The sequence below is a fragment of the Pseudochaenichthys georgianus genome, chromosome 17, assembly GCF_902827115.2.
Source record: "Pseudochaenichthys georgianus chromosome 17, fPseGeo1.2, whole genome shotgun sequence".
In the NCBI taxonomy this organism is placed as follows: domain Eukaryota; kingdom Metazoa; phylum Chordata; class Actinopteri; order Perciformes; family Channichthyidae; genus Pseudochaenichthys; species Pseudochaenichthys georgianus.
In genome coordinates, this window is record NC_047519.1 from 36,236,053 (window position 1) to 36,380,231 (window position 144,179).

General features: G+C 43.6%; 6 protein-coding genes, 1 long non-coding RNA gene and 3 pseudogenes across 7 annotated transcripts; 8 read left to right on the forward strand and 2 right to left on the reverse strand.

The window, feature by feature from the left end:
- The first annotated feature begins 7,159 nt into the window (after window positions 1-7,159).
- On the forward strand, window positions 7,160-80,171 carry LOC117461785 (supervillin-like). Its single transcript, XM_034103717.2, is given in 41 exon segments — window positions 7,160-7,458; window positions 9,796-9,859; window positions 10,764-10,855; window positions 10,959-11,016; window positions 11,134-11,282; window positions 12,547-13,363; window positions 17,898-19,808; window positions 20,250-20,420; window positions 20,613-20,650; window positions 20,747-20,808; window positions 21,038-21,168; window positions 21,364-21,459; window positions 26,922-27,213; window positions 28,521-28,586; window positions 29,629-30,255; window positions 30,257-30,287; window positions 32,082-32,553; window positions 34,573-34,705; window positions 36,032-36,088; window positions 56,111-56,188; window positions 56,669-56,816; window positions 57,350-57,445; window positions 57,737-57,817; window positions 58,569-58,746; window positions 59,985-60,181; window positions 60,468-60,623; window positions 61,803-61,939; window positions 62,433-62,580; window positions 64,370-64,515; window positions 65,895-66,070; window positions 66,780-66,930; window positions 68,485-68,764; window positions 69,794-69,945; window positions 70,614-70,719; window positions 71,254-71,461; window positions 72,329-72,462; window positions 73,019-73,177; window positions 74,155-74,298; window positions 74,498-74,619; window positions 75,928-76,083; window positions 79,067-80,171. Coding segments are annotated over 41 exon segments (8,568 nt in total). The 5' UTR covers window positions 7,160-7,397; the 3' UTR covers window positions 79,154-80,171.
- LOC139435565 (nuclear factor 7, brain-like) lies at window positions 22,476-23,824 on the forward strand (annotated as a pseudogene).
- LOC139435566 (supervillin-like) lies at window positions 38,389-45,724 on the forward strand. Its single transcript, XM_071206298.1, has 8 exons — window positions 38,389-38,407; window positions 38,848-39,018; window positions 39,211-39,248; window positions 39,345-39,406; window positions 39,636-39,766; window positions 39,962-40,057; window positions 45,510-45,599; window positions 45,712-45,724. Exons 2-8 carry the CDS (start codon window positions 38,960-38,962, stop codon window positions 45,722-45,724), a joined length of 489 nt encoding a protein of 162 aa, XP_071062399.1. The 5' UTR covers window positions 38,389-38,407; window positions 38,848-38,959.
- LOC139435567 (nuclear factor 7, brain-like) lies at window positions 41,068-42,417 on the forward strand (annotated as a pseudogene).
- On the forward strand, window positions 45,785-48,277 carry LOC117461786 (uncharacterized). The gene is made up of 3 exons (XR_004553751.2): window positions 45,785-45,804; window positions 47,113-47,178; window positions 48,221-48,277. It is a non-coding gene; the product is annotated as an uncharacterized lncRNA (long non-coding RNA).
- On the forward strand, window positions 48,448-56,105 carry LOC139435568 (uncharacterized; the record flags this gene model as incomplete). Its single annotated transcript, XM_071206299.1, has 7 exons — window positions 48,448-48,457; window positions 48,515-48,883; window positions 50,680-50,882; window positions 50,971-51,152; window positions 53,167-53,299; window positions 54,627-54,683; window positions 55,965-56,105. Coding segments are annotated over exons 1-7 (1,095 nt in total), but the record flags the coding sequence as incomplete, so codon positions are not given.
- A 4,642-nt stretch (window positions 80,172-84,813) lies between the features above and the next one.
- On the forward strand, window positions 84,814-87,388 carry LOC139435550 (uncharacterized). Its single transcript, XM_071206259.1, has 3 exons — window positions 84,814-85,838; window positions 85,920-86,560; window positions 86,647-87,388. The coding sequence occupies exons 1-3, from the start codon at window positions 84,932-84,934 to the stop codon at window positions 87,337-87,339; spliced, it is 2,241 nt and encodes a 746-aa protein (XP_071062360.1). The 5' UTR covers window positions 84,814-84,931; the 3' UTR covers window positions 87,340-87,388.
- Window positions 87,389-91,651: 4,263 nt separating this feature from the next.
- LOC117462336 (tripartite motif-containing protein 16-like) lies at window positions 91,652-94,307 on the reverse strand. Its single transcript, XM_034104522.2, has one exon. It carries the CDS (start codon window positions 94,209-94,211, stop codon window positions 92,565-92,567), a length of 1,647 nt encoding a protein of 548 aa, XP_033960413.1. The 5' UTR covers window positions 94,212-94,307; the 3' UTR covers window positions 91,652-92,564.
- A 10,255-nt stretch (window positions 94,308-104,562) lies between these two features.
- On the reverse strand, window positions 104,563-111,539 carry LOC117462624 (acyl-coenzyme A thioesterase 6-like; annotated as a pseudogene).
- A 10,509-nt stretch (window positions 111,540-122,048) lies between these two features.
- LOC117462961 (tripartite motif-containing protein 16-like) lies at window positions 122,049-125,313 on the forward strand. Its single transcript, XM_034105336.2, has one exon. The coding sequence runs from the start codon at window positions 122,079-122,081 to the stop codon at window positions 123,645-123,647; it is 1,569 nt and encodes a 522-aa protein (XP_033961227.1). The 5' UTR covers window positions 122,049-122,078; the 3' UTR covers window positions 123,648-125,313.
- The last annotated feature ends 18,866 nt before the right edge of the window (window positions 125,314-144,179 follow it).

The following is a 144,179-nucleotide window of genomic DNA, read 5'->3' on the forward strand; positions in this document are numbered from 1 at the left end:
AACACCGGCCGGGCGTCATTTCTCCACACTTTTGTTTTTACAGAGTGTGTGTGTATGTGTGTGTGTGCGTGACACTCGGTTTGGCAGTTGCTTGGTGGGCCGCACCTGCTCGGCCCGTCAGAATGAGCAGACAGGTTTACAGGCCGGCCCCATGCTAGACCCTCTCCACTGGATATTACACACAGATTGGCAAACATCTCCAAATGTTGAAGACACATATATCTGTCACACAGCGACATGCATTTACTTTGCTAAAGTTGTTTAACACACGTTCTTAGGTCACAGGCTCCTCCAACAGTGCAACACAATATAACAGATAATAGTGCAAGTAAATAAAATAGAATCTAATAGGAATAGTGCAGAATAGTCTATATACAAGTCATTGGAGTATTGATATAAGTTGCAAACAGATGATTGTTATGGATGTTCTTTCAAAAGTTCAGGTGTTTAAAGTCTTATGGCCTGTGGGACGAACGGTCCCTGAGTCTGGTGGTTCTCGACCTGCGTATGAATAAATGCATGCATGCTTTGCTTTGTCTTTTGTATTTGGACTTCATAGCTTCTTTGCTGGCCCTCAGGATTATACGCTCTCACCCAGTTCGAGTTATGCCTTACCCTTAGAAAACAAGTCCAGATTATTGCGTTTCTAGTCGAGGTTATAGTGACATTACCTATCACCCCTTTTTCCTTGTTGTGGGTTGTTTGCCGGATGCAGAGGCACGGTTTATTTGTTGTGAACAGCAAAGTCTAATTCATGGGTGATCGTACTGGTGAACGGTAATAAATTGACTCGAGCACACACACCTTCTCTCTGATTCATATTCAGGAGGTGTGTGACCTGTTGAATGTCGTCTCATGCACTCGTTACCTTGTAGCGTGTACTTAGCCGCTTGCTGTCTGCTGGTATGTCGGTACATGTCGGATGTCAGAGAGTTGTCATGAGGCCTTGTGATTATGGCCACGATGCCCATTCTCCTATGAGTCGTGTGATCCAGGCTGTTCATATGTGCTGCGTTGTGTTTATGGACACAATCACGCTGAGCAGTCATTTTTGATAAAAGCCACTTTATTTTGAAAAACAACCAACGCGCTCAAAGTAATGTGGTTTCAGCAGGATGCACATGAGCACACGTGTAATACTGAAAGAGTACAAGTCAGAAAGGTGCGTGGGTATATACCGTATGGTTACAGACAGCGAAAGGGTACTGCTATATGACTTCAATGTGACGTTACCTTGATGAAGTTACGGTCTAAAGTGCCCTTACACTCAAACCAGATTGTATACTAGTAACTTTACAAAAGCATATATTTCACACAGCTTTCACCGACCTAGTTTTGTAATTATGATGTGGAGAAATATCCTTTTAAATCAATTGTTCTTATATGATCTACTTTAGGTTTACTTCGAATGACACATGGGTGGATCTATCATAGTATTCATATTCATATTTACATCTTAATTTCTCAATGTGTTCAGGTACCTTCTGTAACACGGGAAGAAATCACATCCATGACCAAAAACATGCTTGTGAGTTACCTTAAGTTACCTCATCATGTGACATGGTGTGGAGATGTTCATGGAAGATGGAAGAAGCCAAAGTAACCATTTGTGGCATGAAATACCTCTCTCTCTCTCTCTCTCTCTCTCTATCTCTCTCTCTCTCTCTCTCTCCTTCCCCTCCCTCCCTCCCTCCTGATCTGTCTAATAGTTACAGAACGTCCTAAGTGTCTCTCCTCAGCACTGGGCTCTGTGCTCATCGATATCCATATAAGAGCAGAGCGGGCAGGTTTCTGCGCCGAGTGTCAGGCACCGTTGACGCTCGGCAGCAGCACGATATCTAAAGTATCGAAATGTTTTAGAAAGGACAACGGTTCCTGCTCTGCTGCCTCAGAATATATTCCATCTAAGAGAGGGAAGGTCTTTCTGCATCTATGTGCATGTGTTTACAATAACGCATGCATGTCAATGTCTCCGTTTACATTAGCGCACTCTGTCCCAGCTAACCTAAACAAGGAGCGTTTCTCCCAATAGAGGCAGGCTAGTTTTCAGCAGAGTGTCTGCTGCTGCCCAGAATGCACAGAAGTTGGTAAATAATAATAATCACTTTTTCTAATAAAGCAATACAATATTTTGTGCGCTCTGGTAGCTCACTTGGTATACACGCTAAGCGATAGCAGCCCGGGTTGTTCTAGTAAAATATCCACTTTGCTATTCTTAACACAAACTGTCCGGTAACATTTGTCTGCGACGAAAGTCCTGCGTGATGTGCAGGAAGTCATGCATTTGAATTATTAAAAACAAAAACAAGAAGTGAGTAGTTACTATGTTGTATTACCACCAGTATGATTGGACAGATAAAGAAATTATATCAAACCTGCTTGGTTGTGCAGAGATGAGGTAGACCTGTCTTTCCAATAGGCTTATAAATCAATACCTACTTTATGTAAGCTCTTTTTACAAACAAAAGTCTCTTCAGTAGGGTCAGACAATGAGATCTGAAAAGAAACTTCTAGATTTGACAAAATAACGTCCATATAAGTTCATTTTAATATATAGATGTATAGATACGATATGCTTTAATGGTGGGGTAGGTAAGTTTGAGAAACCGGCTCGAGATCGCTAGAATTTGAAAATACACAACCGGAGAAAATCTGCCACTTCCTTACAGAGCCCCTCCCCCAACACACACGAACGCGCACATGACCAATGAGGGCACGAGATAAGTTTGTGCCCCGATGGAAGGCTGACAGGCAGGTAGGCCTTTTACAGTATCACTTCTACAGATGAATTTTTTTTATGGATTTTTTGTCAAAGCACTTCAGATATTCATTGCTATCGGGATGTTAAGAGCATTCCATGGAATATAACAAAAAGTGTATCTCGAGCCGGTTTCTGAAACTTACCTACCCCACCTTTAAGAGTGAAAAATGCCCAGAATGCCAACACAGTTGCTTAAGATTCTCAAAACAAACTACTCCTACTCGAGATAGAAATTATTACACAATTGTTTTTCTTTCACCAAGTGTCTGATGAGGATATAGTCATTGTATGAAAGTACATTTGAGTTTTTGTGAGTTGAAACGCTTATGTAAGTTTTGTGCCCGTACAACAGAAGTCTGTTCTCGACAGGCAGTCACAATGTAAATCACATAAACCGCTGAGCGTGGTAAAGCTGAGACGGCGTGAAGACAAAGGATCACGTGGTTCCATAGGAAGAAGCATAACCAAGCAGTGCGCTGCTGAGCTCCTCAGATTAACGTGTTATTAGCAGAGAGATGCTTTGGTGTTGAGTCGGGTCGCAACCTTACGGGATTTTCATTGTCATATTTCAGACAATATGACAAAGTATCACGGTATACGGTTTTACATTATTATTACTTTTACTATTATTATGATTTTCAGTTAGGATGACCCTAAAAGGAATAAGTACGGGTTAGGGTTTGAACAAATGATAAACCCTATCAAAAGTAGCATGTGTTTATCAGTTAAAGGAATGACAATACAATTATAATAATTTAAAAAAACAATAGCATTCAACGAATTTGTTGAATGAAAATATATCAGAAAATATCCTGGTTTCGCTGTTTCACGGTTTAACATTATTATTATTATTATTATTATTATTATTATTATTATTATTATTATTATTATTTATTTTCTTTTTAAATATTTATTTATTTGTATATTTTTTTTTTAATATATTATTTGTTTAGTATTGCATGAAGTTACAATGACCCTTAGAGGAAAGAAAACAGAATTATGATAACGAAAACGAATTATTAACCTTTCTAAAAACATAGCTGCTATCTGTCGTGATTAAATAAAAAAGAAACACTTTAGCAGTTTGACATTGTAGAAATGTGAAAGTACACTCTCTGATAACCGTCGTCTTTAATATCACACTTGTCCTGATATTGGTACACCCTGATGTTGAGTCACGCGCCTCGTGGTGTTTGCATCATGTCCGCGGTGTTGAGTTTTATTGACTGGTACGTCCCGTTTTGCAAGATAAAATTGTTGGTCTGAGATCACATACGTTTGATCTAAAGTTAGAGCTGGGGGTGGTGCATGTTTTCTTTGTAGCTGGTATCATTTCCAAATCAGAAAGCAATCGTCATTTGACGGAGAGATAGACCCGATAACTGGTGGTGATTATTCAATTCTGTTTATGCTCAAATCTGAAATATAGTGAGGCCAACCAATACTGTTACATTCAAGCATTAGTTAAGCAACAAGAACCTATTTGTTACATAAAAATGAAAAACAGGAGAAGTTCTAGATTATGCAATTTAGATACAAGACAAGGCTTTTTAAAGCAGAGTGAATCTGGTAACAAAGTGCTGTTATCTTGCAAGTAAAAGGATTCCAGGTTTAAAACGGCGTACTGGTTATGAGTTCTGACAGAAGTTCCCATGTTGTCATCGCCTCATAATGCACCTCAGTGTTTTTACTTGGACGGTGCTATGTCTTATGACAGTGTGGTTTACTCCTAAGAAAAGCTTTTTGATTGACACGTGGCCTGTTGTGAAATGGCAACATTTAGAAAGACGGAGAATGTCTTCGTAGTTGTGGCTCCATCATGCACGGATTGAGCGCGTAAAGACAGATATATAATGTGATGCAGAGAAACGGGTGAAGAAAGCGAATTAGAAGTATAGAGAATGTGGAGTATACATACATCTGGGAGTATGTGCAGCGGGGAAGGATTGTGAGATGGATGGTAATGATGACACATCTCGGGGAATGAGAGGGAGAAGGAGCGGTGAAGAAAACAAGGCAGAGCAGGAGCCGGCGTGCCGACGCTCCGCTGGTAAACACCGACAGGGTGACCTCGCCCCGAGGCAGCCACTCACAACACATGTTGCCTTATTAGGGGCGTCTACAGGGAGCAAGGCAGACGTGTGTGTGTGTGTGTGTGTGTGTGTGTGTGTGTGTGTGTGTGTGTGTGTGTGTGTGTGTGTGTGTGTGTGTGTGTGTGTGTGTGTGTGTGTGTGTGTGTGTGTGTGTGTGTGTGTGTGTGTGTGTGTGTGTGTGTGTGTGTGTGTGTGTGTGTGTGTGTGTGTGTGTGTGTGTGTGTGTGTGTGTGTGTGTGTGTGTGAGAAAGGGTGAGCCCACGTATTAAGTGGAGTTCCGTTAAGTCCTCTCCCTTGCCTTGCATACTCCTGTGGGCAGGGCACGCCGTTTCTTCTGAGCCAGTAACTGGTGATGATATGATAATGATGATTAGTTGTGTTATGCAGCCTCTGCAGAGCATCAGATTATAGTGTGTGTAGCTGCTGCAGAACTCACATAGTTCCATCACTCACACAGGTTCTGTTGGGATTAGCAGTCAAGGCAGCTGCGATCCTGACTTGATAGGAAGTCAACTTTATTTTATATTTGTGACATTGCTTGACTCCACCCGTAGCCGCTTTCCTTTGTTTCCTCGCCTCAGTTCTCTTGTCATGTTGTTATCCGATGTGGTGAATCTAATCTGTGTCTTCTCAACAATACATGCTGCGTTATGTTCATGCCCTTACCCCGTGTGCTTTGTAAGCGCAACGTAAAGAACAATGTATGACTTAAAACCACATGACACACATATTGGTTGTAGTTGTATGTAACTTTTCATTCTTGACACTTGTTTGGCTTTAAAGGAGCCCTATTATGCTTATTGGGATTTTCCCGTCTGTGCATGTAAATGATCTGCAAAGGCTGAACAGGCTAAAGTCTCCCCCCCCCCCCCCCCCCCCCTGCATGACTTCTTTGTTTACTTTATAATCCAGCAATCCAACACATTGTACATGATAGACTAAGGGGCGGGACTTCTCTAAGTGGTTGCCCAATCACAGCAGACCCGGCCAGCTAAAGAGCTTTCTGAGCTGTGAAGCATGTCAAAATGTCACAGTAAGGCACAACATACAAATATGTACAGGCCACTCTTCTTAAAACTTCAGAGGATGCACGTGCATGGATTTGGAGAACTGATTTACGATATCATTTTACTTTTGATGCAGAGTTTGGTTGGAATATTGGTTAAAATATCAACATTCAATGTAAGGAAGACTCCCCCCCCCCCCCCCCCCCCCCCCTCCTCTCCACTGCCTCCTCATCTAACTCCAACATGACCTCAGGTTGACTTAGACAAGGAGCTTTTGTCTGTGTCCTTACTTTGAGTTCAGACCAACATGTGACATGCTCCAAATAGACCATAAATATGACATGCATGAGGAGTGAGGGTAGAACCTGAAAAAGACACCCCTATCGTTAGGTGTAGTCATTTAAATACGGTTTTTAACATTATTATTATTAGAAATTCTGGCTCGGTGTCTTGCATTTAATCAGAAAAGATTAGTATATGGCTGGAAATAACAAATACTGTTCTACTGCATTGCATGCGATCGCTTAATAAAGCCTTTCTCTGCGGCCGAACTGGCATCAAGACAAGGCTGTCAGTAGAAACCATAACGAGTCATCTTCCCGGTAATACTCTAAATGTATATATAAATAAATGATCTGGTGGATTTCAAAACAGACAACTTAATGACATTAATATTAATGCAAGTCCTGGCTTTGTATTTTACAACAGACTCTCCTTACACTATTTCTACCCTATTGTATTTACTTGCACTATTTTAACTATTTTATCTGTTTTATCTTGTCGCGCTGTTTCGGAGCCTGTGACCCAATATCTTCATTGATACATCTACACTGTAGCTACTGTATGCACACATGGCAAGAAAAGCCTTGAATCTAGAAGTTTCCAAGCAAGTGGTCAGGATACCGTCTGACTGCCGGTGGCCCCACACCACCACCTGTGGCCTGCTGGCACCCTCCTCCAATCGCGTTCCAGAGTTTTTATCATCAAGGCTAATTTCTGCCTGTAATCTGATTAGGGCTCTGAGCTGCTTTAGCAACCCGCTGCGCTGTCTCTCTCTCTCTCAGCTCCCTGGCATGCATGCATGCACACACACACACACACACACACACACACACACACACACACACACACACACACACACACACACACACACACACACACACACACACACACACACACACACACACACACACACACACACACACACACACACACACACACACACACACACACACACACACACACACACACACACACACACACACACACACACACACACTGGCACACACAATCTGCATGACAGCCAGTCTGTGCAGGCTGTAGGTTTGCAGTGTATCCGGGGCAGTTTGCTCTGTCTGTCGGTGTGTGCTCTTCTGTGTGTGTGTGTGTGTGTGTGTGTGTGTGGTCGTGTCACTATCTCCATCCCTGCTTGCCGGTAGCAGCCGTCGTCGCCTCCACCGCTGTCAAACGCCGTCACCTCCGCTCTGATCGGAGGGGAAGTCTAGCAGCGGAGCATCTTTCTTTTTCTCCCTAACCATGTTTCGAAACCCTTGGATCTCTAGTTACCATGTGAACCATGAGCAGCCATGTGGCCAAGGTAAGGCCTTTGATAGGGTCTGGCTCTCGGGTGACCTGCTTGACCCTCTCGAATACCCGTAGTACACCTATAGACTGCTTGGGCGACTTTGCTAATGCAATTTAGCTCCTTCCTGAGGTAAAGGACAGAGTTTGGTGGCTGTCACTGGGATTCGGGCTTAGAGGCTGTGAAGTGTTGACTCCTCGTTTCGCTTCTTTTTGCTTGGTTGGATCAGAGGAAACGAGGATTCATGGCGTGTGTAAGAGCTACTCATCCTGCCTAATGCGATTCACGAACTTGGAATAAAATACATGCTTGAATCGACTACGATCGGTGTGAATGTTAGCATCCGGCTGCTACGAATGAATGAAGTGTGTGGTTTGGCAATGAAAGGTCAAATGTAGTTCCATTATACATGTAGTATGTGCTATGTGCTTTTTCCCGTTTTCACCCCTCCGATGTCCCACCTTGTCGATGCTCTCCATCATTCGCTTGCTGAGATGGAGGAAGGGTGTTCATGTTCTACCAGCAACCTTTCGAAACAGATTGTGTGCAAGCGAAGGCCCGGTTCACTTCGGAAGTCTATTTCGCACCTCTGAATATATATAGAAAATCCCTCTCCTCACCACCCTCATTTGTGGACCGTCAGCAGCACTAAGCTTCTCTCTGGCACCGTCAACCTTGCATCTTGTGCTGCTTGTTTTGTTGACAACCTGCAGGCGTTTCTAAGGAAGGCTGCACAGGCGAGGGGCTTTCCAGCCAGATGAACAGACGGATAGATGTAAACACGCTTCCCACAGGCAATGAATCATTGTGCTGTAAGATAAAATAATGTTTGAGCACATCCAACCCAGATTTCTGACCCCGCTCGTGTCTAATTCTGACTTGTGTCATCCTTTACTTCCAGACATGGCCCTTTTGAGTCCTCGAACTTCACTGGTAGCTACACAAAACACTTGGAAGCTCTGAAACTTGATGTCCAAGCAAGCATTAGGACATCTAGCACCATACTTGCATACCTTGTGTCCTGCCAAACATCCCATGCTGTATAGACACACAGCCTTTTGGGGCCAAAATAGTCCGGAGGTGTTCAGGAGGCGCCTGGAGCAGAAACATGATCCGTCTCCTATACTGGGATACAGCTTTACAACAGGCTGCTGTTGCTGTGAGAGCAAACGGGTCAGTGGGAACTGGATGTGCACTTTCTGAGGAACCTTCTTAGACGAGGGAAATGTCCTGTCAAATCAGCACGTTGTTGGTGTTTAATCTTGAAGAAGTCTGACTTCTCTTAAATACATAGTTACAGGCATTATGAGCAGGACCTAGGGTTAGGGTTTGTAAACACAACCTTCACGTTTGGCCCCTCTTTCCATGGTCAAGATGGGGAAGTCCAACCCCAGGTGCAATCTCATGCAGGGGCTTTGTCTGCTTGGCGTGTTGCCCTGCTTTTGTTACATTTTACGGCTTTGTATAGCATTTTTGTTTTAGCTTCTCTCGGATGAGTGATTACGATCTGGCACCTGGTCTCTGATTTGTTACAGCGGTTGTAAAAAGGGGTTAAAAAGTTGAATTTATCTTATTAAAGCAAATATAGCCCCTGAATACAGTAGCTGTTGTGCATTATCAATATTCCTTACGTATAGTCACAAATATATTGCTATTAAAACTTGACTATGATTGACATTTTGATTATTGATTACTAGATTTTTAAGGACTATACTTTTGAAGGGTTGTAAAATATTTTTCTGAAGAATGTTCCATATGTGACGACACTCATAAAGTGAAGATTTGTAAATGGGCTGATGTTTGTTTTAGTTTCACAAACACATACAGTATTGTTTGGTCAGACCACTCGTAGGCGTCTGACCAGTTCTGCAGATTAAAGAAACCTCGCATTAGGCAAACACAACCAGTGAGGACAAGTGTTTTAGAGGCCAAGAATACAAAGAAATAATGGCGCCGACTTATGTAATACATCCATACGTTTAAAGGTTTGTCCGTAGCCAAAACGAGGCGCTGGAGTTTATAATAGTATTAGAGGACATGTATCTCCTAATGACATCCACCATCTTGAACGAGATGCCATTGCAATATTTGAGGCAACAATTGACCCCTGTTGGATTTTTTCTGGATCATTTTGAGGTTTACAACCATCTGTATCATCAGCTGTAATATGACCCATGATGACATTAATGTATTTAATATCTATGAAGAATATAAGATACGCTTTGTTTATATGTATCTACCGTATTTCTAAATATACCGCTTTTTTGACCACGTTAACATGTTTCAATAGTCCCATTGTCAGCACAGATAGGTTGAACATGAGTCTTGACTGAGTCTTATTTGTCTTTTTAGAATTAGGATCCACAGCTCGTCCCAAGCTTTGCAGCTCAGCCTCTTTGCCAACAGAGGCCTTAAGGTGAGTCTTCTGTTTGCAATCACCACACAGACTCGAGGAAGTCTAAGAGCATTTAATACATTCATTTAGTTGTTGCTTTGTCATCAAGTGAGGGATATGTACGGATATAGATTTACCACTGGTGAGTGCTGCAGCCAATCACGTGCAGTGAGCATTCAAAGCTGCATATGCCAGTAACAGCTTATCTTAAGGGACTTTTATGTTCACATGCCATTAAAGCCTTAATACCTCCTTCCGGAGTACTTTGCCCCGAGCCCCCTTTGCATTGAGTTCCTCTCGTTCTTAAGCTGTCTGGCAGAAAGTTACACAATAACTGTTTTACATTTGAGTAGTAGTTTCAACTGATCTGGTCCGTTTTTATAAAATATTTAAGACGCCAATCTCTCCAAATGAGTCTAGAAATATCAATTATATTTTTCCGTTTCCGTTTCAACAACAGATTGAATAGTTCGTGAGGGTAAAGAAAGGCATGGCAAGTTACCTTATCCTGGCTTATGTGTCCTCTTGATAATGGCATTAGGGGAAGACATTAGGGGAAGACCTCAATTGTTAATTTCCACTTGGAGAATTTAATGACCCAGTTCTTAAGCTGGATCCTGTTGGAAGAAACTCCAGCTGAGATTTGCCTTTACCTGCCATCACCTTTTTAAGATGAGGCGTTTGAGGCGTTTGAGTTGCTTGGACAGCTGCCATAGGAAACTAGGCACACATGTACTGATGTGTTTTAATCTGAACAATATGTAGAGATATGTAGTTTGGCTCCATTCAGCATCTGCACTTTACCCCTCTTTCAACCCATAGTAAACTAGAATATAGCAGCTACCCACCCTCCAATAATGAACCATGTTTTTTATTAAATATACATTTTCTTGATAGCATGTTATGACTCTTTCCTCTCATTCAGTTTTCAGAGTGACTTCTCTTTGGAGGAAAAGACCGCCCTGGTCAAGAGTGTTTCAGATACAGATGCCAAACTTCTGTTTGTCCTCCCCAAGGGTGTGCATTGGCTCTAAACAAACAATTACTGAGAATAATCACATAATTTAATACTTTTCATTGTTTTACGACACTAACTATATATTTCTGTTCTAATATTCAGTTTCAGAGTTGAAGAAATACTTTGAGGGACCTGTCCCAGAAGATTTGGGAATGAACAGGTAATGTCAGGGTTCACTTCTCTGTGTTTTCACATGAACACGACTAAATAATTTCATAAAAACAAACCCAGTGCAACAACTTTTGACCTTTGCTCTCTGCCTCGCATCTGGTCACAGGAAGGAGAGGATAGCTCGGCGCCTGGAGGGGATGGAGAGCGATGCTCCGCCTGCGCTGGTGCCCGGTGGTTTGGTAGCCAACAGGATGCTGGGGGAGGACTCCCCGCGGTACACCCGTGCCTCAGACCCCTGTGAGCCTTGTGTGATGGGTAAGCATGGCACGATGCACTGCAACCATATATGATGCTGCCTTACATGGGTTGACAACATTGACATTTTCTTGTGTTTGTCAAACGGCCATTAAAGGTGGGGTAGGTACGTTTCAGAAACCGGCTTGAGATACATTTTTTGTTATATTCCATGGAATGCTCTTAACATCCCGATAGCAATGAATATCTTTAGTGCTTTGACAAAAAATCCATAAAAAAATGTCATCTGTAGAAACCGTAGTACTGTAAAAAGTACAACCAATCCGTTTAGCCGGCTTGGCTAAAGTAACTGGATGGCCTACCTGCCTGTCAGCCTTCCATCGGGGCACAAACTTATCTCGTGCCCTCATTGGTCATGTGCGCGTTCGTGTGTGTTGGAGGAGGGGCTCTATAAGGAAGTGGCAGATTTTCTCCGGTTGTGTATTTTCAAATTCTAGCGATCTCGAGCCGGTTTCTCAAACTTACCTACCCCACCTTTAAGTCATGTTTGTCATTAAGTATTTGTAAACCATAGAATTTATTTTATTTTCTCGTCTGCCAGTTTACTCTCTCTAGGTGGGTTTCCATCCACCAGATTTATGGCACATTTTAAATTTGTGAAGTATAAAACCTGACCAGAAATGCAAACATATTTAAAGAAAAGAACAATTCAGAAAAACCTCACACATATTTTTTCTTATAAAAGTTCGATATTCATCAATATTAAAAATAAATTAATAATCTTGGTGCACAATCTGCAATCAGATGTTTTTGCTTCTGGAGAAACATGTTTTAAAATCATCCTGGCTACTTTAATGTCAACATAATGTAACTGTGTCAGTGAAAATAAAACACACAGAAGCTGTTGCATGTTGTTGCATTTTGAAGGCATTGAATTCACTAATTGACTTGTGATCTGTGATGTGTTTTGTAAAAATAATGTCATATTTATGTCACGTTGGATGAAGGTTGCAAGTGTTATACCATATACCATATGAAGATAAAATAACGATACATATCATTTGATAACAGCAATTTCCTTGAATTGTTAACCGTGGCTAATAGGACGCATCCAAATTGGTTTTCTTTGCATTTTTGATCAATTAGCTATTTGAGCTTTTAGAAAAAGATGTGGTCCAACAATAATTGTGACTTGGTGGTTAAACTCTATCTAGAAGACAGAAAGTTAACTACAGTAACTGCTGCGGGGCATGAATGTGGCAAATGATTGGTTGTCAAGCAATGTTGTTAATAAGTAATGGAGTATTTCCACTATTTACCACAGTGAGACGCTACAGTCGAGAGGAGCTGGAGGCGCCCCAGAAGCAGCTTTCATCTCAGGACAGATCCCCTCAGATCAAAGGCGGTGTTGGCAGCAGCCGCCCCGACCCCATATTGGTGTACGTTGACCCAGTGTCGCTATCCACCTCTTCTACACCCACATCTGGACCCGCTGACCCCTCCAGTCTCAGCTCCAAGGCTGAACGCATCGCCCGCTACAAAGCCGAGCGCCGCCGGCAGCTTTCAGAGCGGTATGGCATTCTCCTGGATCAGGAGGCGGACGTCGACTTCACACCTCGCCACCGGTCCCGCCGTGAAATGGACACCCCCGACCGACAAACAGCTGCAAGGCGAGAAAGAGACAGACAGGAAGCTGAGGAACAAGGACGAGATCCCAGGGTGCCATACCGCTCCGGAGTGGGTAGGGTTTACATGAGGAATCAGCCGGACCCCGCCCCTGTTTCCACCCCCACCCCCAGCCCCGCCCACTCAAACCAAGCCCCTCCCAAGACACAGGAAAGGCAGCGGAGGTTTTCTGATCGGGAAAGGGCGATGAACATGGAGAACTACCGACGTGGTGGGGCTCAAGAGCGCTCAATCGCTCCGTTAACGAGAACCCAGGAGCAGCCTCATCCCCAGCACCAGCAGGACCCCGCCCACCAGGAGCCAAGCCCAGCCTCCAGCCGGGATTACAGCATCGTGGCGGTGCCCAGCTCCCCTCGCACCGCCCGCCGGGCCTCGCTGCCCTCCAACCGCTACGGCATCTCACCTGGGGATTTATTCATAGAGCAGCAGGCCCAGAGCATCCTCAACAGGCAGGGGTGAGTTCATAGAAAACGGTCATAACATTCAGAAAATACAACACTGACGACTGGACAGATTCTGAGACATGCGTCTGATACAGAGACTAACTCTTACTCTAAACATGAAAAGTCATTCAAAAAGCTTCATACTGGATTTTGATGAGTCATTCAGTAGGTCTTTTTAAATGGCCTTGATCATTATCACAAGCCATTAAATGACTCTCTGGGTTATTCTATCTGCTTCCCGTGGAGTGATCGGACCATTTAAAAGTATAATGTTGTGTCTGCAGTGTATTTAGACTACACTAGGGGGTTACACAACTCAAACCCCTGTTTCCATGACGATATTTACACTGATCCACTGGCTGCTGATGAGTCCTACACTGAGATATTCATGAATCGGTGCAGTTTGGGCTGTCTTCTGGCTGCTAAGCTAACCAGCCTGCCGCTTCAACACTGCGCCAGCATTAGGATCTTTTGTAGACCGTGAGTCCGGCTCTGTCACGCTCGCCCTGCTCCAGTTTCACATGGAAAGGCGCTCTGGGGAGCTCCTCAGGGAGAGGTTGCAGGGTAGATGTCAGGGAGTGGGTATGATTTCCTTCCTTGCCCCCGAGAGGTTATCCTGATTTAACAGCAGCTTGGTTTATTAGCAAAGCGCTTATGTCACTTGCTATAAGAAACGTATATGCTACCACAAAAGGGATGAGAACTGGGGCTTGGCAACAAATATTGCTATTATATTTCCATATTATATGAAACTGGGGATCTCCTCAGATATTGGATATTTTAATCTGGCATAATTTCTTTCCCTGGTTTAAAAGGGGGTATTACATCTAAGCAATGTATCTTATTAACATAGCAGACTGCTGTAGATGTTCTTTTATTGTCGTTGACCTACATAATTTATCAAAAATCTCATATTGTAAATATTTATAAAAGCAATGGTCAACCTTTCAATATTCTCCCTTAGAAGGATCTCTTAGCCCTGAGAGCAGGATTAGCTGAAAAGAGTCCAAGGAAGCTTTCTCAAAAGTTAACAGCATTTAATTAAACAAATGATACGATGATACAAAATGAGAATGTGCAAGATGGCAGGCTCCCCCCTCCCAGCTGTTGCCGGCGGGTCAGCTGAGTGGAAAGAAAGAGATTTCTCCCCATCTCCATGTGTTATCAACTGTTGTCTCCTCCTATTGGCCGGCGTCGACGGGGGCGTGTCCAATGCATATCCTGTCTTTTCCTGTTGTTAATTTACAATATCCTAATGTCTGTGGTTATTTAAACATTCCCTAATAACAGTATTGCAGCGTCAATACGTGAGGGTTACAGACAGTGTGTTTAGTGTGCAACACCACGTGTCATTTCACCTTAAATTCACTGTTTCAAAATGTAGTCTTTAGCCACATGCTAATGCTTAAATTGAAGCTAACAAAATGTACTCGCAAAACAAGAAGACGTTGTGTGAAATTGTGTGTTTTTCAGAATAAAACAGCTTTAAATTATAACAGTGTATTTAAATTACGCCACATACACATTGATTTTATTTCTTACACCCTACATCGACTCTGCAGGACATCGGTCAAAAACATCATGTCATTTTACTGTCCAATATTTGAAGCAAGTTATAAAGAATTGGACTTCATGGCATTGAAACCTAAACAAGCATAATACTGTGTGTGAAAGGAAAACTACGAATAAGAGCATTCAGATTCATGAAGGTGAAAAAAGTATTCTATATATATCAATTGAAAATAGTCAAACTTTATTGACAAACCTTTTATCAAAATGTGCACAGTACACAACCATTTGACCAATTAAACAATAATCTGCTCAATTATGCAAATATCTGCAAATATCCCTGATTGACACTTCAGCTGTACAGTGCAGCTGACATTTCTCTGACCTACAGTCTGAAAGAATGATCATAAGTTCCCCTCTGGGTTTGACACTGTCACCACATCATGTTGTAGCCTGGCCGCCCTGTCAAAGAGCGACTGGTCTCTCAACACAGACTCAGAGAGCGACACTCAGGCAGACTTCAGCTGGCCTTCAAATACTGTGCTCAGGATCAGTGGAAAGACCTCACAAAGCCTCTGTCGTCCAACAGGTTCATGTGCTTAAGCTGGCTGTAGTCACTTATTCTATAATTATACTGTTATCTCTTTTGCACAATATTCATAGGTCTTCAAAAACAATAACTTGTCTTCAAAACACGGTTTAAACATATTCTGAAATCTAGGAAAATGTCAAAAATACTTCAAGAAATGGTAACAGGATAATATGCCAGCATTTTAAAAACATGGTCTGGGTGGACATACAGCTAACTCATCCCATTAGAACATTAACATTAAACTAACTAACTGTGCAATATTATATTTAATCAGTAATATTTCCCCCTATTAACTTGTGTAATTATCCCCCATTTAAGTCTGTGGATTTGAGTGGGTTTGAAAAATGGACTAGCCCTAGCTAAGTCTTACACATTAACATGTATTCCTTAAAAGATTCACTCAATACATACATTTTCATCTGTTTTTCTAGATCACTCACTTTTTTGCCATCATAAATCTTATTTAAGTTATAATCTTGTGCATTTTCTATGTCACTTTAATTAATTACATTTAATTTGTGTCAGAATTGTGAGTTCACCTCTTGCTACATCCCAACTAAGAATCAACCTAGAAATCCTCTGGTTAAATTCTTGTTTCACTAAATATTAAGCCTTATAAACAGTTATTTTTGTTCTCTTAAAACATGGAAACAAAAAGTAGTCTCTAAAAATACCTTGCAGGAAACTGGGGCGATCTACTTACACCTCTTCTGTCACATATGTCGGATAATGTTCTTTAAACATACCCAGAACCCTTTTAAAAACAACCATTTGTCCATCAGCACAATGCCATCGCTCTTGTTAAATGGGTTGTGACTGTGTGGCCTGGTGAGCAGTTGAGTGTTAGTGAAACGGATTTGATGAGGTGACAACATTAGTCAGCTTGATGCCCTGGCCCAGTCAGTCGTAGACCCACTGACTCAGCACTTGTCAGCTGAGGCGGCGCTCAAATCCCCCCTCCTCACAATCTGACCTATTAACCCCTATGAAATTACACCTGAATCTCCTATCCCTGTCAGTGACCTTGTCAATGATGTTGCATAAGATAAGACGTGAATGTTGCCTTGACAGCTTGCATGTAGACTTTTTTGAATCACCTAGTATCATTTAGCGCTGAAAGGATTCTAGAGAAAAACTGATTACCAGAAAACTCAGATTTTATTTGAGTTTTCCTAGATTGTAGAAGTCCTTGGTTCTACATGTATTTCTGGACTGGATGGTGGCCCAGTTACGTGACATATCTCGTTTTCTGATAGCCTTAGGAACGATGAAGTTCCATGGGCAGCCTTTGAGCTGTAAGGACTGGTGAAATTCAAAGAAGCAAGGCTAGCAAACCACACCAACCTTGAAATAGAGTGTTAGTAAATCTTCATTGATTTTATTGCGGAACACTACAGACGTCTTAATGTTTGCCAAAGTGACTTGAAAAGGAAAACATCTGATGTGTCTCAAAAGAGGATATTGCTGCCATCAGCACTTTGTAGCCTTATCAGCCGCTTATGCTAGCTAGCATTGGTGTGAACGCATGTATACCAGCACAGTGTAAGTCCTTCGTGCCATGTCAGATAAAGAAGAGGCCCATCAATTATGTCTGGCTTAGTGCTCTTCAATGAGATTAGAGCAACCTTTGGCTCCCCGGGGTCAGAAGGTTGTAGATGAAAATAGTTTGGCTTTGACTTTTTGGCAAGGAGACGTCAGAGAGTTGTTCGAAGCAAGACTCAAGTTTAAACCCAGGGCATGCTGCTACTTGACCTTGTTTCAATACTACTCTATGATTTGGAAGCTCAAGTTTGTCCCATGATAGTCTAATGTAATTAACGTGTGTGCAATATGTTTCACAATTTGTTAGGGTTAGGGTTAGATTGTAAGACAAATGATACTACTACTTTGGCTAATTTATTTTATGAACCATCCTTTGTATCCAATACAACAGGGGTGTCAAACTCAAGGCCCGGGGGCCACATCCGGCCCGCGACTTCATTTTATGTGGCCCCGCAAGAGCTTGCAAAGAATGTAATACGTTTATTATACGATTAAATGCCGCTTTACAGAATCAGGTTGCCCATAAACTACATGTCCCACAATGCATCTCGTTTTGTGACATGCGCACTGAAGAGACTTGCAATTATTTGCTTTCAGACGTAGTTAATTTCTAAGTCATTATCCTATCCGATAATAATCCAATTCAGAGGCAATAATGTAATATAACACATTATTTTATATATATTATATATATATATATATATGTATATTTTATATAGTTACAACCGGCCCTTTGAGTGCAACCATAATGCTGATGTGGCCCGCGATGAAATAGAGTTTGACACCCCTGCAATACAACAATAAGCTTGGTATGTGCTTTTTAGTCCCCTTTTGTTTGAGTTCAGAAGTGTGTCTTTAATTGAACTGGAATCTCAGTGTACCCTATCCATTCCTTCCCTAAAGAATCCGGGTAAGGGAACGCTTGTCCAGGGATGAAACAGTCCAGAAGCCCCCTGACTGGAGTCCAGACACACACCAAGGTAACAGACACCATACTCAGGAGAACACTGCTCAGTATACGCCACAACGATCAGAACTCCCCCAGCAAAGGACTGCTCCCCATCCTCAGCCCAGCCCAGGCCAAACAGCCCATCCTGAGTACCAGCACTCTGGTCCTGCTGTTGACTCTCAGCCTTATTTGGCAATCCCTGCCCCAGTGGACACTGCCAAACTTCCTGGACCCCCCGAGGTACTACCACGAAGAAAAGTGAGTGCTGACCAAATCCATGCCACCCATAGGGGGGCAAGAATGGAGGCCAGGCAGGCACTGAAGGAAGAGGCCCACACAGAGGGTCTGCTGAAGAGCAGGAAAGCCGTTTTGCCATCTCAGATCCGCCGAAGGGAAAAGAGTGTGGATGATACTCAAAGTGGCCCGCATGAAGAGATGGACTGGCAAACATACAGCCCAGAACAGAGGAGGATGAGTCGAGGCGAGGAAGACTGGGACCATGAGACACCAAGGGAGAGGGGGAGGGAGAGAAATGTCGAGAGGATCAGAGAGAGAGGGAGTGATGATGGCCAACAGGAGAGATTGTTTCGATCCCAGCCTCCCCACATTTCTGCAAGCCAGCAGCCCAGGCAGCATCAGTCCACAGAGCCTGTGTACCATCAAGAGCCCCAAATTCAGCAGCAAGAACCCCCAACACAACCACTGTATGAACCTAGAAAGAGAAGACCTGTGGCTCAAGTTCAACAGCAAGAGCCCCAACTTCAGCAGCAAGAACCCCCAACACAACCACTGTATGAACCTAGAAAGAGACAGCCTTTGGCTCAAGTTCAACAGCAAGAGCCCCAACTTCAGCAGCAAGAACCCCCAACACAACCCCAGTATGAACCTAGAAAGAGAAGACCTGTGGCTCAAGTTCAACAGCAAGAGCCCCAACTTCAGCAGCAAGAACCCCCAACACAACCTCAGTATGAACCTAGAAAGAGACAGCCTTTGGCTCAAGTTCAACAGCAAGAGCCCCAACTTCAGCAGCAAGAACCCCCAACACAACCTCAGTTTGAAACCAGAAAGAGAAAACCTGATCCTCAAATGCAGCATCAGTACGACCACTTGAGACAGCCACAAGATCCTCAAGTTCAGCATCAGTACGAACGTTTGAGACAACCACAAGACCCTCAAATGCAGCATCAGGACGATCGTTTGAGACAACCACAAGATCCTCAAATGCAGCTTCAGGATGATCGTTTGAAACAGCAACAAGATCCTCAAGTTCAGAATCAGTACGAACGTTTGAGACAACCACAAGATCCTCAAGTTCAGCATCAGTACGAACGTTTGAGACAACCACAAGACCCTCAAATGCAGCATCGGGATGACCACCCGAGGCGGTCACAAGATCCTCAAAGACAACAGCCGCTTCAAAGAAAACCGGATTCTAAGCTTCAGAGAAAAGATCATCCAAATCCGCAGCAAGACTCTCGCAGAAATGAACAAGAGCCCAAACTAGACAAAGACGTTGAGCCTCAGAGGCAGCAGCAGCAGCAGCAGCTAGATCTTCCAGGGAACCAGAGGTTTGACTCAGCCATCTACGTCCAGCAGGGCTCCTCGTTGCCTCAGGCCGAACACAGAAGCGTGGAGATGAGCGGAGGGCCCAAACCAAAGACACGAACCCGCTCCATGTCAGATATAGGTATAAGTCAGCATTCTAACACGTACCGCATGGAGAGGGCAGCGGCCAGTCGGGAAGCTTTGAGGGCCGTCCCTCCACCGGTGATGGCTAACGGGGAGATGGGCAGCCTGGACACCAGGGTGTCGGTAGCACAGCTGCGACACTCCTACCTGGAGAACGCCAACCGGAAACCTGAGTTGTAGGTTCAATGGCATGGGCTCTGTGTTGCATCGCTAAATAACTGTCTAACGTATGCAGATCAATAATCCCAATGATTCAAGAAGAATACTACTGATACAATGTCATTCTGTGGCATGCAATGTGTCGAGGTGTATTGCGATGATATCTACAATTTTCACGTTCATTATCGCGTCAGCAGTTTGTTTTTCGAGCTAACTTACTCGTGCAAGTTACCCGTTTGAAGTTGTCTGCAGCTGCATGTTAACGTCGGTGGATGGCTCTTCACATTTAGGTTGTGCTCAGCGTGTGTATCAATGTATGACACCCTGCTCTTCTAACCTGATTGAGGTCCCTGGTGAACTGCTCGTCTACTAAAACAACATCAAAACCAACAATAGTTTTCTTACTTGTACTTCTCCTTTTTGTTGTCCTCGTCAATCTTTCTAAATCACAAAAAAAGCGAGACTACTAAAGTCGATCTGTCAGCAGTGGAGGTAGAGGCGGTTATCAGCGCTGATCGGGAAAGGGGTGCTCGGAAACCTCGTCGCTACATCACTCCAGGAGACAGTCGCATGTCGGAGAGGTTTAGGACGCAGCCCATTACCTCTGCAGAGTGGCTGGACTCAGATAGGTACAGGAGGGGCTCTCTGCACTGATCCTCAGGAGCTCCGAGTCATTTTCTTTGCATGATTCACTTGTTTAATACTGTGAATTGGATTGGCATTGTTCTAGGTTGGCATTATATCGTATTAATCAGTTCCTTAAATAGAATAAAATGAAGACTAAATGCTGATGCTTGATACATATTCATGTTGTTCTGCAGGTCCCGTCTCAGCCCTTCACAGCTACAAGATGCAGAAGGTAAATTCAGTCTACTGCATTAACAGAAGGCACAATATATTTTTAGTTTTTCCAGAGATTTGATGTTGATGCAATGTAACATCTCCTTTTCATTAGCTGGAGAAACTCTGGATGACAGAGCCAAGATGAGTGTGGCTGCCAAGAGATCCCTCTTCAGGGTATGCTTTCGACGTTATTTCAATCATAAGGACAGATAATCAAAACACTCGAGTGAGCAGTGTTTTTAAAATTACAATCTGAAAAGCAAAACCTGGAGCTTTGTTCAGATATACAGCGGACGTTTGTGTAATATAAGTTCCTATAATACGTTTCTAAAATGAACACTGTTATGGACTAAACTTTACTAAACGAATGACTGAAGTTTTCCTGTCATGTTTTATTCCCCAGGAGCTGGAAAGGACATCAGATGTTCCCAAACCGCGCTCCAGAAACGCTGCCGTAGAGCGCCGCCTGAGGAGGGTTCAGGATCGGTCGCACACACAACCCGTCACCAACAAGGAGGTGGTCAATGCTTCAAGGTATGTCTTGGATTTTGCTTCAGAAAATATACGTTTGCTCTGTTTTGTGCTTTTCTTGCCCTCCTGTTTATTTGATCCTTTTACCTCTTTTAATGCTTTCATATCTTATCTTTTCAGTGACAGTATTTTCCTTTGCCTTGCACTATCTGTATTTACCAGACTTTCACCTACACCTCCCTTTTCTCCACTTTAAAGTGATCCTGCCACATCGTCACAACCTCTGAGCCCCCACACTGACGCCGCTCGCGTCCCCAGCCCCACTGCAGTCAGCTCCAATGTGACCAGCATCAGGTACATGTGATTTGTATCTGTGTAGCTCACTTAAGAAAACACACACATCTCCACGTTTGTTGGAGAACATGTTTGGTTGTGTCATACCAAACCTAAAATTGTACATTCTCTATGGGTTTAGAAATGACCATGGACGGCATGCAATATGCAATAGAATTTGAATGAATTTGTTAAATTCCTTAAAGGTGGGGTAGGTAAGTTTGAGAAACCAGCTCGAGTGCGCTAGAATTTGAAAATACACGACCGGAGAAAATCTGCCACTTCCTCACAGAGCCCCTCCTCCAACACACACGAACGTGCACATGACCAATGAGGGCACGAGGTAAGTTTGTGCACAGATGGAAGGCTGACAGGCAGGTAGGCCATCCAGTTACTTTAGCCGGGCCGAGGCAGATGATTGGTCGTGCTTTTTACAGAGCTACGGCTTCCACAGATGAAATTTTTTTATGGATTTTTTGTCAAAGCACTTCAGATATTAATTGCTATCGGGATGTTAAGAGCATTCCATGGAATATAACAAAAAGTGTATCTCGAGCTGGTTTCTCAAACTTTAAGGTAGAAACATTCTTAAAAATAAGTCAAAATTCCACGTAACACAACAGGAGGTTACGTGATACTTAAGCCAGGGTATATCAAAACCCACACACACTGCACCACGATATATTTATGAATCATTTTTGAAGTCATTTTTGACTTTCTATTAAAAAAGGTAGAAAAATCCTTAAAAATAAGTCCAACTTCCAAGTGCGCGAACAAACCTCCGCCCTCATGTGACGCACCTGACGCTCAAGAGGACAAAGGTCGCCTGTTGTACAGCAGACGCACCGAGAGACAGGCGGTCAGATTCACCGCAGAACAAAGCCTCCGTCCACTCACAGAAGGAGTGGATACTTCAACAAGCTGCAACAGAAGAGAGACTCAACGTTGTGAAGAAGATATATCATCATCAAGTTGAACTGATTTCCTGCTGAAGGCAAACAGACGCCGACCGAGTTTTCAGCTTCAACCGGAGAATAATGGCGTCCAAATTAGAGGAAGATCTCAGCTGTCCGGTCTGCCATGAAATCTTCAGAGATCCTGTCATCCTGTCCTGCTGCCACAGCTTCTGTAGAGACTGTCTGCAGAGCTGGGGGACGGGGAAAGAAGAAAAGGAGTTTGTAAGAGACGATTTTCCAAGGACTTACTTCCTGCTAACTTTACGTTAAAGAACTTGTGTGAGAGTTTCTTACAGGAGAGAGACCAGAGGTCCCCAGAGGCTCTCTGCAGTCTGCACTCTGAGAAACTCCGACTCTTCTGTCTGGACCATCAGCAGCCAGTGTGTCTCGTCTGCAGAGATTCAGATAAACACACCGACCACGCGATCAGACCCATCGATGAAGCTGCACAGGGTCTCCAAGAGGAGCTCCGGAAAGCTCTGCAGCCCTTACAGGAGAAACTGAAGCTCTTTGAACGCGTCAAAGTGAAGTTTGATCAAACAGCAGGACACATGAAGGTCCAGGCTCAACACACAGAGACGCAGATTCAGGAGCAGTTCAAGAAGCTTCACCAGCTTCTAGAAGAGGAAGAGGAGGCCAGGATGGCTGCACTGAGGGAGGAAGAGGAGCAGAAGATGAGGACGATGGAGGAGAAGATGGAGGCTGTGAGCAGAGAGATAGCAGCTCTTTCACACACAGTCAGAGCCACAGAGGAGGAGCTGAGAGCTGAAGACGTCTCCTTCCTGCACAGCTACAAGGCTGCAGTGGAGAGGCTGCAGCGCCCCCTGCTGGAGGATCCACAGCTGCCCTCAGGAGCTCTGATAGACCAGGCCAAACACCTGGGCAACCTCAGCTTCAACATCTGGAGCAAGATGAAGGTGTCCTACTCTCCTCTCATCCTGGACCCAAACACTGCTGATCTACAACTCTTCCTGTCTGAAGATCTGACCTCTGTGAGACGAGGAGGGACACAGAGACGTCCTGATAATCCAGAGAGGGTGAAACACTACGACTGTGTCCTGGGATCTGAAGGCTTTGACTCAGGGACTCACAGCTGGGACGTCCAGGTTGGAGACAGCACATGGTGGTCGCTGGGTGTGTGAGCAGAGTCTGCCTACAGGAAGAGAGACATACCATCTGGATTATGGAGAACATGTATTGACCGGTTAGGTGGATACACAGCATCCTCTCCATCACATCCAGACACTGATCTCTCAGTTCAGACGAGGCCCCGGAGGGTCAGAGGGAATCTGGACCATGATGGAGGAAAGCTGTCGTTCTCTGATCTTGACTCTAACACACGCATACACACCTTCACACACACTTTCACTGAGAGGATGTTTCCATACTTTCAAACTTTGAGTGAACTGAAGGTTTCTGTGACTTTATAATGTTTGAAGAGTTGGTTCCAGATTTCTCCGTTTTAGGGGCAACAATGAAAAATGTCCATGTTAACTATTTTTCAAAAAAGTGAAGAGACATAAAAGATTCAGAAAGAGTGTGTTAGGATCATGAATCCAAGCGGACACAGTGCTATTAGAAAGTCCATGCGTTTAAAGACATATAATGCTCAAAACAAAAAGAAACTATTTGAAAAAGTAGTAGTTTACAGTTTTAAATATGCACTATGCTCATTTTCTGGTTCATGTGTTTCTGTGCATATGGCTGTTTTCAAATAAGGTTTTTATTTTTCTCGTACTGACTGTGCTGCAGCACTTCTTTTCACCCTCTGTCTGAAACCAGAGCCCTACTACAGTATAGACTTCATTAAAAAGGAAGGTCTTTAGTCTACTCTTAAAAGTGGGAACGCTGTCTGCCTCCCGAATAGAAACTTGAAGCTGGTTCCAAAGAATATCAGTTATTCATCTTGACATTCGTTTTACATCGACAGCAAGGAAATTGTTGAATTGTAACCAACTGAAATGTCGTGTCAGAGCCTGTGCACCTGTTTCCTCATATTTCATTTGTCATGTCTTCCTATTCTGAACAGTGTGGGTGTGCCACAGAGATGTCTTACTCTCCATCTCCCTCTCCTGGCTGCACAGCTGATGTGTTCATGCGGCTCAACTTACTTTGTTATGTCTGCCCCCTTCATGTGCTGCTGCTTCGTCGCACTGTGCACCTTGTAGGGAAAAGAAGTCAGTGTTCACACGATTACTCCTTTACTACTTTCCATGCCCAGTTTCCAAGCATTCTCTTCCTGCAGTGTTCATGACACACAGGTCACACATGTGGGTGAAGCCAGAGGTTACATATCTTAAGGAAAGGTCAGAAGTCGAGCCGGTTAAAGCACTCTGAATGTCTGGGTTCACATGTCCCGTGATTTGTGTACCAGCGTGGATTTAAATGTGCACACTGCTGAGAGATCGCCTGTAAACACGAGAGCGCATTAAATGATTATCTTGCATACGTGCGCTGATCTTCTTATGTCTCCTTGCTGTGCCAGTGATCTGCCACTGTTGTCCCACAGCAAGCTGGTGTTTGCATGCAGGTTCATTCGTGCTGTACAGCATGAGGAAACTATGTGATAGAGACGTTGAATATCCATAGTACTTAATTATGCGTTAGATAAACATACACATATGTACTCAGTGTTGTCTTACTGCTAAGAATGTGTATATAATGTGCAACCCTGGTGTTTAAATGTTTGATGTATTTCATTTCATTTCAAACCTTTATTTAACCAGATCGGTCCCATTGAGATCATAGATCTCTTTTTCAAGGGAGACCTGCAGCATATAGGTTCCACATGAAACATAAAACAATAAAGGACATTATACATTATATTTACAGGATACATAGTTATAGACATTTACAAGTGCCCATTGTATAGCTGAGAAATATATTTGTATTTGAGACCCAAAGACATCACAAGGACTCAGATGGTGTGATTACTCAGATTACATTTATTCCATTCAAAATTCAAAAGTAATCTTCCTTTTGGTCATCCGTGTACCGTACTTTTCGGACTATAAAGCGCACCTGCATACAAGCCGCAGCAGCTAAATTGTCCGTCTGTCTTGCTCTCGTTCTGTCTCTCGGTTCCACTTTTACTTTGGCGCGCTACCTGTCTCACTCTTTTCCGGCCTCCAGCTTTTCCTGCTGGAGCCCGCCCTTAGAGGTGGCGGGCGCGGACCGGTCATAGAGCCCATAGCGTTAAAGGTGGTTAATTCTACCTGTAAAATCCATAGATTTAGGAGGTTCCCTAGTGGCCGTTAGCTGTACAAACAAAATGGGGAAAAAAGTCGCGGTTTATAGTCCGAAAAGTACGGAAATATGATATCTGAAAGTACAAAGTCAAAGATAGTTAGATGTGATGTTTTATTCTGGACATAAATACTGTATATTAACTCATAATTAATCTATTTGTTCAATTTAGAAACTTTATCCTCAATTTAGAAATCACGTATTTAAATCTCAAAAGCATCAACCTTCCTAAATGTTCCCACACCACGCCGCTCCTCCGCTCCCCTCCACTGGCTTCCGGTAACTGCTAGAATTCACTTCAAGACACTGGTACTTGCGTACCATGCTGCGAATGGATCTGGCCCTTCCTACATCCAGGACATGGTTAAACCGTACACCCCAGCACGTGCACTCCGCTCTGCATCAGCCAAACGACTCGCTGCCCCCTCGCTGCGAGGGGGACCCAAGTTCCCATCAGCAAAAACAGGTGGATTTGCTATCCTGGCTCCAAAATGGTGGAATGAGCTCCCCATTGAAATCAGGACAGCAGAAAGCTTACACACCTTCCGGCGCAGACTGAAAACTCATCTCTTTCGACTCCACTTCGAGCGATAGAATTACTAACAAAGAACTGCTAACAGAGCACTTATATACTAATAAAAGACTGGCTTATCTATAGCCAGTTGAGTAGCACTTGAAATGCTTGGCTCTATGAAACCTGATGTACTTATATGATTCTGTTTTCTTCAAGGTTGTGTCTTCCTGGTCGAATGCACTTATTGTAAGTCGCTTTGGATAAAAGCGTCAGCTAAATGCAATGCAATGTAATGTAATGAAATCTTACATTTCTGCCTTCCAAAGCTGGGCTGGTGATAATAATGCGTTTGTTTTTTCATGGTCGGGAAGGATTTTTTTTTTTTGTTTCTTTCCGTTAACTGTCAAGTGGGAGTGGAAGTATTTTTTTGTACGTTTTTGTGTTTCTCTTATTTTCCTACGATACTGCTATGATGGCTGTGAATAAGAACATACCATCTATTTCTATTGTTTTTGTTTTGTTGAGAAAGGGGCAGGTAATATAAGATTATTTCCTTCTCCCTGCTCCTTTCCGGGAATGGTGTGTTTATAGAGACATGTTTTGCAAATAATTGTTATACATTAAGTTGTGTATACCATGAATGGAACAAATAAAAATGAAATGAAATTGTATTATCAGAAATTCATTTATTATTGTGATTTGTATATAACATAACAACTTCCCAGTCCCTAAAATAACCCATTGACATCCCCCCTGTCTCCCCCCAGCATCAAGGCCTCCTCCCAGCCCGGCTCAGCGGTCCAGGGTCCGGAGCCCAAAGAGCCCCAGGAGAACCAGAAACCAACTCCAGCTCCCGGTGCCGGGGGGGAGGGCGATGGCCACGAGTTTTTCTCTGCCGAGCCGGACCTGTCCACCCTCACCTTGGCAGAGAAGATGGCCCTCTTCAATCGCCTCGCTCATCAAACAGCAAAGAGCCCTGAGGCCCGAGGGGACACCCGCCAGCGCAGGGCCAACGCCCGCTTTCAGACTCAACCCATCACCCAGGGAGAGGTGGAGCAGGTACACAAAACTTTTAAATAAGCAATGTTGTTTTTTAGTTGTTGTACATTTTAGTTGCATTTTTATAATTACAGTTTTGAAATTTTAAGCACATTAATAAAATTATCAAAATCAAGGAAGGTCTTATTTCTCCTAATATCTTTTTTTTACATTTTTGTGAATTGGAATTATTAACATTGAAGGACATTAAGAACATTATCAAAATGTTTTAACTTCTCCTATAAAATATATTTCTTGAACACTTCTTAACCAAAAGTTATTTATAATTATGTTTTTGTAAAGGACTCTCAACGATTAGCTTTTTTTTATTATTATTATTATTTGTACTATATCCTATCCTATCCCACCATTATACCCCATCCATCTTAATCGCACCCACAAACTCAATTGTGAATGAATAATGAATATGATAAAGTTCTAAAGAGACGTAACAGTCAATAGGCCAAATGTTAGAGGCAGACACTAACATAAAAAAATAACCCACTGACAAAATATTGAAATTATCAACGCTGCTTCTTAAGATTATTTGGATGTGATGTCTTCTTACAGTAAAAAGGCCTGGAGCAATGGGAGATTAATCTCCGGGTCGCTGCCAGTACACTGCAGTGTGTGAATTACAGAGTGCGGAGAGTCCTTCAGGGCGGGATGGATGAATGATACTGTTCTCTGTGCAGACTCAGATATTACCGAATGAACAGAGGTCACAGGGTTTGTTCTGCTTTAACTTTTAATACAGTGGCATCTAGATGTCAAAAAAAGTCATGTAAAAGCTCATACTATACTATAATGTATACGAGGGTTGTACATTTCTGGATCAGAATCAGAATAAAAGTCTATTCTTATTTTAAGAGACAAAATTGTTCGTAATTGTTCCTCAAATGAGTTCAAAAGAATTCAGCACACGTCTTTGTGTGTAGAACTACTGTCTCAATATCTAGATGCTTCTGTAGGAAACAACATATACAAAAATCATCTTTTGGACATTTTGAATCGATTCAGGATCTTAAAAAATGTCAATCTCAATTCTCATATTCATGAATTTGCCCTAACCCATGATATATACAGCATATTGTTGTTGTTGTTGTTGTTGTTGTTGATGGCACACTTTGTCATTTACATTGCCAAAACATCCTCCAATGTGACATCGACTCAGCAACACAGATACATTGTCCACAAATGGACACAAATATAAGATGAGAATTGACGATCCTTCCTACTCTATATGCACTGCAACCCAAACACGCTTTGTATTAGGTTGCCTTCACCTGAACCACACTCTCAGTATTCAATCACCCGTGTCCACACAGGAAGCTGATCCTCCAGTCACCTCTGAGGTGTGTCACGGTGACTTAAAGACCATTCAGGGACAACATGTAAGACCTCCGATGCCTGTACGATGCTTCTGATTGGTTGCATCGAATGTATCTGCTTTTGATTGACCTCTGGTCCCGCTAGTGACCTTTACCTTTTAAATGCCATTTTAAAGTGTGTATTTTAAAGTTTGTAAACGGTTGATCAGGCTGCCTTGTTTGTTTTCCATGGCTCCTCATGTTTGGATAAGGAAGCTTCTCTGACAAAACTCACCTCTACAATCTGGCTTTTAATGTGTGATTGTTTTTGTATTATTTTACTTTAACTATATATTTATTTGTTGTTCCTTTATTTTATTTTCTCTTCACTATATCTGTAAAGCGTCTTTGAGCACCTGTAAAAGCGCTAACAAATTAAATCTATTATTATTATTGCTCATTGCAGAGCAAGCATGGGATTATTTGAATGCAATCTGAATGCAATTTCCACTAAAAACATCAATGCGTATCCAGATGAAAAGCATGTAAGGGGTCGATGCATAGACATTGTATTGCAACTAAAATAATTGACAGTAATCTGGGGCAGAGTTGGAGCATCTTAAGTCGACTTGACGTGAGCTACTTCATGCTGTAATGTACTGTTTCCGTGCCCTCCATTATGTAAATCAAAAGAAAAGTTGGTTAACAATCAAATATTAACACGAAAAAAGCAAATGTTACCATTGAATGACACAGCGTTCAAGCTAGTGAATGTCAGATGTAAACTGGAGGGTAAATGCTTTGTATGTTTTGAATTTTACGATTCAGTGAGTGTTCAAATCTGTGCTTCCTGCTGCCATTTTGTGAAGGACAGAGTTGCTGTACAACTACTCAAAATGTTTGCCTAATTGTTTTTGATTGCTGCTGTCCTCCCTCTCGTCCATCCATCAGTTTATTTTCTACCTTTTTCATTCCACTTCATCCCCACCTTATGTAACATCCCCACATCCCTGAATACATCTAAAAATTCCTTGATTTACCGCCATATCTCTTCTCCATATCAATCCCTTTCCTTAGTCATTCTATCCATCTCATATATCTGACTTGTTTCCCGTTCTTTCTGCAGCTGAAAACCGGAAGTGAGATCAAACTGGAGCCTCTGTCTGCGTCTCTACTTCGCTCCGTGGCAGCCGTCGCCTCCCAAGCCTCCGTCGCCACAGTAACCGGCAGCGGAGACAACGACGACAACCTCCGTCCAGGGAAGTCCACGGCAGTCCCTTACATCCCTGCCCAACAACAGGCGACCTGCAACACCAGCAGCCACCAGGAGAGGGCGTTGAGGTATTTCTCCATGACCCAGAGCGGGGACCCCGGCCACCCCGAGCCCGATTTCAACGCCTCCCCTCTCCCCCCTGAGAGCCGGCAGAGAGTGGGGGCTCCTCTGGCTCCCTCATCCTCTGTCAGTCACAGGGAGGCGCTGGAGGAGGAGGAGGAGGTCAGGGGGAGACAGCAGGGAGGAGGAGCCAGAGAAGACGGCAGCGTAAAGGGAAAGCAGGACACCGGGCAGCATCCCCAGCCTCGCTCTTCAGACTCCTCTTTGTGGAGGGCAGAGTCAGAGCCCCTGCCCAGCCGGAGAGCCGCAGACAGAGGACACTCCCAGGAGAGCAGGGAGAGAGCGGAGGGGGGAGGACGAGGAAGAGGAGGGTACCTGAGAGAGGCAGCTCACAGCTCCTCCACACAGGAGCAGGAGAGGAGGCGGCGGCCGGAGCCAGCCAGGCATCTCAGGTAGGAGGACAGAAGGAAAAAGAGATGGAGACGGGGGGGGGGGGGGAGATTATTAAAGAGATGTGAAAAGCAAGGATGTGTGAAAAAGAGTGGACATAAAGGAACAAGAGAAAGGGAGTGACACAGTGTCTAGGGACGGGGGTGTTCTCATTATCCTCATTGTCTCACGCAGCATGCTCCCACGCATCACCGCTTTCTGCCGGCTGCACACACACACTTGTCCCAGCTGGGGGTGTTTGATTTGGCCGATAGAGAGACATTTGAGGCTGCATCTAATTAGCATATTTGTCCATGCATTTGCCTCGTGGCTGTCTTTGTCTAGAAAGAAGAAGCCCCCTTTTTTTTTCTCCTGACGCCAGAGATGGTTTAAATCAAACGGTGTGTGCTCACTGTCACGGCCTAGACGAGGGGCTGTGGTCCCCGATGTGCAGCATATTACAGTGTGATGGGCCCGACCTGGTTTTATGAGCTGATGCAGAATGGGTCCAGGGGGTGGTCTTTCTTTCCCATGCGTGCACACAAACAGTGCACACAAATTGAAAGCACTCAGTGAGAGAGTGCAGAACAATTGGCCGGCACTTACTTGAAGCAGGTAGAGGACAGGGAGGACACAATGGACGCCTTGTCTGCGTGTTGTTTAGTGCTGCATGGGTAGATCTTCACTACAGTTGATTCATTAGGATCATGAGGCTGAAGGAGTTGCATGGACTTATACTAATTCCCTGCAGACATACCACTCCACGCCCAACGCTGACCCTCACCCTGACCTTAACACAAGTCTTTATCAGTATTTATGTTATGTGTAAAGCAACATCAGACTTGACTTAAACTGCTTTAAGAACTTTTGAAAGACTAAATGTAACAAAAAGATTAATAGATTTACTGAATATTCATTCGTTATAAAAAAATCTAGTATTTTCAACTTTGTAAATGTTGCAAGAGGATAATTCCACCATAGAATAAAGCAGTTTAACTTCATAAACTGAGCCTAAAATCACAACTAATTTATCACAAGTAGCCATAAATATTCTTGGCGAAGCAGTCAATATCTGCTATCAGTATGGGAACATGTGCATCCCTCATTGGGAACATCGCTTTTGCTCCTAATGTGTTAAAAGCGCCACACATGTGACTATGCACACATTTGTGTCAGGGACGAGTCCTGATAAAACACGTCGTGGTTACCAACAAAAAATGCAACAAACATTCCCATTTTAATGGCAATACTGTTATTTAGAGATTACGAGAATAGCCATAAACCACCAAGGACGTTTGTTGCATCTCTCACGACTTGAATTCCGCTTATAATAGTAAATAATAAATAATAGATGTTTGAGCATCCTCGCTTGTGCTAACTGACTAACTAAAGGTGACACATAGTTGTGTGAAACATTATCGAAGTGAGTTTCATCTGGCTGAAAATAGTATACTGTTATGTTCAGTTGCACACCCACACAGGGCTCTTCACTTTGAATGGTATTCGTATCAGTACTTTGGTTTATGAGTATAAGCATGGGATCACTTGCATGTCAGAGATTGGCCTTCAGTCGATCAATTTTAATACTAAAACCCACCGAATTGTTCCCAGTGGCTTGCTAATAAGAGTTTGAATTTAAATAACTTGTGAGGCATCAGAGCCATTAAAAACCCTGGTTTCCTCATGAGACATCCATTGAAGCACTTATCGTCAAATTAAGAAAGTAAAGAATGAGCGAAAGGAATATTAATAGGTGTCATTATTAGCACATTAATCATTTGTTACCTTAGAAGTTCACTCGTTGCTTTTTCTTTCAGATTTGTCCGATCATCCCGCTCCCCTGAAGCCACTGATCGCTAAAGTCTCATCCAGGGCAGTGTCTCACGTCTCAAGCAGCCAGCAGCAAACCCAGCCTCCAGCTCTTCTTAAAACCTTCACGCAGCAGCCTCCTCCAACACCCCCCAAACCTGTGGTCCCCATCCAGTCGCAGCCCCCACCAACGCTCCCCAAAGCCATCACTCAGTCCCCCCAGCCCAAACCTCCAGGATTCGTCCAGCCTCTCCCCAAGCCTTACGCTCAGACAGCCACCAAGCCCCAGGTGCCTCCTCAGACGCCCCCCAAACCCCAGTCCTTCCCCCAGGCGCTGGTCAAGTCCCAGTCCCCCCCCCTGGACCACCGCGAGGACTTTGACGGGCTCAGCGACTACTCTGGAGATCTGCTGTCCCCCACAGAGTCTGGAGAGCTGCTTTCTGAAAGCATGTCCGCCAAACAGATGTCCATCAGGGAGAGGTGAGTGGAAATGATGGATGATGGATGTTAAAAAATACAGTGCTGGTCAGTTGAGTTGCCAGATCGGTCGAAAACACTGATCCAACAGCATTTCGGAATTATAGCATTCTTTTCTAACACTGTTTTCAAAGAGTCAACGGTTTTATTGTCATGTGCACGAAGCTACCGTGTGGAAATGGCAATGAAATTCTTCTGACCTGAGCTCCTCCAACAAAGCAACATCTGTAATAAAATACAAACTAACAAGTTGTGCAAAAAGTCTCTATACATGTCAATAGAATACGGGATGTGTACAAGAACAGAATATAACATTAAATAATGTATATTAAGACTAAATTACATGCCTTGCAAAACAGGGCTAATTTCGTTTTATTTTATCTTATTGGATTTGAACAGTGAATTTCTGCTCATGTTTTTCACCTTTCCATTCACTGGGTCGCAGAGCAGTGCTGGGGCTAGGGATATTAAGAGGAAACGGGATGATTTGGTGATTAGAAGCTGAATAATAATGATGCAATAGTAGGCTGGAGGCTATTTTTACCTTATCCAGTCTAAATGAGGCTCTGTCTGCCTCTGTGCTGCATTTCCCTCCCTGTCCAAAATGTACTGATTTGAACAACAGTAGCTCTTATGAAGGCAACCGGTCCCTAGTACTTACCTTTTAGCATTTTAAGATTACATCTGTGTGAAGACACTCATTTAGTCTTAGTGGAAGGTCTATCTGTCTCAAAGAAATGGCTGGTATACATCCATTTTAGTAGTCATATATATATTAGGAGAGGACATATTAGGAGACATAAAAGAGATATATCTGATGTTCAGCTGTTGTTCAAGATACAGACATAGAGAGACATGATAGGAGAAACAAACAAGACGATTACTTCAGTAACAACTTCACACATGGGATCCGTGGTCAGGAGTACAACCTAATACTTTCCTGTTGGGATAACAAGGACTCTCAGTCAGCTGCACATTTCCAAAGAAGAACAGGGTTTTCAAAATCAAGGTCAATCCCTAACCCTAATCCCTAACCCTAATCCCAATCTCTAACCCTAACCCTAAGGTGCTTCTTAAAACCTAATGCGTAGCAAAGCTGCTGGAACAAATGAACCCTGATTCCAGTCACAGCTCGGCGCTTTACGAGATGTTAGCAGAGATCAGACACTGAACTGCAGCATGATTACTGAGCAGCGCTTGACAGAATCAGGCGTCCTTGCAGTATGTAGGTTTGATTCTTACAATCTTAGAGGTGAGGGAGATTCATTTTTAGCAACAATGTGTTCCTCCGCCCATGCAGCTGTGTGGACTGGAGGAGGACATCCTCTGGGGTTCCTCCTAATGCCCTCATTCCTGCCCTGTCCACACTCAGGCGGCGGAGAGGTTGACACACTTTCCTTCTACCCCTCAGCCGTGCGTTATCAGCGCCCACTCTGGAGTCTGTTTCTTATAGCAATCCTTCAAATCTGACCTATCTTTCACTCTGAATGATTCTGTTCCTTACTTTCAGGCAAATAATGGAATTGCATTTCAGTAATTGTTCACTTTATTTTTGTTATCTATCCCTAGAATGAACTCCCATAGTAATGCTGAGAAAAAGCTTGTCCTGTTCTCATACGTGTTAGTGGATGCACGATGCTCCCTGATGTCGAATTTGAAATGTTAAAGATGTTGGCCACCTGCCGAAAGAACTCACAATTGTTTTGTGTTACTGAGCTGGATATGTAAGACTACGGCTGACATCACTAAGTTATACCCGCGCTCCTATTGGCTAGCGCTCCGACACATTGTACTTGATAGGCTAAGGGGCGGGACATCTCTAAGAGGTTGACCAATCACAAAAGAGCCGGCCAGCTATCCAATCAGAGCAGACTGGGCTCTGGTTTCAGACAGAGGGTGAAAAGATGTGTTGCAGCTCAGGCAGTATGAGAACAATAAAGAGCTTTTTGAGCATTAAAGCTGAGACATGTCCCATAGAGACATACAAATAAGATAAGATAATACACATGTTGATGGTTTCAGAGTGGCACTGCTGAAGAAGAGTGGTGAAGATGACTGGAGGAACAGGATCAACAAGAAGCAGGAAGTGGTTCAAGTGGCGACCACCGAGCAGCAGACTCAGCTGTGGGAGTCGGAGCAGACGAGCGAGAGGAAGGTCAGTCTGATCATCAATTACTCAAATCACTTTCATTGGAATGAACATTTGAAGAGTTGCAAGCTTATGTTGCTTGTTCTATTGTAAAACGGTGTGAGGGGGGAGAACCCTGAAATCTCTGCAGTAAAGATGTTTACATGTTATAATAACCAGTAGGAATGAGTTGGAAATGTTGTATTGACCTTTTTGTATTTATTAAATAATATAGCGCTTTTCTAGGTTCTCTTAAAACAGTTGAACCTCTGGCTTTATTTATTTATTTGATAGGCACATTGTTCGTAAATCAGTATAAAATGCATAACATAAAAATGCTACAGTTAGCTAAAATGCTAATTCTACACCCATAGTTCATAGGCAGGTAACAAAAACCAATAGTCACAATATACAAGTACAAATATACAATCTAACACGAGTAAAAAAGACAAAATGCTTTGGACCAAAGGTCAAGTTAAAGTGATCAGTGCTGGTTGAACAGCTTTAGCCACATTTCACTGCCCATCCCTCTTGGTTGCCATGGCACCTCCTGTCAATACTCTGTTAGCTAAGTGCTGCTTTCATTTCCTCCTTTGGTCCATCTGTTGTTTGAGCCCAGCGGTCCAGATCAGAGCAGCATCCAGTCCCTATAGGCTGTAAACCAGGAAGCATATGGGACTGTCTGCCTGTGTAGAATCAGCAGTCTGGGGGAAAGATTCTCCTTTCTTTGAACAGATTAGGCTCCAGGCTACGTTTATTTTATCATCACGTCGCTATTATCTTACAAACAGAAGAGAAGATTTAGTTATTAGCTGATTTCCATCTGTCAGGTACACACATAACAATCAACAAACACTTCACACTTTACTTAACACCAAGAGTTATACACATCAAGATATAAAGACCAGAGTATTTATCAGTAACTATAGTATTCATTTTAACTCAAACTGAAGTAAGTACTGTTGACATGACCGGTTGCTAAATATCCATTGTTTTTGCACTTTTTGGAGAAAATAAAAGTCTGAACTCTCAGCTGGAAGCAAATTCCCAATTCTTAATTAATGGTAGCGTACAAAAGTAAATGCTGTTTTTAAAAGATTATTTGACAGAAAGAAAATGCTTTTAAAAGTGTATTTATGTGCAACTCCATATAAGAGCTTCAGGACTGACTGTTTGTCCTGAGTTCATCTACAGCACATTAGTATTCTGCTGGGTGAAGCTGCCCGTTGAAGCCCTCATGGTACTCCTCCAGGCAGTCTCACCGTAAACTCATTACATCAACAAAACCCCCTCTCCTCCTCCCCCTTTTTCTCCCCCTGACCGAGAACTTCCACTGTGTTTAAACCCCCTCAGGAGGAAGGGGTGGTCGTTCAAGAATACTCCGCTGTGTCTGTGTCTGAGCAGCTGTGGGTAAGACCCGGTGTGAACCAATCATCTGCGTGCTGGACTCGTGTGTCCAATCACAGCTTTGTGTGGACTTTGTGTGGATCACTCCTGCAGTCTGAAATGGTGGCACATGCTGCAGCTTCGAAGCTTTCTTAACATCTGCTGATTCTGTCTTAAAGGGGCATTAAGTAACTTTGTAGATATGCAGTAATGCAAAGGCTGAATATCATTAGTGTTGCCGTTTGATACATTCTGTACATGTAGTTCAAACTGCTGTAAAATTATATAAATCCTACTTTCAAGATATTGTACCACCAAAAAAATATATATATTCTATGATGGCTACACATTTTTACAGTTAAAAAACGAACACATTTAGTTGTATAAAGTAAAAAGTAATTGGATAAGAATACAAATAATGTTTTAAGCACATTCCTGCTGCTTTTGCATTGCTTTTATGGCTTAAAAAAATATATTCACATGGGGCAAAAGCTGTTTCAAAGAATACAATTCAGAAACCCCATGTCTAAAAGACACATAATAAGAAAGAATACATATATTTCTGATGTTAAAATGATATATACAGTATTATTTCATTTGTAAGGGCATTTATTGTTGCCAGTAAAGTATTACATTGTTAAAATCATATTTTAAATGAAAGAATCTGAGGAGGGTAAAAATATGTTATGAAACACCGCTATAGATTTGATCTGTAAACATAACACTTGAGGTCAACTATTACTTAATGTGCCTTTAAGCTTCGAGCTGTGTTTTCACCGCACCAGTAATTTAATATGTGACTTTCTGTGAGCAAGCTGTTCCCGTCTCAATTTACAAAATACAAGAGGGGGAAACGGCTTTCGCAGTTTGCTGATTATCTACTACGCCTAACAGTTAGAATTGAAATGGTATTCAATGCCCTTTAATGATTTGAAGTGCATTTTGGTTTGGGGAAGCATGGTGTTTAACTCACAAGCAATCCATTTTACGTTTGAAAGGCTTTAGTTATTTCTCAGAGATAACAAAATGGTGTTTGTTTGTTCCAAAAAACATATTGAAACTAATCAGAATCCACTTTTTAAGCAAAGTATGTGTACAAACATACGAGTAATTGACATGTTTCTCAGTGTACCAACACAGAAATAGATGAACAGCTAAAAACTGGAAAGATAACAAAGCTTTTAAACACACATTTAACTATAAAGAACATAAAAGTGGGGGGAAAATATCTAAACTATGAGAAAATAATCGATTAACACCATAAAACTATTTTTTTTGTACATTATTCATTGCTTTTTACAGACGGATAGCGAGTCGTTTTACATTTCCAGTTTCTTGCCTTCTTCTCCTCCTTTGCATCCCTCCCTTATCCTCCTTCATCTGCATGCTCATCATTTCCTCCTTTGCTTTCCTTTCTTTCACTTTTCCATCTACCTCTACATCCTCAGGAACCTGTCTTCTCTTCCACCTTTTCTCCTACTATATCCCTCGGTCAAAGTGTCAGTACATTGACCATCATAGTCAGGTAAGGACATACACCTGGCACGCTGCATGCACCGGAGTCTTAAACTGCTGCCTTGTTTGTTTCTCTGATCTCAGTGTATATCCATCACTCCTACGGTAGAATAAAGTACTTCATGTCAGCTAGAAAGGACATGCAGATGGCCCGCTCGAGTGTATGACATCTCCTTATATCTGCTCGGTTTGAGACTGGGACTTCATGAATAATCTCCCCCGAGGGAAGAGGTGTGGAGTCACATGAAGTTAATGTGAAGCTGTGTGAGAGGCGGTGTACTTCTCTGACTCAAAGTGGATCAAGTGGCGTCTGGAAGCTTTTTGATTTGGCTCCACGATCTCGTTTGAAGTTTTAATGCAGCACTTTCACGTGTAGGAAATATCCCTGACGTAAAATGGCCTCGCAGAGTTTATTGCATTGCATGAAAGACGTGCAGCTTTAACATCTTTAATAACTCGATGGTTTTTCTCACTTTAATTGTCTGTGCAGAAGGTGGGAGAGGACATCGAGGCCAAGATGTCCATTGAGGAGAGAAAACAGATGATTTCTGTTCGAGAGGATGCCTGGAAGTCTAAGGGCAAAGGAGCAGCCAACGACTCCACCCAGTACACCGTCGCCTCTCGAATGGTCAAGAAAGGTCAGAGCTCCATCCTGTCTTAACCCATCCACCTTTTGAGGGGTTCACCATTTAGAAGGCTACTGGATACGATTGTTATGCACAAACAAGACCCCCCCCCACACAACAACACAGACTATAACACCCCACCAACCAACTATGTGCAATATGTGCAATATATACAGTATAACGCCAACCGGAAACCTGAGTTGTAGGTTCAATGGCATGGGCTCTGTGTTGCATCGCTAAATAACTGTCTAACGTATGCAGATCAATAATCCCAATGATTCAAGAAGAATACTACTGATACAATGTCATTCTGTGGCATGCAATGTGTCGAGGTGTATTGCGATGATATCTACAATTTTCACGTTCATTATCGCGTCAGCAGTTTGTTTTTCGAGCTAACTTACTCGTGCAAGTTACCCGTTTGAAGTTGTCTGCAGCTGCATGTTAACGTCGGTGGATGGCTCTTCACATTTAGGTTGTGCTCAGCGTGTGTATCAATGTATGACACCCTGCTCTTCTAACCTGATTGAGGTCCCTGGTGAACTGCTCGTCTACTAAAACAACATCAAAACCAACAATAGTTTTCTTACTTGTACTTCTCCTTTTTGTTGTCCTCGTCAATCTTTCTAAATCACAAAAAAGCGAGACTACTAAAGTCGATCTGTCAGCAGTGGAGGTAGAGGCGGTTATCAGCGCTGATCGGGAAAGGGGTGCTCGGAAACCTCGTCGCTACATCACTCCAGGAGACAGTCGCATGTCGGAGAGGTTTAGGACGCAGCCCATTACCTCTGCAGAGTGGCTGGACTCAGATAGGTACAGGAGGGGCTCTCTGCACTGATCCTCAGGAGCTCCGAGTCATTTTCTTTGCATGATTCACTTGTTTAATACTGTGAATTGGATTGGCATTGTTCTAGGTTGGCATTATATCGTATTAATCAGTTCCTTAAATAGAATAAAATGAAGACTAAATGCTGATGCTTGATACATATTCATGTTGTTCTGCAGGTCCCGTCTCAGCCCTTCACAGCTACAAGATGCAGAAGGTAAATTCAGTCTACTGCATTAACAGAAGGCACAATATATTTTTAGTTTTTCCAGAGATTTGATGTTGATGCAATGTAACATCTCCTTTTCATTAGCTGGAGAAACTCTGGATGACAGAGCCAAGATGAGTGTGGCTGCCAAGAGATCCCTCTTCAGGGTATGCTTTCGACGTTATTTCAATCATAAGGACAGATAATCAAAACACTCGAGTGAGCAGTGTTTTTAAAATTACAATCTGAAAAGCAAAACCTGGAGCTTTGTTCAGATATACAGCGGACGTTTGTGTAATATAAGTTCCTATAATACGTTTCTAAAATGAACACTGTTATGGACTAAACTTTACTAAACGAATGACTGAAGTTTTCCTGTCATGTTTTATTCCCCAGGAGCTGGAAAGGACATCAGATGTTCCCAAACCGCGCTCCAGAAACGCTGCCGTAGAGCGCCGCCTGAGGAGGGTTCAGGATCGGTCGCACACACAACCCGTCACCAACAAGGAGGTGGTCAATGCTTCAAGGTATGTCTTGGATTTTGCTTCAGAAAATATACGTTTGCTCTGTTTTGTGCTTTTCTTGCCCTCCTGTTTATTTGATCCTTTTACCTCTTTTAATGCTTTCATATCTTATCTTTTCAGTGACAGTATTTTCCTTTGCCTTGCACTATCTGTATTTACCAGACTTTCACCTACACCTCCCTTTTCTCCACTTTAAAGTGATCCTGCCACATCGTCACAACCTCTGAGCCCCCACACTGACGCCGCTCGCGTCCCCAGCCCCACTGCAGTCAGCTCCAATGTGACCAGCATCAGGTACATGTGATTTGTATCTGTGTAGCTCACTTAAGAAAACACACACATCTCCACGTTTGTTGGAGAACATGTTTGGTTGTGTCATACCAAACCTAAAATTGTACATTCTCTATGGGTTTAGAAATGACCATGGACGGCATGCAATATGCAATAGAATTTGAATGAATTTGTTAAATTCCTTAAAGGTGGGGTAGGTAAGTTTGAGAAACCAGCTCGAGTGCGCTAGAATTTGAAAATACACGACCGGAGAAAATCTGCCACTTCCTCACAGAGCCCCTCCTCCAACACACACGAACGTGCACATGACCAATGAGGGCACGAGGTAAGTTTGTGCACAGATGGAAGGCTGACAGGCAGGTAGGCCATCCAGTTACTTTAGCCGGGCCGAGGCAGATGGGTCGTGCTTTTTACAGAGCTACGGCTTCCACAGATGAAATTTTTTTATGGATTTTTTGTCAAAGCACTTCAGATATTAATTGCTATCGGGATGTTAAGAGCATTCCATGGAATATAACAAAAAGTGTATCTCGAGCTGGTTTCTCAAACTTTAAGGTAGAAACATTCTTAAAAATAAGTCAAAATTCCACGTAACACAACAGGAGGTTACGTGATACTTAAGCCAGGGTATATCAAAACCCACACCACTGCACCACGATATTTATGAATCATTTTTGAAGTCATTTTTGACTTTCTATTAAAAAAGGTAGAAAAATCCTTAAAAATAAGTCCAACTTCCAAGTGCGCGAACAAACCTCCGCCCTCATGTGACGCACCTGACGCTCAAGAGGACAAAGGTCGCCTGTTGTACAGCAGACGCACCGAGAGACAGGCGGTCAGATTCACCGCAGAACAAAGCCTCCGTCCACTCACAGAAGGAGTGGATACTTCAACAAGCTGCAACAGAAGAGAGACTCAACGTTGTGAAGAAGATATATCATCATCAAGTTGAACTGATTTCCTGCTGAAGGCAAACAGACGCCGACCGAGTTTTCAGCTTCAACCGGAGAATAATGGCGTCCAAATTAGAGGAAGATCTCAGCTGTCCGGTCTGCCATGAAATCTTCAGAGATCCTGTCATCCTGTCCTGCTGCCACAGCTTCTGTAGAGACTGTCTGCAGAGCTGGGGGACGGGGAAAGAAGAAAAGGAGTTTGTAAGAGACGATTTTCCAAGGACTTACTTCCTGCTAACTTTACGTTAAAGAACTTGTGTGAGAGTTTCTTACAGGAGAGAGACCAGAGGTCCCCAGAGGCTCTCTGCAGTCTGCACTCTGAGAAACTCCGACTCTTCTGTCTGGACCATCAGCAGCCAGTGTGTCTCGTCTGCAGAGATTCAGATAAACACACCGACCACGCGATCAGACCCATCGATGAAGCTGCACAGGGTCTCCAAGAGGAGCTCCGGAAAGCTCTGCAGCCCTTACAGGAGAAACTGAAGCTCTTTGAACGTGTCAAAGTGAAGTTTGATCAAACAGCAGGACACATGAAGGTCCAGGCTCAACACACAGAGACGCAGATTCAGGAGCAGTTCAAGAAGCTTCACCAGCTTCTAGAAGAGGAAGAGGAGGCCAGGATGGCTGCACTGAGGGAGGAAGAGGAGCAGAAGAGATGAGGACGATGGAGGAGAAGATGGAGGCTGTGAGCAGAGAGATAGCAGCTCTTTCACACACAGTCAGAGCCACAGAGGAGGAGCTGAGAGCTGAAGACGTCTCCTTCCTGCACAGCTACAAGGCTGCAGTGGAGAGGCTGCAGCGCCCCCTGCTGGAGGATCCACAGCTGCCCTCAGGAGCTCTGATAGACCAGGCCAAACACCTGGGCAACCTCAGCTTCAACATCTGGAGCAAGATGAAGGTGTCCTACTCTCCTCTCATCCTGGACCCAAACACTGCTGATCTACAACTCTTCCTGTCTGAAGATCTGACCTCTGTGAGACGAGGAGGGACACAGAGACGTCCTGATAATCCAGAGAGGGTGAAACACTACGACTGTGTCCTGGATCTGAAGGCTTTGACTCAGGGACTCACAGCTGGGACGTCCAGGTTGGAGACAGCACATGGTGGTCGCTGGGTGTGTGAGCAGAGTCTGCCTACAGGAAGAGAGACATACCATCTGGATTATGGAGAACATGTATTGACCGGTTAGGTGGATACACAGCATCCTCTCCATCACATCCAGACACTGATCTCTCAGTTCAGACGAGGCCCCGGAGGGTCAGAGGGAATCTGGACCATGATGGAGGAAAGCTGTCGTTCTCTGATCTTGACTCTAACACACGCATACACACCTTCACACACACTTTCACTGAGAGGATGTTTCCATACTTTCAAACTTTGAGTGAACTGAAGGTTTCTGTGACTTTATAATGTTTGAAGAGTTGGTTCCAGATTTCTCCGTTTTAGGGGCAACAATGAAAAATGTCCATGTTAACTATTTTTCAAAAAAGTGAAGAGACATAAAAGATTCAGAAAGAGTGTGTTAGGATCATGAATCCAAGCGGACACAGTGCTATTAGAAAGTCCATGCGTTTAAAGACATATAATGCTCAAAACAAAAAAGAAACTATTTGAAAAAGTAGTAGTTTACAGTTTTAAATATGCACTATGCTCATTTTCTGGTTCATGTGTTTCTGTGCATATGGCTGTTTTCAAATAAGGTTTTTATTTTTCTCGTACTGACTGTGCTGCAGCACTTCTTTTCACCCTCTGTCTGAAACCAGAGCCCTACTACAGTATAGACTTCATTAAAAAGGAAGGTCTTTAGTCTACTCTTAAAAGTGGGAACGCTGTCTGCCTCCCGAATAGAAACTTGAAGCTGGTTCCAAAGAATATCAGTTATTCATCTTGACATTCGTTTTACATCGACAGCAAGGAAATTGTTGAATTGTAACCAACTGAAATGTCGTGTCAGAGCCTGTGCACCTGTTTCCTCATATTTCATTTGTCATGTCTTCCTATTCTGAACAGTGTGGGTGTGCCACAGAGATGTCTTACTCTCATCCCTCTCCTGGCTGCACAGCTGATGTGTTCATGCGGCTCAACTTACTTTGTTATGTCTGCCCCCTTCATGTGCTGCTGCTTCGTCGCACTGTGCACCTTGTAGGGAAAAGAAGTCAGTGTTCACACGATTACTCCTTTACTACTTTCCATGCCCAGTTTCCAAGCATTCTCTTCCTGCAGTGTTCATGACACACAGGTCACACATGTGGGTGAAGCCAGAGGTTACATATCTTAAGGAAAGGTCAGAAGTCGAGCCGGTTAAAGCACTCTGAATGTCTGGGTTCACATGTCCCGTGATTTGTGTACCAGCGTGGATTTAAATGTGCACACTGCTGAGAGATCGCCTGTAAACACGAGAGCGCATTAAATGATTATCTTGCATACGTGCGCTGATCTTCTTATGTCTCCTTGCTGTGCCAGTGATCTGCCACTGTTGTCCCACAGCAAGCTGGTGTTTGCATGCAGGTTCATTCGTGCTGTACAGCATGAGGAAACTATGTGATAGAGACGTTGAATATCCATAGTACTTAATTATGCGTTAGATAAACATACACATATGTACTCAGTGTTGTCTTACTGCTAAGAATGTGTATATAATGTGCAACCCTGGTGTTTAAATGTTTGATGTATTTCATTTCATTTCAAACCTTTATTTAACCAGATCGGTCCCATTGAGATCATAGATCTCTTTTTCAAGGGAGACCTGCAGCATATAGGTTCCACATGAAACATAAAACAATAAAGGACATTATACATTATATTTACAGGATACATAGTTATAGACATTTACAAGTGCCCATTGTATAGCTGAGAAATATATTTGTATTTGAGACCCAAAGACATCACAAGGACTCAGATGGTGTGATTACTCAGATTACATTTATTCCATTCAAAATTCAAAAGTAATCTTCCTTTTGGTCATCCTGTACCGTACTTTTCGGACTATAAAGCGCACCTGCATACAAGCCGCAGCAGCTAAATTGTCCGTCTGTCTTGCTTCGTTCTGTCTCTCGGTTCCACTTTTACTTTGGCGCGCTACCTGTCTCACTCTTTTCCGGCCTCCAGCTTTTCCTGCTGGAGCCCGCCCTTAGAGGTGGCGGGCGCGGACCGGTCATAGAGCCCATAGCGTTAAAGGTGGTTAATTCTACCTGTAAAATCCATAGATTTAGGAGGTTCCCTAGTGGCCGTTAGCTGTACAAACAAAATGGGGAAAAAAGTCGCGGTTTATAGTCCGAAAAGTACGGAAATATGATATCTGAAAGTACAAAGTCAAAGATAGTTAGATGTGATGTTTTATTCTGGACATAAATACTGTATATTAACTCATAATTAATCTATTTGTTCAATTTAGAAACTTTATCCTCAATTTAGAAATCACGTATTTAAATCTCAAAAGCATCAACCTTCCTAAATGTTCCCACACCACGCCGCTCCTCCGCTCCCTCCACTGGCTTCCGGTAACTGCTAGAATTCACTTCAAGACACTGGTACTTGCGTACCATGCTGCGAATGGATCTGGCCCTTCCTACATCCAGGACATGGTTAAACCGTACACCCCAGCACGTGCACTCCGCTCTGCATCAGCCAAACGACTCGCTGCCCCCTCGCTGCGAGGGGGACCCAAGTTCCCATCAGCAAAAACAGGTGGATTTGCTATCCTGGCTCCAAAATGGTGGAATGAGCTCCCCATTGAAATCAGGACAGCAGAAAGCTTACACACCTTCCGGCGCAGACTGAAAACTTCATCTCTTTCGACTCCACTTCGAGCGATAGAATTACTAACAAAGAACTGCTAACAGAGCACTTATATACTAATAAAGACTGGCTTATCTATAGCCAGTTGAGTAGCACTTGAAATGCTTGGCTCTATGAAACCTGATGTAACTTATATGATTCTGTTTTCTTCAAGGTTGTGTCTTCCTGGTCGAATGCACTTATTGTAAGTCGCTTTGGATAAAAGCGTCAGCTAAATGCAATGCAATGTAAGTAATGAAATCTTACATTTCTGCCTTCCAAAGCTGGGCTGGTGATAATAATGCGTTTGTTTTTTCATGGTCGGGAAGGATTTTTTTTTTTTGTTTCTTTCCGTTAACTGTCAAGTGGGAGTGGAAGTATTTTTTTGTACGTTTTTGTGTTTCTCTTATTTTCCTACGATACTGCTATGATGGCTGTGAATAAGAACATACCATCTATTTCTATTGTTTTTGTTTTGTTGAGAAAGGGGCAGGTAATATAAGATTATTTCCTTCTCCCTGCTCCTTTCCGGGAATGGTGTGTTTATAGAGACATGTTTTGCAAATAATTGTTATACATTAAGTTGTGTATACCATGAATGGAACAAATAAAAATGAAATGAAATTGTATTATCAGAAATTCATTTATTATTGTGATTTGTATATAACATAACAACTTCCCAGTCCCTAAAATAACCCATTGACATCCCCCCTGTCTCCCCCCAGCATCAAGGCCTCCTCCCAGCCCGGCTCAGCGGTCCAGGGGTCCGGAGCCCAAGAGCCCCAGGGAGAACCAGAAACCAACTCCAGCTCCCGGTGCGGGGGGGAGGGCGATGGCCACGAGTTTTTTCTCTGCCGAGCCGGACCTGTCCACCCTCACCTTGGCAGAGAAGATGGCCCTCTTCCAATCGCCTCGCTCATCAAACAGCAAAGAGCCCTGAGGCCCGAGGGGACACCCGCCAGCGCAGGGCCAACGCCCGCTTTCAGACTCAACCCATCCACCCAGGGAGAGGTGGAGCAGGTACACAAAACTTTTAAATAAGCAATGTTGTTTTTTAGTTGGTTGTACATTTTAGTGGCATTTTTATAATTACAGTTTGAAATTTTAAGCACATTAATAAAATTATCAAAATCAAGGAAGGTCTTATTTCTCCTAATATCTTTTTTTTACATTTTTGTGAATTGGAATTATTAACATTGAAGGACATTAAGAACATTATCAAAATGTTTTAACTTCTCCTATAAAATATATTTCTTGAACACTTCTTAACCAAAGTTATTTATAATTATGTTTTTGTAAAGGACTCTCAACGATTAGCTTTTTTTATTATTATTATTATTTGTACTATATCCTATCCTATCCCACCATTATACCCCATCCATCTTAATCGCACCCACAAACTCAATTGTGAATGAATAATGAATATGATAAAGTTCTAAAGAGACGTAACAGTCAATAGGCCAAATGTTAGAGGCAGACACTAACATAAAAAAATAACCCACTGACAAAATATTGAAATTATCAACGCTGCTTCTTAAGATTATTTGGATGTGATGTCTTCTTACAGTAAAAAGGCCTGGAGCAATGGGAGATTAATCTCCGGGTCGCTGCCAGTACACTGCAGTGTGTGAATTACAGAGTGCGGAGAGTCCTTCAGGGCGGGATGGATGAATGATACTGTTCTCTGTGCAGACTCAGATATTACCGAATGAACAGAGGTCACAGGGTTTGTTCTGCTTTAACTTTTAATACAGTGGCATCTAGATGTCAAAAAAAGTCATGTAAAAGCTCATACTATACTATAATGTATACGAGGGTTGTACATTTCTGGATCAGAATCAGAATAAAAGTCTATTCTTATTTTAAGAGACAAAATTGTTCGTAATTGTTCCTCAAATGAGTTCAAAAGAATTCAGCACACGTCTTTGTGTGTAGAACTACTGTCTCAATATCTAGATGCTTCTGTAGGAAACAACATATACAAAAATCATCTTTTGGACATTTTGAATCGATTCAGGATCTTAAAAAATGTCAATCTCAATTCTCATATTCATGAATTTGCCCTAACCCATGATATATACAGCATATTGTTGTTGTTGTTGTTGTTGTTGTTGTTGATGGCACACTTTGTCATTTACATTGCCAAAACATCCTCCAATGTGACATCGACTCAGCAACACAGATACATTGTCCACAAATGGACACAAATATAAGATGAGAATTGACGATCCTTCCTACTCTATATGCACTGCAACCCAAACACGCTTTGTATTAGGTTGCCTTCACCTGAACCACACTCTCAGTATTCAATCACCCGTGTCCACACAGGAAGCTGATCCTCCAGTCACCTCTGAGGTGTGTCACGGTGACTTAAAGACCATTCAGGGACAACATGTAAGACCTCCGATGCCTGTACGATGCTTCTGATTGGTTGCATCGAATGTATCTGCTTTTGATTGACCTCTGGTCCCGCTAGTGACCTTTACCTTTTAAATGCCATTTTAAAGTGTGTATTTTAAAGTTTGTAAACGGTTGATCAGGCTGCCTTGTTTGTTTTCCATGGCTCCTCATGTTTGGATAAGGAAGCTTCTCTGACAAAACTCACCTCTACAATCTGGCTTTTAATGTGTGATTGTTTTTGTATTATTTTACTTTAACTATATATTTTTTGTTGTTCCTTTATTTTATTTTCTCTTCACTATATCTGTAAAGCGTCTTTGAGCACCTGTAAAAGCGCTAACAAATTAAATCTATTATTATTATTGCTCATTGCAGAGCAAGCATGGGATTATTTGAATGCAATCTGAATGCAATTTCCACTAAAAACATCAATGCGTATCCAGATGAAAAGCATGTAAGGGGTCGATGCATAGACATTGTATTGCAACTAAAATAATTGACAGTAATCTGGGGCAGAGTTGGAGCATCTTAAGTCGACTTGACGTGAGCTACTTCATGCTGTAATGTACTGTTTCCGTGCCCTCCATTATGTAAATCAAAAGAAAAGTTGGTTAACAATCAAATATTAACACGAAAAAAAGCAAATGTTACCATTGAATGACACAGCGTTCAAGCTAGTGAATGTCAGATGTAAACTGGAGGGTAAATGCTTTGTATGTTTTGAATTTTACGATTCAGTGAGTGTTCAAATCTGTGCTTCCTGCTGCCATTTGTGAAGGACAGAGTTGCTGTACAACTACTCAAAATGTTTGCCTAATTGTTTTTTGAATTGCTGCTGTCCTCCCTCTCGTCCATCCATCAGTTTATTTTCTACCTTTTTCATTCCACTTCATCCCCACCTTATGTAACATCCCCACATCCCTGAATACATCTAAAAATTCCTTGATTTACCGCCATATCTCTTCTCCATATCAATCCCTTTCCTTAGTCATTCTATCCATCTCATATATCGACTTGTTTCCCGTTCTTTCTGCAGCTGAAAACCGGAAGTGAGATCAAACTGGAGCCTCTGTCTGCGTCTCTACTTCGCTCCGGGCAGCCGTCGCCTCCCAAGCCTCCGTCGCCACAGTAACCGGCACGCGGAGACAACGACGACAACCTCCGTCCAGGGAAGTCCACGGCAGGTCCCTTTACATCCCTGCCCAACAACAGGCGACCTGCAACACCAGCAGCCACCAGGAGAGGGCGTTGAGGTATTTCTCCATGACCCAGAGCGGGGGACCCCGGCCACCCCGAGCCCGATTTCAACGCCTCCCCTCTCCCCCCTGAGAGCCCGGCAGAGAGTGGGGGGCTCCTCTGGCTCCCTCATCCTCTGTCAGTCACAGGGAGGCGCTGGAGGAGGAGGAGGAGGTCAGGGGGAGACAGCAGGGAGGAGGAGCCAGAGAAGACGGCAGCGTAAAGGGAAAGCAGGACACCGGGCAGCATCCCCAGCCTCGCTCTTCAGACTCCTCTTTGTGGAGGGCAGAGTCAGAGCCCCTGCCCAGCCGGAGAGCCGCAGACAGAGGACACTCCCAGGAGAGCAGGGAGAGAGCGGAGGGGGGAGGACGAGGAAGAGGAGGGTACCTGAGAGAGGCAGCTCACAGCTCCTCCACACAGGAGCAGGAGAGGAGCGGCGGCCGGAGCCAGCCAGGCATCTCAGGTAGGAGACAGAAGGAAAAAGAGATGGAGACGGGGGGGGGGGGGGGAGATTATTAAAGAGATGTGAAAAGCAAGGATGTGTGAAAAAGAGTGGACATAAAGGAACAAGAGAAAGGGAGTGACACAGTGTCTAGGGACGGGGGTGTTCTCATTATCCTCATTGTCTCACGCAGCATGCTCCCACGCATCACCGCTTTCTGCCGGCTGCACACACACACTTGTCCCAGCTGGGGGTGTTTGATTTGGCCGATAGAGAGACATTTGAGGCTGCATCTAATTAGCATATTTGTCCATGCATTTGCCTCGTGGCTGTCTTTGTCTAGAAAGAAGAAGCCCCCTTTTTTTTTCTCCTGACGCCAGAGATGGTTTAAATCAAACGGTGTGTGCTCACTGTCACGGCCTAGACGAGGGGCTGTGGTCCCCGATGTGCAGCATATTACAGTGTGATGGGCCCGACCTGGTTTTATGAGCTGATGCAGAATGGGTCCAGGGGGTGGTCTTTCTTTCCCATGCGTGCACACAAACAGTGCACACAAATTGAAAGCACTCAGTGAGAGAGTGCAGAACAATTGGCCGGCACTTACTTGAAGCAGGTAGAGGACAGGGAGGACACAATGGACGCCTTGTCTGCGTGTTGTTTAGTGCTGCATGGGTAGATCTTCACTACAGTTGATTCATTAGGATCATGAGGCTGAAGGAGTTGCATGGACTTATACTAATTCCCTGCAGACATACCACTCCACGCCCAACGCTGACCCTCACCCTGACCTTAACACAAGTCTTTATCAGTATTTATGTTATGTGTAAAGCAACATCAGACTTGACTTAAACTGCTTTAAGAACTTTTGAAAGACTAAATGTAACAAAAAGATTAATAGATTTACTGAATATTCATTCGTTATAAAAAAATCTAGTATTTTCAACTTTGTAAATGTTGCAAGAGGATAATTCCACCATAGAATAAAGCAGTTTAACTTCATAAACTGAGCCTAAAATCACAACTAATTTATCACAAGTAGCCATAAATATTCTTGGCGAAGCAGTCAATATCTGCTATCAGTATGGGAACATGTGCATCCCTCATTGGGAACATCGCTTTTGCTCCTAATGTGTTAAAAGCGCCACACATGTGACTATGCACACATTTGTGTCAGGGACGAGTCCTGATAAAACACGTCGTGGTTACCAACAAAAAATGCAACAAACATTCCCATTTTAATGGCAATACTGTTATTTAGAGATTACGAGAATAGCCATAAACCACCAAGGATGTTTGTTGCATCTCTCACGACTTGAATTCCGCTTATAATAGTAAATAATAAATAATAGATGTTTGAGCATCCTCGCTTGTGCTAACTGACTAACTAAAGGTGACACATAGTTGTGTGAAACATTATCGAAGTGAGTTTCATCTTGCTGAAAATAGTATACTGTTATGTTCAGTTGCACACCCACACAGGGCTCTTCACTTTGAATGGTATTCGTATCAGTACTTTGGTTTATGAGTATAAGCATGGGATCACTTGCATGTCAGAGATTGGCCCTTCAGTCGATCAATTTTTAATACTAAAACCCACCGAATTGTCCCAGTGGCTTGCTAATAAGAGTTTGAATTTTAAATAACTTGTGAGGGCATCAGAGCCATTAAAAACCCTGGTTTCCTCATGAGACATCCATTGAAGCACTTATCGTCAAATTAAGAAAGTAAAGAATGAGCGAAAGGAATATTAATAGTGTCATTATTAGCACATTAATCATTTGTTACCTTAGAAGTTCACTCGTTGCTTTTTCTTTCAGATTTGTCCGATCATCCCGCTCCCCTGAAGCCACTGATCGCTAAAGTCTCATCCAGGGCAGTGTCTCACGTCTCAAGCAGCCAGCAGCAACCCAGCCTCCAGCTCTTCTTAAAACCTTCACGCAGCAGCCTCCTCCAACACCCCCCAAACCTGTGGTCCCCATCCAGTCGCAGCCCCCACCAACGCTCCCCAAGCCATCACTCAGTCCCCCCAGCCCAAACCTCCAGGATTCGTCCAGCCTCTCCCAAGCCTTACGCTCAGGACAGCCACCAAGCCCCAGGTGCCTCCTCAGACGCCCCCCAAACCCCAGTCCTTCCCCCAGGCGCTGGTCAAGTCCCAGTCCCCCCCCCCTGGACAACGCGAGGACTTTGACGGGCTCTCAGCGACTACTCTGGAGATCTGCTGTCCCCCACAGAGTCTGGAGAGCTGCTTTCTGAAAGCATGTCCGCCAAAACAGATGTCCATCAGGGAGAGGTGAGTGGAAATGATGGATGATGGATGTTAAAAAATACAGTGCTGGTCAGTTGAGTTGCCAGATCGGTCGAAAACACTGATCCAACAGCATTTCGGAATTATAGCATTCTTTTCTAACACTGTTTCAAAGAGTCAACGTTTTATGTCATGTGCACGAAGCTACCGTGTGTGGAAATGGCAATGAACTTCTTCTGACCTGAGCTCCTCCAACAAAGCAACATCTGTAATAAAATACAAACTAACAAGTTGTGCAAAAAGTCTCTATACATGTCAATAGAATACGGGATGTGTACAAGAACAGAATATAACATTAAATAATGTATATTAAGACTAAATTACATGCCTTGCAAAACAGGGCTAATTTCGTTTTATTTTATCTTATTGGATTTGAACAGTGAATTTCTGCTCATGTTTTTCACCTTTCCATTCACTGGGTCGCAGAGCAGTGCTGGGGCTAGGGATATTAAGAGGAAACGGGATGATTTTGGTGATTAGAAGCTGAATATAATGATGCAATAGTAGGCTGGAGGCTATTTTTACCTTATCCAGTCTAAATGAGGCTCTGTCTGCCTCTGTGCTGCATTTCCCTCCCTGTCCAAAATGTACTGATTTGAAACAACAGTAGCTCTTATGAAGGCAACCGGTCCCTAGTACTTACCTTTTAGCATTTTAAGATTACATCTGTGTGAAGACACTCATTTAGTCTTAGTGGAAGGTCTATCTGTCTCAAAGAAATGGCTGGTATACATCCATTTTAGTAGTCATATATATATTAGGAGAGGACATATTAGGAGACATAAAAGAGATATATCTGATGTTCAGCTGTTGTTCAAGATACAGACATAGAGAGACATGATAGGAGAAACAAACAAGACGATTACTTCAGTAACAACTTCACACATGGGATCCGTGGTCAGGAGTACAACCTAATACTTTCCTGTTGGGATAACAAGGACTCTCAGTCAGCTGCACATTTCCAAAGAAGAACAGGGTTTTCAAAATCAAGGTCAATCCCTAACCCTAATCCCTAACCCTAATCCCAATCTCTAACCCTAACCCTAAGGTGCTTCTTAAAACCTAATGCGTAGCAAAGCTGCTGGAACAAATGAACCCTGATTCCAGTCACAGCTCGGCGCTTTACGAGATGTTAGCAGAGATCAGACACTGAACTGCAGCATGATTACTGAGCAGCGCTTGACAGAATCAGGCGTCCTTGCAGTATGTAGGTTTGATTCTTACAATCTTAGAGGTGAGGGAGATTCATTTTTAGCAACAATGTGTTCCTCCGCCCATGCAGCTGTGTGGACTGGAGGAGACATCCTCTGGGGTTCCTCCTAATGCCCTCATTCCTGCCCTGTCCACACTCAGGCGGCGGAGAGGTTGACACACTTTCCTTCTACCCCTCAGCCGTGCGTTATCAGCGCCCACTCTGGAGTCTGTTTCTTATAGCAATCCTTCAAATCTGACCTATCTTTCACTCTGAATGATTCTGTTCCTTACTTTCAGGCAAATAATGGAATTGCATTTCAGTAATTGTTCACTTATTTTTGTTATCTATCCCTAGAATGAACTCCCATAGTAATGCTGAGAAAAAGCTTGTCCTGTTCTCATACGTGTTAGTGGATGCACGATGCTCCCTGATGTCGAATTTGAAATGTTAAAGATGTTGGCCACCTGCCGAAAGAACTCACAATTGTTTTGTGTTACTGAGCTGGATATGTAAGACTACGGCTGACATCACTAAGTTATACCCGCGCTTCTATTAGCTAGCGCTCCGACACATTGTACCTGATAGGCTAAGGGGGTGGGACATCTCTAAGAGGTTGACCAATCAGAACAGAGCCGGCCAGCTAACCAATCAGAGCAGACTGGGCTCTGGTTTCAGACAGAGGGTGAAAAGAGGTGCTGCAGCACAGACAGTAGAACAATAAAGAGCTTTTGAGCATTAAAGCTGAGACATGTCCCATAGAGACATACAAATAAGATAAGATAATACACATGTTGATGGTTTCAGAGTGGCACTGCTGAAGAAGAGTGGTGAAGATGACTGGAGGAACAGGATCAACAAGAAGCAGGAAGTGGTTCAAGTGGCGACCACCGAGCAGCAGACTCAGCTGTGGGAGTCGGAGCAGACGAGCGAGAGGAAGGTCAGTCTGATCATCAATTACTCAAATCACTTTCATTGGAATGAACATTTGAAGAGTTGCAAGCTTATGTTGCTTGTTCTATTGTAAAACGGTGTGAGGGGGAGAACCCTGAAATCTCTGCAGTAAAGATGTTTACATGTTATAATAACCAGTAGGAATGAGTTGGAAATGTTGTATTGACCTTTTTGTATTTATTAAATAATATAGCGCTTTTCTAGGTTCTCTTAAAACAGTTGAACCTCTGGCTTTATTTATTTATTTGATAGGCACATTGTTCGTAAAATCAGTATAAAATGCATAACATAAAAATGCTACAGTTAGCTAAAATGCTAATTCTACACCCATAGTTCATAGGCAGGTAACAAAAACCAATAGTCACAATATACAAGTACAAATATACAATCTAACACGAGTAAAAAAGACAAAATGCTTTGGACCAAAGGTCAAGTTAAAGTGATCAGTGCTGGTTGAACAGCTTTAGCCACATTTCACTGCCCATCCCTCTTGGTTGCCATGGCACCTCCTGTCAATACTCTGTTAGCTAAGTGCTGCTTTCATTTCCTCCTTTGGTCCATCTGTTGTTTGAGCCCAGCGGTCCAGATCAGAGCAGCATCCAGTCCCTATAGGCTGTAAACCAGGAAGCATATGGGACTGTCTGCCTGTGTAGAATCAGCAGTCTGGGGGAAAGATTCTCCTTTCTTTGAACAGATTAGGCTCCAGGCTACGTTTATTTTATCATCACGTCGCTATTATCTTACAAACAGAAGAGAAGATTTAGTTATTAGCTGATTTCCATCTGTCAGGTACACACATAACAATCAACAAACACTTCACACTTTACTTAACACCAAGAGTTATACACATCAAGATATAAAGACCAGAGTATTTATCAGTAACTATAGTATTCATTTTAACTCAAACTGAAGTAAGTACTGTTGACATGACCGGTTGCTAAATATCCATTGTTTTTGCACTTTTTGGAGAAAAATAAAAGTCTGAACTCTCAGCTGGAAGCAAATTCCAATTCTTAATTAATGGTAGCGTACAAAAGTAAATGCTGTTTTTAAAAGATTATTTGACAGAAAGAAAATGCTTTTAAAAGTGTATTTATGTGCAACTCCATATAAGAGCTTCAGGACTGACTGTTTGTCCTGAGTTCATCTACAGCACATTAGTATTCTGCTGGGTGAAGCTGCCCGTTGAAGCCCTCATGGTACTCCTCCAGGCAGTCTCACCGTAAACTCATTACATCAACAAAACCCCCTCTCCTCCTCCCCCTTTTTTCTCCCCCTGACCGAGAACTTCCACTGTGTTTAAACCCCCTCAGGAGGAAGGGGTGGTCGTTCAAGAATACTCCGCTGTGTCTGTGTCTGAGCAGCTGTGGGTAAGACCCGGTGTGAACCAATCATCTGCGTGCTGGACTCGTGTTGTCCAATCACAGCTTTGTGTGGACTTTGTGTGATCACTCCTGCAGTCTGAAATGGTGGCACATGCTGCAGCTTTCGAAGCTTTCTTAACATCTGCTGATTCTGTCTTAAAGGGGCATTAAGTAACTTTGTAGATATGCAGTAATGCAAAGGCTGAATATCATTAGTGTTGCCGTTTGATACATTCTGTACATGTAGTTCAAACTGCTGTAAAATTATATAAATCCTACTTTCAAGATATTGTACCACCAAAAAAATATATATATTCTATGATGGCTACACATTTTTACAGTTAAAAAACGAACACATTTAGTTGTATAAAGTAAAAAGTAATTGGATAAGAATACAAATAATGTTTTAAGCACATTCCTGCTGCTTTTGCATTGCTTTTATGGCTTAAAAAAATATATTCAACATGGGGCAAAAGCTGTTTCAAAGAATACAATTCAGAAACCCCATGTCTAAAAGACACATAATAAGAAAGAATACATATATTTCTGATGTTAAAATGATATATACAGTATTATTTCATTTGTAAGGGCATTTATTGTTGCCAGTAAAGTATTACATTGTTAAAATCATATTTAAATGAAAGAATCTGAGGAGGTAAAAATATGTTATGAAACACCGCTATAGATTTGATCTGTAAACATAACACTTTGAGGTCAACTATTACTTAATGTGCCTTTAAGCTTCGAGCTGTGTTTTCACCGCACCAGTAATTTAATATGTGACTTTCTGTGAGCAAGCTGTTCCCGTCTCAATTTACAAAATACAAGAGGGGGAAACGGCTTTCGCAGTTTGCTGATTTATCTACTACGCCTAACAGTTAGAATTGAAATGGTATTCAATGCCCTTTAATGATTTGAAGTGCATTTTGGTTTGGGGAAGCATGGTGTTTAACTCACAAGCAATCCATTTTACGTTTGAAAGGCTTTAGTTATTTCTCAGAGATAACAAAATGGTGTTTGTTTGTTCCAAAAAACATATTGAAACTAATCAGAATCCACTTTTTAAGCAAAGTATGTGTACAAACATACGAGTAATTGACATGTTTCTCAGTGTACCAACACAGAAATAGATGAACAGCTAAAAACTGGAAAGATAACAAAGCTTTTAAAACACACATTTAACTATAAAGAACATAAAAGTGGGGGGAAAATATCTAAACTATGAGAAAATAATCGATTAACACCATAAAACTATTTTTTTTGTACATTATTCATTGCTTTTTACAGACGGATAGCGAGTCGTTTTACATTTCCAGTTTCTTGCCTTCTTCTCCTCCTTTGCATCCCTCCCTTATCCTCCTTCATCTGCATGCTCATCATTTCCTCCTTTGCTTTCCTTTCTTTCACTTTTCCATCTACCTCTACATCCTCAGGAACCTGTCTTCTCTTCCACCTTTTCTCCTACTATATCCCTCGGTCAAAAGTGTCAGTACATTGACCATCATAGTCAGGTAAGGACATACACCTGGCACGCTGCATGCACCGGAGTCTTAAACTGCTGCCTTGTTTGTTTCTCTGATCTCAGTGTATATCCATCACTCCTACGGTAGAATAAAGTACTTCATGTCAGCTAGAAAGGACATGCAGATGGCCCGCTCGAGTGTATGACATCTCCTTATATCTGCTCGGTTTGAGACTGGGACTTCATGAATAATCTCCCCCGAGGGAAGAGGTGTGGAGTCACATGAAGTTAATGTGAAGCTGTGTGAGAGGCGGTGTACTTCTCTGACTCAAAGTGGATCAAGTGGCGTCTGGAAGCTTTTTGATTTGGCTCCACGATCTCGTTTGAAGTTTTAATGCAGCACTTTCACGTGTAGGAAATATCCCTGACGTAAAATGGCCTCGCAGAGTTTATTGCATTGCATGAAAGACGTGCAGCTTTAACATCTTTAATAACTCGATGGTTTTTCTCACTTTAATTGTCTGTGCAGAAGGTGGGAGAGGACATCGAGGCCAAGATGTCCATTGAGGAGAGAAAACAGATGATTTCTGTTCGAGAGGATGCCTGGAAGTCTAAGGGCAAAGGAGCAGCCAACGACTCCACCCAGTACACCGTCGCCTCTCGAATGGTCAAGAAAGGTCAGAGCTCCATCCTGTCTTAACCCATCCACCTTTTGAGGGGTTCACCATTTAGAAGGCTACTGGATACGATTGTTATGCACAAACAAGACCCCCCCCCACACAACAACACAGACTATAACACCCCACCAACCAACTATGTGCAATATGTGCAATATATATACAGTATACATGCCGTTAATAACTGCAATATATACCTGGCTGCTAAATCCTCAGAACTGTTACAGGATGTGTATTTTGTAAATTGTGTAACTTTTTATTATATTATAACTTTTTTACTCTAATACTTTTTTAAGCATGCTTCTACGTAACATTAAGCTGTCTTTGGCTCTTTTCTGCCGTGACAACGTAAATGTCCCCTCTTTGGGACTAATAAGGATATTCTGATTCTGAAATACTCTCCTTTTTCTTTGACAAAATAATCATGATTTCTTCATTTTTTTAAACAAAAAAAGATGCATTTACTGGTATCTTTTCTTATTAAATTAGATATTGTTTAATAATATATATCTGGTGTGAATGTGTGTCTGCAGGCCTGGCAGCCACGTCCTCAGTTATCAGTCCCATCCTGTCACCGGTCTCCGCCAAACTCAAGAGCAGCGTGCCGGCTGTCAACAAACCACAAGAGGGTGAGACGGATGTCCAAGTCCTTCGTCATTCACGAAACCTCTGCTAAAGAAATCCCAGTTTACCAACAGCTGTGATTTAAACCTGAATCAACTTCATTTTCATTGATGTTTTAGCGACAGGAGTGGACTTGACTTTTAAGCTTATACGATAAGATCTATATGATGTGTTAAAAACATTCAACAAATAACTTGAAAACAGGTTGAAAAAGACAAATGAAATGAAAATGTTTTTGTTTAAGATAAACAGATCTTGTATGCACCATAAGTAAGATTGATTTATTTTCATTATAGAAATTGAGGCCAGACCAGACATGGAAACGGATAAGAAACTTGACAAGTTGGAGAGCTTCTTGGGACGTCTGAATAGCAAAGGTATGCACTTCTTGCTATTAAGCACCGCACTGTAACTCTTTATACCTGTCCTACTCTATTTGGCTTGTTTTATTTGTATTATCTTGGCTCTTTAAACGTGGGGTAGGTAGTTCACTTCAGAAACACTTTTCGTTATATTCCATGGAATGCTCTTAACATCCCGATAGCAATGAATATCTGAAATGCTTTGACAATAAATCCATAAAAAATGTCATCTGTAGAAGCCGTGGTACTGTAAAAAGCACGACCAATCATCTGAGCCGGCCCGGCTAAAGTAACTGGATGGCCTACCTGCCTGTCAGCCTCCCATCTGTGCACAAACTTATCTCGTGCCCTCATTGGTCATGTGCACCTTCGTGTGTGTTGGAGGAGGGGCTCTGTGAGGAAGTCTGAAGGAAGGGGCAGATTTTTTTTCGGATGCGTATTTTCAAATTCGAGCGCACTCGAGCTGCTTTCTCCATTCTTACCTAGCCCACCTTTAAGGTCTGTTTTTAAATGTTGCAATCTATTTTAATGCTTATAATGTTTTTTTGTAAAGCACTCCCTGTGTTAAAATGTGCTTTATAAATAAACAAATAAACTTGCATTACCGGAAGCCTATAAAGCAATGTTTTTTGTCCTCTTGAAAAAAATCTAATTCCTTTTTAACTTGTAGGTTTTTCAAGAGCATGCATTCCTGCTATTTTGTCAAATTCTACTCTTGTTTTTCTTTTAAAGCCTAAAATAGTTTCTTCTGTTTCCCTTCGATCAGTGGCCGGACTGCAGGAAACCACCATCACAGTCACAGAGATGGCGGTGAAGGAAGTGATGAAGCTGGATGACGAGATCTTCTCCAAGTTCTACAGACGCGTCGCCGAATTCCCACGCATGCCCACTAGGATCGAGATCAGTGAGGACTTTGACGCCATCTTTGGCTCGCAGGGTCCAAAGTAAGAAGATAATAAAGCTTTTGTTGGTCAATTCAAAGAGAGTTTGAACAACATGCACTCACTCGGCCATGTTGTCTGCGCTGTCAGCAGAGCCCCTAGCGGCAAAACAGCAACATCAGAGGAGAAGAGGTACCAGGGGTGAGGGTTAGTGTAGTTTATCAGTATGCAGACGATAACTCCATTACAGCTAAAGACAGAGAAGGTGTTAGGGAAGTGTTGGATAGTGTAGAATTGTATGGCATCAGGAGCTTGGGTGAGTATAGAAAAGTCACAGATAATGTGTATAGGAGAGGAAAGAGTAGTTATCATAGATATAGGCCTAAAGGAAAAGACAGACTATTTTAGGGCGAAAGTATTTTGCATAGACATAACTCTAAATCCATATAATTTTGTTTATTGGATTAGACTGTGTTTATGAACGCAAACACAGGTACGCTTTATTTCCTACACGCCTCACAATAGTACCACGATGGTTGGATGATAACCCCCCGGATATTAATGTAGATTTTCATATGTGTAAGGCAGGGTTCTTACGGTCATTAAAAACCTGGAAAAGTCATGGAAATGTAACTAAAGTTGCATCAAATATAATTTATATTTTAGCTAATCGCCGAAATAGTAATACTATAATGATAATAAATACTGTGTCGTAATGAAATGTAAAATGGCATTTAACTGACGAGGTGTTTTGCTGGTGAGAGATTTGAGTTGCTTTAGCGTGTAGAAGCTATAAGCCTATTTGATTTGTTTTAGATAGGCACGACATGTTTCAGATGCAGACCTTATTTTCCTGTTCCGTGTTAAAATAAACCATTTTCAGTGGAACGCTGAGAAAGAGTCATTTATTTGGTCATGGAAAACGAGGTAAAGGTCATGAAGTCATGGAAAAGTCATTGAAAATCATTGGTGAGAAAGTGTATGAACCCTGGTAAGGAGGTACTCTCAGGGCTGGGGAGTAACTGAATTAACCTCATGGTATAACATAATTATATTACAAACTTATATTGTGTCTGTTGATTGTGTATATAGGATATACATATCTGTATACTGCATCATTTTACATTCAGGATGGTTGGAAACGTCATTTTGATCTCTCTGTCTGTAAACACAAGCTGAGTAAGATTGACTTTAAAGTTGACTTTGACTTTGAAATACTGTAACCGTATTCCCCTGCAGTTCCAGAACATATCTAATATAAACTTCACACACCACTCACCATATCCTTTTCTCTTCTCCAGGTTGACGTCGGCCATGGTGCAGCACAAGCGCTCGGTGCGTCCGTCCAGGAACGTGCAGGCGTCCAGAAACCCAGTGAAGATGCTGGCGGCCAGAAAGGACATCAGACACGAGTACACGGAGCAGAGGCTGAACGTGGCTCAGCTGGAGAGCAAGAGGATGAAGGCGGAGAAGAGCGAGCGTAAACGAGAAGCCGAAGGTGTGTATGAACATGTCTGTGACTTGAGGAAAGAGACTTGCATCCTTGTCGTGTTGTTTGATGTCACAAGTCCCAGTGGAAAATGAGTTATTGTTTACAGCCTACAAAACTACATCTATCTTTTTGTCACTGGGTAAACATCACTAATTGGAATTCAGCCTCATCTGACCCACTTCTGAAGGGGGTTTAGCTTCTTTAAAGTTTAATGAAGCATTTATGTTGTATTTTCTTTCCCCTGTAGGACTATTTGTTTTCTTCATAAAATGTGTACCTGTTCTCATTCCAGTTAGTAAACCCTCTGAGTACTCAGAGGCTGCTCTGGCGGGTTTGGCCAGTAAAGAGAACTTCAGCAGCGTGAGTCTGCGCAGCGTCAACATCTCCGAGCAGATGTCCAACAACAGCGCCGTGCCGTACAAGAACCTCATGCTGATGCAGCTCAAAGGTAACAAACTAATATCTCACTTTCAGGCTTAAATCAGAATTAAAAAAAAATGTTTTCCGGGATAATTGGTTTCTATTGGGATAACATTCATCTGCTACTTAGTAATTATTTATCTATTTATCTAATATCATTCCAATAGCTTGCATATAGACTCTTATTTCACTACTTCACTTTTTTTTAACTATTTTTCTTTTTGAATTTACTTTTTAATATTTACTTGCACTATATTTGTCTGTTTTTCTGTATTATTGTGTTGCACTGTTGGAGAAGCCTGTGACCTAAGATTTCCATCGACATATATTCTGTAGCTATGTTCGTATGACAAATAAAGACCCTTGAACCTTGGCTCGAATTTTGAATAGAATTAAATAAAAATGTCGTCAAACAAAATAAATACAAATGTTTATATATAAATAAAAAGTTAAAGGTGGGGTAGGTAAGTTTCAGAAACCGGCTCGAGATACACTTTTTGTTATATTCCATGGAATGCTCTTAACATCCCGATAGCAATGAATATCTGAAGTGCTTTGACAAAAAATCCATACAAAAATGTCATCTGTAGAAGCCGTAATACTGTAAAAAGTACAACCAATCGATTGGATGGCCTACCTGCCTGTCAGCCTTCCATCGGGGCACAAACTTATCTCGTGCCCTCATTGGTCATGTGCGCGTTCCTGTGTGTTGGGGGAGGGGCTCTGTGAGGAAGTGGCAGATTTTCTCCGGTTGTGTATTTTCAAATTCTAGCGATCTCGAGCCGGTTTCTCAAACTTACCTACCCCACCTTTAAAGAAGGAATTTGCAATAAAAAAATACAATAAAAACATTAGAAGTTTAAGTTGGATTTCAAATAAAAGGACCAATTAAATAAAACGATTTATATAAACATAACAATTTAAATAAGAAATTGTATTGCAATATTCAACATAAAATGTTGTTCAGAAAAAAGAGAGGGAGATGGACTTTGGCCCTTAACTGTGACATGTCCATACAAATCCATACTGAAGTCTCGTCTCAGTGTTATGCTGTTTATAAACTGAAAGAATCCAAAAAGCAAATGAATGTATTTCCGAAAACTTTCCTTCAACAATGCATCTTTGCCTTTTTCACTGCATGTGTTCATAAATGTGTCAGAGATGATATTCTGTAAAGGAACTGAAAGGTATGACTCTTTGTTTCCAGGTCGTCGTCACATTCAGACCAGATTAGTGGAGCCCAGAGCCTCATCGCTGAACAGCGGCGACTGCTTCCTGTTGGTCACTCCAGATCACTGCTTCGTCTGGATCGGAGAGTTCTCAAACGTTATCGAGAAGTCGAAGGTGGGCGCTAAAACGTTATTATATCTTTCATTAATAATCATTACACACGGTGCCTTAGACTTAGAGAGAGTATTAGTTTGGACGTCTAGAATCAATGCAACTGGGTTTTAGTGTTTGGACAAAGATGATTCATACAACATTCTGCCTCTCATTTCCACTAACACACACACTAACACACACTAACACACACACTAACACACACTTGGCACATAGGCCCATCCTCCTTTTCAAACACACTCCTTCTGGCTACATCTCGTTCCTTTCCCCAGAGGAGATGTGTCTAGACACTTTGTCATAAACTCCTCCTTGCTCAGTGTTGTTAATCATTTGATCACGATTCAGTCTATTTAAATCACCTTGTCTTCAGTGTCTGACCCAGTTGTTAAATCGTACCTTTTGTCCAAATGTGTGGATGCATGTGACGCAGAACACACAGCAAACAGACATCACCACTGTCTCTGTCGCCAACTAAACATCTGTTTCCTGTCTGCAGGCGAAAGATATGGCCACCTTCATCCAGACGAAGAAGGACATGGGCTGCAGGGCGGTCCAGGTGCTGACCATCGAGGAAGCAGCCAACCCTCAGGCTGCAGAGGCCCAGCAGTTCTGGACCGTCCTCGGAGGACAGACCGCCTACCAACGTAAGACATGAGCCTTTAATGATCAGATCGCACGAGAAGGATCAAGTTGTTGCTCTCAACATTTCTAGCAAGCCATTTGCATTTTCTTAAAGTGAGCCGGGAGTTAAAGTATATTGTTGTAAGATAAGATGGACCTTTTTTAATCCCAGTGGGGAAATGCAGTAGTCTAACAGCAACAGGGTAAGAATGAAAAACAGGACAGCACAGATTCACAAAGATTAATACAAAAACATAAAAATGATAAAATAACTATAAAATAAGAAATTAATTAAAATGAACATATATACATATTCGGTTATACAGTATATACATATTATATATATTTACATGTGTGTGTGAAAGCAGCTGTAATTATGTCCAGTAATAGACACAGTTAGGGATGGGTATCGTTAAGGTTTTAACGGTACTACTACTTTTATCGATACCGCTTATCGGTCCGGTCTTTTAACGGTTCTCTTATCGGTCCGGTCTTTTAACGGTTCTCTTATCGGTTCTTTTGGAGAAGAAAAAAAAGGTAAACTAACAACACGCCTCAAACTGACGGCACTTGTCTCAATAGCATGTTTTAAGTTGAAGTTGTCTGAGGTCCTTACCACCAGCTAATAAGTAGTTTCTTACTGTCCTAATGTGCTCTATGCAGTGACTGCTTTTTCGTCTTTTGTTTTCTTAGTTATGTTCTCTGTATTTTATATGTTTGTGTTTTGTGTAACGTTGCTGCCTTCTTAGCCAGGTCAGCATTGAAAATGAGATTGTATCTCAATGCTTTTGATCTGGTTAAATAAAATAAATAAATAAACAAATTGTGAACAAATCTAACATTGCTTTTTATTTAAATTAAATACACAATATTTCACATCAAAAGAAACAACAGTGTTTTAACAAATCGTATTAAATAACCTGATGACAGAACTGTAAACAGAATAGCTGAAACTTTAACAAACTAATTAACTCAGTTTCCTCTAATCATTAACCCATGTTTGTATAATGTAGTTAACTCCGTGTGTTGCTGCGAGCATACAGAACACCTGACGTGGAAACGTTCCTCGTGGACGGGGCTACAGAGCTGCTGGAGAGACAGTGGAACCCGGTGCATTCCTCCGTCTGGATGTGGAGCACTTTGATAAATGTTTAGACAAACTGCTCGTGTTACCGCCCTCACATGCTAAACTCTTATTGCACTTTTGGTAACGAGCATCGAGACGGGTAAAGGTTAACCACACCTCGCGTTCTCTCCGCCATCTCCTCCGTGTGTGTGTGTTGCTGCATGTAGCAGCTGCGTGTGTGTAAACTGCCCCGCCCCCTCGCAAGCAGGCGGGAGAGATCTCTCGTCTGGATTGGAAAGATCGAAAATACAAACAATAATCATATTTTGCAGTCTTTTTACGCATTAGAAACGGAGTTGGCGAAACACTAAAACTGCATAGCGAATACATGCATACATATCTTTAACATGTCTCCAGTACCGATACAAAGACAGATAACGTCGGAGCTAAAAAGATGTCTGTAAATCAGTTTTAAAAATAAATGTTGCCAAAGAAACGACCCAGAATGAACACTTTTCCAGCCCTGATTTAAATCATTTGGGTATTTAAGTTCTAAAATGTGCTAAAAGCAGAATCCAGTTATTTTCCGCTCCCAGACATTGTGGCTTCATGTGCCACTGAGCAACCTCCACAGTAAAGGATGGGTCCCTTCTTCAACCCTGTATCTAGTTCTCCTTACACTATGATACCCTGCTAACCCTTTCCGATGCATGCCCACTGAGATGTCTTTCTGGTTGTGCTTATAGCGGCCGGTCCACCAGAGGAAGATGAGCAGTTTGAGAATGCCATCGTAGAAACAAACTGCATCTTCCGACTGCTGGACGACAAACTGGTTCCTGACGATGAAGAGTGGGGGAAGGTCCCTCGCAGCTCTCTGCTGGCCGCCAAGGAGGTCAGTGTTTTCAACCTGGGTTAGATTATAGTCCAAAGAGCGGTGCAGGAATGAGTCCTGAAACCTGGACGTGAGAAATGAATGCATCAATCCCTTGATTCAAAGACGATGGGTTTTTTAACTTGCTTTTGGTTAGATGACTGAAATAAGGTCTGTGGTTAACAACAGTTGCTAACAAGCGGCCAAGTGAGACTACTAAACTTCATCAGGCTGAACATTAGCCGCCTTTAGCTTAGCGGTGGTGACGTGAAGTCATGCGAGCGCGATCTAGTTAGTTTACATCCCAACATTAGCTATTCACTTCATCCTCTTCATTACGCTTCACCTCCAGTACAGTGTTATAGAAGTGGTGTTAATAGTGGAGATTGTCCTGCTGAACAAAACCTTTAAGTATCACAAACGTGCCACAGATCATCATTTGTGCTCCAAAAGGCAACGGAATAATCTCGTTGTTTTTAATCGAGGGCGCCGTTTCGTAGCTAAATTCCAGGTAAACCTACAAAAATACGTCATCAGTCCACAACTCTATAAGGACATGGGTTTAGGAGAGTTCATTTCAAATAGAAGTTGTAGGAGAGCCACAATGATGATGATGATGATGATGAGTGTCAGCTGAAGGTGGGAAGATGGGAGGATAGGAGGGAGAAGGGGGAGCCGTCTCCTCATGTAATCTGATTAAGATTGTGCCCCCAGTGGTTCCTGTTTTCAAACAAAAGAGAGATTAGAGGGAGAGAGTTTGAGGCATGTGAAACTGAATCAAAGAGGAAGTAAAGGAGATTGGATGTGTTTGAGGCGTGGTGTTTGTACTTAAACCTAGTTATAAAGCCTATTAACTGAAATCAAGAATGTAGCGCGGCATCAAAACAAGAGCTCTTACATACCTAACTTTACATCCTGTTATGTTATAATGACATGGTGACTTTTTCCTCTCGAGGACCAAGCTCTGAATATCAATAGTTTTTGCTTCGAGCTGGGTTTTATTTTGTCGCTTAGCAACAGCAGGTGTCATGGCGAGCACGTCCTGCATCCATCTGTGCACTGATGAAGCTGCGGAGGGAATGAAATGAGTTCAGGACAGCGGGGCTAACACCAATCAGTGCTCTGCATATTAATGATGGAACATGTTACGGCCTTTTAAATCTACTGGCATGATATTAGTGCCGTTTGTTGTGATACGTGTTTTTCTGTTAAATGCTATTTTTCCCAAGTTAAGATTTTTTTTTTTTTATTGTACTATTTATTTATGTTAATTATTCTCCATTTGGTCTTACATACACACATACATGGGTTTTAAACGCTAAAGGGGACCTAGATATTCAGAAAAGAAAACTCACTCATGCTTTCTTCTTGTGTTTGTTGTTGTTGTTTACACGCTGCAGGTGTTGGTGTTTGACTTCGGCAGTGAGGTGTACGTGTGGCACGGTAAAGAGGTGACTCTGGCTCAGAGGAAGGTCGCCTTCCAGCTCGCCAAACACCTCTGGAACGGGACGTTTGACTACACCTGCTGCGACGTCAACCCGCTGGACCCCGGGGGCTGCAACACACTCATACCCAGGTGACACACACACACGCACACACGCACACACACGCACACACACACACACACACACACACACACACACACACACACACACCTTGTTATCACTTGCAGCCACATTCAATTGACTTGTTTCATTTTCTGAAGGATATATGCCAAATATAAGTAAAGCAACTACACAGAATTTTTATTTGAGATTAATTTTGGAAAATTAGTTTGGAAGCGAGTAACTTCAAAAAAGAATATATAAAATATAAACACAACTGTTTCCAAGATGCATAGTGTTACAAACGAATTGTGCGTCATTATGCACATTATCACAGAAATCTTTATGTTGTGTGCTATGCTCAAAAAATATGCAAACATGACAGCAGCCAAGGCAAGCTTTTTATTTTAGCTTTATTTCATCTTAAGCCACCAGTATAAGTACATTTCAAATGAATCCCTTTGATATGACTGCTGAATGCTTTTTTGTCCCCACAACATGACTATTACAAGTACACACACTCGCAAACACATTTGTATTACGTCCGTCATCGCTACAATATATTTACTATACCTAAAAAGAGAACATAAAAACACTCTTGTACCTGTTCAAAACTACACCTGCATATTCACACTCACAATAATTCAATGAGCTTAATGTAATTGAAGCTCTGTGATATCGCATAGCTCACAGTGTAATCTTGACATCCCTTCTCCTTGTCTTTGGGCGTGTGGCTGACAGGAAGGGCCAGGGCCGTCCTGATTGGGCGGTATTCGGCCGGCTGACAGAGCACAACGAGACCATCTTGTTCAAGGAGAAGTTTGTGGACTGGACCGAAGCAAAGTCGCCGACACCAAAGGAAGGAGGCGGAGAGATCGTACCTGAGCAGAAGGTGAACATCTGACTCTTATCCCATGAGGATTGCATTATTCACACACAGCAGAGAGTCGTCATAGCGCCATCTCTTCATCTGTGTACTGCGGCTCATCAGTTCGTGTTGCCAGGAACAGTTGCTTACACACTGGGCAATAGGAATATAGACCATACGTCTTTGTAGTGGATGCCATTCAAAGCATCATAGAGAATACATCGTTCATGAGTAATCAATAGAGAACTAATATGGTATTAAAAACTTGTTTTGTTTCAATAACAAGGGCTAATGCCAGTATACACAACATAAACATACAATCAATAACATGAATAATGAATAACACATTATAAGACACTTGGATTTTAAGTGATAGCGATAAAAGAAAATGTGCAAATATTATATGTATATAAATAAATGGAATACAAACAAATAAAATCATTAAAAAATATATACAAATATAATTTAAATAATAAATTAATTAAATAAAAACTGTCTGAAAGGTATATTTATACCATCCTAAAATGTGCTTTCGTGAATAAATCCTATCCGTTATCTTTACCCCCTACGTCTTATTCTACTTCTTGTTGTGTTTCAATAACGAGGGATAATCCCAGGATACACAACATGGGGCGGTGGTGGTGGCGAAGTCGATAGGGACTTGGCTTGGCAACTGGAAGGTCACCAGTTCAAGTCCCGGCAAGACCAAGTGCTACCGAGGTGTCCCTGAGCAAGGCACCGTTCCCTACACTGCTCCCCGGGCGCCGTTCAAAATGGCAGCACACTGCTCCTAACACTAGGATGGGTCAAATGCAGAGAAACAATTTCCCCACGGGGATTAATAAAGTATATCAAATCAAATGAGTAATGAATAACACAAATCATACAAATTAATATTCAGAAATATTAAAAAGTATATACAAATAAATACATAAATAAAATAATAAATAAAAAAGTTATAATAATAAATTAAATGTATATAGGATATTTCAAGAGACCCAAGGTCGCTTTACAGAAAAACAGGAGTAAAACAAAAAAGTCAGACAGACAAACAGTCAGTCAGACAAAACAACAAATAAACTAGGGGCCCAAAGCCTTGGCAAATAATGGGACTTGAGGGCCCTTTTTGAGGCATCAAGAGTTGCAGATATACATAGTCAGACAGACAGACAGTCAGACAGACAGACAAATAGTCAGACAAACAGACAGACAGTCAGTCAGACAAACAGACAGACAGTTAGACAGACAGTCAGACAAACAGTCAGTCAGACAGACAGACAAACAGTCAGACAAACAGTCAGACAGACAGACAGTCAGACAAACAGACAGTCAGTCAGACAAACAGACAGACAGTCAGACAGACAAAACAACAAATAAACTAGGGGCCCAAAGCCTTGGCAAATAATGGAACTTGAGGGCCCTTTTTGAGGCATCAAGAGTTGGAGATACACACACACTAAAAGGATACACACACACTAAAAGTCCTCGAAGGATCGATGTGTGTTATAATGATTTCGTCCTAAAATGTGCTTTCGTAATAGATCCTATCTGTTATCTTTCCCCCCTGTTCTCTCCCAGGAGGCCCAGGGGCGAGAGTGCCGGCCTTACGACGCCACCCTGATGCTCCCCGTCCTCGAGACGTCCATCTCCACCATCGTAGACGGGACGAATGTGGGACGCGGCCACGGCCCGGTGGAGACGGAGGACCACATGAGGATTCAGGAGATCACCACGGCCTCGGTGGACGTCTGGCACATCCTGGAGTTCGACTACAGCCGCCTGCCACGCCAGAGCATCGGCCAGTTCCACGAGGGAGACGCCTACGTGGTGAAGTGGAAGTACATGGTCAACACCTCAGGTTAGATCATCTCAAGTACATTTCAAAAGGTTGCAAAAAAATTATCTCAGTATTATTAAAGTGTAATTGAACTGTGCCTGTGGGTATTTATGTGCAATTATAATTTAATGTTTTGTTTGGCCTTATGATAACTAACATTGGATGACCATTTTAGTTTTCATTTAATCTAGCACTGTAAATGCAGTTTATGTATGTTCTGTGTGTGTGAGGACCCCAGGAAGAATAACCAATGCTCAAGCGAGTGCTAATGGGGATCCTAATAAAGAATAAGAATAAGTTACATGGACTCCAGCCCCTGAGTTTACTTGTCGAGGCAAATTACGACCTCTAGTATAAAGAAAAAAATTGAGTCACTAGAGCGTATTGCAAATTATAAAACAAACTCACCCTGTTTAGTGAGGACTTATTTTGACATACATCAACAACAGATAAGACTTACAGTAGATCCTTTCGAGAGAAAGTTGAAACAAAGTGAATGAGCTTACAACAAAATACTTATTATTTTGTTTTAGAGATTGTAAAAGTTGATAATGATGTATTACTCGTTTGAGGAACTTTACATTCAAAAGCACCACAACATTTGAAAGCCTTAATCTTTAAAATAAACATCTTTCAGGCTTGGTGAGCTCATAAATATCAGGAAGGTGAGACGTTCTTCATCTGGAAGATTCAGATAGAGTCAAATACTCAGATGAGTCATAAAAAACACACAGATAAACACAGTTTCATTTGAAATATTTTAATTATTTTGTTGTGCCTGAATTGAATGCCATTCATTATGGAAAATCCCAGCTGCACCCGATGATGTCACCCCAAAAACAGTAGAAAGTATATGACTGGGTTAACTAGTAAAACCTAAAACATGAAATTCTGATCATAAATCTCCTCTCAAAGTGAGGACAGCTATTTGTTAAAGCTTCAGGGTTAAGATGTCCAGAGTGTGACAAGAGATAAACTCTGTCTCCCCCGCAATAACAACGGTATTATTGACGGTTCAGAACAGTTTGTTGATTTGTTCGTGTGTCCCAGTGGGTCGCAGGCAGAACCCGGAGGTGAGGAGCAGCGGGCCGGGGAAGGAGCGATGCTGCTACTTCTTCTGGCAGGGCCAAAACTCCACGGTCAGCGAGAAAGGGACGTCGGCGCTGATGACGGTGGAGCTGGACGAGGAGAGAGGAGCGCAGGTACAAGAGAGGAGGCTTATAATATAACAGAAAGTAAAAAATACGATTCAATATTTCAGCGATTTAATGGTAATTTGTGGATGTTCGGTGTCCCTGATAAGACACTAACTAGGGCTGCACAATTAATTGAAATGTTATCGAAATCGCAATGTGGACAACAAAAAAATTGTGTTAGTCTATTTATTGAACATGTCAACAGTCATTTATTTATTTTTAGAATAATAATTTAATAAGACATCAATTATTGTTAATGACAAAGCGTGGTACAGATCTTCTTAAAAAAATAATCTATTCATCAATGTTATTAATAATTGATGATGCAAAAATGCTCATCCCATCAATATCAAGAATCAAATCGCAAATCAGTCAAATTTAATGCAATACATATTTTTGTAATGATTGATATTGAGATGTTACATCAATCAATTATCCAGATACCTTTGTGAGGTCATTAGTGGCAGTTTGTGATGTTGACGCTATTTCAGTGAAACAATGCCGTTACAGATTTATGCTTAATTCTCTCAGAAAGTTACTGGAAGATACATTTTTGTGGATAAAAGCTGAACACTAGATAATGAAGTACTTTGTTTTAGTAGATTCCGTTCAGAATCTGACTCTTAAAGTAGTGTTTTGCATTATGTTCATCACTTGTTTCCCCCTTGTTCCAGGTCCAGGTGCAGCAGGGGAAAGAGCCTCCATGTTTCCTTCAGTGCTTCAACGGAGGGATGATCGTCCACGCTGGCAAGAGGGAGGAGGAGGAGGAGAACAATCAGAGTAAACTTTTGAAATGTTTTTATTCTCCTTATGTACAGCTTTCAAAGTAAAGGAAATGAAGTCAGGTATCTTTTGTAATATACTTACAAAACATGGGTTATGGATTTGTTAGTTTCACGTATATCATGATTGTTTCATCATGTTTTTTTGGATGAAAGTATCTCTATGCATGGTCCTTGTTCAATAATGATGATGACTTTTGCCGAATGATTTAAAGGGCTGTAAGAACATGTTTATGTTTAAGAACATGTTTAAAGAAAGCATATAGACAGCATGAAGTTGACTTTTGATTTTGTTCTGGTTTTATGTTTCAATATTTGTAAGCAACTGTGACTGAAAGGATATTGCTTTAATTTGACTTTTTTATGGTTATTTCATTCGACCCCCTGCTCCTTTCCACCATGCGCTATAAAAAACAAAACTAAAAAACAACCAGTACATGTTCTGTTTTAAAATAACTGCCATGTGTGGAATAAATCAAATAAAGCTATATATATATACTGTATAAATAAGCGATGTATGGTCTGTGTGCAGGCGATTGGCGTCTGTACTGCGTGCGGGGCGAGGTGCCGGTGGAGGGCCACCTGCTGGAGGTGGCGAGTCACTGCAGCTCCCTGCGCTCCAGAGCCTCCATGATCCTGCTCAACATCAACAAGGCCATCATCTACCTGTGGCACGGCTGCAAGACGCAGCTGCACACCCGCAGCGTGGGGAGCACGGCCGCTCACAAGATCAAAGAACAGTGAGTTTATTTATTTGTATTTCATTGTACCTTTATTTAATCTCATTGAGATAACAAAATCAAGAGAGTCCTGGCCCAAGAATGGTAACAGCACAGTTACAGACCATTTTAAAACACACAATCACAACACAGCCATACACAAGTTAGCCAAAGCATTTACAGCGGCTTCAAGGTCACTTGGAGTCGCTTTGAGTTTGTGTAAAGAAAGCAGCTCTCTGAGTTTCAGCTCAATTTGCAGCTGGTTCCGAGCCTCAGGAGCAGCGTAACTGAACCTCTTCAGTACGGACTTTTGGAACCGTCATCAGGAAAGGTTAGGAGGAGATTTTAGATCATATGTGTGAAAACAGTCACTCTTTTGATCATGTCATACAGAGTCTGGCTCAGAACAATATCCAATCGCCTGTTGGGACGCAATTGAATGGGCTACTATGAGCTACAGCATTTGTAAATATTATTCTGAATGAACTGCATAGATGTCCCAGCCTTCACAATGTACCCTACGCACTTAATAAATTATCTTTGTCTTGTACAGGTCCTCTTTAAAATCCCACTATGATCACTTTAAACATATCATTCAATGATAATGAGAATAATAATGCAAAATTATCAATCCTTCCAATATCGTAATTATATCGTATGTGAAATATGATTGGTGACTTTTCACTGCACGAGAGAGAAGAAGGAGGCTTTCCAGAATCATATAATGTACAACACTTGATACTGTCTGAAACGATGTCCATGTGCTCCTCTGTCTTTGTAGGCTTTATAGGGTTATAATGATCACAACTGGTCGGCGGTGGATGTTTTTAGTTGAAACATCATTACATTTTCTTGTGCACAGATTATATTGTGTTTCTCATTCCTCAGGTGTCCTCTAGAGGCGGGGCTTCACAGCAGCAGCAAGGTGACGATCCATGAGTGTGACGAGGGGGCGGAGCCTCAGGGCTTCTGGGAGGCTCTGGGGAGAAAAGACAGGAAGGCTTACGACTGCATGCTGCAAGGTAACTACGTCATCTGATTACTTCATAATATACACTTGTCGATTCACTCTCAGCTCAAACAGCGAGAACAGTTCTATTTTCTATTCAATCGATCGTACATTTTGAAACTTCAATTTGGCCAATTCAAGTTATTATAGAGGTTGAAATGTAACTATTTAAAAGGCCTCCAATCTGGCTGGATACTATTTTTAAAATAGTGCACTTAACATATTGTATCATTATGAAAAAAAATAGTTGTTGTGTTCCTTTTCTGAGATTATCAGCTTTTATTTATAAACATTTTTTTAACAATAAAAGCCAAAAGTCTCAAATCGCCTACCCTAAAAACACAGGGCAACATTAAACAACAGGGGAATGGAGAACTTAAAAAGAAATAAACAAAACCAAGTATTTAATTAAAGCGTTGGTAGTTAACCATTGTTTTTACACCCATGACTAAAATACTACATGTACTGTAACATGCAATACATAGATCCAGAACTCTGTGCTGCTTTCGTCCGGTGAAACCTTGATGATTGATTTATCTTGATGTTGGTTCTTTGATGTCTCTTTTCAGACCCGGGTAAATTCAACTTCACCCCGAGGCTTTTCCAGCTGAGCAGCACATCTGGAGAGTTTGTGGCGAATGAGTTCTTCCACCTGTCCAGAGCTCCAGAGCTGGTCAGCTCCCTGCCCTTCCTGCAGGAAGACCTGTACAACGCTCCACAGCAACCTGGTGAGCCGCACACCAACAGGAAACCAGGAGTTAAGATAAGAAGACAAGACAGGGTCCCCGTGGATCCTTAAAAAGTTGAATGAGTGTGCAGAGAGGACGTTGGTTTCCATTGGTCTACTCCTGCCATAACATTCTGTTTTTGTTTGTCATGTTGGGTAATGCATACTGAATACTTCCCGTGATTCAAATGCAATACAACTCAGTAACGGTTTATACTGTTTTCTAGTTCATCGATTTTTTTTGTATTGGTATTATTTTTTCCTTTTAGAGGTCTTAAAAAGGTCTTAAAAGTCATTACATTTGTACTTGTGCAGATACCTATTTAAGCACTTTAAATAATCTATTTATTTAATAGTGTTTTAGCACTTCCGGGTTCCCTCTTCTCAAAGTCAAGGGTTTTCTGAATGAGTTTTTGGTTTGAAGCCTGAAATGAAGTCTGTGGTAACAAGCTGAGGAGATGTTCACACTTTGTTCTACGACATAACATATGTTAGTAAATAATCTAAACATGGCTTTTGCCAACAAGTGAGTCACTCGAGCGTATTGCAAATTAAAAAAACATACATACAATGTAGAACTAATTTATTGACGACCGATTTTGGCAGACATATATCAACAACAAATAAGACTTGGAACATCTACAGTAGATCCCCTCGAGAGGAAGTTTAAACAAAGTGAACGAGCTTCGAAGTTAAGATTTGTGACAAGAGATAAACTCTGTCTCTCTCGCAACATTATTATTGACAGTTCAGAAGAGTTTGTTGATTCTTTTTGTCTCGTATGTGTGACATGAAATACGACAGTGAATAATCTAAAAATGGCATTTGCCAACGTGACTAGATGAGCCTGCTAAATGTCATCACGCCGATAATTAGCCGTCTTTAGCTTAGCGGTGGAGACGTGATTCGTGTGTGGTGTGACCATGTCTCGTGCTGACAGATACCATGCAGTAATAAACCCGGTCCTCTCCCTGACAGCGCTGTTCCTGGTGGATAACCTCCACGAGGTGTACCTGTGGCAGGGCTGGTGGCCGCAGGACAGCGAGAGCACCGGCTCGGCTCGTTTCCGCTGGGATGCCGACAGAAAGTGCGCCATGGAGACGGTGCTGCAGTACTGCAAAGGTGAGAAAGGCAATGAAATAAATGCTGTGTGAACGAGATATCTAATATATTATAATATTATGTTTCTATACTTCAAATCCCTCGTGTGAAATGTGCAGGGCGACAGTCATTCTCATTGTGTGTCCGTGTTGTTTGTTAATCCTCTGTCAAGCATTCGCTCGTGGTTTGTACTGAAGTATCGTGTTTTCCCTTCCTGCAGAGAAGAACGAGAAGAAGCCTCAGAAGTCGTATCTGATCCACGCCGGACTGGAGCCGCTCACCTTCACCAACATGTTCCCCAGCTGGGAGCACCGAGAGGATGTGGCCGAGATCACAGAGAGGGTACGCACACACACACACACACACACACACACACACACACACACACCACACACACACACACACACACACACACACACACACAACACACACACACACACACACACACACACACACACACACACACACACACACACACACACACCCACCCACACACACACACACACACACACACACACACACACACACACACACACACACACACACACACACAGGTGATTATATTTACTATGAGTGCCGCCAATAACAATGGGACCCAACTAATTCAACCCATAATTGATCACAAAATAATAAATCATAATAATATATACAAAGACTAATAACCAAGTATGACCAACCAAAAAACATTTATTAAATCTACAACGCAAAGTACCACTTTCTGATATTCATGGCTCCAACAACACTATTAATTAAAAACATAAATCATATATAAGAAGCTGACATAGTCACCGGGACGTCACAGATTAGTTTGGCTGTCTTCCATGTTTAAGCCTCGATGTACGCATCTGTTACCTTCTTGTTTGGAACAAGAGGTGACATGAGAGGTCGGAGCACAATAAGATATGGTTAGTTTTGGTACTTCAAGTATCTTTTGAAGCTAATACTTTTGCAATTCTACTTAAAGTGGATATGTATTTATGTTTTGGGTATATTTTCCCTTTCCTGTAGTGTTTTATAGGTTTTTGTAAAAGCTCTGCAAAGGCTAAAATCCCAAAGTTCTCTCTCCCACACGCTCTCTCTGGCTCTGGTTTCAGACAGAGGGTGAAAAGAGGTGCTGCAGCACAGGCAGTATGAGCAAAATAAAGAGCTTCTTGAACATTAAAGCATGAAGACAGTACAGACAGAAAATACACATATAAAACCTGAACATGGGCATAATGTTTCCTCTGTAATTAACATAATGAGAGCAGGGCTTTTTCTACACTGTGCTATAAGTACATTTACTTAAATGAAAGATCTGAGCTCTTCCTCCACCTCTGAATATAACATAATGCATTAAATCAAATCCAGCACCCGACACTTTGTACGCTGCTATGGACAGTCTTGCACTAATGTACTTTCTCAAAGATATTGAAGTGACTGTTATTTTTGTATATTGATTGTTGTGCTTTTATTTAGGTCTTAATGTGTGCATATGTATACATGTGTCTTTGATTGTGTGTATATATAGGTATATACATATTTGCATACATATCTTTTTGTACTCGACATTGTGGGAAGCGGTATTTGGATCTCTCTCACAAACTGAAAGATTGACAATAAAGTTGCCTTTGACTTTGAAAGGACTTGATGCAGTGATTTGTGCCGCAGGAGGCGGAGGTGTGTCACCAGATCATCCTGGTGGAGGACGTGTTGGCGCGGCTCTGTCAGAACACCTTCCCCCTCGCCCAGCTGCAGGCCCGGCCCCTCCCTGAAGGAGTGGACCCCCTCCGGCTGGAGATATACCTCTCGGACCAGGACTTTCAGGTCAGAAAGCCTCCCGAAAACCTGCTGCACCAAACCTGATTTACTTTTGTGTTTATGATGTCCAGGCAGGGTTACATACAGGGCTGCATGACTTGACATTGAAATGATTTGAACTGACTGACTGCAATATGCTTCACACTGACTCTGTATTATTCAGCTGTGTATTTGATAGGAAGCCAAAAAAACATCAAGATATTTCCAGAAGCTGCTCCATCCAGCAGACATACATGTAGAGCAGGGGTGTCCAAACTACGGCCCGGGGGCCAAATGCGGCCCGCCGACCATTTTGAAACGGCCAGCAAATTCAAAAAGTATAATGAAATACGGCCCACAAATGTCTTGTATTGTACTTCTTAAATATATATGTTCAAATATATTACACAGTATTCATGTGTTAAGAAGCCCAATTTTCAAATAACTTCAGTCAATTACATTTGGAAACATGTTCTAAGAACAATAAGTTGATAAGAAAAAAGCCCGATAACTTATTTACATAACACGCTTGAAATAAACCCTTCATATTACCTCTTGTGATAATCAATCTGAGGCGTCTGTTTTAAGGAATGAGCTGCCAACAACATATATGAAACCCCATGGAGAGCTGTGTGCTGTTCTTTTCTTAAGCATTTTCAAGTATCAATAATAATTGACCTAACCCGAGCAAAGAGAAAGTACTGAGAGTATTGGGACCCACAGCTATTATAATTTGTATTTTTTTATTTAGTGTTGTCCTCTATTGCCACTGTTGGAAGAAGTATTTTATTCAGGTAGAAGAGCAAAAAAGTTACTTTAGTAAAAGTAAAAAAAGATTGGACATTGGATTGACTTTTCCAACTTATAACATAACTTATGAGGCAAAATACCTCGAGTGAGGGGCCCAGCCCTTCGTATATCTGTCTGTATGTGGCCCTCGGTGAAACACGTTTGGACGCCCCTGCTGTAGACAGATATATATGAAGCAGTAAATAACAACAGGACTTATTCCTCATTGTAGGTTATATTTGAAATATGCAACGGTTGATTTTTCCATCAAATCTCCAACTTCCTCTTCCTAACATCCATCCTAACGCCATCTAACTCTCACTTCACAGCGCGAGTTGTAGGTGGATCAGGTAAGAAGAGACATGTGTGTGATTCAGGCGACCTCTCTTCTCTACGGCACGTCAGCACTGTGTTTCTTTTCTTAATATTTAATATTCACGTGGTTTGACACCTCTGTTTCTGTTTCACTGCTGTCTCCTCCGTGTGGGTCTGGTTGGGGAAGTTTAGCGCTTGGCTGCACGATTACGTCTGAAGCGATCCTCCTGATTATTCTCTTAGATCAAATCCAGTCAGTCGAGACCTTCAACGGCAGCCGTCAAAAACCATTCAGGATGTTCAACGGATATACGATGACACACGAGACACACTCACATCCTACTCCTGCTAGGGACAGCAACATTAGAAACTACAAATATATATTTAAAGTATTACATATATTCGTTATTGTCATACTTTTATTACAGCCATGATTTGAAAATATGAATTCCTTTTTTGTACAAAGTGACTCAGAGACTTGAAACCAGTTTTTAATATTACTCATTTGACAGAAACATTTATTTCAGCATCTATTTTGATAACAGATTAATTTCCATTCATCAGCAGTAACACCAACAATTTATATTTTATATATTCGTTTGTGATATCCTTTCGGGTTTTAAAATGACTGTTGAGGAAATATAAATGGTTATTTATGTAGATACAATTATAGTTTCAGTCGTATAAATAGAAATGTGTCATTAACTTATTGTTTTCAGTAGGATAAGTTGTATATTTAAAATGTATTATTCAAGTAGAAATTGACCTCCATATAATCCTCAATGGTTAAAGATTGATTGAGCCGTTTTCAACACACATTGGAGTGTGTTAACAAAACGTTTTAAAACACCTTTCGTGATAATTGAGGCAGCCATTGTTCCTCTTCACTACCTTCGACTACACCACACTCTTCTGCTAATGCTACTCATCTCTTCTCACACACACACACACACACACACACACACACACACACACACACACACACACACCACACACACACACACACACACACCACACACACACACACACACACACACACACACACACACACACACACACCCACACACACACACACCTGAGAGTCTTTCCCCTTCGTTTGAATAAATGCACTCATGATTCACCGTCAGCTGCTCTCAGTCTGACTCACTGTTTGTCTTTGGAGCACAAAATGGAGGCATGAAATCACTGAAACAACTAAACTCCCCTTGTAACAACCCACACAGCGATACGTATATATATCATTAACAAGAAAGCAGTGTGTTTTCTCTCAAACAGCCCAGTATCGACCAAACAGACAGTATATTAGGATACAAACTACGGGTAATCAGATATGAACCAAATTAGTCTGATATGCAGAATGTATTGCATTATTGACCGATAGGAATATGTATTTTACACTTTAATATACGTAATACCGTTTTAAAATTGACATCTAACTGTGATAGAACCAAGAAAACTATATTTAAGTCCTCAGACCTTAAGCGGGTAATATTTCTTACATTTTAATCAAACGTAGATGACAATAAGACTTTCTATCGTAGAGAATATTTAAAAAGAAATGTGTACCCTTGACATATGGAATCATTCTGAACAGTTTGAAAGGCTTATAAGTACGAAATGTAAAGAGATTAACAACATGTGCAGTATTTGAAAGACTCTAATTTACCTGGTCTTACCTTATTAGCACTTTGAGTTTTTTGAAAAGTGCGCTTATAAATAAAATTGATTATTATCTGAGGCAGAAAAAGAATCCATTACATTCGCTGGGTTTTTCTCCAGAAGATCAATTTTGAAGAATCCACAGATGTTATCAGTTACAAGAAACAACACTTTCCGTTAAAACAGTACATGAAGTGAAATGTGTGTGTCCTGATGAATTACCTGCTGTCTCTACTTCTATTTGCAGAAGGCTTTGGAGATGAAAAGAGAGGAATATGAAAGTTTACCAGGGTGGAAGCAAGTGAACATAAAGAAGGCCAGAGGATTGTTTTAAGAAAGTTTTTTAAATCGAAGATGGAAGCAGCGGATAAAAACTGGCCCGTTGAGATGGAGATGGAGACGGAGGCACAGGAAATGTCACATTAACCTGTTTTGATGGAAACACGAGAGGACATTGGGATGGAAAGTACCGGAATCTGAAGAAAGGGAACACAAAGGCCGACACTCGCCTTGCTTATAGTCATGTTTCACCTTTAAACTTTGTCATTACGTAACAGAAATTCAAACATTTTAAGAGAAAGTGGAAAAATAAACGTTGCTTCGGTTCATACACGGTGTTTTGGAGTCCCCTCCAAAGTCAGGATTCAAGAATGAAAATGTGCACATAGTACGCTTGGTGTCAGAGTGCCATGCTGTGTATGTATGTGTGTGTGCGGCTGTATATAATGTTTGTGTGTAATGTGTGTTTGTGTACGTGTGTAAAAACAAATCCCGTCACGTCAGATGTTATGGGGAAAGGTTTTTTTCTTTCTTTTCTGTCCGGATGCTGTCTGACCACGTAGGATCTGAAGTTGCTCCATTGTGTTAATACTGCTGAGTCGTGACCTACCGAGATGTAAGAGTTGTAATTTTAAAGGTTTGACGAGGAAGAGAAACAGCAGCTCTGAATGTATAGTGCCTTGCTTTTTGTGTACAGTTTATATACAGAAATTCTAGTCTGCATTTTTAAAGACTTTCTTTGTGATATAAGACATAGTGAATTAAATCACAATAATGATCAACTCGAAAACATGTCGTCCTGTGTCTCTGGATTCAAACATTTTAACACTTAATTATTTTATCTAAACCATTACATTACATTTAGCTGACGCTTTTATCCAAAGCGACTTACAATAAGTGCATTCGACCAGGAAGATACAAACTTGAAGAAAACAGAATCATAAAGTACATCAGGTTTCATAGAGCCAAACATTTCAAGTGCTACTCAACTGGCTTTATATAAGCCATTCCTTTGTTAGTATCAAAAGTCCGAAATTATACGATTTAAAATAAAAGCAATAATTGTGGCTTGATATTGAGTAAGAACATGTTTTTATGAACCACACAGCTTCCGGTCTTCCACGACCCGACCGGAGAAAAAGACGTGCCTACACGTTACCAGTAGAAATACATTGCTTTTAAAATCGTGCTGTGCAACACGAAAAAAAGGGGGAAATCGTGTTGGTGAACACGAATCAATAGATTAAAAATCATGTTGGTGAACACGAAATGCCGGGGGGTTGAGTATGCACAACAATGTGAAACTGCCGAAGTAACCTTACACTGTCAGGTGTGTGATTTTGCTGCACCCTGCACAGAAGCAATTTTGTTCACTCACCTGCGCAGTACACATTTAAAAGTCAGTCACAGAGTACAGTGTCCATATAAAGGTTGCAACTTCGCAACTAATGTGTACTCCACATTTAATGCACATAAAAGTAAAGAGCACAGAACAGACAATTGGAGGATGTTTAAGCCAGAAATAGTCCCTGTTGGTGTAAATGACGAAATGGCCCAAGAAGAACACGAGCCTCCAAAGGACACGACTGATTTAGAGGATACTGGCAGTGGGGATTCCAGTGATGAAGAATATCATGATCTAGGAAAACAGTTGGAGCACAACCTAGCAGCTCTTTTTTTAAAGATGCAAACCATCCTTCATATTCCAGAAAGTTCTGTACGAAGTCATACAACAGCTTCTACAGATATGTGAACTGTCCCAGCCACTGCTGCATAATTCTGTCAAGGACATTTTGAAAGGAAACACAGATGTAAATGATTCAATTGTGAGACAGTTAGTCAGGGCTGCCTCAGAGAGCAATGTCAGAACAAGATTTTGTGGCAAGGATGGCTCCTTATCAACCACTAAAAGGAGAGCAGCATATGTGAGCAAACACTTTACAGTGGTAAGGCAAATGTCAGCCTTATGAACGGAGGTACCGTGGGACTTGCCCTTCCCATGTACGGGAGTCCGCTCAATGGAAATGCGATGTCAAGTTCCGATGTCAAGTTCCTGTCAGCGGCTAGACATATGTTACCAGTGTTTACCAGTGTTGCCAGGGGCATGATAACATCCTCCACTGGAGGTTGGGTGTTGCTGCTGTGAATAAGGCCGACTATGGGTGCCGATGGGCGGACGGTAAAGCACCGCAAAGTAGACCCCCTTTAAGTGTAAGGCAAATGTCAGCCTTATGAACGGAGGTACCGTGGGACTTGCCCTTCCCATGTACGGGAGTCCGCTCAATGGAAATGCGATGTCAAGTTCCGATGTCAAGTTCCTGTCAGCGGCTAGACATATGTTACCAGTGTTTACCAGTGTTGCCAGGGGCATGATAACATCCTCCACTGGAGGTTGGGTGTTGCTGCTGTGAATAAGGCCGACTATGGGTGCTGATGGGCGGACGGTAAAGCACCGCAAAGTATACCCCCTTTAAGTGTAGCCAGGGGCACGAGAAACATCCTCCATGGAGGTTGGGTGCTGCTGCTGTGAATAAGGCCGACTATGGGTGCTGATGGGCGGACGGTAAAGCACCGCAAAGTATACCCCCTTTAAGTGTAGCCAGGGGCACGAGAAACATCCTCCATGGAGGTTGGGTGTTGCTGCTGTGAATAAGGCCGACTATGGGTGCTGATGGGCGGACGGTAAAGCACCGCAAAGTATACCCCCTTTAAGTGTAGCCAGGGGCACGAGAAACATCCTCCATGGAGGTTGGGTGCTGCTGCTGTGAAGAAGGCCGACTATGGGTGCTGATGGGCGGACGGTAAAGCACCGCAAAGTATACCCCCTTTAAGTGTAGCCAGGGGCACGAGAAACATCCTCCATGGAGGTTGGGTGCTGCTGCTGTGAAGAAGGCCGACTATGGGTGCTGATGGGTGGACGGTAAAGCACCGCAAAGTATACCCCCTTTAAGTGTAGCCAGGGGCACGAGCAAAATCCTCCATGGAGGTTGGGTGCTGCTGCTGTGAGGAAGGCCGACTATGGGTGCTGATGGGCGGACGGTAAAGCACCGCAAAGTAGACCCCCTTTAAGTGTAGCCAGGGTCACCCTGCATGCGTCGTCAAATGTGATTGAAATGGACAGATTCCTGTACATTTCAATCACTTTTAATGGGAGTCGTCAGTATATGGAGCTTAACCCATAATTCCCGGACGTTCCAGGCCGAATTTGGAAGCTCATATGCGGCCTGCCATGCGCCTCCACCCGTGGAAAGCAAAAAAAAGTAAAGAAAACGGTCAATTATATGTTAAAATAATCAAAAATGAAGTTTTTGAAAATTCTTGAAAAACGGCTAAGTGCCAACGGGGGAGGGGGTCAAGTCTTCGGCGCTTCGGAACGAAGCCCCGGAGACTTTTGCACTCCCCCGTTGCAATTTACAACGGAGAGGGGAAACGAGAGCTCCCCTCCTCCGTCCAAAATTTTTATTCATCTTTTCCAAGCTACCATCTGCACGAAATCGGAAACCCGGTTTTTGAGAGCACTTAGAAAAAAACGAGCTATTTTCACATGATGGGGAAATCATGGAGGAATGTATCCGCCTCATGAGCACTTTGGATCGGATGAAATTGTTGCCTGGAGGACCCCCAATCATGGTTCTCACAAAACTTTAAGTTTTCAAACTGGTGTCTGGAGGAATGCAAGGGGAGTTGTCAGGGGACTCTACCCGCCTCAAGAGGCACTATTTTGGGATACATTTTATCCATTTTCACCCCTTTTTATGGTTCTTCCAAAAAGTTAACTTATACTTTTTCCGACTCTGGAGAAAGGTAGGGGGAGTTGTCAGGGGACTCTACCTGCCTTTTGGAACACTATTTTCGGATACAATTTATCCATTTTCACCCTTTTCTCTGGTTCTTCCAAAAGTTAACTTATACTTTTTTCGACTCTGGAGAAAGGTAGGGGGAGTTGTCAGGGGACTCTACCTGCCTTTTGGAACACTATTTTCGGATACAATTTATCCATTTTCACCCTTTTCTCTGGTTCTTCCAAAAGTTGACTTTAACTTTTTCCCACCCTGGATAAAGGTATGGGGAGTTGTCAGGGGACTCTACCTGCCTTTTGGAACACTATTTTCGGATACAATTTATCCATTTTCACCCTTTTCTCTGGTTCTTCCAAAAGTTGACTTTAACTTTTTCCCACCCTGGATAAAGGTATGGGGAGTTGTCAGGGGACTCTACCTGCCTTTTGGAACACTATTTTCGGATACAATTTATCCATTTTCACCCTTTTCTCTGGTTCTTCCAAAAGTTGACTTAAACTTGTTCCCACCCTGGAGAAAGGTATGGGGAGTTGTCAGGGGACTCTACCTGCCTTTTGGAACACTATTTTCGGATACAATTTATCCATTTTCACCCTTTTCTCTGGTTCTTCCAAAAGTTGACTTTAACTTTTTCCCACCCTGGATAAAGGTATGGGGAGTTGTCAGGGGACTCTACCTGCCTTTTGGAACACTATTTTCGGATACACTTTATCCATTTTCACCCTTTTCTCTGGTTCTTCCAAAAGTTGACTTAAACTTGTTCCCACCCTGGAGAAAGGTATGGGGAGTTGTCAGGGGACTCTACCCGCCTTATGGAACACTATTTTGGGGTACTTTTTTCCCATTTCACCCCTTTTTTCTGGTTCTTCCAAAAGTTGACTTAAACTTGTTCCCACCCTGGAGAAAGGTATGGGGAGTTGTCAGGGGACTCTACCCGCCTTATGGAACACTATTTTGGGGTACTTTTTTCCCATTTCACCCCTTTTTTCTGGTTCTCTGGTTGTGGCGGCCTCGCCCTGGCCGTCCACCCTCTGGGTACCTGACTCCCCTGCCTCCTCCGGGGGGCAGTTGAGAAGGGTTCAATGCCTCCCCGGAGGATACTGTTATCCCGGCAACCCGCCAGCAGATGAAAAGACCCACCCCTCCGCCTCTCCGCCTCTCCACCTCTTCTGAGGGACGAGGGAACCGCGCGGGGGTCTGCTGGAGGCTACTGCCGGGTGCTCCGTCCTGCGCCTCACCGGGACCCTGACTCCAGCGCGGTGTGGCGGCCTCGCCCTGGCCGTCCACCCTCTGGGTACCTGACTCCCCTGCCTCCTCCGGGGGGCAGTTGAGAGGGGTTCAATGCCTCCCCGGAGGATACTGTTATCCCGGCAACCCGCCAGCAGATGAAAAGACCCACCCCTCCGCCTCTCCACCTCTTCTGAGGGACGAGGGAACCGCGCGGGGGTCTGCTGGAGGCTACTGCCGGGTGCTCCGTCCTGCGCCTCACCGGTACCCTGACTCCAGCGCGGTGTGGCGGCCTCGCCCTGGCCGTCCACCCTCTGGGTACCTGACTCCCCTGCCTCCTCCGGGGGGCAGTTGAGAAGGGTTCAATGCCTCCCCGGAGGATACTGTTATCCCGGCAACCCGCCAGCAGATGAAAAGACCCACCCCTCCGCCTCTCCACCTCTTCTGAGGGACGAGGGAACCGCGCGGGGGTCTGCTGGAGGCTACTGCCGGGTGCTCCGTCCTGCGCCTCACCGGGACCCTGACTCCAGCGCGGTGTGGCGGCCTCGCCCTGGCCGTCCACCGTGCGCCCTCTGGGTCGTACCCGAAACTGTCGGGTATCCTTTGGGAGAATCAGACTCTGGAGGAACGTGAGGGGAGATTACAGGGATCTCTGCCCGCCTAACGAGTGCCTAAATGGGACACCGCACCATGATGCAAATGAAAACAAACACAGATTTGAAAATAAGCTGAGTGCGTCTTTCGTGAGTCTTTTCACGCTTCCTTCTTTTTTACCCACGATTCTGGTGACATTTTCCGGTACCGAAATGCTCAAGAATACAGGTCGGATGGCGGTCCGTTGTCCGATCTGCAATAGCTCCTACCGTGCCCTGAGCAAGCACCTACAGAGGAACCATGGTGTGCGTAACTTGGATGAAAGAAAAATTCTGCTGTTGTTGGCCAACGGACGGACCAACATTAGGCTCCATCCCTGTACCATTCTGGGATGCGAGTACCACGGCACAAGGCTGGATCGCCACTTGGCCAGAGACCATGTTGAGCTGGCCCGGGAGGAACTACATGTGGTTCAAAATCAAATGAAAATGACAGTGGCCAAGAAGGAGCTTTATGAACTCCGAATGACAAACCCCACAATAGAAATGATTACCGCTTGGGCTGTTGACACGGTGGCAGACGACGATATACTGTCACAACCTCCACCCTTGTCCCCGGTGAATGAATGTGACAACCCGGACTGCAAAGAATGGAGGCTGGAGGCTAACGCAGTGAGGGCTCAGCGGGACATATATGCTGCTGAGGTGAAATCCCTGCGCTGCAAGTTGCAGCAGAGGATAAAGGACAAGCGACAGAGGATGGATCAGCGGGCCGGGGACATGCCCGCGTTCGATGGGGAGGAACGAGAGCGGGTCATTCTGAAGAAACGACCCCGACCAGAGTCGACACCAACGAGGCTGTCCAAGTCGAAAGGTCCCTCCTGCAGCAAGTCTCCCATTCCTGCCTGCAGCACGTCTCCCATTCCCGCCTGCAGCACGTCTCCCATTCCCGCCTGCAGCAAGTCCCCCACTGGCTCTCACACCCATTCACCCAGCTCCTCAGAGCCTGCATCCATCCATACCGAGGCCTCGTCAACCTCCCCTCCCATAAATTCCCCCTGGTTCCGGGGCAGGGGCCGGGGAAATATAATGCGGGACATAACATTCCCACGGATCATGGGTAAGTGTTTTGGCTATGTGACACATGCAGTTTCTGTAACACATCATGTGTTGTCATTAAAGTACTGTTTATATTTCACAGAGGAGTATCTGCAAGGATACCGGGAGCATTATGCAGGTATCGACCCACCAGTGAGGCTCCAGGAAAACACAGTCTCCAAACTAAGCAGAGTGAAGTCGTTCCTCAGTTTCATGGCACACGGTTTCAATCGCCTGTCTGACTGGCTCTTTTTGAGGGATCTCAAGAGGATACGCGGGTGGTCCCGGAGCCTGATGAAGTCAAGCCTTCAGGTCACGACCTCCGACTTCTACATCAAGAATATATCACACTTTCTCAAGTACATGGCCGACACACCGTGCAAGGGGAGCAGGCTCAGCCAAACGGACATGATTTTAATCAAACGGGAAGTAGTTGCCATCCTGAAGTCCCTGAAGAGAAAAGTACTTATCCACCAGATGCAAGTGAAGCGTGACAAGATGGAAGGTCTGCCGAGCCACAACGACCTAATGACATGCTTGACTTCGACCACCACTCGCATCCCTCAGCTCCTGGATGTGATGGCCAGCAATCCGACTACCGCGACCCGGACACTGCTCTATGGGTATATGACTCTTCATTGGAGCTGCATTTATGGCCACCGTCCGGGGGTCTACTCCAACATGACCAACGCCGAGGTCCGAAAGGCGGATACAACTGGCACTGCCTTCGGCTACCTGGTTCATGTGAGTGCTATTAATCAATGTATTTATTCTGGCAGTTATATGCATGATTGACATTGTATTGACACTCTCTATCTCTGTCATAACAGGTAAGTAACCACAAGACGGCCAACGCGTTCGGGGAGGCGCAGCTGTACCTCACCGTAGAAGAATTTGGATGGATGAAGAGGTGGCTGGAAATTAAGGGTACGCTGACCTGCACCCAGAGCCGTTACTTTCTGTACACAGAGGGGAAGAACCCGTTCAGGAAGCTTGCCTACTCCCTGAGGTTGGCATGGGCTGATGTGGGGCTCCGCAGTCCCATTAACTTCACCGACCTCCGCACAGTCCACGCCGATAATGCGAAGAGGTTTCAAGACAAAGGCAACCGCCAAAGAGTGAGTGATTTCATGTGTCACAACACTGCAACTGCGGACAAATTTTACGCGAATAATCCTTCTTTGAAGGAGGCTGCGGACATTCGGTTGCTCTTCACACAGTCACTTCAAGCAGCGGCGGCGGCATCGACAGCAGCAGCGGGAAATGAAGACACTTTTGCGGGTATTGACATCGACAGTGACAACTCTGGAGAGGAGCACAGCCCGGCTCCCTACCAAGACTCCCTACCAAGACATGTCCCGAAGAGGGACCAGTCACTGGCCGAACACAACCCCTCAGACATGGGTGAAGAGAGGGTGCCATACTCTGCCCCAACTTCACCCACTGTTGCCAGTGATCAACTTGTAAATATGCAGTGTGTTGTTGTAATCAGTCCCCTTGTAAATACGTTATATCCTGTTTGAATTTATTTATTACTGTCAATATTACTGTAAATAAAGTTTGTTAAAATTACTAAGTGTTCTGTTTTTAATCCCACTATGGGTTTTCTTCTTTTAAGATCCCCAGGGGCACGATATTCTGGTTCTGGTGGTAGCATGTAGGTGTTTAGTCCGAGTGAGGAGTGCTCAAGTGTGGGATGATTTGTAAGGTAGAAGAGGGTAAAAAAAGTTAAAGTGTGAACCTCCAGCAGGGCAGGTGGTGCTGTGAAGAAGGCCGACTATGGGTGCCGATGGGCGGACGGCAAAGCACCGCAAAGTAGACCCCCTTTAAGTGTAGCCAGGGGCACGAGCAAAATCCTCCATGGAGGTTGGGTGCTGCTGCTGTGAGGAAGGCCGACTATGGGTGCTGATGGGCGGACGGTAAAGCACCGCAAAGTAGACCCCCTTTAAGTGTAGCCAGGGGCACGAGCAAAATCCTCCATGGAGGTTGGGTGCTGCTGCTGTGAGGAAGGCCGACTATGGGTGCTGATGGGCGGACGGTAAAGCACCGCAAAGTAGACCCCCTTTAAGTGTAGCCAGGGGCACGAGCAAAATCCTCCATGGAGGTTGGGTGCTGCTGCTGTGAGGAAGGCCGACTATGGGTGCTGATGGGCGGACGGTAAAGCACCGCAAAGTATACCCCCTTTAAGTGTAGCCAGGGGCACGAGAAACATCCTCCATGGAGGTTGGGTGCTGCTGCTGTGAGGAAGGCCGACTATGGGTGCTGATGGGCGGACGGTAAAGCACCGCAAAGTAGACCCCCTTTAAGTGTAGCCAGGGGCACGAGCAAAATCCTCCATGGAGGTTGGGTGCTGCTGCTGTGAGGAAGGCCGACTATGGGTGCTGATGGGCGGACGGTAAAGCACCGCAAAGTAGACCCCCTTTAAGTGTAGCCAGGGGCACGAGCAAAATCCTCCATGGAGGTTGGGTGCTGCTGCTGTGAGGAAGGCCGACTATGGGTGCTGATGGGCGGACGGTAAAGCACCGCAAAGTAGACCCCCTTTAAGTGTAGCCAGGGGCACGAGCAAAATCCTCCATGGAGGTTGGGTGCTGCTGCTGTGAGGAAGGCCGACTATGGGTGCTGATGGGCGGACGGTAAAGCACCGCAAAGTATACCCCCTTTAAGTGTAGCCAGGGGCACGAGAAACATCCTCCATGGAGGTTGGGTGCTGCTGCTGTGAGGAAGGCCGACTATGGGTGCTGATGGGCGGACGGTAAAGCACCGCAAAGTATACCCCCTTTAAGATTCCCAGGGGCACGAGATTCTTGAGGGTGTGATCATCTTGGTTTAGTCCGTGGGGGAGTGCTTAAGTTCGGGGGCCCGGGGACCCAAGGTGCTCGAGGTTCTGGAGGTACATGGGAGGGATCCTGGAGCTCCTTAGTCCGTGTTTTGGGGGTCTTGGAGCGGCCACAGAGAGGTGCTTTTCCCCGGGGTATGTCATGGAAGTCTGAAATAACCTGTTTGCTCATGTCAGGGAGAGATGCTGGGGCTGCTGCGTCCGTGTTTTGGGGGTCTTGGAGCGGCCCCGAAGAGGTGGCTTTGTCGGTGTACCTAATGGGTAAGAAAGCCAGTCTACACAGGTCGTGAAATGTGATTGAAATGTACAGAGTGCTGTACATTTCAATCACTTTGAATGGGAGTGGTGAGGTGTGGATGAAATGGCCATATCTCCCTTAAATTCACATCAAAGTCACCCAGCTTTCACACACTATTTCATGGGTAATAAAGCCATGTGCACACTGTATTTAAAGTAATGTTAGCCAGCTTTCAGACACTAATTCCTGGGGAAGAAAGTCACCCTGGACGGGTCATCAAATGTGATTGAAATGGACAGATTCCTGTACATTTCAATCACTTTTAATGGGAGTCGTGAGGTGTGGATGAAATGGCCATATCTTCCTTAAATTCACATCAAAGTCACCCAGCTTTCACACACTATTTCATGGGTAATAAAGCCATGTGCACACTGTATTTAAAGTAATGTTAGCCAGCTTTCAGACACTAATTCCTGGGGAAGAAAGTCACCCTGGACGGGTCATCAAATGTGATTGAAATGGACAGATTCCTGTACATTTCAATCACTTTTAATGGGAGTCGTGAGGTGTGGATGAAATGGCCATATCTTCCTTAAATTCACATCAAAGTCACCCAGCTTTCACACACTATTTCATGGGTAATAAAGCCATGTGCACACTGTATTTAAAGTAATGTTAGCCAGCTTTCAGACACTAATTCCTGGGGAAGAAAGTCACCCTGGACGGGTCATCAAATGTGATTGAAATGGACAGATTCCTGTACATTTCAATCACTTTTAATGGGAGTCGTGAGGTGTGGATGAAATGGCCATATCTTCCTTAAATTCACATCAAAGTCACCCAGCTTTCACACACTATTTCATGGGTAATAAAGCCATGTGCACACTGTATTTAAAGTAATGTTAGCCAGCTTTCAGACACTAATTCCTGGGGAAGAAAGTCACCCTGGACGGGTCATCAAATGTGATTGAAATGGACAGATTCCTGTACATTTCAATCACTTTTAATGGGAGTCGGTGTGGATGGCCTGTTGAATCCGATTTTGAGCACTCTTTTCCCCGCATAAACTAGTTTAAATCACCGTTAAACACTTATTCTGTTGATGTCTATATAACCGACTTCCCGCTATGCATTAAGTCGGTTATATGGACCCTGTACACTAGGCATACCGCGGCCGGTAGTAAATGTCCAACCATTGTACCCTCTGGTCCCTAGGGTATGTTAGCCAGCTTTCAGACACTAATTCCTGGGGAAGAAAGTCACCCTGGACGGGTCATCAAATGTGATTGAAATGGACAGATTCCTGTACATTTCAATCACTTTTAATGGGAGTCGGTGTGGATGGCCTGTTGAATCCGATTTTGAGCACTCTTTTCCCCGCATAAACTAGTTTAAATCACCGTTAAACACTTATTCTGTTGATGTCTATATAACCGACTTCCCGCTATGCATTAAGTCGGTTATATGGACCCTGTACACTAGGCATACCGCGGCCGGTAGTAAATGTCCAACCATTGTACCCTCTGGTCCCTAGGGTATGTTAGGCACAGTGGAGTAAGGGCGCATCAACCCATAGGGGGCGCCGAAAATAGGAAGAAAAATATATATATATTTTTTTTATATTTGCATGCCCCCGGACCCCCCTAGAGGACCCCCCCCCCCCCCCCCAAAATGCAGACACTCACTATGATTCGCAGGTGCATGGTTGTGGCATGACCACAAAAACAAAGATATTGACACAAGATGTGTGCAACTGTATTTAGTTTCCTATCCATTTGAACATGATTTAAGTGGGGGGGGGGGGGGTCCTCTAGGGGGGTCCGGGGGCATGCAAATATAAAAAATATATATATATATATTTTTTCTATTTTCGGCGCCCCCTATGGGTTGATGCGCCCTTAGCATTCGCCTCTACTGCCTATGCCGAGGGCCGGCCCTGCATGCAGGTTGAAACTGTCACGGAAGAAAAGTGTTGAACTTTCCAAAGAAGTTCTATTTATTGTCTATTTGGCAGAAGTATTATCAGCTAAATGTACTCGGGTATCAAAAGTAAAAGTAGTCTTTTATATGAGAGTTGTATTATTATACAATATTATAATATCTTGTTTTCATCATGAGAAAATACATGAGTTTTTTTAATGTTGGACTTCGTCAACATGGAGCACATTTTGGAAAGTGCTGAGTCAATTTGTAGAAAATGTATATCATATAAACACATGAATTTGTATAAAAAGCAACTACTTTTGTCAAATAAATGAAGTGCATTAAAAGCCTCTGAAATGTATTGAGATACAGTGAAAAGTAGATTTTCTCCAGTACATTTTTGAGGTACTTTGTAATTCTACCCCACTACATTTCTTTAATACCTTTAGTTCATATGCAGATTTGTATTAATGATGTGGAAGTAGAAGTACCCGAAGTATACCTAAGGAGGCTACATTACTTGAGTAAATGTACTAAATTACTTTCACCATTGTTAACTATGCAACTTTCCTTTTCAGAGAATGGGCTTCCACAAGTATACACATTTAAATATAGTGAAATACTCACCACAGAAAGCCAGTAGTTTCATGGAGGAAGGCAGTAGAAGTTAGACTAGAAAATGCAGAAAAAGCTGAATATTGTAACCGTTGAATGGCGACTGCGTTTAGCTACAAACTGCTGAACCTAGCGGAGAAATGTGGAAAAGTGAAATGATTTGAATGAAAATTGTTAAATGTTATGGCACCTTGGACATAATACAAGAAGAACATCCTTTTTTATTTTTGAAAGGCAAACCTTTATTAATATCCAAACATTTAATTTGATCACACATCCCATCAGTAAAGTCTGTTCAATGATTTCATGATCAGTTTCACTTCATCCACACCATCAGAATCTCAGCTATTTCAAACAGAATCAGAAACGATTTACTTGCTGATTATTATCATGATAATTAATGTTCTATAAAACATCAGAGTACCCACTTTCTATTTGGACAACAACAACAACAACAACAACAACAACAACAACAATTAGTCTGCAGAGAAATAACTGTATTATTATACAATCTATTTCCCTAACAAAGACTCTAAGCTATTGACAGGAGAATAATAATTGATTGACTTATTGATTATGATCATGACGGTAAGTAATATAATTTTAAATAAACATTTAATGATGAAATAAGTGTTATAACCATCTGGGGAACTCATTTGTTACTTAATTTGGGCAACAATAATATATAATCTGTCAAAATAATACATGTTATAAATGTCTCTATTGTTGAGAAAGTGGCCAGAATAAAATATCTACAATGGGAGAAGCTCTGGTGCTTTCTCTCTGAAGACTCAAGCTTTACAAGAGAAACAACAACATACAAATACATCAATATCGATATTCAACAAATATCTAGAGCAAAGTCTACATTTCCATGCAGAGAAATATGAGTTGAGGTTAACAGCAACCCTCCTGAGCAGTGACAGCCTCCACGGCTACACAGACACAGGAAGGAGCGCCGCCTGAAGAAACTCCAGCATCTACAGAACAACTCGTGAGAAGACGTTAAAGCACATCCCATCATGTTTGATTGACAGCTGATCTCTGTGCAGTGAAGACATGAACACTCAGCTCTCAGCAACAATGATGGACACAATGAGTTTAAGAAGTAGAAGAGTTCCTCAAATGACTTCAGGCTATTTCAGTTTACAAAACTCAGCTGAGTCTCCATTACCATAAAGCATAACTCCAGCATGTAGCGGCTGAGTGAATGTGGTCTGGACTCTGTGGAGGAGAGTCATGGTTTCAGAGACGCTGTAGAAGGACAGAACACCTGCTCTGTGATCCAGGTGCACTCCTACTCTGGAGGACAGAGGACCTGAGACGGGAGTGTTGATGTTGTTGTGACGAAATGAATATCTGTTTTGGAAACAATCTAAGGACCAAGATTTGTCATTGTTTCCAAATACACATTTAGTCCCATTCCCTGCTCTGATGATATTCTTGTATGCGACTGCTACATCAACTCCTCCCCCTCTCCGCTCCACCTCCCAGTAACAACGTCCAGTCAGACTCTCTCTACTCAGGACCTGACGCCAATAAGTGAATCTGTCTGGGTGACTAGAATAAGGCTGTTGTTGTCCCATGAGTGTTGCTCTTCTGCGCCCCTCAGATATTAACAGCTGTGTGTGTGCTGTGTTTGGATCCAGAGTGATCTCCTGTGAGTATCTGAAGAACCCAGCTCTGGTGGCGGGCTCTGCTGCTGACAGTAAAACATCCACTTCAGGCGGTGAGACGTTTGTCCACTCCTCTCTCAGGACGTCCTGTAGTTTGTCTCTGACTGCTGACAGGGCCGCCGTCACGTCCTCAAAGTAGCTCAGAGGACGGATGTTGGTGCTGGAGGAGTGTGTAGCTTCACTGAGGGCTGGCAGTGAGGGGTAGCTGAGCAGAAACTGGTTGTGATCCTCTGTGTGAGACAGCAGCTTCAGCTCAGAGATCTCCTGCTCCAGCTTCTCCTGGAGCTCTCTGACTCGACTCACTTCTCTCTTCTGCTGGGATCTGACCTGCTGCTTCACATCAGAGCTTCTCTTCTCCACGAGACGGATCAGCTCAGTGAACGTCTTCTCACTGTCCTCCACTGCTTTGTCAGCAGAGCCATTGACGGCCTCCACCTCCTGCTGAAGCCGCTTCACCTCCTTCTCTCCGGCCTGGATTCTCTGCTGGATGTTGAGTCGACTCCCCTCCAGCTCTCTCTGCCTCTCAGTCCTCTCTGCTGCAGCTGACACCGTGTCGTGGCCTTTGTGTTCGTCCACAGAGCACAGATAACAGATACTCTGCTGATCAGTGCGGCAGAACATCTTCATAACCTCGTCGTGACGAGAGCAGATGTTCTCCTGGAGCTTCTTGGAGGGCTCCACCAGCTTGTGTTTCTTTAATGGAGCTACGTCATAATGAGGCTGGAGGTGTTTGTCACAATAAGAGGCCAGACACACGAGGCAGGACTTACGGGCTCTCAGCTTCCTCCCAGTGCAGACATCACAGGCCACGTCTTCAGCTCCAGCATAGCAGAGATCAGCAGGAGCAGCTTGGAGTCCAGTCTTCTTCAGCTCCTCCACTAAAGCTGCTAACATGGTGTTCTTCAGCAGGACAGGCCTCGGTGTGAAGCTCTGCCTGCACTGAGGGCAGCTGTGGATCTCCTTCTCATCCTCTCCGTCCCAGTGGGCTTTAATACACTTCATGCAGTAGCTGTGTCCACAGGAAGTAGTCACCGGATCATTCAGTAGATCCAGACAGATTGAACAAGAGAAGGTTTCCCGGTCCAGCTGAACTCCTTTCTGCGCCATTTCTCCTCTCAGTGGCAGAGAGTGTCTGAGTTTCACTTCCTGAGAGCTGAAACTATGAGAGCTGTGATCTGAACAGGATGTGTGTGTGCAGTGAATGTAGCCTATCAGCTCTTGTACTTTACCCACGTGTTGGTTCCACCCATCCTCCTCAGTGTGCATCTAAAGGGGAGGAACCAGGAAACGCAGAGTGGAGCTGGCTGTGTCTGAGAGCAGGAGGAAGAGGGAGGGCTCATCAAACTCTGACTCATTCCAGGAGGAGGAGCAGACACTCTGAACTGTTTCCTCATTTACAAACGGAGCCTCGCTTATAACCTGCTCTACATTTGAAGAGAGCTTTTAGTTGTAAAATAAGTGGGTAAACTTACAAATTCTGCAGGGGATCAAATACTTATTTCCTCTACTGTACATGTATAGCCTCAATGTCCTGAAATAGCTGATTGATTTAATAGTTGAATGTACAGTAAGTACATACAACAGTAGTTGTATTATAAATAGTAGTTGGAGTAGTAGAACTAGAAAATGCATTTCCTGCTGAAAATGAGTGCAAATGCGGTAAACTGTGAACATTTGTTGCTGAATTTAGTTGAAAATGCAGAAAAAGCTGAACATGTTATTAGTTGAATGGTAGCTGCTCTTAGCTACAGAGACCAAGTCAGTGTGTTGCTGAACTTAGTGGAGAAATGCAGAAAAGTGAAATTACTTGAATCAGAATTGTTACAGCTTTGAAAGTGAAATGTTAAACTGGAAGAGTAGGAAAACTAGTGAAGAAGCTTAATATTTAAAAGAAAAGGTTTAAAAAAGGTATAAACAACAAAATGTATAGCCTCAATGTCCTGAAATAGCTGAATAATGTAATAGTTGAATGGTTTCTGCAGCTGAAAGTAGGCTGAAGGAGTTCGATATCAGATGTACGTAGTAGTGAATTAATGTCTATTAAGAAAATAAAATAAAGTAAAAAGGCTTTGAAAAGCAGCAGAATATTTTAACTGCAAACTTTTTAACTAACTTGATGGCGAGTGATCTGTCGCCATGGCAACGGCATTTGATGAACCCCATAATGCGCTTAGATGCGTTGATGGCTGCATCGTTACCAGTGGCGTTTTCTCCCGGAGGCCAAGGGAAGCCAGGCTTCCCCTGTTTTTTCGGATTGTAGTTATAATTTTAATAAATAAATCAAAACACTTTGTTTAGTTTCGGAAATTCTTTGTTCTGTGTTGCTGTTCCATCTCTCCCCCATTCTCATTGAGTATTTTACAAAGAGTGAAACAGCGCCCCTCTAGATGTTATGGTGAAAGAGTAGATTGCACTCTCTGTTGTGAGAGGAGGCCAGCCGAAATTGGCTTCCCTTGGTGAAAAAAAAACCAAGGGATTGACCAATCAGACAAGGCTCACGTCATGCCCCTGCCAACCTGTGATTGGTCAGGGCCATGCCAAGGGAAGCCAGAGGCGGCTGGCCTCACAATCCAATCAAATCGCATCAACTTAGTGTTGCAGTGACGCGTCCTAAAACCCGGAAGTAAGCTGCGCTCGGTTTCTCATGTTTCCCTCGACAGAAAGCAATGGGATTTCTCCATAGGATTTTGGAAAATAGCTCGAAATACGGTCCGTGGAAAACGAACCTGTTAGATAAATGCACGTTTTGTTCAGTCGGATAATATCCACATGTCTACCCTACTTTTATAATTTTCAAATCATAAATCTAATGCTGCGTTCAGACCGGACGCGATGCGATGTTTGGGGGCAGCGCGATTACATGTAAAGTCAATGCAGAGACGCGATCAGACGCGAATTCGCTCCGACGGCGCGCATGAAGCGGTGGACGCGGTGCGAATCACGCGATTGAAGGGAGCCGCGTCAAACGCGAGAGTTCAATTTTTTAAACTCGGGCGTCAAATTCACGTGACGCGTTCTCGTGGAAGCCAATCAGCGGTGAGGATCTCAGCCTGCCGTCACTGACGTTCAACCAGAAAACATCAGCCATTAGCTGTTAGCAGTTAGCACACAGAGATCACAGCTCCTCATATCTGTTCAGAAACTGTACAAAAGTTAAACAAGAACAAACCACAGACTGTCTGTGTCATGGAGAATACAGTCGCTGGTTTATTTATGTCTGTAGGCCGTTGTTATGAGTGTGGAGTGAGCATATACAACGTTAGCTTAGCCTGGTCGACCCAATCTCCATTCAGAAAACAAGCATTTTAAAAGGGTTTTTCGCCTGCCGTCTTGTCTGCAGACTTGTCAAAGCATTAATTCATGGTTTTTACTAACCGGTATCAGTATGTTGTTACGTCGGCATCATTTAGAAACGTGTATTACAATTTAATCACGGTAAAATATGTTCATTTTGTTGTAGCTGTAGCTCCCGAGCCAGCGCGTCTTGTTTGAATGATGTGAGTAAACACAGCTGGCAGCCGCGGTGAAACTCTAGCGACTAGAGCGATGCGATAGGAGCATTTAGAGCGAAGCGAATATTCGCATCGCGTCCGGTGTGAACGTAGCATAATCGATAGAAGATAGATAGTGTCACTGCACCACTCTCACCGCCGTTAGAAAGTAGAAAGCAACTGAAGCAAGTGCAATTATGGAGGGTGGAGATTTGGAGTATTTAATCAAAAATAATTGTACTAAACTTCCACTACAGCAGCAACAACAACAAATACAATCTGATGACAGGCCAATGCCCAAACTGGAGCTGTGTACAGCGAGGAAAAAAGGAGCCAATCGGACGTAAAACATTAAAGGTCTCCTGATTTATGAATGAATGCTTATTAGAGTTTGGGCTGGAGAGTGCGTGCGGACCTGTCGGTTAGATAACAGCCGTGTGTAAGTCCTGCATCTGTGTGATACAAATGTGTGTAAAAAGATACCGGGTGCTGTAATCACTCATCTGGTTACGTTATTACATTGATCACCACACCCCTGACCCAAAAGAAAGGACGTATTATTGGCTTCCCCTAATTTTTTTCCCACGCCACGCTACTGATCGTTACCAAACCTGTGAAGTTTTGGGCCGTTTGGAGCATTTTCACTGAAGTTATGAGAAAACCGTGTTTCATGGTGAGCATTGTGTTGCTTTGGCAACGGCATTTGAAGAAATTTCAAAATGGTCACGTAGATGTCTTCACGGCTGGACCTGGACCTACCTCTCAAGTCCCCTCTCGAGTTACCTCTCAAGTCTCCTCTCGAGTCTCCGTTCAAGTTCCCTCTCAAGTGCCGTTGGAGGTTCCGCTGGGGGTCCTGCCAACTCCATGTCCCGTCCCGTTGGGGGTCCCGTCGACTGCTCTCCTGCCGGGGGTCCTGCCAACTCCATGTCCTGTCCCGTTGGGGATTCCCCCGACTGCTCTCCTGCCGGGTGTTCTGCCAACTCCATGTCCTGTCCCGTTGGGGGTCCCGCCGACTACTCTTCTGCCGGGGGTCCTGCCAACCCTGTGTCCTGTGCCGTTGGAGGCCCCGCCGACTACTCTTCTGCCGGGGGTCCTGCCAACCCTGTGTCCTGTGCCGTTGGAGGTCCCGCCGACTGCTCTCCTGCCGGGGTCCTGCCAACTCCATGTCCTGTTCCGTTGGAGGTCCCGCCGACTACTCTCCTGCCGGGGTCCTGCCAACCCTATGTCCTGTCCCGTTGGAGGTCCTGCTGACTACTCCTCTGCCGGGGGCCCTGCCAATCTTATGTCCTGCCAACTCCTGGTCCTCTTCCATGGGGGATCCTGCCAAAGCCTGTCCCACCGGCTCCGGTTCCTGCCCGGCCTCTGGAGCTGTCCCGTCTACGCCTTCCTGCCCGTCCTCCGGAGTTGTTCCGTCGCTGCCTGCTTCGCCCTCAAGCCCGGCTCCCTGAGAATGGCGGTCTTCGCCTTCGAGCCCGGCCCCCTGAGAGCCGCGGTCTTCGCCCTCGAGCCCGGCCCCCTGAGTGCCGCGGTCCTCGCCCTCGGGCCCAGCCCCCTGACTCTTCCTGCCGCTGCCTTCGCCCTGATTCTCGGCCCCCTGAGTTCGCGGCCCCCTGAGTTCGCCTGCTGTGGCTTTCGCCCCTCCATGGACTCTGCCTTGCCCCTGGGCCGTCCGCCCGAGACCCCCACCATGGACTCTGCCTTGCCCCCAGGCCGCCCGCCCGAGTCCCCCTTCTCGGCTTCTGCCTTGCCCCCGGGCCGTCCACCCGAGATCCCTTCCGGGCCCTCCGCTGTGCTCCTGGGCTGTCAGCCCAAAACCCGTCCTCCAGACCCCCTCCACCCACCCTGGTGGCCCTGAGTACACCGGTGAGTGTTCTGTTTTGTCCAAGTTATTTTCATTATCCTTGAAATAAAGGTTAATCAGAGTTATCTGTATTTGGGTCCTGCTTCCTACACTCAACTGTAACAGTACGAACCAACCACATATGGACCCAGCAGATTATCCATTTGAAGTGGAGTTATATTCATTTACAATTATGGGAAGAGACTTGTTTTTTCTCAGATCCATGGTTAGTGTTCAACGAATGTCCTTGAGGGGTCCTTACTTTTAAATGATCTGGTGAGGAAGGCGGGACTTGTTATGTTGAGTGGGAGGCGGAGCCCTCTGTAAAAGTGAGAGTCTTTTGCAGTCAAACCTTTTTGTTGTTGTTGTTGCCTACAACAAATTATAATATTACACCCATACCACCTAACACAACTTCATATTGGGTTTCCTTATAGTGGTGTAAAGTAATTATAAAAAAGACAAAAGATCATGGGGCAGTAGGATATTTTATTATTTCCCTCTTTACGTATTTGAAAAGTACACAACCGGGGGAAAATCTGCCACTTCCTCACAGAGCCCCTCCTCCAACACACATGAACGTGCGCACATGAGTCAATGCTACAGAAAATGTTGAACAGGGCAGACATTTTAGACAAAGCTCTTCCAGTACAAAAGCATGTGCCACATGAGTACAGTACATACAGAGATGGTTCACACTGTAAGGAAAATTATCTCCTTAAAGGGGAGGAGTTCAAAATCGCTGTAGGACTTTACATAGGCCCTGTCTCAGATCGACTATTTTCATTTCCTCGCTCCTCGGTCTCACCGGAAGTTGATTTGTCTCTTATTTCTGCCGGAGGACCGAGGATCGAGGAGCTATAACCGAGGAACCACCAGACCATCCTCCGATTAAATCCTCAGATACTCGCCCCGCCCCCTTACTGTGTATCGCTCACTGATTGGACGATGCAGTGCATGCACTGATCTGATGCTTCTTGACATGAGAGCCGTTTCCCAGCGGAGTGAAGAAAATAAATGAAACTCACGGGAGTCACTCCTCAGTTTATACTGAGTTTTGTTTCAATTCATGTTTCATTTAGTTACAAATATGTGATATATCTGAACAACAACGTGGTCAAAAATCATTTTATTCATTTGTTTGAAACATTTTCATGATCGCTTTTTTCGTTTTACATTTTCATTCATTGCCATTTCCATTCAGTCATTAAGTGCTATTTAAATGTTAATGTGCTACATATCCACACAAACAAACACAGTGTGCAATCCAATGAATGTTAGTCTAACTGGGTTTTGATAGATAACATATCTCTTTTTCTTCTCTCAATTATTTTATTTCTTTTGTGCACTCAATAAATATGAATCCAACTATTGTTCGTTTATACATTTTAAGAATGGCGTTTATCTTTTTTGAGAATGAGTTCTTATTTTATTTTATTTATTGGGGTCTGCAACAGATGATACAAATGTTTATGTCAGTAAATGTGTGCTAACAGAGGCGGGGGTGTTTGTGAAAATAACGGGGACAGAGCTGCTGTCAGACATCAGCTGTGCAGCGTCATCACAAACGGACGTCGCTTCACGTGACGCCCCAGAGAAAAGGACGTCGCATTGCTCTTAAAACTCATTTCCCTGCTTCTCGTGGTTTCCTTAGAGGCTTCTCAATACTCAAATTTCCCCTCCTCGACTCCTCGACTCCTCGGTCCTCCGGTAGTGACCCGGAAATGAATTTCAGCACGCCATTTTGAAGGACGTCTCATTTCTCTAAATGCACACCGAGGACCGAGGATCGAGCGTCGAGGAGGCTCTCTGGAGGAGCTATAACCGAGGATACACTGATGGTTCCTCCACGGCTCCTCCGCGGATGCATTTCCGGGAACGGTGGAGGCGTGACGCACGGCCGGACTTATCTCAGCCAATGACAGCTCTGCATGCATCCCCTGGATATTATTTTAGAAACTGCTTTCATCGCGGTCTTGATATTTCCAGAGAGAACAGCTGTGAGGTGCAGAAAGCAGAGCAGTGTGTATAATGTATATCACTCAGTATAACAGGCCTACTCTCTTCATTTGCTTTAGTTGAGTAGATATCTACAAACAAAGAGTCAATATTTTTCTAAAACTATTTAGTGCTTCACATAATAAAATACACAACGGCTGTAGCCTGCTTTAGGAGCTGTAGGTGTGTGTGGTCCAGTCAGTGGCGACTGGTCATTAGGGGCAGGTGGGGCACAGCCCCACCTAGTGTCAGCAGAAAGTATTAAAATAATGATTACAACAAAATGCAAAAAATAAATTAAAAAATATATAAAATATATTTTAAGATCATGTTTAATCATCTGATTCGTCTGTACATTTCTGTTTTAGTCTGTGCTCTTCTAATTAGTGTGTGCCTATTGAGCTGTTTAGAGCCATGTGGGACAAAACCTGATCCTGCCCCTCCCTCTGACTATGTGAACGGTGACTGCAAAAACTACACTGCGCATGCTCAGAGTATTTTCCTATTTAATGTGTGTGGCAAAAAATAATGACCATAGGGGCAAAGTGCTGCCATCCCCACCATAGTCATCTCACATCACTCAGAGCTGATTGGCTGTAAGTACGTGTGCCGCGAAAAGTGTGGTGTGTGAAGAGGAGGAGAGAGAGCTGCAGTGAGGTGTCCTCCACAAAAAATATATATATATATATCCAGTCTCTGATTGTGTTACGTTATTATGAGAGTGCTCTCATACTTTAAATTGTATATATTTATATAGCCTACATATATTTGTGTGTGTGTGTGTCCCCGCATCTGTAGCCTGGTATTGTCTCATTATACCGCACTCTCAATTAATTCAAAGTAAATATGTGGGGGAACAATGTTCAGCTGATCTAACAGAGATTATAAAATATGACAAAACACTCGACAGCTGATGCAGCTGTTGCCACGTAATAATGAATGGACGTCACTTTAATATGACCGCTCAGAGGAGAGGAGTTCTCATTTCTTTAAACGTCTGCTGCTTCCCCGCCTCGGTTCCCCTCCTCGGTCCTCCGCTCGCATCTCCTGTGGGCGGGACTAAGTCTCGAGGAGGGGAGTCGAGGAGGGGAAATTTAAGAATTGAGAAGCCTCTTTTGCGTCTCTCCATGCTTCCCTGGTGGGAGGGACTAGTCGCAGGGAAACAACACAAGTGAGGGAAGCAAGGAATTCATTTAACCGACCTGAGACGGGGCCAGTGATGATGACATTTTGAAGGCATTGTTCCTGTTGAGTTATCGCTCTGTCTTTCAGACCTGATTTCTAAGAAATATTTCACCTTAGAAACACTGAACCTTGCAATCAAATCCTTTGCATATGCTTTTAATGATAAAACTGACCAGCCACAGCCTATTGCACATGGCTTCTCTACCAAAGGGACCATAGGTGGAAATGGCCATGAGAACTGGGCTCTAATCAGACTGCTCCCACTTCTCATTGGTCATAAAGTACCTGAAGGGGACAACGCATGGAACATTCTGATGCTCCTTAAAGACATTGTTGAGTTGGCAGTAGCAACAAGGCACACTGAAGAGTCAATACACTTCCTTGATTGCAAAGTGTCAGAACACAGAGAACTGTTGCAAACTACATTCCCTGATTTGAGATGACGTCCAAAACACCACTTCATTGAGCATTATCCTCAGCTGATTAAGGCATTCGGTCCGCTTTCAGATGTCTGGACAATGCGTTTCGAGGGAAAGCACAAATTCTTTAAACGGGTCATTAGAAATGCACACAACTTCAGAAATGTTGCTCTTACACAGGCTGTAAAGCATCAACAGATGATGGCTTACTATTTGGACACAAGTTCATTTTTCAAGCCCTCAGTTGAAATGGACAAGGTCACTACGGCACCAATCACATCTTACCCTGAGAATGTCCAACACGTTTTCTGCCAGAGAATTCCTCAGCTTTCAACAGTTCTTGTGGCATCATCAGTTTTTGTCGATGGAATTAGATATTGTGCCGATATGATACTCTCTGTTGGTTCATGCTCAGGTCTCCCTGAATTTAAGCAAATCAACACAGAGATGCTGTTTGTCTGGAAAACAATGACTGCATGGCCATGAGCATTTCAGAGCTGTGACAGCCCTAACCCCTCTCTGTGTGTGGTGCAACTAAAAGAGCTGAATGATGTTTTACCTTTTCCATCATACAGATTTGGAGACAATTTAATAGTCAATTCAAGAGTTATATTCTGTGCTAAAAGTTACAAGTGTGATTGCTGCAATCAAGCTGAGCAACATGGCACCCACTGGAGTCTAAATATAGGCCTGAATGGCCATATTTTGCAGCTTTCTTTCATGGCAACCAACTGTTCTTGAGGACATGCATATTACTAATGAGCTAATCATTATGTTTATTCCAAAGATGACGGCACACCAGAAAATGACCTTGAGGGTCATTCTCACGGAGGAGGATATAAGAAAGGTCATCCTGAATACGAGGCCTGCTACAGTGGAGGATTTGATGAGCCAGATTAAAGAATCACTGGGACTACATTACAACTGCTGTCTCCAATTCAAAGATCCTGAATTCAATTATGAACTATGCAATCTGACAGATATGGAAGAACTTCCAGAAAAACCAACAATCAAAGTCATCCCTTTACTTGAGCTGGTACCTGTCTCAACATCTGATGAAATCTTGAGTGATTCTGGCCTCATCAGCATTCTCATCCTCCTGGACCTCTCAGCAGCCTTCGATACCATATCCCATTCCATCCTCCTCAGCCGCCTGTCTGACTACCTTGGCCTCAGTGACACAGCTCTTGCCTGGTTCGAGTCCTACCTGTCTAACAGGAACAACTTCGTCACCATCAGTGACTGCAGCTCCCCTCCCGCCCCAGTCAACCAAGGTGTACCTCAAGGCTCTGTGCTTGGACCCCTCCTATTCAATATCTACATGCTCCCACTTGGTCAAATCATCCGCCAACATGGTCTCAGCTTTCACTCTTATGCTGATGACACACAGCTCTATCTCTGCACCAAACCGTCCACTCAGCTCCCCCCTCAATCCCTTGTCAACTGCCTACAGGACATAAAAAACTGGATGTCATCAAACCTGCTCAAAATCAACAGCAATAAAACAGAGCTCATGATTGTGGCTCCCAAGACGCAGCTCCAGAAGGTTGGAGACCTGCTTCTCTCCATTGACGGCTGCTCCATCTCCCCGTCCACTGAAGTCCGCAATCTGGGAGTCATCCTGGACACCACCCTCTCTTTCCAGGCGCACGTCAAATCTGTCACCAAATCCGCCTTCTACCACCTAAAAAACATTGCCAGAATCCGGGCTTCACTCTCTGACTTCACCCCCTTCTCGGAGTCTGCGGTCCTCAGACACGGGCCTGCTCTCCATCCCCCGCTCTCGCCTCCGAACTGTTGGTGACAGGGCGTTTAGTGTTGCGTCCCCCACCCTCTGGAATGCACTTCCTGCCGAGATCCGTAATGCTGCCTCCCTGGACATCTTCAAATCATCACTAAAACACACCTGTTCACCCTGGCCTTCGGGCCCTAGCCCTTTTCTGGTCCCCCGGCTTCCTTTATTTATTTATTTGGTTTTCCCGTTGATTGTCTGTTTGTCTGTTTGTTTTGTTTGTCCATCATGTACAGCGACCTTGGGTCCCTTGAAAGGCGCTATATAAATATCATTTATTATTATTATTAAGTACAGCAGACACAGATATCCTCTCAACGTCATCTCAGGAGAGACGGAAACAGTGGCCAGAATTATTTGATATCCCACATTTTTCTGTTGATGTAGAGCAGTGGTTCTCAAAGTGGAGGGCGCAGAGGCATGACAGGGAGGGCGCGAGAGACCAGGAGGAAAAATGGTTATTACATTTTATTTATTAAATTAAATTTCATTTATTTCTTTTTAAATCAAAAAAAAAAAATGATTAAAAAAAAATCAACTCAATTGTTCAACTCATCCACACACAGCCATGTCACTTTCTTAAAAGCATAGATAAGTACATTTACAAATCTAAGGCAACAAATTAAGCATGTCTTTCTCTCAGTGCTTCAACTATCATCAAATCAAACATGATTCGCTGTACAATTATTTACAGTTATCCGTGTGTTTATCTATCATATGATGATATTTCTGTCTATAATCTGGCTTTAGTCTGCGGAGCATCACAGCTCAGGTGAGTCCTGAGAAACTCCTGGATCTTTCTCCACAGGTGGACTTCAGCTGCTGCGTGGGACGTTGCTTCCCCCCCCCCACAGGACCGGCTTGCCTGCAACCCCATGGAAACTGGAGGGGCAGTAGGGTCCGTACGGAGGCTCCAGGCAATGTCCCGCTCCGGGGTAACACACACTCTCAAAGTTGTCCTTCCCGTGTCGCTGCAGTCGCTCCACCATGTTCTCCATGTAGGCCTTGCTGTCCCAGTTGAGGTCGTCCTCCGAAGCCACGAAGAGGAAGCGTCCCTCGGCTCGTTCGATGGGGATCAGGGTGGCTTTGTTCTCCTCTGCCAGCGGATTATGCATCACATATTTGCAGTTAAAGGCCCCTGAGTCTGTGGGAATCATCCTGCTCAGGTCACTCATTAACGCGGGGAGGATCTGGCTCTTATTGTAGTAGAGGGGTAACACGGTGTTGGCAGAGCAGCCATTGATCCACACCGTGACTCCAACATCTGGCAGGTTAGAGGCTATTGATAGGGCAAGATCTCCACTTTTAGAAATGGATATTACACCGACTGCTTTACTGCCAACCTGTGGACAAACAAGCAAACTGTGAGCTGCTTTCTTTGGAAGTGAAGCTAATGCAGTAGAATCTGGTTTGGCTTTAAAGCAAACAGATATTGTTCTAAACTGTATTAAAGTAAACATGTATTATTTGGGACACACACACACACACACACACACACACACACACACACACACACACACACACACACACACACACACACACACACACACACACACACACACACACACACACACACACACACACACACACACAAATTAAAGGAGTGGAGTCCGGTGGAAGATAAGAAGTGACTCTCCGCCCCAAATATGTCCATATATACTGTTGTTTATTCATGCCAAATGCCCCCTGTTTCTCACTGGCTGGTCCCGATATCTGTATCGCACGGCAGTGGAGCGGGGAGCCCGGAGTGCTCTGTTACAGGGCACTCTGTATTTCGTATTGTGTTTTTTACCATTAAAATCAGATTATTGTGATAACTTTTATGCCGGTGTTTTGAACTCCTTCTCTTATTAATCTGATCAGGCTCATCTAACGGACGGCGTGGAGCAGAGGTGGGCTTTAAGCCACCACTACTGTGTTTGCTCCTACAGCTTATAGATAGAAAATGTAACTGCGGGATTCTTGCTTTTGAGTTTGTTTCCTCGTGGTTGAATGCACTTTAAGTCACTTTGGATAAAAGCTTTTCAGCATATATTATGATGCCCATAAGGTTAGCTATTTTGTAAGTAATCATACATGGGACTTTTGCCACTGAGCGACTTCAGCACCTTCAGTGAAGATTTTCAAAAATGTGGCCTGTACTCACCTTATCTTGTTTCTTTAAAAACGCTATTGCTTCTTCAAAATAATCCAGATGGACTTCTTTGATGTTCTTCGCCATGTCATCGTGGCCGTACAGCGCTACAGTCAGAACCACAAATCCCCGGCTGGCCAGCAGAGAGGCCCTTTTCTCCGACAAACCTCCACCAAAAGTGTACAGATCCAACACAGCAACAGATCCAACACAGCAACAACAACACACCCACTCCTGAATAAAGACAAACACAAAGATAGATTAAGAACTACAGGTCGGTTACAGTTACACTTATTTTTTTTTAAACTGTTATTGGTACTTTCTGTTGTCCACCTTGATGTGTATTTTTGTACAGTGTAATTTGTGTCATTTATAATTTTATCTTACATATGTTGTGCTTGCATTTGAATTAATATGTTGCTATTTCTGGCTCTTCACTTCGCTGTAACAATCAAAATGTCCCCTCTGTAGGACGTGTAAAGGTATTCTGATTCTGAAAACTGAAGCCAATGCATGAGTGCCTTAAACCTGCAGTATTTCTAATATCCAGCTCTATCCAACTGCACAGTCAGATTGTATAGAAGTCTATGACAACATAACCATGCTTACTCGATTACATGATTTATTAAACCACACAAAAAGATTCTGAGAGTTTATGATCTCAATCCCTGCTCCGACGTCTCATGTCACTTCTTGTTCCAAAAAAACAAGAAGGTAACAGCAAAATGCGTACATCAAGGCTTAAAAATGGAAGTCAGCCAAACTAATCTGTGACGTCCCGGTGACTATGTCAGCTTCTTATATACAATTTATGTTTTTAATTAATAGTGTTGGAGTCATGAATATCAGAAAGTGGTACTTTGCGTTGTAGATTTAATAAATGTTTTTTGGTTGGTCATACTTGGTTATTAGTCTTTGTATATATTATTATGATTTATTATTTTGTGATCAATTATGGGTTGAATTAGTTGGTTCCCATTATTGTCGGCACTCATAGTAAATATAATCACCTGTGTGAGGTGTGTGTGTGGAAGAGAGGGTCGGTGTATTTTTTGTTGACCGCAACTTTTGATAACTGGATTATACAGACTATATGCTTGTACATGTGATAATAAGCCAACCATTTTCATTCATTTAAGATTTTATTCAAAGCATGTTTGGGCCTGAACACATCCTTTTTCCAAGCGTGTCAGACAACCAGGCCCGACCTCAGCCTCTCAGCAACATATTGGTTCCTGAAGTCATTATAATTGTTTTTGTTTGACAATGGACTTGTGTGAAAAAAGGAAATAGCTTTATCAGGCTGTGGCCATGCACTACTGTTTGATTTGAGGAGGAATAGAGAAACGGACTAACCTGGGGGAGTAAACAGGACTCCACGAATATTCCCATCTTTCACCGGGTGCCGGATGACCCCGTCTCCAACCAGAAGCCTCTCATTGGTCGCCTCCGCCAGCATCCCGCCCTTCTCCTCGTGCACGGAGAACTTCACCACCTGGGGGTTCAGTGAACATGTTTTTGTGAATATTTTGTGCAAGGTGTCTGGCCTCATGGACCACAGCAGGCCCATGGGCTGGACCCCGGTGTAGGTCCCGCTGAGGGAGGGGACTCTCTGCAGGTCCACCTCCCCGCTCCCATCAGCCTTGTATGTGGCTATGGAGCTGAACATCACTCCCTTCTCGTCCGTGGTTCTGGCTCTCAGGGTGACCACCTGTCTGGACCTCAGCCCGGCCACCTTCACCTGGAGCGGCTCGTCGAACATGCATCTGGCTCTGGGCAGCAGCCGCAGTCGGACCTGGGAGGACATCTCTTCTGGGAAAAGATTTATAAATAGTAAAGTCAAAGTCAACTTTATTGTCAATCTTCCAGTTTGTGTGTACAGACAGAGATCAAAATACAGTTTCCCACAATCCTGAATACAAAAACAAATATATATAGACGTGACATATACCTACATATACACAATCAAAGACACATTTATACATATGCACGAATTAAGACCTCAATTAAAGCACAACAATCAATATAACACAATAGTCACTTCAATATCTTTGAGAATGTACATGTGTGCAAGACTGTCCATAGCAGCTGTAAAATACATTCTGTTTTTAAAGATTAAACCATTACATGAGTTGTTTGGGCCTTTTGAAGCATGCCAGATGTCTCTGAGATGTTAGCAGATTAACCAAATACTGGTTGTTCGTTGAGAGCTGCACCTTTACCAGCTTTGATAACACTTTAATGATCGATAATTATAAAACATATCATATATATTATTCTGGAATGGGCCAATCTGTACAATGACTATTTTTACTTCTACTTGAGTAACATTTTGAATGCAGGACTTTTACTTGTAACAGACTATTCCTACACTCTGGTACATGATCCAAATTCCTGTGATGCTAAATTAACATTAACAGCGTCTTCAAGTACGTAACCAACGCAGGTAACGTAAAGAAAGAAACGTAACTTAACGTTACCTTCTCGGTGTTGACAGTCGATGTTCGTCAAAACAGAGATGCTCTAGTTGGCTCTTTACAGTTATATTTTGACTGTGTGTTATGGTAAAACCATTCAAAACAGCTCAAAAAGTCACGCTAATGCCAGTAAACAAGTGAAACAGGAAGCCAAGGCTCTTTCACAATAAAAGCCTCACAACAGCTGATAGACAGATGGCTTTTAAAATCACATCATTTTTGGCTGCAGTATGAACCAAGCCACATTCTACAACACATAGGTGTGAGCAAGCTCTCTGGTCAATATAGGTCGCAAGGTGAACCTCGAAAAGTCCTTTAGAAAATAAATTCCGCTCCACAGAAGTGGAACTACACAATCTTTAGTTCATAAAAAAGAACGAGTCATGCTTATCCACCAAAAAAAAGTTCGTCTCTAAAATTCCTGCCAATTCTTCTAGGCACGTAATTATTGGCTGAACTAGTCCCTTCAACGCGTAATAATATCTTGGTCCAAAGTAGTGCCACGGTTCGTCACGTGATCGTGCTACACCAATTGGGTAGCTGCATATTGTCAACAGAAGTGAAAGATGGCGACCGCCATGGTTTCATCGAGTAGCGGGGACAAGGAAAACGCACCAGAAAGTCTAAAAAAGTCAAAATGATCAACACACAAACATTGTTACATGCATATTACGTCTGTGAAGCATGAAAAGGTTGATTATTTTACCAATACAAGATGGAATACGTACAGGACAAGCCAGGGCCGGACTGGGAAAATAAGTCAGGCCGGGAATTATACACCCAGTCAGGCCACTACCAGTTTTTTGTGCCATTTTGCTGGATTTATTTGTCAATATTTACAGTGTTGCTGCCCGTAGTGATCGCCCTCTAAATCTACTACCAAAAAATAAACATATGGAGATGGGTTACTATTTAAACAAATGTGCAAATCTATTTAGGAATCTATTCATGTGAACATATTTTAAGTGGAGGTGGACCTCAAATCCTATAGGGGGTTCCGGGGGCATGCCCCCCGTTAAGATTTTTTTTTTAATGTTGGACTTAAATGCATCAATCTGGTGCACTTTGAGGGGGAAATAAAGAGACTACACCCACATGAAACAGAACTATATACATTTAAATAATCATAAACTCATAATAACATGGCCATAACCAATAACATACCATATCCAATATGAAAAAACATTGAAACTTGTTTATTTATTTGTTTTTGGTTCATTTATAGTTGTGAGTGTGTCTGGGCTCCTGAACCAGCCTCACCTGTCTCCCTCCTCTCCTCTTTGAGGCAGCAGCAAAGACTAGTTTTAGCTTAGTTTTTATAGTGTATCTTACATTTTTTCACCTAGTTAACGTTTTTTTTTTATTATTCATGCATATTTTACTAATCACTCCCCCTTCAAATGGAAATATGTGTTTACATGAATGGTGACCAAACCGTGAGACCCACTGAGAACTAAGTTAACTATCTAAACACTCAGCAGAGTCCTTTACCTCACCTGAGCAGTAGTTATCGGTCTCTCAGTCTGACAGGAGAGGACTCTCCAGTCCTCCACCTTGTTGTTGAAACAGCTCCTTATATCCGTTAGCGCAGCTAGCTAGCACCAGATGCTAACAACAACAATAGCCTACACGTAACCGGTGCGCGCGCTTTCTCTCTCTTGCTCACTTGCGCCACATACACACACTCTCCCAAGCTTGAATGACACACAGAGACCAATCGAGGGCATTAGTGTATGGTGTATGAAAGTGGCCATGTCGACAGGCCACATCATGTAGACAGCCAGTCACCCTCTGTGAGGCAGAGTCAGACCCACATTTGCGCAGCGTTGCATTCACAATACATACATACAAAAAATCCTCAGGCCAGCAGGCCACTTAGCAGGCCAGGCCATCGGGAAACCTCCCGGTGCTCCCGATGGCCAGTCCGGGCCTGGGACAAGCTTACAACGGTGGCTCGGCTTGAAGGGAGACTCGGAACGTGGTGGCTGAAAACCACAAGTTTAACGACCACTGTTGATGTTGTTGAAGACCTGCAGTGTGATCATGAGGAATGTGACACACAGGTGTTTTTACATGCTGCACAGGAGCACAAAGCTGTCATCATCAAGAGCTCTGACACTGATGTGGCCGTCATTGCTGTAAGTCTGCAGGCAGATTTGCCATGCAGCTTATATGTGTTCACAGGGACTGGCAACAGGACACGGATCATTGCCATGGTGTCATCAGCTCTCAGAACCAGTGTGTGTTCAGCCTTGATTGGAATTCACACGTTCTCTGGGTGTGACTCCACAAGCGCGTTCTATGGCAAAGGTAAAAGAAAGTCATTTGCTGTTGCATGTGAGAAAGATGACTACCTTAAGGCTTTTAGAAGTTTAGGTACTAACTTTGACTTGGAGCAATCAACATTTGCACTTCTTTGCCGGTATGTATGTCATCTATATGATCAGCCAGCAGCCGAAGATGTAAATTATGCTAGGTACAAGGCTTTCTGTATGGCATCATCGGCCTTGCCAGAATTAAGCATTCCCCCTACTCCTGATGCCCTCCATCAGCACTGCACAAGGGCAAATGACCAGGCAGCAATAATGAGGTCCTGTCTCAAAAGAGAAATTAATGCTCCATCACCTGCTGGATATGGTTGGGAAATAGAGGATGGGAACTTACATGTCACCTGGATGACAAGAAATCCTGCCCCTGACAGTGTGTAGCATGTGATACACTGCAGCTGCAAAGAGTTTGCCTGTGAGAAAGGCAGATGTTCATGCTTCTCTGCAGGACTCTGTTGCACAGACTTATGTCGTTGTTCAAATTGTGCAAATAAAAAAGAAACAGAGGAAGAGAACGATGACTGCCCTGACACTGACAGCGAGGAATAGGAATAAAAGAGCCTTCTTTCCACCTTTCTTAAGCTCTTTTCTGTTCTTTTGGTTTTAGCGCCTGGCCGACGCGCTCACACATCACTCAGAGATACGTTTGTTTTTGGTACATTTATTTCCAAGTTATCGTATCTTACCAGACGAGGTTGAAACAGTGTTCGTCCTTTAAATAAACAAATAGTCTCTTCTCTGCAGTGCAATGCAGCGGTCAAAAAACCGTGTGGCTTCACAACCAAACTAGAACACAGAGTATAATCAGCAGGACTCTTTTAAACAGCTGAGGCAATCACAGCCCCAATCAGCCGTGGCTGCGGATCACGATCACCTGAAACCAATCAATTATACTCCATTACATGTCCTTATTCTGTTTATACTGTTTTCTATGTCATACCTTTTTATATTTGTAATAAATCTCGTTTTTATGGTTCATCAGTGTTGTTTTCATTTGTGGAGGGATGAATGAGTAAATAAATGAATCAATGGACATTGGTATAAGTAAGTAAGGCAAGGCAAGTTTATTTATATAGCACTTTTCAACACAAGGTAATTCAAAGTGTTTTACAAAAAATGAAAGACATTAAGAAAATGGCATTTAAAATCAGTCATTAAAAAGAAAAGCTAATAAAATAAACATTAAAAGAAAAAATACATGGATAAAAGTTACAGTGCAGTCAATTAAACATTAAAAGAAAAAGTACTGCATTTTATTGATCTAAATTACTTAACGTAACAAGTTAACCTTCTTCTTGGACGCAGCTATGTATGAAATCAAGTCATTTTAAGAGTGCATTTAACGTGTACAGGGTAACAACAGACAGACAAAAAGTCCTCAGTCTAATGGAATAATCCACGAGCTCAGCCAATGAACCTAGCGATGCGAACATGGTAGTCTAGGAATGATAGTTTGATAAATTTGAGTTTGATATACTTTATTAATCCCCGTGGGGAAATTGTTTGTAGCTGGAGTTGGCTGATAAACGTTGCTAGTCAATGTTGATTCGATGGTCAACTCTGTTCCCAGATAGTAACACCTCTCACAAATACCGCGTATATAACGCAAATACCTCGGACTTAGTGATGTAATAAGACATATGACAAAACATGACATAAAACAAGCATACAGCACTGTTTAGAATCCATTTGGTTTAGCGCAACCATGTATACCGTGTAGTTTTATTCATGCTTTCACATAATTTTACAGCATATTACTATTTCAGAATCAGTATTTACATTCTTACATTCAAAGAAAATCAGTAATATCTTTAAAAACCACAGTCCTTTTCTCTCAGCTGTGCACCGTTATGGTGTAAATATAACCTATCTGTGAATTAGATCAAATGTAAAAGTCAGCCGAATTAGTGTTGATACTGCAAGGAGACGTATTGTGTGAAGAGAAATTGAAGATGTTGTTTAATTGTTGATATATTTATGATCCACGTCAAGTATTCAGTTTCGGCGGCATTTCTTCAGTTTTTCCAAAGGTCTTCTCAGCAGGGCTCTATAAATAAAGAACTACGGCAGATCTGTAATATGTAATGCAGCCGAACCGTGTATTACAATGCCGTTATGTGATGACTATCAAAGAGAAAAGCAAGAACACTCGGAATTAAGTATTATTTTATTCTTTTAAAATGTTTTCCGGATTTCATATCATATAAACACCAAATCCCAGCACGCATTGCGGCTAAAACATCCAATCAGCGAGTTTAAAACCATAGCTGAGGATCTTGGGTAATCGCTCGAAATGCCGACGTCTGTTTCCGGTTATTTTTATTTTGAAATTCAGTTCCTGGCGGACGCCAAAAAAGAGATGCCAGAGATTATGGAATTAAACCAATAAATAAAAGCAAGGATAATTGTGAGTTATTGGTGAGTAAATAACAGTGTGTTATTTTGAAAAGAATAACAAATTAGAAGGAAAAAGAGATTTAAAAAAATACAGATTTCAGTATCCTGAGGCTCTGAGCCCCATTTATTTTCCTCACAGCAACAAAAGTCAGAAATTATACGATTTAAAATAAAAGCAATAACTGTGGCTTGATATTGAGTAAGAACATGTTTTTATGAACCACATAGCTTCCGGTCTTCCACGACCCGACCGGAGAAAAAGACGTGCTGCAGGCAGGCACGAAACACATTACCAGTAGAAATACATTGCTTTTAAAATCGTGCTGTGCAACACGAAAAAAAGGGGAAAATTGTGTTGGTGAACACGAATCAATAGATTAAAAATCGTGTTGGTGAACACGAAATGCCATGAGACTGGGTTGGCATACTGGGCTTTCTGGTGAATCGTACACAAGTGGACTTTAAGTGCATTGATTGAGTTAAATGTGCACAAACATTCTTGGTGTAAGCATGGAAACGGTACAGTTCGACTGTAGCTCCCATGTTGTAACCTGTAATGTTTCAATAGGTAGCCTCTTCTCTCAGATACAAACTCACAGTATTTGCACTTCCACTGCATCTTCACAAGAACCTGTAAAACAGAACATAAGAAAATGTTTAGCTCAACTACTCACTTAGTAACATTAACTGTTATTCATTTAATTTGTAAACCATTAACTCTACTGCAAAACGTTAAGCAACCTCTGCTAATATCTAATATTGCTAAGTTCCTGTTGTAAATGTGACAAAACACTCCTGTGAAAAATACATTAACTCCACTGCAGAACGTTATCTAACCTCTGCTAATATCCCCTTAATGACAAGCTTCTTTGAACATTTTGCTAAGTTACTGTTATAAATGTGACAAATTTAGCTGTTTAGAGCCATGTGGGACAAAACCTGATCCTGCCCCTCCCTCTGACTGTCTAAGTGAACGGTGACTGCAAAAACTACACTGCGCATGCTCAGAGTATTCTCCTATTTAATGTGTGTGGCAAAAAATAATGACCATAGGGGCAAAGTGCTGCCATCCCCACCATACGTCATCTCACATAATTCAGAGCTTAGGCATAGGCAGTATAGGCGAATGCTAAGGGCGCATCAACCCATAGGGGGCGCCACAAATTGGAAAAAAAAAGAAGTTAGAAATACATTTTTATTTCATAACAACACAATTTCCCGATTTTGGATCAACAAAGTACATCTTATTATCTTATACTAACAGAACTACGCCTATATTGCGTACAGCACCCATAAACTATGGCACACACCCCCCCCCAAAATCAAGTTGAACTGCCCCAGTCCCAGTAAAAACCAAAGGTTTATGTGAAATTGTTCTTTTTTTGAAATAATGGTTTTAGTGTGCAATTATAGGTTTTAATTTTGTATTTGTATTCATTTAAAATAAATCAAACTCCCAAAAAACTTACACAGCTTCTGTGTGCTTTTATTAACATTGGAATTTACTGTGTAAGCGGCCGCGAGGGGGAGAGCTTTAGAGAACTCTCTCCTGAAAGACTGAGAGGCTCTGATAACCTCAGCTCAGTGAGGTAAAGGCACACCTTTATATGATCATTATAGTTATAAAAAATAAGAGAACAGGTGAAAAACAGGTATAAAATACTGACAGTACAAAAAAGTTGTTATTAATAAACAAGAATACAGTTTGAAAGGGGGGTGATTTGTAAAATATCCATAAAGAAAAAGAAAATCTGCTTACAGTTCTGTTTCATATGGGTGTTGAGAGATGTATCCATAGATCTCCTAATGTTGCTCTCAAAGTGCACCAGATTGATGCTTTTAACTTCAATATAAAAAAAAAAGTCTTCCCGGGGGTGCATGCCCCCGGACCCCCCTAGAGGAGCCCCCCCCACTTAAATCATGTTCAAATGGATAGGAAACTAAATACAGTTGCACACATCTTGTGTCAATATCTTTGTTTTTGTGGTCATGCCACAACCATGCACGTGCGAATCATAGTGAGTGTCTGCATTTTCGGGGGGGGGGGGGCACCAGCTAAAATCTTGCCCTGGCAAATTGGTCAGGGCCGGCCCTGGTCATGTGCGCACGTTCATGTGTGTTGGAAGAGGGGCTCTGTGAGGAAGTGGCAGATTTTCCCCCGGTTGTGTACTTTTCAAATACGTAAAGAGGGAAATAATAAAATATCCTACTGCCCCATGATCTTTTGTCTTTTTTATAATTACTTTACACCACTATAAGGAAACCCAATATGAAGTTGTGTTGTGTTGTTGTATGGGTGTAATCAGGGGTTAAATTGGGCCGGGGCTGTCCGGGGCTAAGCACCGGCACATCGGAAAATGCTCTGACGTCATGCCCCTCGCATATTTTAACAATGTATGCAGAATGCCTATATCATATGTCTACACAAAAAATATATACATGTTAAAACCTTTCTTTCTGTATGTTTAAGGTTCTTAATAATTCAAACAAGCAATAAAACACTCTTTCTAGCTGTAGGGAACATAAATAAGAAGACGCGACGATGACTTGCACTTTTCAAATTGGTTGTGGGTCTACCCTTTCTTTATTTTCTTCAAATCTACTTGGCTGATCGGCAACCACACAGTCTCTTCCGTCAGTCACACAGACAGCCAGCAGAGTGACAGGTTTCTTAACATGAATTCGTCTGATATTCTGGTTTTACGTTCGACTACCATTAAGTTAAATAACGTTTTTTGTTTTAACTAACTTTTGATCAAATCAAGCGTTTCTTAAGCTAAGAGAAAGACACCAGCCAATGGTCGATATTGTTGACTTTATTTTAGAATAGCAGATCTCATCTCGGCGACCAGCTATAGTTTGTCGGCTTTGTCAGTGAAGTGTGTCTCTGCTCCGATCGTGAGCTTTACACCGTAGCACCTCCCGCGGGACTCTGCTGCGGTTCCTCGGTGCAGAGCGCCCGTTTCCTAAACCATGCTATGCAGGGGCGGTTCTAGGGGGAGGGCAAACAGGGGCCAGTGCCCCCGTAACACTGACCAGGTACCCACCTGTGGCTCCCCTCCAAAAAAAGGTTACAATATTACGATTTATTGGAATTAAATCAAATCAGAGACCCGGATGTACAGTGGAGATTAAACTGTTCATTACCTTATAAAAGCAAATACTGTTTATGTTTTTTAATGAAATTGTCACTTAAATTTACCAAAACAAATACCAATTATTGTATTTTATGTTTATTTTACAAAATTACTTTATACTGTCTTTGTCAATTTAACCCGCTTTTATTGTACCCCTCTCATGAAATAACTGGCCTCAGCCTGATGCTATGTATGTGAGTGCATAAAGCTGAGATATGCATATATTTATTTCATTTCTCTTTGAAAGTTTCAGAGTTTAAAGTAAGGCATGATGCAGAAATGAGTGAAGCAAAAAGGAGGAAACTTACAGACTTATTTAAAAGGTATGCAAGACATCACTGCTACTTAGCGTGTCAAAGCCATTTGTATCTTTTATTTATTCACCATAAGTTCCTTTGTTAATTATCCTACATTTACTTTAAGGACTTTAAGGAGAATGCCAGTGTGCCGATGCACATGTCATGTCTTCTAAAGCTTAAGAACGCAGTGGAAACCATTGCTGTGAGCAGTGCAGAGTGTCAGAGGGGTTTCTCAGAAATGAATGCAGTTGTAACATCAATGCGCTCACAACTTAAAACTCAAAATGTCTCTGCTCTAATGTTCATTCAAATGGTTGGACCTCCTCTTACCTCTTGGGATCCCACAAAATATGTGAGGAAGTGGGTAGCTACCAGAAGGTCTGCAGACCATTTAGCCTGTAGACAAAGATGCACGACTACACAGGCTTTCCCCTATTAGCCCATCTGGGATTTGATGAAGTAGCTGGTCGTACATACAGTGTTGAACTGCTTATATTGATGTGGACTTTCATTCCTCAATCAATTCAGATAATATGTCTCTGTACTCACATAGTTGTTTTTAAATGTTTTTGAGTAAGTGTGTAGAGAAATGTTGACTCAAAATGGCAATTTGAAGGTCTGTAATTTGTGAAAAATGTTTGTGTATATATGAATAATTTCAAATGTAAATTCATTCCAGTTAAATAATACTAATAAAAAGACGGTCTATTTGACATACTTTCTATGTTTACTTTCTCGATTGGTGGCATGAAATAGTGCATCTAATACAGGAGCAGTTGCTTTAGGATTGGGCATCATATATTGCCCCCCCCCCCCCCCCCCCCCAAAAAAACACAGCCCCCCCCACATATCAAATCCCAACTTAACCCCTGGGTGTAATATTATAATTTGTTGTAGGCAACAACAACAAAAAAAAGGTTTGACTGCAAAAGACTCTCACTTTTACAGAGGGCTCCGCCTCCCACTCAACATAACAAGTCCCGCCTTCCTCACCAGATCATTTAAAAGTAAGGACCCCTCAAGGACATTCGTTGAACACTAACCATGGATCTGAGAAAAAACAAGTCTCTTCCCATAATTGTAAATGAATATAACTCCACTTCAAATGGATAATCTGCTGGGTCCATATGTGGTTGGTTCGTACTGTTACAGTTGAGTGTAGGAAGCAGGACCCAAATACAGATAACTCTGATTAACCTTTATTTCAAGGATAATGAAAATAACTTGGACAAAACAGAACACTCACCGGTGTACTCAGGGCCACCAGGGTGGGTGGAGGGGGTCTGGAGGACGGGTTTTGGGCTGACAGCCCAGGAGCACAGCGGAGGGCCCGGAAGGGATCTCGGGTGGACGGCCCGGGGGCAAGGCAGAAGCCGAGAAGGGGGACTCGGGCGGGCGGCCTGGGGGCAAGGCAGAGTCCATGGTGGGGGTCTCGGGCGGACGGCCCGGGGGCAAGGCAGAGTCCATGGAGGGGCGAAAGCCACAGCAGGCGAACTCAGGGGGCCGAGCATCAGGGCGAAGGCAGCGGCAGGAAGAGTCAGGGGGCTGGGCCCGAGGGCGAGGACCGCGGCACTCAGGGGGCCGGGCTCGAGGGCGAAGACCGCGGCTCTCAGGGGGCCGGGCTCGAAGGCGAAGACCGCCATTCTCAGGGAGCCGGGCTTGAGGGCGAAGCAGGCAGCGACGGAACAACTCCGGAGGACGGGCAGGAAGGCGCAGACGGGACAGCTCCAGAGGCCGGGCAGGAACCGGAGCCGGTGGGACAGGCTTTGGCAGGATCCCCCATGGAAGAGGACCAGGAGTTGGCAGGACATAAGATTGGCAGGGCCCCCGGCAGAGGAGTAGTCAGCAGGACCTCCAACGGGACAGGACATAGGGTTGGCAGGACCCCCGGCAGGAGAGTAGTCGGCGGGACCTCCAACGGAACAGGACATGGAGTTGGCAGGACCCCGGCAGGAGAGCAGTCGGCGGGACCTCCAACGGCACAGGACACAGGGTTGGCAGGACCCCCGGCAGAAGAGTAGTCGGCGGGGCCTCCAACGGCACAGGACACAGGGTTGGCAGGACCCCCGGCAGAAGAGTAGTCGGCGGGACCCCCAACGGGACAGGACATGGAGTTGGCAGAACACCCGGCAGGGAGAGCAGTCGGGGGGATCCCCAACGGGACAGGACATGGAGTTGGCAGGACCCCCGGCAGGAGAGCAGTCGATGGGACCCCCAACGGGACGGGACATGGAGTTGGCAGGACCCCCAGCGGAACCTCCAACGGCACTTGAGTAGGGACTTGAGTGGGGACTCGAGAGAGGGCTTGAGAGGGATCTCGAGAGGGAACTTGAACGGAGACTCGAGAGGAGACTTGAGAGGTAACTCGAGAGGGGACTTGAGAGGTAGGTCCAGGTCCAGGTCCAGCCGTGAAGACATCTACGTGACCATTTTGAGATTTCTTCAAATGCCGTTGGCAAAGCAACACAATGCTCACCATGAAACACGGTTTTCTCATAACTTCAGTGAAAATGCTCCAAACGGCCCAAAACTTCACAGGTTTGGTAACGATCAGTAGCGTGGCGTGGGGAAAAAATTAGGGGAAGTCAATAATACGTCCTTTCTTTTGGGTCGGGGGTGTGGTGATCAATGTAATAACGTAACCAGATGAGTGATTACAGCACCCGGTATCATTTTACACACATTTGTATCACACAGATGCAGGACTTACACACGGCTGTTATCTAACCGACAGGTCCGCACGCACTCTCCAGCCCAAACTCTAATAAGCATTCATTCATAAATCAGGAGACCTTTAATGTTTTACGTCCGATTGGCTCCTTTTTTCCTCGCTGTACACAGCTCCAGTTTGGGCATTGGCCTGTCATCAGATTGTATTTGTTGTTGTTGCTGCTGTAGTGGAAGTTTAGTACAATTATTTTTGATTAAATACTCCAAATCTCCACCCTCCATAATTGCACTTGCTTCAGTTGCTTGCTACTTTCTAACGGCGGTGAGAGTGGTGCAGTGACGCTATCTATCTTCTATCGATTATGCTACGTTCACACCGGACGCGATGCGAATATTCGCTTCGCTCTAAATGCTCCTATCGCATCGCTCTAGTCGCTAGAGTTTCACTGCGGCTGCCAGCTGTGTTTACTTGTATCATTCAAACAAGACGCGCTGGCTCGGGAGCTACAACTACAACAAAATGAACATATTTGACCGTGATTAAATTGTAATACACGTTTCTAAATGATGCCGACGTAACAACATACTGATACCGGTTAGTAAAAACCATGAATTAATGCTTTGACAAGTCTGCAGACAGACGGCAGGCGAACAACCCTTTTAAAATGCTTGTTTTCTGAATGGAGATTGGGTCGACCAGGCTAAGCTAACGTTGTATATGCTCACTCCACACTCATAACAACGGCCTACAGACATAACTAAACCAGCGACTGTATTCGCCATGACACAGACAGTCTGTGGTTTGTTCTTGTTTAACTTTTGTACAGTTTCTGAACAGATATGAGGAGCTGTGATCTCTGTGTGCTAACTGCTAACAGCTAATGGCTGATGTTTTCTGGTTGAACGTCAGTGACGGCAGGCTGAGATCCTCACTGCTGATTGGCTTCCGCGAGAACGCGTCACGTGCATTTGACGCCCGAGTTGAACAAATTGAACTCTCGCGTTTGACTCCCTTCAATCGCGTGATTCGCACCGCGTCCACCGCTTCATGCGCGCCGTCGGAGCGAATTCGCGTCTGATCGCGTCTCTGCATTGACTTTATATGTAATCGCGCTGCCCCCAAACATCGCATCGTGTCCGGTCTGAACGCAGCATTAGATTTATGATTCGAAAATTATAAAAGTAGGGTAGACATGTGGATATTATCCGACTGAACAAAACGTGCATTTATCTAACAGGTTCGTTTTCCACGGACCGTATTTCGAGCTATTTTCCAAAATCCTATGGAGAAGTCCCATTGCTTTTTTGTCGAGGGAAACATGAGAAACCGAGCGCAGCTTACTTCTGGGTTTTAGGACGCGTCACTGCAACACTAAGTTGATGCGATTTGATTGGATTGTGAGGCCAGCCGCCTCTGGCTTCCCTTGGCATGGCCCTGACCAATCACAGGTTGGCAGGGGCATGACGTGAGCCTTGTCTGATTGGTCAATCCCTCGATTTTTTTTCACCAAGGGAAGCCAATTTCGGCTATCTACTCTTTCACCATAACATCTAGAGGGGCGCTGTTTCACTCTTTGTAAAATACTCAATGAGAATGAGGGAGAGATGGAACAGCAACACACAACAAAGAATTTCCGAAACTAAACAAAGTGTTTTGATTTATTTATTAAAATTATAACTACAATCCGAAAAAACAGGGGAAGCCTGGCTTCCCTTGGCCTCCGGGAGAAAACGCCACTGGTAACGATGCAGCCATCAACGCATCTAAGCGCATTATGGGGTTTCATCAAATGCCGTTGCCATGGCGACAGATCACTCGCCATCAAGTTAGTTAAAAAGTTTGCAGTTAAAATATTCTGCTGCTTTTCAAAGCCTTTTTACTTTATTTTGTACTACGTACATCTGATATCGAACTCCTTCAGCCTACTTTCAGCTGCAGAAACCATTCAACTATTACATTATTCAGCTATTTCAGGACATTGAGGATATACATTTTGTTGTTTATACCTTTTTTAAACCTTTTCTTTTAAATATTAAGCTTCTTCACTATTTTTCCTACTCTTCCAGTTTAACATTTCACTTTCAAAGCTGTAACAATTCTGATTCAAATAATTTCACTTTTCTGCATTTCTCCGCTAAGTTCAGCAACACACTGACTTGGTCTCTGTAGCTAAAAGCAGCTACCATTCAACTAATAACATGTTCAGCTTTTTCTGCATTTTCAACTAAATTCAGCAACAAATGTTCACAGTTTACAGCATTTGCACTCATTTTCAGCAGGAAATGCATTTTCTAGTTCTACTACTCCAACTACTATTTATAATACAACTACTGTTGTATGTACTTACTGTACATTCAACTATTAAATCAATCAGCTATTTCAGGACATTGAGGCTATACATGTACAGTAGAGGAAATAAGTATTTGATCCCCTGCAGAATTTGTAAGTTTACCCACTTATTTTACAACTAAAAGCTCTCTTCAAATGTAGAGCAGGTTGTAAGCGAGGCTCTGTTTGTAAATGAGGAAACAGTTCAGAGTGTCTGCTCCTCCTCCTGGAATGAGTCAGAGTTTGATAAGCCCTCCCTCTTCTTCCTGCTCTCAGACACAGCCAGCTCCACTCTGCGTTTCCTGGTTCCTCCCCTTTAGATCCACACTGAGGAGGATGGGTGGAACCAACACGTGGGTAAAGTACAAGAGCTGATAGGCCACATTCACTGCACACACACATCCTGTTCAGATCACAGCTCTCATAGTTTCAGCTCTCAGCAAGTGAAACTCAGACACTCTCTGCTACTGAGAGGAGAAATGGCGCAGAAAGGAGTTCAGCTGGACCGGGAAACCTTCTCTTATTCAATCTGTCTGGATCTACTGACTACTACCTGTGGACACAGCTACTGCATGAAGTGTATTAAAGCCCACTGGGACGGAGAGGATGAGAAGGAGATCCACAGCTGCCCTCAGTGCAGGCAGAGCTTCACACCGAGGCCTGTCCTGCTGAAAAACACCATGTTAGCAGCTTTAGTGGAGGAGCTGAAGAAGACTGGACTCCAAGCTGCTCCTGCTGATCTCTGCTATGCTGGAGCTGAAGACGTGGCCTGTGATGTCTGCACTGGGAGGAAGCTGAGAGCCCGTAAGTCCTGCCTCGTGTGTCTGGCCTCTTATTGTGACAAACACCTCCAGCCTCATTATGACGTAGCTCCATTAAAGAAACACAAGCTGGTGGAGCCCTCCAAGAAGCTCCAGGAGAACATCTGCTCTCGTCATGATGAGGTGATGAAGATGTTCTGCCGCACTGATCAGCAGTGTATCTGTTATCTCTGCTCTGTGGACGAACACAAAGGCCACGACACGGTGTCAGCTGCAGCAGAGAGGACTGAGAGGCAGAGAGAGCTGGAGGGGAGTCGACTCAACATCCAGCAGAGAATCCAGGACAGAGAGAAGGAGGTGAAGCGGCTTCAGCAGGAGGTGGAGGCCGTCAATGGCTCTGTTGACAAAGCAGTGGAGGACAGTGAGAAGACGTTCACTGAGCTGATCCGTCTCATGGAGAAGAGAAGCTCTGATGTGAAGCAGCAGGTCAGATCCCAGCAGGAGAGAGAAGTGAGTCGAGTCAGAGAGCTCCAGGAGAAGCTGGAGCAGGAGATCTCTGAGCTGAAGAGGAGAGACGCTGAGCTGAAGCTGCTGTCTCTCACAGAGGATCACAACCAGTTTCTGCTCAGCTACCCCTCACTGCCAGCCCCCCTCAGTGAAGCTACACACTCCTCCAGCACCAACATCCGTCCTCTGAGCTACTTTGAGGATGTGACGGCGGCCCTGTCAGCAGTCAGAGACAAACTACAGGACGTCCTGAGAGAGGAATGGACAAACGTCTCACCGACTGAAGTGGATGTTTTACTGTCAGCAGCAGAGCCCACCACCAGAGCTGAGTTCTTCAGATACTCACAGGAGATCACTCTGGATCCAAACACAGAAAACACACTGCTGGGATTATCTGAGGGGCGCAGAAAAGCAACACGCATGAAACAACATCAGTCTTATTCTAGTCACCCAGACAGATTCACTTATTGGCCTCAGGTCCTGAGTAGAGAGAGTCTGACTGGACGTTGTTACTGGGAGGTGGAGTGGAGAGGGAGAGAAGTTGATGTAGCAGTCGCATACAAGAATATCATCAGAGCAGGGAATGGGACTAAATGTGTATTTGGAAACAATGACAAATCTTGGTCCTTAGATTGTTTCCAAAACAGTTATTCATTTCGTTACAACAGTATCAAAACTCCCGTCTCAGGTCCTCCGTCCTCCAGAGTAGGAGTGTCCCTGGATCACAGAGCAGGTATTCTGTCCTTCTACAGCAGGGGTCTCCAACCTTTCTCCACCTGAGAGCTACTTTGAAAAAATGAAAGTGGCCAAGAGCTACTTGCATCGCATCGCTTACATTTATTCACATAGCACTCATCAGTTGAATTAAGCTACTTTTTTGTGAAATCAATACCTAAAGCTTATCTAAAATCTTAACTTCACATCAAGGTCCAAGAAAACGACAATTTCTCACGTATTAATATGGACAACATAGTAAGTACTTCACTGACGATTCACATAAATGTCCAAGAGCAAATTACAATGTTTTCACTTCTTCTTATGGCCCACATAGTAAATACATCGCCTTAATCACCACCTTGCAAGCATCTTATGGCACCTCTGTAAAATAAGTGCATTCACTCTTTTTTACAGTTAGTGAGATGACTGGCACTGCATGGAGTCACCATACAGGTGTATGCTGGACCCACTTAGGTTCACTCTAATAGAGTCATTTACATGTTCATCAGTCGGTCTTGTTCTGTATTTACATTTCATTCATGCCAGAAAAGGCTGCTTCACAAAGGCAATTAGAGCCACATAAAGCAGACAGGTTCAGTGCTGCTTAGTGATGTTCTTATAGTTTTCTGGGCGTACAAGGCTCCAGAAATGTTGTGAGTTTTGCTGAGACTTAAGCTGAACATGATTTTGGAGATTTATAACCTCCATCTCCATCTCCACAGGATTGACACTGAACAGTGCAGCCATCTTTTCTTCTTCTTCGTGTTGACATGACATTATAAGCCATAATAAATCAATTGTATAGGTCTAGCCTCCCTATATCTGTGTGTGACATTTTTCCATCCTCAAAAAAAAATACTTCTGCAGTCTAGCTGCAGCTTCAAGCAACGGTCTTCTGTTAAAAAAAGGACACTGAATGTCTTGAATGAGGCATCACACACATGACCTGAGTCTGAACAAAGCAGACAACAGGAGTATTTACAACAGCATTATAAAAACAAAAATAGTGCATGTGGGTGCACATTCACATTCTCTGTTTTTCCATTACATGAATCCCATGAATGTATGAGATTAAGTTATCTTCATCATCTCAATCAGTGATTAAGTGAATAATAACGTTTCTATCAGGTCACTATCAGCCTGTCACTCTTATTAGTAGTTATTTTCAGGAGGGGGCGGGGCTTGGAGGAACAGAGAGGAGACGGTGATCGCGGAAGTTTTCCTCCTGCCTTCACAAACTTTACACGCGTATTTAACTGAAAATAGCAAGAGGACATTCATATTCTGCAATCCAAGACTTGATTAAATCCACCAAAAACCTGACATGACGATAACGAGTGTTTTTCAAAAACACAAATCCCTCCCTCTGTGTCTCTGAGCCGCAGCGACGCGGCCTGATTCAGAGCGGGTCATTCTGCCGTTGGTTCTGACTGGTGCTGCTGGATAAAGCAGACTGCTCCGTGTGTGGTGTCGCTGTGTCGCTGTGCCGCTGTCACATCTGCTCCTTGATCTCTGCGTCACGGACCAATTTTATATTCGTGTGACAGAAACAATTCTAAAATAGAAAACTTTATTGTCCGGCCGCGGCCGAAAAATCAAGAAGCAACCTTACTACGCTATAATCGATAATCGAGCGGCGAGCTACTGAAAAGCTGCCCGCGAGCTACCGGTAGCTCGCGATCGACGTGTTGGAGACCCCTGTTCTACAGCATCATCTATCAAACCATGACTCTCCTCCACAGAGTCCAGACCACATTCACTCGGCCGCTACATGCTGGAGTTATGCTTTATGGTAATGGAGACACAGCTGAGTTTTGTAAACTGAAATAGCCTGAAGTCATTTGAGGAACTCTTCTACTTCTTAAACTCATTGCGTCCATCATTGTTGCTGAGAGCTGAGTGTTCATGTCTTCCCTGCACAGAGATCAGCTGTAAATCAAACATGATGGGATGTGCTTTAACGTCTTCTCACGAGTTGTTCTGTAGATGCTGGAGTTTCTTCAGGCGGCGCTCCTGGTGTTGTTGCTATCCAAATAGAAAGTGGGTACTCTGATGTTTTATAGAACATTAATTATCATGATAATAATCAGCAAGTAAATCATTTCTGATTCTGTTTGAAATAGCTGAGATTCTGATGGTGTGGATGAAGTGAAACTGATCATGAAATCATTGAACAGACTTTACTGATGGGATGTGTGATCAAATTAAATGTTTGGATATTAATAAAGGTTTGCCTTTCAAAAATAAAAAAGGATGTTCTTCTTGTATTATGTCCAAGGTGCCATAACCATCCATCCATCTTCTTCCGCTTATCCGTGGTCGGGTCGCGGGGGTAGCAGTTCCAGCAGAGAGCCCCAAACTTTCTTTTCCCTGGCGACATCAACCAGCTCTGACTGGGGGATCCCAAGGCGCTCCCAGGCCAGCGAAGAGATATAATTCCTCCACCTGGTCCTAGGTCTACCCCTTGGTCTCTTCCCAGCTGGACGTGCCTGGAACACCTCCCTAGGGAGGCGCCCAGGTGGCATCCTAACTAGGTGCCCGAACCACCTCAACTGGCTTCTTTCGACGCGAAGGAGGAGCGGCTCAACTCCGAGTCCCTCCCTGATGACCGAACTTCTCACCTTATCTCTAAGGGAGACACCAGCCACCCGGCGGAGGAAACCCATCTCGGCCGCTTGTATCCGCGATCTCGTTCTTTCGGTCATGACCCATCCTTCATGACCATAGGTGAGGGTAGGAACGAAAATGGCCCGGTAGACAGAGAGCTTTGCCTTCCGGCTCAGCTCCCTTTTCGTCACAACGGTGCGGTAAAGCGACTGCAATACCGCTCCCGCTGCTCCGATTCTCCGGCCCATCTCACGCTCCATTGATCCCTCACTCGAGAACAAGACCCCGAGATACTTGAACTCCTTCACTTGGGGTAAGGACTCATTCCCTACTTGGAGTGGACAGTCCATCGGTTTCCTGCTGAGAACCATGGCCTCAGATTTGGAGGTGCTGATCCTCATCCCAGCCGCTTCACACTCGGTTGCGAACCGATCCAGTGAGTGCTGAAGGTCGCAGACCGATGAAGCCATCAGAACCACATCATCTGCAAAAAGCAGTGGTGCAATCCTTAGTCCACCGAACTGCAGACCCCCCCCCCCCCCCACGACTACGCCTCGAAATCCGATCCATGTATATTACAAACAGGATTGGTGACAAAGCGCAGCCCTGGCGGAGGCCAACCCTCACCGGAAATGGGTCCGACTTCCTGCCGAGGACCCGGACACAGCTCTCGCTTTGGGAGTACAGAGATTGGATGGCCCTGAGTAGAGACCCCCTCACCCCATACTCCCGCAGCACCTCCCACAGTAACTCCCTGGGAACCCGGTCATACGCCTTCTCCAAGTCTACAAAACACATGTAGACCGGATAAGCGTACTCCCAGGCCCCCTCCAGGATCCTTGCGAGAGTAAAAAGCTGATCCGTCGTTCCACGACCAGGACGGAATCCGCATTGTTCCTCCTCAATCTGAGGTTCGACAATCGGCCTGACCCTCCTTTCGAGTACCTTGGAGTAAACTTTCCCGGGGAGGCTGAGTAGTGTGATGCCTCTGTAATTGGCACACACCCTCTGATCCCCCTTTTTGAAAAGGGGGACCACCACCCCGGTCTGCCACTCCTTCGGTACCGTTTCCGACTTCCACGCAACGTTGATGAGACGTGTCAACCATGACAGTCCCTCAACACCCAGAGCCTTCAGCATTTCCGGGCGGATCTCATCCACCCCCGGGGCTTTGCCACTGTGGAGTTGTTTGACGACCTCAGTGACCTCCCCCCGGGAGATTGGCGTTGATCCCCCGTCATACTCCAGCTCTGCCTCTAACATAGAGGGCGGAGTTGTCGGGTTCAGGAGTTCCTCAAAGTGTTCCTTCCAACGTCCCAACACTCCATCAGTTGAGGTCAACAACGTCCCATCCGACACCTCAGGAGGGGGAAGCAGGGAACCATCCAAGCTGTGTACAGGTGCCATAACATTTAACAATTTTCATTCAAATCATTTCACTTTTCTACATTTCTCCGCTAGGTTCAGCAGTTTGTAGCTAAACGCAGTCGCCATTCAACGGTTACAATATTCAGCTTTTTCTGCATTTTCTAGTCTAACTTCTACTGCCTTCCTCCATGAAACTACTAGCTTTCTGTGCTCAGTATTTCACTATATTTAAATGTGTATACTTGTGGAAGCCCATTCTCTAAAAAGGAAAGTTGCATAGTTAACAATGGTGAAAGTAATTTAGTACATTTACTCAAGTAATGTAGCCTACTTAGGTATAATTCTGGTACTTCTACTTCCACATCATTAATACAAATCTGCATATGAACTAAAGGTATTAAAGAAATGTAGTGGGGTAGAATTACAAAGTACCTCAAAAATGTACTGGAGAAAATCTACTTTTCACTGTATTTCAATACATTTCAGAGGCTTTTAATGCACTTCATTTATTTGACAAAAGTAGTTGCTTTTTATACAAATTCATGTGTTTATATGATATACATTTTCTACAAATTGACTCAGCACTTTCCAAAATGTGCTCCATGTTGACGAAGTCCAACATTAAAAAAACTCATGTATTTTCTCATGATGAAAACAAGATATTATAATATTGTATAATAATACAACTCTCATATAAAAGACTACTTTTACTTTTGATACCTGAGTACATTTAGCTGATAATACTTCTGCCAAATAGACAATAAATAGAACTTCTTTGGAAAGTTCAACACTTTTCTTCCGTGACAGTTTCAACCTGCATGCAGGGCCGGCCCTCGGCATAGGCAGTAGAGGCGAATGCTAAGGGCGCATCAACCCATAGGGGGCGCCGAAAATTAAAAAAAAAAAAAATTAGAAAAAAAAATATATATATTTTTTAGTTGCATGCCCCCGGACCCCCCTAGAGGAGCCCCCCCCCCCCACTTAAATAATGTTCAAATGGATAGGAAACTAAATACAGTTGCACACATCTTGTGTCAATATCTTTGTTTTTGTGGTCATGCCACAACCATGCACCTGCGAATCATAGTGAGTGTCTGCATTTGGGGGGGGGGGGGGGGGGGGTGCACCAGCTAAAATCTTGCCTAGGGCGGCAAATTGGTCAGGGCCGGCCCTGCATAGGATTTTAGAAAATAGCTCAAATTAAGATCTGTGGGAAACGTAGCTGTTAGATAAATGTACGTTTTGTTCAGCCGGATAATATCCACATGTCTACCCTACTTTTATCATTTTCGAATCATAAATATATTGGTTAGATTAGATTTATGATAGACTTTTGAAACTACAAGAAGATAAGGAGGACTTTTACAAAAAAGTAATAGAGATTTTTGTCCAGAAGGATAGGCAAATGGACTTAATCTTCAAGTCAAGGTAAGACTGCAATTTTATTGAAAATGGGATCTTACTAAGAGAGAACAATTCAATATTTAAATGATAAAATTACATTTTTTTGGGTATCCTTCTGTTGAACTGTCTGTTTAAAAGTAATTGAAGCATCAGACAAAAAAAGCTTTTGAAAATAATATTATATTTTGATTTAATATATTTGTAAACCTGAAGAGTCACCAGCCATGAACCTCTCTGCAGAAGCTTATATAGAGACATCTGAGTTTTTTGTGCCCCACCACTTTTGTACATATAGAAACGCCACTGGTCATAAGGCACTTTTTTCACAAGATGGTAGTATAATGCTAACAACTGAGTATCACTTGTACTTAGATAAGGCAGGATGGACTCTGGACTTGTTTGTAGGCTACGTGACTTAAATTATATTGTGGCTTGGTTCATACTGCAGCCAAAAATGATGTGATTTTAAAAGCTTTCCTAAATATCATATCATCTCATTCAATTATGTATATAAAATAATCAAAAGTCAAATGTGTTCCAGTGTAGGCCTATGGATATTGCGACCTGTTGCAAGTTTATAATGTCACTTACTTGTTAAGGATTTGCAGTGATGCCTTTATAAGTGTGGCAAGACAAATAAGCTTAAACTCTTAAACTAATATATAAGCTGTTTTTTTGTGTAAGTTTAAGGAAGTCAAACCACACATCCTGTCTGTGCTTCATACAATAAAGCCACCTGTCCTATCAGCTGTTGTGAGGCTTTTATTGTGAAAGAGCTGTAGCTTGCCGTTTCACTGTTTACTGACATTAGCGTGACTTTTTGAGCTGTTTTGAATGGTTTTAGCATAACACAGTCAAAATATAACGGCAAAGAGCCAACTAGTGCATCTCTGTTGTGACGAACATCGACTGTCAACACCGAGAAGGTAACGTTAAGTTAAGTTTCTTTCTTTACGTTCTGCGTTGGTTATGTACTTTAAGACGCTGCTAATGTTAATTTAGCATCACAGGAATTCAAACCATGCACTGCTATTAATTTGGATCATGTACCAGAGTGTAGGAATACTCTGTTACAAGTAAAAGTCCTGCATTCAAAAGGTTACTAAAGTAGAAGAAGTACAAAAGTAAAAATATACTTAAAGTACCAAAAGTAAAAATAGTCATTGTGCAGACTGGCCCAGAATAATATATATGTTTTATAATGATCGATCATTAAAGTGTTATCAAAGCTGGTAAAGGTGCAGCTAGTTTGAATGACTTTGTATACTGCAGGGTAGCCAGTATGGAAACAAACAAGAGACAGAAGTATTTGAATTTTATCAGACACCGAATTTATAGCATTGAAAATAATTACTTTGAAAATCATGTATCTGAATTTTTTTTGCTCCGAATTTACCTATGTGAAATAAAAATGTAAAAATTCAAGTTAAAAAAATGCGAATGTTCAAATTCAGATCCCAAAAATCCAAGTAAAAAATTGCGATGCAGCATCATCCGGGCTACTCAGACAGGATAAGCAATCGAGTCCGAATGCAATCAAACCGACTTCCGGCCTATCAGAGCCAAGCGGCAAACCCCGGGACAGTGCGGTGAAGCCATGGATGTATAATAAGAACTGGATACAGCGTGGGAGGCAGGGCCTAATTCATTCCTATGAGAGTTGCTCAATGGCGCATGATGACAAAATGAAGAAGGGTCTAGCTGCGGCCGCGGCCAGTACACGATGGTACACGACACGCCCACCTGACACGACACTATTGGAGAAGGGTCTAGCTGCGGCCGCGGACAGTGGAGGTTGAACCAAGCCGGAGTCTTGTGGCCAAACGGCGGTACTACACTTCCTTTGTGGTCTCTAACTCGTTGGATACTTTTTTTTAAACTAAATAAACTACCCAGTATGAACGTCTCCGGGTAGCAGTTCTCTTCCCTCCCTTCAATCTAACCCTTCCCTTCCCCCCATCCTAACCCTAACCACTTCCTACCTTTTTACCTAATCCTAATCTTCCTTCCTCCCTCCTAAACCTAAACCCCAAAACCTCTCCTACTGTAAGAAATTAAAATCAATGTTTATACTACATGGGCTGTGTAATCTTGTCAATTCGCTTTTAACGGTGGTGCCTCTCAGCCACCGTAGTGTCGTGTCAGGTGGGCGTGCAGTGTTGCCAACTCCATAGTAAGGAAAGTAGCTATTGGCTGTCCGGAAAGTCGCCAGAAGTTGCTAAATGACGTCATCGCCTAATTTGCATATCATGTCATGGCGGCTGTAGAAGAGAGCATGGTAGAGGGGAGTACAAAAAACGTTCCCAACCCTTTAAGGATCAAAACTTGAAACCACCGGAGTTAAATCCAGACGACAGGAGATCAGAAATGTCTCTATTCTGTAATGTAAAATTACTTTTTTGCTTCCACGTCTTAAGCAGAACATAACTCAGAATTTATTATAGTGTGAAAGTGAGTGAAGAAACATTTACATTTTACATTTAAATCCCGCTCAAAACCAGGACGGCTTGGCAGTTGGCGCATGCGCAATTCATTTGCAGTCTCGATGCGGGGGAGTGTGGTTGTCTCCTCTCAGCTCTGACTGCAGCAGCAGCTCTGCTGCGGCGAGGCAACTGTCAGTCTGAGCGCCTGTGAGTACTATGGGAGGGAGGCGGGGCTCACGGCAGCACCCGTGGCTCGTTAACTGCAGAACAATACGTGAGTCTCCAAACACCAGAAAAGTCCCTAATAACACCATTATAAATCGTTAGATTAGTCGTTAGTCGCTTTTGACACAAATAAGTAGCCGGAGGGTTTGGAAAGCCGCCAAATTTAACGAGAAAATCGCCAAGTTGGCAACACTGGTAGTACTGAACACGTAACTTGAACGTGCCGGGCGGCGCGGTCCCGTGGGTTAGATGCGCGTTCATAATGCCGAGGGAAATATCTCTCGGCACATTTTTACAACTTGAGGAACGAATGTTTTTAATAAGGGCTATACAAACGTTCATACTGGGTAGTTTATTTAGTTTAAAACAAATTATCTAACGAGTTACAGACCACTCTTTCCCAATGTAAGTCAATGGGAAAAAGTGTTTCCGAGCCCAGCAACCTAAAGGAAGTGTAGTACCGCCGTTTGACCAGCACGAATATTCTCATCAGACTCCGGCGCACTTCCTGGGGGCTTGGGTGAAGCCCAATGCTGCAAACTGTAGGTGATGGATGCAGATGGGAGCAATTCCCGTAGACCAGTGTTTCTCAAACTTTTTCATACCAAGGACCACTTAACCAATTACGAAACACTCGAGGACCACCTAACTCCACAAATATCCAAAAACACATTGTTTTTCTAGAACAGATTACAAATCGCCTGAAAATGGTACAAACAGGTGGCAACATGTGTGACGAAGGTGTTGCACTGGGCTATATCATGCAATTGAAAGTGAAACTTAAGCTCGCTCCATTGCGGAGATATTCCCGCGAGAGTGCGGACAACTTCAATAGATTAATTTATTTCAAATGTGAAATGTTACCAATATACTCACGGACCACTAGGGGGCGCTCACGGACCACCAGTGGTCCGCGGACCACACTTTGAGAAGCACTGCCGTAGACCCTATGTTAAAATGTGCAACTTAACATCAGAAAATGAACATGTTTCTAGCCTGGATCCACAAAAACATAGTCTGTATATAGTTAGATTCCCCCTTCATGACAACGGGACTGCTGTTCCTAGCTCCTCTCTGCTAGCTCCGTTAGCTCCATTGGCTCCGTGATGCTACAGCGGCTCATGAGGAGAACACTACTGCCCCTTTCACACCAGCGCCTTTTCAGCTCCGGCTCGGAGCTAGAGCCTGAAAAGCGCCGGGTTTTCCAGTTCACACCGGAGCTGCGCCGGCTCTTAGCTCCGGAATCCGCTTCATTTCCAGCTCCAAAAAATTGTCGGTCCAGAGGCAAGAGCTTTGGAGCTAAGAGGTGACGTCGCTTACGTCTCTCTTACGTCGAGGCGTGCAGGAAACTAAACCCACCTCCCATGGGTCGACTGTTATGCCTGCCTACAAGCAGTAGTGCCTATAAACACACTTTATAAAGTCAGGCAGCACTAACCAGGCTTCGTGTGATTCTGTTTATTTGTGCCTTACTTTGACCATCCGTTCACTGTTATCGATCATTGTGGAGAGAGGCAGACGTGTTGTTTTGTATTATTGCAGCTATCGGATGCAAGTAGTCAGTTTAGCTTTGGTTGCTATGCCAACATCACCCGTTTTATACCAGAGAAACTTTCATAACAGCATTGTGATACCAAACAGTGTCAATTCAGACTGACACACATTCACTTAGGCTAAGGGGAACTGGGGATATGCATCAGCTGCTTGTGTGAGTCGGACAGTGAATACTTTAGAGCGGCCGCTGCAGTGTGAGCTAACCGGGAGCTAACGGGAGAATAAACTCCCGTGGAAGAGCAGCCAGCACTGCAGCGGTCGGTAAATGCTGCAGAAACACATTAATAAACAATGAACCACGGCACTCTGGAGAAAAGTATAAGGTTGGAGAAGTCGTTATTCAATTTATTCTGGCTTCGTGTGATTAAAAGCAACACGATCATCGACCCGACGCAGTTGTTGTTGTTGTTGTTGTGAGCTGCCGTAATGGCTGCCGTTGGGGGGCAAATCAGCGATGTAAACGGTGACGTCATGACGCAGCAAGGGCAGCTCTGGGGCGCCAGTGGGCGGTGTGCACAGAGCGGGAGCTGAAAAGGGAAACCGGAGCTGAACCAGAAAAGCTCCCGCTCGGAGCTAGAAACTGAAAAGCGCTGGTGTGAAAGCCGCAGACAGGGAACTGTTAACGTCGGTCTGTACAACGGACTTGTGCCAAAACTACGCCAACCGGCTGCGGAGGGAGACTCCCCCCTTCACTGGAGAACTGCGCTAAAACAGCTGATCACAACGTTCACACTCTGTGGTCACGAAGTACTCCACTAGCCCCCCCCCCCCTCTGTCGACTTTCCTGAAGTACTCCCCCGTTGATAGAAATCAACACGTAATGAATTAAGACCCCACAGTTTGATGATTGATAGGTGTGTGGGTTGTCTTTCATTTTGACATGCAGAAAAATGTTATAATAAACATAGATACTGGTATGTTAAATGGATATATCCGCCTTCTTTCATTTATCTTTCAATTCCCAACAATATACATAAAGAAATGGCATATTTAGGACATAGTTCGAATGGTGATTAATCTGATTAATTATTTTTTAAACTGTGATTAATCTGATTAAAAATGTTAATCGTTTGACAGCCCTAATTATGATATGACTAACAACTTTTTACTTTCAGCCCTGTTTTTACTGATAAACCACTCATAATTTCAATAGGTTTTCACTGACCAATTACAGAAGAAAGCATATTATATATACCGACATACATGAAGCTTCTGGTATGTTGCAACTGACAAACCACATGAACAAGTGAAGACACAGTATAGCCATAACATACTTGAAATAATGTTTTATTTGGTGAATTTGAGTGAAGTGTGTGTGATGAGTGAAGTGTGTGTGATGAGTGTAAAAAAATGTAATGTGGATCAGTACGTGTCGAAAAATTATAAAATTATACATTGTTCTCCTGGTCCACCTCAAAAATGAGCTGGTGTACCCCGAGGCGGACTCTTGCCCTCTGTGCCTTTGTCATCTGCCTCATGGTGGGCAAGAGGCTCTTGAAGAATTGAAAGTCCTCGTCCTCCTCCACCACTGGTGGGGTTGGCTGGGCAATTGGTATGTAATTGGTCACAGCAGACAGCAGACTTCTTTCAAACGGGGAGATCTCCCTCCCCCTCCCTCGTGTTTTCCCCCGGACCTCAGCATTCTCCTCCATGCTGACTGCTGCTGGCTGGCTGGCGGACTGGCTGGTGGACTGGCTATCCATCTGGCTCTCTTCCTCTTCCACCAGGGTGGATGGAGGCAGGGTCTGCCGGGGGACATTGCTGGACATCTCACGGTCTACGATGAATGGGGTTAAAAACCCCATCACTGACATGAAACGCCAGGGCCTGTACCCCCCTGCAGACCCTGCCTCGCTTCTTTTGGCCTCCTTTTCCAATTTTTTTCCCTTGCGGAACCTGTCCCTCAGACTCTTGCATCTTTTCTTGCAAACGTTCTCTAATGAAATAATAAAGTTAATAAATAATAAAGTGAATTTCTTTAATTTACTAAATTATTCCTCCATTAATGAATGCTATTTTTATGCTACATTCCATGCTGGCTAAATATACTGTCTATGCTTGATAGCTGTGAATCAAATCAAGTTTTATTTATATAGCACATTTATAAACGATTTTTGGTCGAGCCAAAGTGCTGTACATATAATAAAATTAGCCTACAGTAGAGACACGTTACAGCTAATACAACAACACAGATTGTTCAGAATATCAGTATGAGAAAACGACACCGTCTGCATGTATTATATGTTATATATTATGCTTATACTTATATTATATATAATATTTTTTTATTATTATATTAATAATATATATTATATGTTATGCTACATTACTAGCTGGCTAAATATACTGTCTATGCTTGATAGCTGTGCATGTGTTATATGTTATGTTATATATTATGCTTATACTTATTATAATATTTTTTTATTAATATATATGATATTGTAGTGCCGAGAGATATGGGAGTCGGAGGCGATGCATCGAAGGTGGTCACCACAATATGTTATTATGCTACATTACTAGCTGTCCGTTCAATGCTAAAACTAAGTCAACTGGATATAAACTCCAAACCTACCAGTTTCACCAACTGTCTCTGCCACCACACATTAATAAACCTGCCATTATACCCATGTTAAACTATTATTACACACATATTATACACATGTTACACTGTTATTTTACCCATATAACACCCATGTCACAGCAATATTACACTGTTATTACGGTGTTTTTGTGGCTCTAAATTAGCTTGAGTTTTACTTAATGATATCACTATGCTCGGGAAGTAAACAACGGAGTCCAATGGAGGCGTTTCAGGCAGGGGCGGGGGGGAGTGTGTGAGAGAGCCTTTGCAGACCATTTACGTGCACAACAATCTTTACACCACAGGAAAAGGAAAACCTAAAAAACGATAATACAGCCTCTTTAAAATACCCCTCTTATAATTTGTGCACATTTATGAGCTAGAGAAACAAGCTATCTTTGATTCTGAGGGACTGTACCCACATCAAAAACATGTTGTGGGTTTCATCATGCAACAATAAACTGTGTGAGGACACCAGACATAGGCCTACTGTAATACTAGAAATATTCACTGCAACTTGAAACACTCTCTCATTCAGCAGAGGGTCCAAAGTCTAGCGGTTATTCACAGAACAGCACAGTGTGTTCCTGCCAGGTAAACCGACTGTTGGGATCCATTGCAGCTGAGAATAAGACACATAAAAGACATTGAAGCTAACTGTGGACTATTTCTCAAACTAAAGGTAAGTCAAATGTAGTAATACTAGAAAATGTGATGCCTCCGCAGCAATGAGTGGAATGTCGTGAAATGAAATGTTGGATTAAAAATGTTCAATAACAGGAATACTATTATACACTTGACATGGACACATTCAAAACACTTGGTAGGGATACATATGGTTGATATAATTCCTTATTCTTCCTATTCTCAATGAATCCCAGAAAGAAAGACCAATTGAAGACACTAGTCATTAAAACCGCGATATGAATATATTGTGCGGTGTTCATTAACTGCTTAGCAACAGCTTAGGTAGTTTTCAGGTAATGCTAATCAAACAAGTAGATTTTCTTCTCACAATAGCACACATTTAGATGGGTATTCACAGAAGGATGAATGATGGAAAAAAAATATCAATGTCTTTATACTAGGAAAGATTGCTGCAATTCATTGGTTTGTTTTTAATAGCTTTTGGATGATGGATGTTGGCACAGAGGGATAAGATGTAGAAACAAGCCCCCAGGATCGTGTCATAAGGCACTTTTTTCACAAGAGGGCAGTATAATGCTAACATCTGAGCAGGGGCGGCGGGTGCTGCAGGCTAGGGAAGGCTAAGCCTTCCCAAATATTTGTGTAACTGCATCCTGGTAAAATAAAATATAATGTCTAATCAGTGGCGGCCGGCCCATAGGGGCGCCGCCCCACCTCTTGCCAGATACAAAATAAAAACACAGTCGCTGGTTTATTTATGTCTGTAGGCCGATGTTGTGAGTGTGGACGGTCGGAGCATATATAGCGTTAGCTTAGCCAAGCTCCATTCAGGAAACAAGCATTCTAAAAGGTTTTTCGCCTGCCATCTGTCTGCAGACTTGTCAAAGCATTAATTCATGGTTTTTACTAACCGGTATCAGTATGTTGTTACGTCGGCATCATTTAGAAACGTGTATTACAATTTAATCACGGTAAAATATGTTCATGTTGTTGTAGCTCCCGAGCCAGCGCGTCTTGTTTGAATGATGCAAGTAAACACAGCTGGCAGCTGCGGTGAAACTCGAGCGACTAGAGCGATGCGATAGGAGCGTTTAGAGCGAAGCGAATATTCGCATCGCGTCCGGTCTGAACGCAGCATTAAAGCGAGCTCCGCGCTGCACTGGAAACGCGCCATTACATCACCAGAAGTCCTAATTTAAGGGGTAATTTCTCCCAAATTTTTTTTGTTTACTCACTCTATCAATAGCCCCACCAAAAATATTTTCCACCAGCCGCCACTGTGTCTAATGTGTGTGTCTTTGACATTAGCGCTGCTATGCAGCCACCTGTGCCCTCTACGAAGCCAGTTCAACAGACCCTGGATACGTTTGAGTTATCTTAACTAACCCTAACAAACGAGATCTCGCTAAGCGGTCTTACGACGCTGGTTATCAACTCGGTAAATCAAGCCAGGGTTTCTCTCTCCAGCTGAGAGCGCGTTCACGTGAAAGGGGCGGGGTTAGCAACATTTGACCAATCACAAACAGGGACAAGTGTACTGACAGCGCAACATCATACTTCATTAATGAAAAGTAAACTAATATTAGACAAATATGAACTTTAAACATCCATGATGACTTAAACATATAATCCAGGATACAAGCCACATGGTTGCACCTGCAAGGAGAATACCGAACAACTGGTTAAAAAATAAACTACCGAGTGTTTGAAAGCGTACAACAGGTTTATGATACTGCCACATCTAAGACACGAGGGGATCTGACTTTATTACATTTGAGTTGAGTGTTTCATTAACTTAATGTGTTGCTTAAAATAATACGTCTGCATACAGTATATGTGACAATGTAACTAAGTGTTGCACGGCCAGATATGGCTCGAGAAGCTGACTCAGATAAGGAAATATTGTGAGATCGATGATCTGATCGATGATGTGATATCAGTGTAATATGAATGATAAGTGCGACACGTCAGCGTCTCCCCTGCATATACGGCAGTTTAAACTTTTTCCTTTATCCTGTAATTGTAAGGGCTTAGCCAGCATGTTGATGTTTTTGTTATTGTTCCTGTTTTCATTGTGTTTCTCTCATTTCAGTCTCAGCTTTCCTGCCCTTGATTGAACTCCACCTGCTTCCCTTCCCTAATTAGCCTCACCTGTGCCCCATTATCATCTCTCCCTCTGTCTATTTAGTCTGCATCCACAGTCCCTTCAGTGCCAGTTCGTCTTAGTTATTCCTAGCGTTCCAGCAGTGTTTTTCTTAGTATCTGATTCCACGTGTACCTGACCCAGCTTCGTGTCCTGACCCGGTTCCTGTCTACTCCTCGTCTGTTTTGTTAGCCTTATTGACTGATCTCCCGTGTACCGAACCTTGGATATAAAGACCTTTTTTGCATCCTAATCCTCTGTCTCCGAGTCGTGCTATTGAGTCCTCCACTTGTGTTCATTCAGTCGTTACAGTACGAACTGGCCAGAACCATGGACTCAGCCGACTCTGAGATTTTGCGGTCTGCTATTCGATCCCAGGGGGCTCGTCTTAACCTGCAAGATGAACAACTTACCGCTGTCTGCCAGGGAGTAAGAGAATTGTCGGAGCGGCATGAGGGTTTCCAGTCATCCATCGGCAGCCAGGTTTGCCAGCTGGCAGATCAGATCCAGCAGCTGGTGGCACATCTCAATCCACAACGCTCTGCTACTCCGCTTCCAGCGTCGGATCCGGCTACAGCTGCCGGTCCTGTTCCTGACACCGTGCCGACACCGCTGCCTTCGGTTCCTCACCTCTCCAGACCAGAGCGTTTTTCCGGAGACTCGGATAACTGTCGTGCGTTCCTGGTCCAGTGTGGGTTGCACTTCGAGCTGCAAGCATCTTCCTTCCAGTCTGAACGGGCTAAGGTAGTCTACATCGTTTCCCACCTCACCGGCAGAGCGGAGGCGTGGGCTACGGCGGAGTGGGCTCGAGATTCCCCAGTCTGTAATTCCCTGAGAGGTTTTACAGAGACTTTAAGCAAAGTATTTGATCACACAACTCCAGGCAGGGAAGCAGCGAGAGCTCTAATGGACTTACACCAGAGAGGGAGACGTGTCTCCGACTACGCCGTGGAGTTCCGCACTTTGTCTGCAGACAGCGGCTGGAATGATTCATCCCTCTTCGATGCTTTTCGCCATGGGCTGTCTGGCCCCATCAAGGACCAGTTGGCTCTTCGAGAGCATCCCTCTGACCTGGATAGTTTCATTGCTATGGCAATAAGAATTGACACTCGCCTCGTAGAGAGAGAAAGGGAGAAGTCGAGAACTGTGTTTTCTCCGCCCGGCCAGAGAGGGCAGTCTCAGGCCAGTCCTTTTTTCCCCAGGCAGCGTTTCCAGACAACCGACTCTCCAGCGCCGCCTACTGCCCAGGAGGAACCCATGCAGTTGGGAAGAGCAAAGCTGACTCCTGAGGAGCGCCAGCGCCGCCTACGGGAGGGGAGGTGCATTTACTGCTCACAGAGGGGTCACTTTGTAGCCAGATGCCCAGTAAAAGACCGGGCTCATCAGTAAGTAGGAGGGTCCTGGTGAGTCGAACTGTTTCTTTTTGTCCCTCTCGTACTCTCACCTCTGCTCAGCTAATTACTCCTACTCAGACTTTGTCGCATGCTGCTCTAATTGACTCCGGAGCAGATGAGAGTTTCATTGATTGGAGATTAGCCAAGAGACTTGGACTTAATTTTGTTCCCCTGTTGAGGCCTCTTGTAGCAAAGGCTCTGGATGGACGTTTATTGTGCCGAGTCACTCACCGTACTCGGCCCCTTCAACTAATCATCGCTAACGGCCACACTGAATCCCTGAGTTTTCATCTTTTTAACTCTCCTTCACACCCTCTTATTTTGGGCTACCCATGGCTGGTAAAACACAATCCCCACATGGACTGGTCCACCGGGAGAGTTTTGGGTTGGCATAAGGATTGTTTGGCCACATGTTTCCCTTCTGCTCCTGCTCCAGAGAGACCTCTGCCCTCCACCCATGTGACTGTTGCCCTGACTACTGCTGTCTCTACCCCTCTCCAAGCTGCAGCAGACTCTGATTTTCCGGATCTTAGCAGGGTGCCCACCTGTTACCGGGACCTGAAGGAGGTTTACAATAAGACTCGTGCTTCCACCCTGCCTCCCCATCGACCCTATGACTGCTCCATTGACTTGTTCCCTGGGACCTCTCCCTCTAAGGGACATCTCTACTCCTTGTCTGGCCCCGAAAGGGAAACAATGAAGAGATACATTGACTCCTCCCTTGCTGCCGGGATAATTCGGACTTCCTCCTCTCTGGCTGGAGCAGGCTTCTTCTTCGTCGACAAGAAGGATAAGACTCTTCGTCCATGTGTCGACTACAGAGGGATAAATGACATTACCATAAAGAACAGGTACCCCCTTCCTCTTATCTCTTCAGCATTTGAACTATTACAGGATGCAAAGATTTTTACTAAACTTGATCTTCAAAATTCTTATCATTTGGTAAGGATAAGGGAGGGGGATGAATGGAAGACTGCTTTCAACACCCCTTGTGGCCATTACGAATACCTCGTAATGCCATTTGGGTTAACCAATGCTCCAGCTGTTTTCCAGGCTCTGGTTAATGATGTTCTCCGTGACATGCTCAACCAGTTTGTTTTTGTCTACCTCAACGACATTCTCATCTTTTCTCCGGATGAGACAACCCCCATTCAACATGTCCGCCAGGTGTTGCAGCGTCTCTTGGATAATCTACTCTTTGTGAAGGCAGAGAAGTGCGAGTTCCACGTCTCCACCGTCTCTTTCCTGGGATTTGTCATTTCGGAGAACAGCATTCAGATGGACCCATCAAAGGTCAGTGCAGTCACTGAGTGGCCTACACCTTCCAATCAGAAACTCATGCAACGATTTTTGGGCTTTGCCAATTTCTACAGACGTTTCATCAGAAACTATAGTTCTGTGGCTGCCCCACTGCATGCTTTAACCTCCCCCAAGGTGAAGTTCCAATGGTCCCCCCTAGCAGAACAGGCTTTCCGGAGGCTTAAGAGGAGCTTCACTTCGGCCCCTATTCTCACGCTTCCTGACCCACTTCAGCAGTTTGTGGTCGAGGTGGACGCTTCAGATGTGGGCGTTGGGGCAGTCATCTCTCAAAGGTCAAAGAAGGACAACAAGCTCCACCCCTGTGCTTTCCTCTCTCGGAAACTCTCCCCAGCCGAGAGAAACTATGATGTGGGTAACAGGGAGCTGTTGGCAATTAAGGTGGCTTTGGAGGAGTGGCACCACTGGCTGGAGGGAACCGAGCACCTTTTCCTAGTCTGGACCGATCATAAGAACCTTCAGTACATCAGATCTGCAAGACGCCTCAACTCCAGACAAGCCAGGTGGGCCCTATTCTTTACCCGATTCAACTTCACCCTGTCATACCGTCCCGGTTCTAAGAACGCTAAAGCTGATGCTCTATCCCGCCTGTTTGATTCCGATCCAGCTCCTCGCACTCCCTCACTAATCATTCCCCCCTCTTGTGTAGTGGGGGCAGTCACATGGGACATTGAGGAGAGGGTCAGGCAGGCGAGTACTAATGTTTTGGTTCCCGACGGTTGCCCACAGAACCGGTTGTTTGTTCCTGACCCTCTTCTCTCACAGGTCATCCACTGGGCACATACTTCCCTCCTCTCCTGCCATCCTGGTGTTCGCCGCACCATGTTCTTCATTAAGCAGCGGTTCTGGTGGCCCTCCATGGAGAGGTCGGTCAAGGAGTACGTGGCAGCCTGTTCAGTTTGTGCCCGGAACAAGACTTCCCGTCAGCCCCCTTCTGGTCTTCTGCGCCCGCTCCCAGTGCCACATCGCCCCTGGTCTGACATCTCGTTGGACTTCGTCACAGGGTTGCCGCCGTCTCAAGGTAACACCACTATTTTGACAATTGTGGATAGATTTTCGAAGATGGTCCACTTTGTCCCGCTGCCTAAGTTGCCATCTGCCAGAGAGGCAGCAGAGGCAGTGTTGTTCCATGTTTTCCGTCTCCATGGTTTCCCTAGGGATGTTGTGTCAGACTGGGGCCCACAGTTTACCTCACAGTTTTGGAAGGCTTTCTGCTCACTCATCGGTGCCACAGTCAGCCTCTCTTCTGGACATCATCCGCAGTCTAACGGCCAGACGGAGCGGCTGAATCAGGAGCTTGAGACCTGTCTACGCTGCCTGGTGTCTCAGAACCCTGCCACGTGGAGCACGCATCTGATTTGGGTGGAGTACGCACACAACACTTTGCCTAGTTCTGCTACTGGTCTCTCACCTTTTCAGTGTGCCAATGGATACCAACCACCATTGTTCCCCGACCTGGAGAAGGAGGTCAGTGTTCCATCTGCACATGCCCTCATCCGCCGATGTCATCGCACTTGGAGCCGGGCCCGCCAGGTGCTACTACGGAGTTCAGCCCGTTATAAAAGGATGGCCGATCGCCAACGTATCTCTGCTCCTGCCTACCAACCTGGACAAAGTGTGTGGCTCTCTACTCGAGACCTGCCCCTTCGAGTGGAGTCTCGCAAACTGGCTCCTCGTTTTGTGGGTCCCTTTCCGGTATCCAAGGTCATCAATCCTGTGGCAGTACGGCTTCGACTACCTCGATCCTTGAGGGCCTATCCTACATTCCATGTGTCACGCATCAAACCAGTTAAAGTGAGTCCACTGGTCCCCACCTCCAGCCCCCCTCCACCCCCCCGGTTTATTGATGGTGGACCTGTATATACTGTGAAACGCCTCTTGGCAGTTCGACCTAGAGGCCGGGGACGTCAGTACCTGGTTGACTGGGAGGGCTACGGTCCTGAGGAGAGGTCATGGGTCTCCACCAGTAATGTCAGTAAAGACCTCATCCAAGACTTTCAACGTCAACATCCTGAACAACCTGGGACATCAGGTGCCGTCCCTAGAGGGGGGGGGGGGTACTGTAAGGGCTTAGCCAGCATGTTGATGTTTTTGTTATTGTTCCTGTTTTCATTGTTGTTTCTCTCATTTCAGTCTCAGCTTTCCTGCCCTTGATTGAACTCCAACTGCTTCCCTTCCCTAATTAGCCTCACCTGTGCCCCATTATCATCTCTCCCTCTGTCTATTTAGTCTGCATCCACAGTCCCTTCAGTGCCAGTTCGTCTTAGTTATTCCTAGCGTTCCAGCAGTGTTTTTCTTAGTATCTGATTCCACGTGTACCTGACCCAGCTTCGTGTCCTGACCCGGTTCCTGTCTACTCCTCGTCTGTTTTGTTAGCCTTATTGACTGATCTCCCGTGTACCGAACCTTGGATATAAAGACCTTTTTTGCATCCTAATCCTCTGTCTCCAAGTCGTGCTATTGAGTCCTCCACTTGTGTTCATTCAGTCGTTACAGTAATATGACTTGATAGATTTAAACTCCGCACACTGAGCTCTGATTGGTCAGCAGGCGGTGCTTTCACTGAGTTGATCTCTTTTCTATAGACGCCGGAGTCTGGCAGTGTAAAATGAAAAAAAGTTATTTAGCCTTCCCAAACCTGAGCCTCACGCGCCGCCTATGCATCTGAGTTTCACTTGTACTTAGATAAGGCAGGATGGACTCTGGAGTTGTTTGTAGGCTACGTGACTTATTACATGGCTTAGTTGAATACTCGATTCTGATTGGTCAATTCAGAACACGTGACACACGTTGTTAATACCGAACAGACAGACCGCTGTCAAGGACTTATTGACCGTTGTTAAGGACGCTCACATCTTCAGAAATAAGTCCGGTCGATTTAACTGTATACAGTTGAGCCGAAAAGCAAACTGCATGCAGTTTGCTTTTCGA

What these genes read in the sequence shown, in the direction of transcription:
- LOC139435550 (XM_071206259.1), top strand. Translation starts at nt 84,932, where the DNA reads ATGCTCAAGAATACAGGTCGGATGGCGGTCCGTTGTCCGATCTGCAAT. An exon ending in AACATTCCCACGGATCATGG is followed by an intron (nt 85,839 to 85,919) that starts GTAAGTGTTTTG and finishes TATATTTCACAG; the next exon opens with AGGAGTATCTGCAAGGATAC. An exon ending in CCTTCGGCTACCTGGTTCAT is followed by an intron (nt 86,561 to 86,646) that starts GTGAGTGCTATT and finishes CTGTCATAACAG; the next exon opens with GTAAGTAACCACAAGACGGC.
- LOC117462961 (XM_034105336.2), top strand. Translation starts at nt 122,079, where the DNA reads ATGGCGCAGAAAGGAGTTCAGCTGGACCGGGAAACCTTCTCTTATTCA.
- LOC117462336 (XM_034104522.2), bottom strand. Translation starts at nt 94,211, where the DNA reads ATGGCGCAGAAAGGAGTTCAGCTGGACCGGGAAACCTTCTCTTGTTCA.
- LOC139435566 (XM_071206298.1), top strand. Translation starts at nt 38,960, where the DNA reads ATGTCGGAGAGGTTTAGGACGCAGCCCATTACCTCTGCAGAGTGGCTG. An exon ending in ACAGCTACAAGATGCAGAAG is followed by an intron (nt 39,249 to 39,344) that starts GTAAATTCAGTC and finishes CCTTTTCATTAG; the next exon opens with CTGGAGAAACTCTGGATGAC. An exon ending in CCAAGAGATCCCTCTTCAGG is followed by an intron (nt 39,407 to 39,635) that starts GTATGCTTTCGA and finishes TTTATTCCCCAG; the next exon opens with GAGCTGGAAAGGACATCAGA.